The sequence below is a fragment of the Saccostrea cucullata genome, unplaced genomic scaffold (genome assembly GCF_032062105.1).
Source record: "Saccostrea cucullata isolate Sc308-1 unplaced genomic scaffold, CSIRO_AGI_Scuc_v1 ctg876, whole genome shotgun sequence".
Taxonomy (NCBI): domain Eukaryota; kingdom Metazoa; phylum Mollusca; class Bivalvia; order Ostreida; family Ostreidae; genus Saccostrea; species Saccostrea cuccullata.
In genome coordinates this window covers 14398-117736 of record NW_026923352.1, presented here as the reverse complement: position 1 = coordinate 117736, position 103339 = coordinate 14398, and the positions used below count along the sequence as shown (strand labels likewise).

The window sequence follows — 103339 nt, the reverse complement described above, 5'->3', positions numbered from 1 at the left end:
TGATAACTTTTAACTTTTCAATCGTCAGCTTCGCTTACTTATGCAGCAACATACCTTCATCACCTTCATAGTTTATGTAGTTTATATATCTCTGTTGATTCGATACGCTCTATGTATGAACAATTTCCATAACGAGGTACATTGTTGACAAATCAGTTGATGAAATAAGAATATTAGCAGTCTCGTTTAAAATCATCATTTCGTAAGTTCTATGGTCAATGCAATGACCTTGCAAGCAAATACAATTTATCATTGAGTCAAATGCTGATTGACATTTTTCATACTAATTGTTAGTCCATTATTTATACACTGAATTGACGACGGACTTTCCTTTTTCCCGTTTTAGGTAGTAGTCTCCAAAAACAACATAGATATTATTAATTAGAAGCATCTTTTTTATGTTTTCAGAGTATTTGTGTGTACAATCAGAATGTTTTTTACAAAATAATTTTACAAATGACCAATGACAAGGGAAGTAAATTTACTAGTTCCATTTTTATTGAAAAAGCAGCTGTCAATGATATCAAACAGCCTGGATTTTAATTATCGTGGGGAATGGTTGTTTTTAAAGTTGAAAAGTCGTAAGTTTTTAAGCTGCTGATTTTGGTAAAATCTAGTGATTTCAAATTGTCCATAAGTTCCTTGGAATTTTTTATGTATCCACATCTGGTTTACACCATTTCTTAAAATATATTGTTGCACAGTACACTTCACTACTTCTCCTTCACTACTGAAAGAGGCAAAAAGATGACACTATTACAACTTTTATAACAGCCCTCCCCTGCTCCCCCTTCATTACTACTCGCCTGCTATAAACAGCGGATCATGAATACAGGTTGAGCATAAAATTCCCTGATTTCCTGAAAAGGATGTTTTCAAACCTTTGAATCCTTTTGGTTTCTCAACTCCTAAAAATTTTGCTTTAAAAAAAAAAAAAAAAAAAAAAAACAATATTTAGGGATGCTTGTAATATTTGAACGTATCTTAATAATTTTGAATAAGAATCCTTCCATTAGTTTAAGTATAAAATCTAAAATATATAAGTCATTAAAATTTGATTGACATCTAATTGATCCCACTGCGTGGAGCATCTTGACTGGTCTTTTTGATAAAATATATGGAGATAACGAACAGTAACCTGCTCTAAAGACCATTAAACAATACAAAGAGTAAACACGGACCACAAAAGCATCAGAGGTGTGATCAGGTGCCATGTAGGTGTGAGCATCTCCTGCTGACCGGTCACAATCGCCGTGTTTTCCTTGTCATGATCGGGAAAAACCGGAAAAATCTGTCATCAATTTTGTGTGTATATGATATCCTAACAGTTACGATAAATTGTATTTACTGACAAGGTCACTGTATCGACCGCAGAACTTACGAAATGACTCTTTTAAACGAGAGTGTTGACATTCTTGTTTCATCAACTTGCTTGTAAATAATTTACCCCGTTTTAGAATTTGTTCATACATTGAGAATGTTCTTGCGTATCGAATCAAATGAGAGATATAAACCGCATATGCAGGTAATGAAGGTATATTTACTGCATAAGTAAGGGAAGTTGAAGATTGAAATGTTAAAGTTATCACTTTTATCATAAAGCTTGGTTGTTAGATTACCATTAACGTCTTTTTCAAGTAAAATCTCTCAAAGTGAAAAAACGTGTCAGACTCTGTTGTATCTTTTATTTCAAGCTCACGAGGATACTTGTAAATCGTCGACATAATGATGAAAATAACAATTTGTTAATTAACAAAACGACATCGATATACTTAGTAGATTAGACTATTCAACCGAATGCCCTGTCACAGTAGATGCTCACTGCCATGAATGTCAGGTATACCTCCATCGACTATTATGAAAAATTCTTGAAAATGTATTTATTGAAGTTATCATAACACGTGTATCAATCGGACACGTGTTAATCAAGTGTATATGAAGAGTGTCGGTCTGATTGGTTGAAGTATTTATAGAATACCTACAGGTATTCTGTTAAAGCACGCACGCTTTAGCGTGTGTAGATTTAAATGCCATTCGAAGGCTCTTTCTCAGTGCAGTCAGACGTATCTATTCAGTGTCCCCATGGATTATGAGCGGCATATTCCTATGTCTGACGAAACACATGCAGGAATTCCTTTGTTACTAGAGTCAGAGAAGTCACAGTCCACGTCTAATTCATATGCATTTTTGCTGCTTTTTACACCCGAAAACGTAGCGGGTTAACTGAAATACGAGGGAAACAAGTCCAGGGACTTATGCTTCAAGTGCTTGCAGACGGCCAGGGTTGGCACCTCAACAATCAATACATCAGCGGTATAAACTCCAATCCATTTGAAGTGAAATTGATAAGTATATGTTATCAGTAGATATGTTTGATAAGTTAACGATTGAACATTGCAGGTTTTTATCAATAAAATATTCAAATGGGTCTTAAAATAAATTAATAATAGTTTGTGAAATCATTATGATTTCTGGGAAAATATTCTGAGATATGAACGACTTTATATTCATTTAGCAAATAGGCTATTTAGAGTTAGTATACTAAATCTACTCTATAGAACTTTTCGTTTATTTCAGAAATCATTGGAGATGTTATTATTTCAGGTTGTGTTAAAAGATACATTTGAGCGAAAGAAGTGTTTGATTTTAGTTACGATGGCATTGAAATGTTAGAGTCATTTGAAGAGTATATCAGAGAATTTTAAGGTTTAATTATCAAGTTATCCTTAGACGAGATAAGATAAAAAAAAAAAAAAAAAAAAAATCGATTTTCAGTACAGTGCAAGATTTAAAATGGTCGGGTATCAGATGGAATTCATGAGCATTCAAAGCTTCCATCCCAGAAAGAAGAATTCAAAAGACAAATATTGTTCTATTCCTTCAGATTAATCTAGGACTTCTGCTAGTCGTCAGAAAATATTGTCATTATGGGTAACGTTTGTGTAGGTTGTTAGGAAAACGTTTCTATATGCTTTACAAACATTTTGGGACGGTACACTTTATTTTAAGATTGCAATTAAGAAGATATGGTTGAAAATTTGTTCATCATATATCCGAAATTTTTGTGAAAGAGAACTTAAGATTATACATTAGGTGCTGGGGTATAAGGGCCATAATTGTACAAAATGGAAATTGGCCTCTTTTTGGACTTTAGTGTATAAAGACAAAGTTTCAACTCATTAATATTTCACAGATATATTGAAGTACAAGATGTGTCTGAATCTACATGTACATGTATGTACATGCTCAGAAGAGAAAGTTAAAACATTGTTTTTGGTTTGATCTGGTTCTTATTTCCAGTATAAGAAATAAGATTTTATGCAATTATCATATGTGTGATAATTATAAGTACTGGAAGCATGATATTAGGCACTGTGTCATTGGTAGATGTGTGTTGATGTGATATGTGCACTGCAGTTGATGTGGGTCCTGGTGCACATATAGGTAATGATTATAAGTACTGGAAGCATGATATTAGGCACTGTGTCATTGGTAGATGTGCGTTGATGTGATATGTGCAATGTAGTTGATGTGGGTCCTGGTGCACATATAGGTGTTATGGGACCTAGTACCGTGGTAGCGCATATGTATAAAACGGATCCCCCATTCGTTTTTTATGACCCTGGTACACTTACAACACTATTTATTGATGATGTCAAAAATTAAAATTTTAAAAATGAATTCTCAAAAAATATATTTAAATAAAGTCATTGTTTACATTATGGCCCTGGTACACTAGTGTACTGCAGATGTAAAAGATTGAAGTGTTGAAAATGTATTATCCAAAATATATTTCAATAAAGCTCTTGTTTAAGACCCTGGTACATTTTTGTACTACTGATGTTGAAAATTAAAGATTTCAAAATATTTTCAAAATATATTTAAATAGAACCATTGTTTCAGGCCCTGATACATTATTGTTCTGCATATTTCGAAAATTAAAGGTTTTAAAATACAAAATATTATAAAATGAGTCGAGTGTTCAATGCCCTGGTACATGTACATTTTTGTACAGCAGACGTCGAAAATTAAAGTTTTCAAGATGAATGATACTATGATATATAAAAATGAATTCACTTTTAAAAGCCCTGGTACACTTTTGTACCGCAGATGTCGAAAATTTAAATTTCCAAAATGAAATACAATGGTATAAGATGATTTCACTGTTCAAGGCCCTGGTGCACTGTTGTACTGCAGATGTCGAAAATAAAAGTTTTCAAAATGAATAATACAATGGTATAAAATGAATTCACTGTTTAAGGCCCTGGTACACATTTGTACTGCAGACGTCGAAAATTAATATTTTCAAAATAAATAATACAATGGTATAAAATGAATTTACTGTTAAAGGCCCTGGTACATTTTTGTACTGCATACGTCGAAAATTAAAGTTTTCAAAATGAACACTATAATGGTATAAAATGAATCACTGTTTAAGGCCCTGTTACACTTTTGTACTGCAGACGTCGAAAATAAAAGTTTTCAAAGTGAACATTACTATGATACAAAATGAATTGATTGTTATAGGCCCTGGTACACATTTGTACTGCAGATGTCGAAAATTAAAGTTTTCAAAATGAATAATACAATGGTATGAAATGAATTCACTGTTTAAGGCCCTGGTACACATTTGTACTGCAGACGTCGAAAATTAAAGATTTTAGAATGAATAATACAATGGTATAAAACGAATCACAGTTTAAGGCCCTGGTACTCTTTTATACTGCAGATGTCGAAAATTAAAATCAAAATGAATAATACAATGGTATGAAATGAATTCACTGTTTAAGGCCCTGGTACTCATTTGTACTGCAGATGTCGAAAATTAGAAATGAATACTGTAGTGGTATAAAATGAATCACTGTTTAGGGCCCTGGTACACATGTGTACTGCAGATGTCGAAAATTAATGTTTTCAAAATGAATAATTCGAAATATATTGATATAAAGTCACCGTTTAAGGCCCTGGTACACTAATGTACTGCAGATGTCGAAAATTAAAGTTTTCAAAAAATATTCAATAAAGCCATTGTTAATGGCCCTGGAACATTATTGTACTGCAGATGTTTGAATGTTGTTTTCTTAGCTTTGGAAATTCAATTCATGTTTATCAAACAGAGTTCATCAAGTTGTGTATTGCAGTGACAAGGCCCTGATACACGCAGATTGTTGTCTTGAATTAACATTTTTGTTTTGAATGTATTTACTGTGTACGTTTTGCAGAATTGTTTTGGGTTGGTGGGTGAACATCTTTGTTTAACAGCACTTAGGCTCCATCCTTTTGTTGCGGAGCCCTTACCCAACTACTTCCTGAAGTCAAAAGCATAAAATACTAAATGATGTACAGGCAGAGTAGAGGAAGCTACTCATAGGGTATCCTGAGTCCACAATGTATCGGGATTATCCGACTCTGACAAGCTTGTATAAGAAGGTATGTTGTATAAGAGTTCTAGAAGAGAACAATGTCAAAAGAAACGTTTTAATTTTATCAGCTGTAAATGAAAAAGTGTTGTCGAAATAATGAATCATTATATGTAATGAATTGTGTTCTTGTATTTTCTATAAGGATATATAGGGTTTTACGTTTTTCTAAAATTGTTGATATTAGTTCCAAGGTCGCATATTTCTTTTTATGAATTTCATCCTAAGTTATTCATTGCAAAGATAAAAACTGATGTTTATAAGCAAGGCGCTTTTTGTGTATATGATCACGTACGAATTCTGATACTCGTCGGGTTAATATGCTACTTGGATATTTTTTTTATCAGATACATCAGAGACGTCATTAATTTATTTTTAGTTAAAGATAGTTTAGGACTATAGATTTTATAAAATGTTGGGAAAATGGTTTGAGGTCGGGTGGTGATACTGCTGCAGCCCGTGTCAGTGATCGTCTTAATTCGTAGGAAACATGGAACATGGAAGACGTAAAATGCAAAGAGTTATGAACACGAAAATGTACAATCAAAACGTTCTGTATTGATAAAACAGTTGGGTTTATAATCTTTATCTCTTTTCTTTCTTTATTGTCGAAACTGCACTTACGAGAGCGCTTCTGTACCTACCTATATACGTGTTGTTATTTATTTTATAAATTATTTATGTTCGTTTGAGTGGAAACGAATAAGAACATAAATGTATTTATTGAAGTTATCATAACACGTGTATCAATCGGACACGTGTTAATCAAGTGTATATGAAGAGTGTCGGTCTGATTGGTTGAAGTATTTATAGAATACCTACAGGTATTCTGTTAAAGCACGCACGCTTTAGCGTGTGTAAGATTTAAATGCCATTCGAAGGCTCTTTCTCAGTGCAGTCATACATTGCCCCGCCCACCCACCCTCACAAGTATCATGTTTGTTTTATTAATTATATGTTTTGTTTTGTAGATTGGATGAGTTGTCAAGGAGGAAAGTTGGAAATGTATATTTTGTGTATAATATTAAACTGCACTTACGAGAGCGCTTCTGTACCTACCTATATACGTGTTGTTATTTATTATCGGCCGCAGCAGCGGCCGATCTATTTGTGGTTGTGTTAGAAAGTGCACATGGTGAAATGAGATGTTATTATTTTATTAGTTCCTTCAAATAATTTTCAAATGATAACATGTATAAAATCATGAGTAAAATATTTTAAAAACTTGCTTTAAATTAAGTTTTAATTGTTGTTATTTTGTTTCAATTTCATTATCATTTGGCATCAGATAATTGATAATTTATGGTTAAATAAAAAGAGTTTACAATAGGTACTCCCCATCCAGGGAGTGTGTAAGATATGAAAGGAAATCGTTATGATTTTCCGGATAATAATAATGACTTGCACGTGGTAAAAGTGCATGGTGAATAAAAAATTGAAAAGTTGCTCCACTAGTAAAAACTTGTTTGAAAATGTTACAGCTGCAAAGGACACAAAGATTATATTTATACATTTTGCACCGCACCATGCAGCATAGCCTACTCTACAGAAACCATATAGGCATTACGTGACAAATAACCAGGGTATCAGCACGTGGTATATCTTGAAAGGCATACATCTTCATTTTGATGACAATGATTTCTCATATCATAGGCGTCGGAACCGGGGGGCGGGGGGGGGGGGGGGTTAGCTCCCCCCACTTTTTTGCAAATATATACATTAAATAGGCACATAGGCATTGAAAACAGGCTTTACCATTTTTTGTTGGTTAAGCCTCCCACCCCCACTTTCAATTAGCCCACCCCCACCCCCACCCCCCGACCCACTTTCGATTTGCATCCGACGCCCATGCATATTCATCATAGACTTTTTTACATCGATAAATCCATTGGATGAGCAAATGCACTAAAATTTCTTGTTTAAAATATATTTTATTCATTGAATTGGATTGAACAGCAGGCATGCATATGATACTAAAATTTCTATCAAATTTATAAAAACTATTTATCTATTTTGCTTTCAAGATGGCCTGAAATAAAAATGATCACTATTTCAGCTTTGAATATCCTGTTCTTTTCTTGCATGAATGCTTTGAATTGTGAAAGTTCTTTTTTGACAAGTTAAATGTGTTAGCGGCCGATTTGATGCTTTGCATCAATTAACTTGTTTTATAAATTATTTATGTTCGTTTGAGTGGAAACGAATAAGAACATAAGGGTCGATAAACAAAAAAAAAAATAGCTTGAATAAAACTAATCCATCGTCCCTGGGTGGGCTCGAACCACCAACCTTTCGGTTAACAGCCGAACGCGCTAACCGATTGCGCCACAGAGACAGGTGATCAACAATTGGAAACGATAAAATTTGTAGACACTTGCTAACAGGTGTAGTTAGCCACCTGTAATTTCACAGGTTGATTACGTAGGTAATTGCACTCATACAGTCCAACTTGAAATTTTTTTTATTTTTACAATTTATTAAATATTTTGAATAACACTTGTAATTGTGAAATAAGGATACAAATTTAATGTGTTTTTGAGATATTTTTGATTTCAGTAGAATGGAGTTTTTTTTTTAAATTTTGGAAATTAATATTTAGGACTCCAAAGTGCCATGGGACTCCAAAGTCCGATGGTCTGCGCCAAACCCTGATGGTTTGACACGCCAAAATCCGATGGTGCGGAAAACAATTAACGTTTATGACGTCATAGTACTGCTGTGCCAAACTGCAATGCCGCTCCATGCCAAGTACCAATTCTATTTTTAAATAAATACAAATTATCATAAGTATGAAGACTAACCCTCATTTCATTTGAATGCAGGACAGCGTCACGACCTTGGACTATTATGACGTCATAAACGTTATTTGTTCTCCCACACACTCGGACCGTGGCGTATCAGACCATTGCATTTTAGCGCAACGCGTCTCATAGGAAACGAGTCATCGGACTTTGGCGTGACCATCGGATTTTGGCGTCCGTAAAGACAGCGAGACATCGGGGTTTGGCAAGACCATCGCACTTTGGAGTTTATTTCCAACAAGACATCGCTTTTAAAAAGACAGCACACTCATTGGAAATTTTTTTCTATATATGTTATTAATCGCTACCAAATATAAATCTTTTTGCAAGATTATTTTTCAAGAATAAACTGTTTTGTTTATGTTTTTATCAATCTTTTACATTATATTTTATTCTTGATTATATTTCTATTGGAATTATAATACCCGGTAATAACCCTTTCAATGGTGACTAAAGTATTGATAAATGTGATGATTTCAACTTACAACTTTTCAACTTTATACACAATCATTTCCCCGGATAAATTAAAGTCAATGTTTTTTTATATCATTGACGGCTGCTTTTTCAATAAAAATGGAACTTGCAAATTTACATGCCTTGTCATTGGTCATTTGCATTTTGTTAAAACACATTCTGATTGCACACACAAGTACTCTGAAGTTGACATCAAAAAGATGTTTGAGCTTCTGATTGACAATATTTATGTGGTTTTTGGAGACCAAGTCTTCCAACAATCTATTGGAATTCCCGTAGGTACCAATTGCGCTCCGCTATTAGCAGACCTTTTTATGTATTCATATGAAGAGAATTTGTGCAAAATCCTATGGATAATAAAAAAAAAACACTTGCTGTGGCCTTCAACTGGACATTTAAATATATCAACGACATATTGTCAATTAACAATGGGAATGGAACAATAAAAATGGTAATTTCCATTTCTATGTCGGTACGATATAGCCTGGTCAGCTTGAGATAAAAGATACCACAGAGTCTGACACATCTGTCTCATACTTGGATATTTTACTTGAAAAAGACCTTAATGGTAATCTAACAGCCAAGCTCTATGATAAACTTGATGACTTTAACTTTTCTATCGTCAACTTCCGTTACTTATGCAGCAATATACCTACGGTTGTTTATATATATCAGTTGATTTGATACGCAAGAGCATGCTCTACGTATTAACAATTCCTAAAACGAAGTAAATTATTGACAAGCAAGTTGATGAATCAAGAATATCAGGAGTTTCGTTTTAAGTCATCATTTCGTAAGTTCTATGGTCGATGCAATGACCTTGTCAAAAAATACAATTCATCATTGAGTCAAATGCTGACTGACGTTTTTCATACTTATTCTTAGTCCATTATTTATACACTGAATTGACGACGGATTTTCCCGATCATGACAAGAAGCACACAGCGGGTGTGACCGGTCGGCATGTGATGCTCACTTCTCCATGGCACCTGATCCCACCTCTGATATTTTGGAGGTCCGTGTTTGCTCTGCTCCTGTTTTGTATTTTTTATGGACTTTGGTATTGAATACTGTTCGTGATCTCCATATTCTTCATTTTCTAAAGCTCACCGGGTTATATCGTTTCGACATAAGAATGGAAACCCCTTTGTTGTAAAACTTTTTTTTCGTCATTTACTGTATTGAATAAATGACATTTTCATTCCCACAGATAATTGTTCAGTCGTATTTGAAATAGAGTTCGGAGCAAAACAAAGCTGCGGTGAGTTACTTGAATCTAGGAAATAGTAAGAGTCATAAAGAACTATTGTCAGTAAGTCGTCAAATGTTGAGTTGAAGTTGAAGGCCATAGCAAGTATTTTCTTTATTCTTTTCACTGAAAAGATTTTGGAAAAATTCTGCTTCATTTGAATACAAAAATTGGTCTGCTAATAACACAATACTTATTATTTTCATGTTGAAATAGACTACGTTTTTATCATAGGGTCTTCTTTTTTTACTTTTGCACTCATGTAAAAATTTGCATTTATGTGAAGTTGGTTTTGTTTTTCAATATGTATTTTGAATACTCATGAATCTCCAATAGGAGAAAATAAAGAATCTTTTTTAGCTCACCTGAGCCTTCAAGTGACATATAAACAAATTTGTACGTAATGTTTCTAATAAATTTAATCATTGTCCGTCCGTCTGTAAACTTTTAACATTTTCGGAAATCTGCTCAAGAACCACTGGACCAATTTTAGATATACTTGCTACCAAGCATTCTTGGATAAAGGGGAATTTAAATTTTTGAAATGAAGGGCCAAGTCCCCTCACAAGGGGAGATTTTTTATGAAAATAGGATGGGGTCATTAAAAAATCTTCTTCTCAAGAACCACTGGGCCAGAAAAGCTGAAACTTATGTGGAAGCATCCTGGGGTAAAACTAAATTGTTCAAATCATGACCCCCGTAGGGTAGGGCCACAATTTTTTTTACATAGAAATATAGAGGAAAAATCTTTAAAAATCTTCTTCTCAAGAACCACTGGGCCAAAAAATCTGAAACTCATGTGGAAGTATCCTGGGGTAGTGTAGATTCTTAATTGTTCAAATCATGACCCCTGATGGTAGGGCAGGGCCACAATGGGGAATCAAAGTTTTACATAGAAATATAGAGGAAAAATCTTTGAAAATCTTCTTCTCAAGAACCACTGGGCCAGAAAAGCTGAAACTTGTGTGGAAGCATCCTGGTATAGTGTAGATTCTAAATTGTTCAAATCATGACCCCCCGGGGGTAGGGCGGGGCCAAAATAGGGAATTAAAGTTTTACATAGAAATATATAGGAAAACCGTTAATTAAAAGTCTTCTCAGGAACCACTGGGCCAGAAAAGCTGAAACTTATGTGGAAACATCCTGGGGTAGCGTAGATTCTAAATAGTTCAAATCATGACCCCCCCGGGGGTAGGGCGGGGCCACAATAGGAATCAAAGTTTTACATAGAAATATAAAGGAAAATTCTTTAAAAATCTTCTTCTCAAGAACCAGTGGGCCAGAAAAACTGAAACTGAGGTAGTGTAGTGTGGAAGCTGAGGTAGTGTAGATTTCAAATTGTCTAAATTATGATCAGTGGGGTAAGGTGGGATCACAATATGTATTACAAGGAAGAAATCAGGTAAAGAACAGAATGGTCAAAGCTTCTCAGGTGAGTGATGTGGCCCATGGGCCCCTTGTTTTCAATCGTATTTAGACATACATGTATAAGCTAATTTGTACGTAATGTTCTTAATAAATTTAGTCATTGTGAGACAGGAAATGAATTAAAACACCCAATTTAAAGATATATTGTTCGGCAAATTAAAAAAACGGATTAAATTTTTATTTTGAAGATTTTTTTTTAAAACGTGTAAGGATAAATCTCTAAACTTCCATTTTTTGTTGAAGTGAATCTTTCTCTCTCTCTCTCTCTCTCTCTCTCTCTCTCTCTGGCTAATTTGATCCTTTGACAAATAGTTAATTAACCGAACAGGTAAGTTTTAAGTGTGGCCTTTAAGAGACCAACATTTGTTAATCGTACTTGTAAACATGTCTCTGTGACGCAATCGGTTAGCGCGTTCGAGCCCACCCAGGGACGAATGTGTATTTTTTTTTCTTCTGAACAGAAGTATAATTTATTTTTTATAAATTACATCTAAAAGCTTTAGATTGGCCATTTGTGTAATTCTTTTGTTTAAAAAAACACTCTGCTTGTGCCCACAAGCACTTCATTTTAGATATATATTAAAAAGATGCTCAAGTCTTAATTAGGGCCCCGCAAGGATTTGCGGGTGCCCTATAGTAATCACTCTGTCTGTCCGTCTGTCTGTCTGTCTGTCTGTCTGTCTGTCTGTCACTCTTCCTCCACAAATTTTCTGTTTTTTTCTAATAACTTTTTTTTATGGTTGCCCAATCAAGTTCAAATTTGGTATGGTAGTTCAGTAGGCAGAAATACATATTTTGATGCTAAGTTTGGTTCTCTATGTCTTCTGGTTTGGAGCTGGGGTGGTAGGGTAGATTCCTTAACTATGCATAAGAATGAATGGGCAACTTTTTTTTATGGTTGCCCAATCAAGTACAAATTTGGTATGGTAGTTCAGTAGGCAGAAATACATATTTTGATGCTAAGTTTGGTTCTCTATGTCCCATGGTTTGGAGCTGGGGTGGTGGGGTAGATTCCTTAACTTTATATACGAAAGCATTGGCAAAGAGAGATAACTGCTGAAGATGTTCACATTGTAAACTGAATGCTGCTATGAGTCCCTTGAGATTAATTAGCTTTCCTCCTGAAGAAAATCCAGAGCATTATCTTTATCTGTCAAATTGAGATGAATTACCACCTCTGTCTGCAAATGAAGTTTGTTTTGAAGTTAGGTCAATTTGGAATGCTATGAACACTCTGAAATGTGGATTTAAATATAAATTTTTATAAATTTTTTTTTGTTTAATAGTTATGATTTCATTGAATTCTAATAACAAGAGATAGATTAAAGAAGATTTTTTGATTTACTTTTTTCACTTTATGTTAATTCAAGAATATTATTAATTTTTAGGATAGTTGTATAAAAACCCCATTCTATCATTAATACTGAAAAAGTTCTTATTGTAACTTTAGAAGAAAATGATGAGAGAGGTACAATTAATCCCTTGGGATTAATTATCTAGCCTGCTGCAGAAAATTTTGTAGGCTTTTCTTTATCTGTTACTTTAAGATTAATGAAAACCTTTGTCTGCAACTGCTGTTTGAAGTTAACATGGTTAAGGTCAAGCCTTCATGATATTTGCATTCATTGAAAGCTGGCATTTTATATAACACAAGCTTCATAAATGTTTAAATATACATTCAATGTTAAGTTGTTCTTTACTGCCTAATGTAAATACAAGGATATTATTTTCAGGTTTTTGAATATTCAGGAATTATCTTGAAATTTTAAGAATACAGTTGCTGTTGCTTATTCTTCGTACATTTTTTAATCATTCCGTAAGCTGCACCCTATTAATTCTACCCCATGGCGGGGCCCTTGCTGACTGGTCAGTTTTCTAGTTGGCAATGTCTATACATAAGGTTTTGGGTAGCAAGTCTTCCAACAATCTTGATATTGGGATTCTACCAATTGCCCCCCGTTATTTGCAGACTTAATTTTGCATTCATATAAATCAGAATTTATTCAAAATTTTGTAAATGAAGAGAAGTCCATTAATGGCTGAGTATTTCAGTTAAAATATGTTGACGACGTTTTATCAATTAACAATGCTCTTTTACATAGATATACATGTTTCTACGTTAAATCGACATAACCCTTTGAGGTCGCTTGAGGAAGATGCCAAACGGAATTTTCGAGAAATCGGGCAAACTGAAAACAAAACTTTTCTATTGCTAACTTTATTATATGGAAAAATACCATTATCATACACTCTTCTCAGTTGTGAGCGATCGAAATGGGATGCTTATTTCTCCATGGAATCTGATCCTATCTCTGATGTTTTTAGACGTCCATGTTTTCTCTGCTCCCATTTATTTTGTTTCAGTAGACTTTTGATCTTGATTGCTGTTCCTGAAAAAATCCCTGATAAGTTTAATGCGATTTACATATCATCTGACTTTTTATCTCCAACTTTATTATTGAAAAATAGTCATAATGTGTTTTTTATTTCAAAATTCTCTCTCTCTTTCTCACTCTCTAAAATTCCTGTATATTTTGGTACACAATTTCTATATCTCATGAAGACAATTGCACAAACGTGTATGTCGATCTTTACAGGCCTTTGAACCAAGTTTATTCTTATAATTACATTTTAGATCTTTGGTAAGATATGAAATCAATAAGACTTTTATAGGTTAAAATCATATAAGGCAACTCAATTCTGATCGTGATGCTGAGGTCAGATCTTTGAATTCTTCTTAATTATCCAATAATTTCTTTGAAATCAATAAACGGAATCAGTGGCAAAGTTACAATAATGTTGAAATGTGCATCTAGTGTTCAAATAGTTATGTAACCTATAGAAATCGATACTGATACCGATTCTATGAAACGTTTTACTTTGAAAAAAATATGTAAATTGTCTCTATGCTTGTATGCCTTGTGTCAGGGGAACATTAAATAAATACAAAATAAATGTTGTTGATTCATCACCTCTATTATTCATGTCAACTGTAATTTAAAGATGTGGCTTCCAACTCGACATTTTAATCATATCGAAAATAGTACTTACTTCCACTTTACAAAGATTTTCTAATCTTTTTGAACGGAAATCAACAACACAGCTTTGGTTGTCAAACAGCAATAGCTCTTTTTTGGCAAACGAGAACCGTTTCTTGTACTGAACAGAGTTTCAAAACATAATATCTAAATGTTGCTGCAAGTATTTTCTTAATTCTTTTCACGAAAAAGACTTCGGACAAATTCTGCTTCATATGAATACAAAAATAGGTCTGCTAATAACACAATTCTTTTTTATTTTTGTGTGGAAATAGAACATTGAACATTATGTGCCCTTTTATTTTATTTTTTTATATTTTGAAAAATGAAATTCAAAATTTTTTACAAGGATTTTATAACAATACTTATGATTAACAGCTACAAAACCTTGAAAACCCAAAATTGTGTTAGATATTTTATTAAAAATGCAAAATTTGGATTTCTGTTAAGAGGGCTAAAAAAGCAACTTTCGGTAATGGAATGAAAATCATTCAACCGTTAAATAACTGATTTGACAAAGTTAAAGATTTCCTGACTTTTTTAGTACATAGTTATAACCCGTATATACCCCCCCCCCCGCCTAAAATGAGGGTGTTGCGTTTCTTTTGACTGTCAGTATATATCTAAAATGAAGTGCTTGTGGTTTTATAACAAAAAAATTACGCAAATGACCAATCGAAAACTTAAGTTAATTTAAGAAATTTCATTTTTTTCTGAAAATGCAGCTTTCTAACCTTAAATGATATCAAAAAGCCTGGACTTTAAATTTTGTTAAAAGTTTTAGGTATTCAGATTATCTCTATCTATATGTTATTTGGAGTTCTTTGAAATCCTGAAAATCTGCTTTGATTTACACTCCTTATCAAATGTTATTGTTCAGTACTTCAGAAGTTCCTTCATCACTGGTGAGGAGATGAAGGGTTAGAAGATAATTTACCAAAACTCACTATCGCTGAGTATCTTTCTATGTAATTTGGGAATCTAGTATGGTTGGGAACTTGGACTTCTTTTAATTGTCGGGAATATTAAAAAATACGTATTTAAAACATAAACATGATTTTGATGAATTTTCTCTTTAGAAAGGTAACTATAAATATATGGTGGATTGCCACTTTCAGAATTAAATCCATTTTCTCTTAAATTCAGTGAAAACTAGAGGTACTGTGAGCAATGAGCTCACTAAATGATACCCCCGTTTCCCATATGAACATAATGACAGTGTCCATGTTTTGCTATGGGAAACCCAAAATATGTGTCGGATCAAAAGGTAAAATAGGAAGTCACAATGTCAATATGTAATAAAGATTCTGTGATTCTCATCAAATCATTCAGTTGTAGTAATAGGAGTTGCGGATAAGAGATACCCTAGCTGCTACAGATCTGCAGCTATGAGTACCCCAAAGCGTAACAGACGGACGAACATCGCAGTTACTATATAACCCTCCCGCTTTTCAAGCGGGGGAGGGGGTATAATATAATGAGCTTTTACCAGGTATTTCCAACTTGTTTAAACAGGACAATGTTAAGATGTAATTTATAAAAAAAAATATATTATACTTCTGTTAAGAAAAAAACGATACATTTCGTCCCTGGGTGGGCTCGAACCACCAACCTTTCGGTTAACAGCCGAACGCGCTAACCGATTGCGCCACAGAGACAGATATGAAATGGTGGATACGATTAACAACTGTTGGCCACTTTAAGGCAAAACTTACCTGTACGGTTAATTATCAATTTGTCAACGGATCAAATTAAAAGAAGAATGTGCTATAGATGTCAAAAGAAATTATTCACTTCAACAAAAATGGATGTTTAGAGATTTGTTCGTTATCCCTTTTTAAAAAATGTTCTTTAAAATATAAACCGTTTTTTTTTATTTGCCGAACAATACATCTTTAAATTAGATGTTTTAATTCATTTTTTAAAATTAAAAATGTTTGACTGTCTCACAAAGACTAAATTTATTAAATTAAATCATTACGTACAAATTAGTTTATATGTCTAAATACGTTTGAATAAAAATTGATGCTTTCTTTATTTTCTCCTATTGGAGATTCATGAGTATTCAAAATACATATAAAAAGCAAAACTCACTTCACATAATTTTTTTCACATTCAGTGCAAAAGTAAATCCGGAAAAGAAAGAAGGACTTTTTTCCCGGGATTCTAGTACAATACTTATGATTAACAGCTAAAAATCCTTGAAAAACCAAAATATTGTTAAAAATTTTATTAAAAATGCAAAATTTTTATTTCTGTTCAGAGGGCTAAAAAGCAACTTTCGGTAATGGAATGAAAATCATTCAACCGTTAAATAACTGATTTGGCAAAGTTAAAGATTTCCTGACTTTTTTGGTACATAGTTTTAACCCGTATGTAATTTTCCCCTTAAAATGAGGGTGTTACGTTTCTTTTAACTGTCAGTATATATTAAAAAGATGCTCAATATTCTAACTGACAATGTCTACGTAAGGTTTTGGGGATCAAGTCTTCCAACAATCTTGAAATTGGGATTCTACCAATTGTGCCCCGTTATTAGCAGACTTATTTTTGTATTCATATCAAGCAGAATTTATTCAAAATTTTTTTTCCTATAGAAAAGAAGTCTAGCTATTTCTGTGGACTCCAGTTAATATTTAGATATATCGATTACTTTTTATCAACTTTTTATCAATTATAACGATGCATTTTTTTTTATTCCTTATATATTCTATTTGCATATATTTGAATCGACATAACACTTTTAAATCGATGTACGATGGCACAGAGTCTGTCATAGTTGTTTCATGGTCGGAATTTTACAAAAAGACGAAATTAATGGCAAATTAGCAACAAAATTTTACGACAAACATGACAAAACTTTTCTATTGCTAACTTTATTATGTGGAAAAATACCATTATCATATACTCTTTTCAGATGTGACCGATCGACAAGGGATGCTTATTCCTCCATGACATTTGGTCCTTTTTCTGATGTTTCAGACGGCTGTGTTTTCTCTACTCCCATTTATTTTGTTCCAGTGAATAACTGCGTTTTCTTCATATTTCAAGTTATATCCCTGAAATGCTTTAATGCGATTTACATTGTATCTGACTTTTGATCTCAAAATCTATTATTGAAATATGCACAGTGTTTTTTTTTTAATTTTACAATCGACTCTCTCTCTCTCTCTCTCTCTCTCTCTCTCTCTCTCTCTCTCTCTCTCTCTCTCTCTCTCTCTCTCTCTCTCTCTCTCTCTCTCTCTCTGGCTAAAATTACTGTATATTTGGTACACAATGTTGCATTTCATGAAGACAATTGCAAAATCGTATGTCGACCTTTGCAGGCCTTTGAACCAAGTTTATACGATTTCTTCTAATTATATTCTATATCTTTGAAATTTTATGAAAACAAAATAGGCATTTATATGTTTTATAAGGCAACTCAATTCTGACATTGATGCTGGGGTCAAACTTTGGAATTCTTCTTTATTATCCATTAATAATATCCAATAATATCTTTTAAAATCAATAAATTGAAGCAATAGCAAAGTTACAATAATGTTGAAATGTGCATATAGTGTTCAAATAGTTATGTAACCTATAGAAATCAATACTGACGATTCTTCTTTGAAAAAAATATGTAATTTGTCACCATGCTTGTATGCTTTGTGTCAGGGGAACATTAAATAATTGCACAATAAAATTTTAATGTTGTTCATTCATCACCTCTATTATTCATGTTCAACTGTAATTTAAAGGTGTCGCCTCCAACTCGACATTTTTAAAATGTATCCATAACGATACTTCCATTTATAATTTTATATGTCAACTCAATATATCCCACTGAGCTTGAAATAGAAAATGCCACAGGGTCTAGCACTTCTGTTTCATATCAAGACTAAATAACTAAATAACTTTACTAACTTACTAAATAAAGATGTTACTGTTAACCTGTTAACAAATCTAACGTGATGATTTCAATTTCTCAATTGTCAACTTTCCTTATATGTGCAGCAATACACCCTTAGTACCTGCATATGGGGTTTATGTCTCTCGATTCAATCGACACAAGAACATGCTCTACACGTGATCAATTTTTAAAATGAGGTAAGCTATGGACAAAGAAGTAAATGAAACAAGGATATCAGCAGCCTCGTTCAAAGTCATCGTTTCGCAAGTTTAATGGTCGATACAATGACCTTGTCAGCAAATATAATCTATCATTAAGTCAAAAGCTGACTGATGTTTTTCATACTAATTGTTACATGTAGGTGTATTTATACAGTGAATTGACGACGCATTTTTTCGTTATTTCCTGGTCATGACAAGGAGCACACGGCGGGTTTGCTTACTCCTTCATTGCATTTGATCCCACCCCTCTTGTTTTTGTAGGTCCGTACTTGTTCTGCTCTCGATTCGTATAATTTAATGGACTTTGAAGTGGAATACAATTACTGTTCGAAATCTCCATGCTTAATCGATAGTCTTTAAACATTTTCTTTATCAAGTAGATTTTTTCATAGAAAATCGTTACCTACATGAACAGTACACTTAAAATTAAATAAACAAAATATCCTTTCATATGTATTTCATTTCAATGAATTTCATTTTTGTTTTGTCTTGTAAATTATATATACCCATACATCTTTAATTATTTTCAATTTCGATTTTACCAATATATTTTTGTAAACTTTATTTTTTTTTAAATTTACACATATATTTATACAGAGTATAGGCTTACAGGTATTTCATGTGATTGGTCAGCTCTGTTGTTTGTATTCCAACATTATTCTTTTAAAAAGCAATATGAGCTGAAACTTTGATGTCAAATTTTTTTGTTGCAAAATTGTCATTCACTTTTTAAAGGACAGAGAAAAAGAACATTTATAAACTTCAGGTTTTCATATTTATAATAGAACTATTAACAAGCTAAAAATGATGCAAAATTACATTATAGCCATCCTGCACAATATCGTTTTCTTAAATAATATTAAATACTAGTGTTGATTGTACAGAAGTCTTTCTTTTGAAACAATTTAAGGGGGCCGATTATAGTTTCCTTTGCGCAATATTTCGCGCATCATAGTAAAATGAAGCGTATATACTGTTTTAATGCAACTTTTTTCGCTTAATTATTTAAATTAAACAAAATTAAGAAATTATAGGTATAGAAATGTAATTACAATTTGATATAACTGATTTTTTAACCGATTTTGCAATTGATAGGTAGGTTGACGTCGTTGCAGTGTGTTTTTGACGTTATGATAACCTGTAGCTCTTAAAGAAACGGGTAATTAAAATATTGTTAAAGAAAAAGTATTAAACATACGCTCTTGAAATTTAAAACATAGAAATTTGAGAATATCTCCAATATTTTTATTATTTTTTCATGTGACTCCATTGTGTACGTCATATTTAGTAATACTCTATAAAAATAGTAAAATTTGCTAATTTTTTGCATTTTGAGATGCCCCCTCTGGTAACAAGACGGTAGAATTTTGTGTTTCTTACATATATTGTATAATATAGTATTACTCATCAAATATTATAGTTTGAACAAAATGTCTATTGTAGTATTTGTATAATTTGCTTTAAAGTGCTAAAAATTGGGATTTTCCTATATAATCCTATAGTAAATGTACCTGTATTTTGAGACTTTTACCCGAAAAACTTTGCACGTACACTTTAATGTAAGCTATATATGGTATAAAAATAAAGAGTTTCGCTATTGTAGTTTTCACACAATAAAACTATAGTCGGCCCCCTTAATAATTTATTTTTGACTAACTAATCATAAAGGTTTTAATTACTTTTAAAAAAATTATCATAATGGGACATTCTAATTGCAAAAAGCCAGCTCATATTGTTTCTTAAAAGAACATATCTGTTGAATTCGTTTGTATATCCTTAAAAAATTCTCAAAGTCAAACTTGCTTGTCAAAAACTTCATAAACAAGCATTTGCAACCTTTGAATCTTGTCCAAAGTGCTTCACAAAACCAGAAATATCCTCTGCTTTGTCGATGCTCAGACGAAAAGATGAGGAATTTTGATTTATGTTAAATTCATTCAACGTATTCAATGTTTTTACTTCACTAGTGTTTTTTGCAGGCATATTCAGAAAATCCTTGAAAGTTAATGAAAATTTAGGGTTGTCTCGGAATCGGCGCCTCCCAGGAGATTTCGTACCTGTTTTAATATCAGCCGACCATCTTCCATCTTTGTCGCAGAGTTTACAAAGATTTTCCAATCTCTTTGAACGGAAATCTACAACACCGCTTTGGTTGTCAAACAGCAATAACTCTTTTTTGGCGATTGAGAACCGCGTCTTGTGCTGTACAGAGTTTCCAAAGCATAGTTTCTCTTTTCTTAAGCTTTCTAAACTTATTTCCTCTTTTCTTGGACTTTGTGAAATCGAACTAGTCTTGCCCAATTCACTGTTGACATCTTTTTGATATTCACTTGTTTTCAATGCCCATTTTTCACAAGTTTGTAAAAGGGGTTTCTCGACACATGATGTTATTTTATTTCCTTGATAATTTGGAATAGCAGGTAGTTTCCGTATACTAAGACTATTATTATTAAGATTCTCCATCCACGCATCTGTTTTCATCACGATGTTCCCTTTACCACAAGGTATTCTTTTCTCTGGAGCACCTGTGTATTGCTCTTTTTCTATTTCAGAACTCGTCTTCCTGTAAAATTCGTTGGAAGCTTTCTGGACGTCCTTTACTATTTTCCCACAGCTTCTATGAAGCTCTCTTAACACATAACCAGGAATTATCCGGGTTCTTCCTGACCAGGAATCCCACGATATGGGCTTCCCTGACGTCTGTCTGTCATACAGACCGACACTGGAATCTTTTACTTTTTCTTCTTCTTCGGACAAGTCTGGTTTCAAATCCATAGTATTTTCCTTTCGATCTTTCACAGTATTGGTGACGGTAACTGTATTTGCTCGGGTGCTTCCCGGGCTTTGATATACTTGTTCGCTTTTGATACTTCCATTAGATTTAGTTTTTGACTGAGTACCACATTGTTCCAGTGGTATATTTTTCGGCTCTCTTGTATTCGATCGTCTGGTTCGAGCCCACTGGTTGTAATGATTACATTCTACCGTCACTTTGGCATCTAGATCAAGGGATTCTTGAACCATTTTATCGCCAATCATTTCTCTGTCCTCTCTCTTCAATATTTCTCTGATCGTACAATTCGTCGGGACTCCTCTTTTCGATGAAAGAATTGGCGATTTCCGTCTGTTTTTTATGTCGTCTGCTGAACTCCTCATTTTCCCGCCACTGCTGTGCATTCCATAAGATGACATAATTGTTAAATCACATTTAAAACTTTCTGGTAATTTTCTTGTCAAGTATCTCTGATTAAAGCTTACACTGGCAATTTTTTGTGAATGTTTAGCAAAAGAATTTTTAGAGTTGTCCATAATTTGATGCTGTAATTATCATTCTGGAAGACAAAAAGCCGAAAAAATATTGACATTGATCTTCAAACATACATGTTCCTTCTGCTTTAAAAACATTTTACATGCATATCCTCATTAAGGTACGGACAAGATGTATTTGAAAACACGGTAACAAAGCCATCAGTATCTGTTGTCTTTTTTGTCTTTTATGTTGACGCTCCTACAGTTATTATATGTCTATGGTACCGCCTACCAAGTACAAAACTGTGCGTTTATCGAACCTTTTGTTAATAATTCAATTTCTAACGTTCGACCTTCGTTTGTTAACCGTATGACTTCACAGTCAACCAGCGAGGCATCCCGTGTTTGTTGATCTTTCAACCCAAAGATCACACAGAAATTGCAACACAATATATCAATATTAATGTCCCTAAGTTTTAAAGCTTGTTTAATTGTTTACATTTTCACTTTGATATTGAAGTTACTTTGCATTAACTGAAAGAATTATTTATGTTATTTATTAAAAAATAAAGACCAGGTTTCCTGCCTCAAATATTAAAAGCGCTCTAAAAGAGATTTTTACATATAATTGATTAACATGGGACTTCAAATACCTGCAACATAATTTATTTTTAAATATCCACCGTAACCATTTTAGCTTACAAAGATTTGTTCTTTGAGACCAGACTTGGCGATCAATGATTATTTTCTTTAACTGTTGTTTAATATACCATTTAAGAATTGAACAGAAGTAATATTAATTTTCTTTTAATAATATGCTGTCATTTCTTATTTCAAGTTTATCGTAAGCTGGCAACCTGTCATAGAAATAAAGAAGGACATAGTACACATTACTACTTAAATAAAATATTTTATCATTTAATAGGGTTGTTAGGGCGCGGTTGCAGAGGTGTTTTCCCGGAGAAAGAAAATTTGGACATATACCCACATATGTAATGTCTGTCCGATTTCTCGTTCTCAAATAGGAACGGTTCTGCGGCTAAGTCGGGAGTAATACATTATGTATATTTAATTATTTATTATCAGTTTTCAAAGCAACATTCTCTAAGTTTGGTTGCAAGATAAGGAGATATCGGTATCAATTAGTTAATTCGATACACAAGAACAAGTTCTATGAGAGAAAAACATTTAAATCGGGCAGGCAATTGACAAATAAGTTAATGATAGGAAATCCGTGTGCCATTAACTTATTTGTTAATAGGCTGACTCGCTTTTGAAGCTTTGGTACATAAAATATGCTTTTGTGTATTGAATCATCTAGAAGGCATAAACTCCATCAGAAGAAAATTATATATTGGTACCTTAAAAAAATCCCAAAATAATTTTCTCTTAAGAAATATGGTTTTTTCATATCTCTTTTAGGCATTTTAAGGGGGGGGGGAGTTGTTACTTATGACAAATCTGCAAATGGGATACAAAATGATACAAGAAAAAATACTGAGAACATAAATATATCAGTTGTCAAGTAATACAGTCATAAACTTCACCATCTTTACTCAAATACCATGAATGTGTAGAAATGATTTAGAAGTTCTAATCTCTTTTATTGACCATTAACTGTTCAAGGACATGTTCAGTTGTAAGGTATAAAATTAACACTGACCATTCACATAAACGAACAACCTGGGCATTTTCAGTTGACAGATAATTAAAGGACACTGCAGTTTGTGAAAATGTTTATTATGTCACAATTTTTGTAGCATGGCAATAAACAAAATAAATGATGTATTGGGATTATCATGTTGGACCTGATCTACGACTATGTAGCACTATCATGCTTCTTGACAACAAAGGAGAAACGAACACACCATCTGGAATATTAATATATAATGTCACATCTAGAAGTGGTTTAACCAACAAACAACATCGGAATTTAACAAGCCACACTTCATTCACACACAATTGTTGCCACTGTCACATACTTGATACTCAAACTCAGTCTTATAAGAATTTTTCTTCTGTGCCACACCTGAAAAATTTATATACACAATCACAGAACTGAGAAATAAAGGTACATGTACTGTAAATAAATATGTCACCGCCCCATCAATTTTGAAAACTGCTGATATCAGTGTAAAAGTCCAAAAGAATTTACTATTGTAATCCAGTTTTTATTCCTTGTCAGGAAGATCCTAAAGTTTTGTCAACTGACCTTCTTTCCTATCTATTTTTTTTTTATTCATAAAATTTTTTCCAAAGTCTTATAATAATAAAATATAGTTTTGGATGAAATTCAAACAAACAAACTTGTACAAAAATGGTCTGGCTCTAATTGGCACCAAAAAATTTTGATTGGTGCCTAAAATTTCTCCATATGTCACCAACATGGCAACCAGTTACAATTAAGCTGGCAAACATCAAATTCCGAAACTATAAATTTTTCAACTTTTTCTTTCTGAAGTGGAGAAAAGAATCTTTTATATAGCAATAAACCCCCTCCCTTTCCTGGGACTAACCAATGAGTCCATACATTGTATATTTAAATTGGCCCTTAAAAATAAAATTTGCCAGGCAACTAATTGGCGATTATTTTTTTTTATTGGGAGCCAGCTGGCGCCTAAATTTTAGAGGTCACTTAGAGGCCTGAGTAGTCATGAATAACAGCTGGTGAACATTACAGTAAATAATTTGGTAGTTTTTAGCCTTTAATTAGAAAATGAAACTACTTAAAGTAAATCATTCAGAACTACTGACATTTAATTAAAAGCAAAACTAAACTGTTCATCCCATTTGTCAACCACTGAATCCTTCTTTGGAGATAATCTATTGCTTATACCTTATGAACATCAGACCCATTTACTTAACAGGTACCGACCCTCTCATAAGAGAGATAACTTCCAAAGTACAAAATATGAATACTACTCAGTTTTTTTTATCAGAATTTCCTTATTGAGACCTCGGAGTAGTCAATTCATCAAATCTAACAACTGATGGAAACATAACCTTCTATTTCTTCTGCCTATTCTTTTCAAATTGTTTTATTATATTTAACCAAAAAAAACAAACAAACAAACAAACTAACAAACATTTATATCCAGTTTTAAAAGTCTTATAAATCAAATAAGTTCCATCTTTTTCAGGGTGATTTAAAAAAATGGTTTAATGTTTCGAGTACAATGTACCAAATACAGAAGTTTTATTATTATTTCATTTTTTCCTGAAGAAAAAAAATATTTAGAAGAAAGATAACTCCTGCTCTCATATGTATTTTTTTTTCTTACAACCACATACAACATTGGAATATTCTGACTTAGGAAGCAGCAGCACATTTTGTTTTCTAATATGATTTTCATAGGTATGATACTAAATATTATTTTCTCTTTCTATTCTCTGTGTTAAACTTTCTTCATATCACGATTGCTCTGACATAAAAATCATCTCCGAAAAAATAAGCAGCACTTCAAACATGTACCTCATACTATTTTCCATTTGAAGCTGATGCTACAGCTCTTGATAACAAGAGGCCCACGGGCCTTATAGGTCACCTGAGTATCATGTAACAACTTTCCAACAATTGATTTTGGTTCGTGTTTTAAACCAAAGGCCATGAAATTCACAATTTTGAAAGAGACTTCATTGCTTATCATAATTATAAACTTGGCATGCTTACACTATTTACTTAATACCCATTGGTAGATCAGAGTAATAAAGAGAAAATGCACTTCCACTTTATAACCAGTTGTGCACCCCACCCCCAAAAGAACTACTGCCCCTGGAGCCACATATTTCAAAATTTTCGAAATTTTATCATAAATTTTATTTCATCATAAATGGTTGATTAATACCAAATAGCAGATTTCAAAGCATTAATTTATTTTTAGACTATGTAACCCCCCCCCCTTCCGATACCTCTGACCCAGTGGACATGAAATGAACCATTTTGCTAGATGCACCTTTCTTCATCATAAATATATATACTTGGATCATCAGCATAATACCCAGGAGCAAAGAAAAAGATTTTCAAAGAATTAATGTATTTTTACTATATAATCAAAAGTGCCCCCCCCCCCCCTATACCAAATGGCAAAACGTTTGAAATTCACAATTTTGAAAGAGGCACTCTTGCTCATCATAATTATGTACTTAGTTAGTTTGTTTAATACCCAGGAGCAGAAAAGAAGATTTTGAAAGAATTAATGCACTTTCACTATATCATCAATAGAGCCCCGCCCTAACATCTGACCCTGGGGCCATAAAATTCTCTCTTGCTCATCATAACTATGTACTTAGTTAGTTTATTTAATACCCAGGAGCAGAGAAGAAGATTTTTCAAGAATTTATGCATTTTCACTATATAATCTATATAGCCCCGCCCTAGCACTAGAACCCCTGACCCTGGGGCCATGAATTTCACAATTTTGGTGGAGGACTCAATAGACATTACATTCATGCTAACAGTTTGCTTGCTTGATGTCCAGGAGTAAAGAAGAAGATTTTTTAAGATTTCATTAATTTTAGTGGTTTTGGCCCCACCCCTCAGGCCCCAGGGGGGCAGGGACCATGAAATTCATAATTTTTGTTCCCCTTCAGCCATAGATGCTGTATACCAAATTTGGTTGATATTGGTTCAGCGGTTTCAGAGAAGCAGCTCAAAATGTTCAAATGTCAACACACGACACACGAAGGACGACGCACGACGACGGACGAAAACGGATAGCAATAGGTCACCTGAGTGACTCAGGTGACCTAAAAATCAATGTTGGGAAGTTTTTCTTTTAAAAATTGTGAAATTTAGAGTAGATGGTCACAAGTCCTGAAGTTTCAAAAGATCACAGATAAAAGAAGGGACACAAGTGTGACTACCCTCCAAATAGAAACAGATATTATAAATCATACCATGAAAACAAGTGTCCAATCTAATCTATTAATTTCACTCTCATAAACTCAAAAGCTATTTTTTTTTATTTGAAAGCTGCCTCCCTTCTATGGCAAATACTCCAAAGTGAATTTTAATCACGATTTAAAATTCTAATTAAACTTCTCTCATACCGGGTAATTATATCCTTTTCTCAAATACAGATTTTCAGTCTTAAAATAATCATTTTCAAAGAAGGTGAAAATTCTCATTAAAAAAAATCAATGTAAATAATGAATAAGGGGGGCCAGAGTCATATTAAATGTGTAATGTTTTGGGGAAAAAAAACAACAGAAAAATTACCAGAACTATTAATCTACAATCCTAATGAAGAACTAATCATATAAATGAATAATACACTGTAAAACTCATGAGACCATGGTATATCACCAATCGGCAGTGTTCAAATAAATAATACATATTAAACATGCACCATTAACTCCACTGATTACAATTTATACAAGGTAATTTGAACAAATTAAAACTTGTCTAAAATTTACCTCTCTCCATTCAGTTCAGAAAAGTGTAAAGATCAGAATAGCTATTCAAATAAGGTTCAATATACTGATTCTCTATATTGTATATTTTCAGTTTCTTGAATGTGTGACATTTTCAAGTTCATATATATCAGAAATACTGTAGATCACTAAATTTTCGCGACACCTTATTTTCACGAGATAGTCATTGACTCTTGATTACCGAGACAAAATTTTCACCAATTGTGGTTATTGCTCTATATAATCTTAAGGAATGCTATTATATGCGAGAATTAAATTTTCACGAGCACACTGTCTCGTGTAATTACCCGAAAATAAAGTTCTTGCGAATAAAAAGTGATTTACAGTACACAAAAAGTGTGAGTTATTTCTGGCAACCATATTTTCCTAAGTTAATGTATAAAAAACTATTTAAAAAAATTTCAAATAATAAAATAAACTTAAAATATTGTTCAAATCAATCATATATTATGACAGATAATCCTTGTTCAATATTGAGACCCATTTGAAAAAAATATACCAATCACAAAAAGCTGTAAAAAGACAAAAATCAAACGTACTGATTTTTACAACCAAATTCTCCAGAGATTGGCCTTAGTATTTCTCTGGAGGAAAGCTAGCTTTTCTGCTATGATAATCCTATATTGAATTTTTATGAAATGTACAATTATTTGATTTTTAAGACTGATTTTTATATACGACACAACCGTCTTTAAATAAATGTAAAAAATGAATAATAAATCTGAATTTAAAAAAGTTTGTAAAATTATTTTCCGCTTATTCAGAATATAACACCGAACAGATTACAAACCTTTTTTTTTTGAACAGAACAGAATAGAAAACTTCTCTTTATACATATCTTTACACACTTTTCTAAAGTGACCAAATTTAGTTATTATATGAAATTAATAAAATATTCTTTTCTTCTTTATAGTAAAGCATCATTACTACTATTAACTATGAAGACTACGAAAGATTGAGGTATACATGTATCATTTCCTGCCTTTTAATTGATGACATGAAAGGAAAGCATCACAATTAAAAAAAAAATCTAAAATAATAAAGACTTATAGGAAAATCCAAACATCGAGTGCAATATGCACTCCACTCCGATTCTTTGTTCTTGTATAAACTGACAGTCAATAGAAGCACACACTTATGACTCCTTAACCAATAAGACAATCTCTAACAATTCATTCTCTTAGCTTTCAACGAAACGGCTACTGTCTTAACTCTCAACCAATGATCAACACACCATAACGCCTCTTCAAAAACAAATAAAAAAAGAAGCTCAGAGACAATGTTGATAAAAGCTGTGTCCAGTGATGCTGGGAATTCTGGGAAGTGAACACGAGAAGCTTCGGCTGGTTTGATCTTGGCGGGTGGTGGAGGGACATACACTCAGGATAGAACTTCAATCCACCGTGTCACTCCTCTGTTTACCAATTCACGGTTGACAAAGGTAACCTAAGGAAAACAATTCATAATCGTCTTTTGAATTCTACACTTTTTATCCAATGGGTTATGCATACATACAGTATTTCTTGCAAATTTTACAATTTCAAGAATTCAGTCTCTGAAAATGCATTATAATGAGTTAAAAATGAAGCAAGTCATCAGTGCTGCTATGTTAATCCACATGGATTTTGTGTGAAAATAATGAAGTAAACATTATGAATTTATATATACATATAGGACTCCAAAGTGCAATGAGACTCCAAAGTCGGATGGTCACGCCAAAGTCCGATGGTCTGCCCCAAACCCTGATGGTTTGACATGCCAAAGTCCGAGGTGTGGAAAACAATTAACATTTATGACGTCATAGTACACTGCGCCAAACCTCAATGCCGTGTCCTGCCAAGGTCTTAAATAAGTATAAATAAATATAAATAAGCAAGAACTAACCCTAATCTCTCAGATAGGAGGGAGACTAACACTTATCATTCGAAAAGTGTGTATCAACAACTATAACCTAGATATCTTGGGTGGGTGAAAGATGAACCCTAATCACTTGACTAGTGTGCGAGAACTAACCCTTAATCGTTGGGTTGGTGTGAAGCAAGGACTAAACCTAATCAGAAGAGTAGTGTGCGAGAACTAATCCTAATATATCTGGAAGGTGCAAGCAATAAGCAAAATCAATAAAATTTGATTGCAAGGACGAGTTCAGAAATGACTTAAATGTAGGACAACCGTGTCAAGGATTTGACGTCGGATTACTGTGACGTCATCAACATTGATTGTTTCTCTGCACCATCGGACTTTGGCATGTCACACCATAGCACTTTAGCGCATCGCGTCTCATGGGAAACGAACCATGGACTTTGGTGTCCTTACCTACAACAAACCATCGGGGTTGGGCACAGACCATGGGACTTTGGTGAGACCACGGGACTTTGGCATCACCATCAGACTTTGGAGTCTTACATTAATAATCAGTTTAAAGCCTTGAGAGTGAAGTATAAAATGTGATTAAAAGAATCTCTCATGATTTGTAGCTGTATATGATTTTTATAGAACTTGTGTGTTTTTTTTATCCCCTTGCCAAGGCTCTGTGACGAAAAAACACAAATAAAAATCATATATAACTACATATCATAGGAGATCCTATATTTATCTACCATATATGCTACCTTTTCCCCATTAATCTGGTAGATGTGAACATAAGGAATGCCCTCCTCACTTCGCCCAACAACCTGGGCCTGCAACATTTTACCCTGTGTCAGTTCCTCCAAAACCGCAGCAGCCTCAGCACTGAAGAAATCCTCATCTAAAAATCACAATCAATCATAAACTAGCTAATCAAGAAAATATATCTTCACACACGTTTTCACTCTTACTCTTTGCTTAATATTATACTTAGTATACTCTGGATTTTTTAACCAATTTATACACCTACCTTGAAGTGGTGTTATATTGGCCATATAACATTCACAAGCTTGGAAAGGCAGTGTCATAAAATCACTCCTGTTTAAACAAATTATAATCTGGATTACAAATTTGCACCTCTCGTGTGATTTGTTGAAAGAGGATAAATAAAATGATCACTTGTCAAGTTCAAAATTTACTGTAAACCAACTTTTATGCATGTGTGAGAAATATTACTGAGTTTCGCGACTTACTTTAATTCACAAATATTTATCGCCTTGAACCATTTATTTTGCTTAATATTGGTAGAAAATGATCCCCAGTCACAAAAACTAATCTTCACGAATGAATTGTAAACTGATGAGTTGTGAATAAAGCATGTCGCGAATAATAATTGGTTTACAGTATTTTTAGATGGGATTTCCTACTGACCTGATTTGACGGAGTGTACTCCCTTGTACGCGGGAGAATCCCCCATAGTCTACGTATTTGATATCACACTCATCTGAGTCCTCACTCACTGCAGATATCTGAGCTCGGTACCAACCATTCAGCATTGGTGCTGCACATATAACGCCAACTACAATTACAATAAAAACTTAATTTCAGCATGCTGATTTTATGCCTTTATATTATATCTATAGCTATCACCAAAATTCAACAATCATTTTGTTAAAATAATCCTTTTCTACAGAACTAAGATTTACCTTCAAAAGGCATACATTCTTTTCTACAGAACTACTGTTTACCTTCAAGAGGGCGTAAATTCTTTTCTACATAGCTAAGATTTACCTTCGAGTGGGCGGGGCAGCTGTGGCACCAGGCCGTCCTGTATGTAGCAGGCAATCATGAACTGATTGAGGCGTTCTAGGGAGGGGAAGGAGGGGTGGGTGGGCTGCTGAATGAAGATATGTCCTGCGTCCACAATACTGGACACCACCACATCTACCGACACACCCTCAGGGAGGCTCAGCTGAAATTGACCAATCAAATGAGACGTAACATCTTTAAGTTAACCAGTTGGATTTAAAACAACAGACAGATATAGGCAAAAGGCAAATACACATGTACACTGTATACACAAAAGGATTCTTATTAAAACTGATAAATGCATAAAAATTATACAGTGAGCACTAAAACTGTTTTTATTTATAATTTGTCTAGATTTACTAATAGAAAAAATAATAGATAACATTTTTTAAAAATTATTTATCACTAAAGAATATCAAAACACTATTGAATCTTCTATTGAAAACTTTAAAAAGCTGAAAATTGAAAATGAAGAAAGCTAACATGATAATCTAATCACTATGAGAAAATTCCCTAGCACTATCAAGTAATTCAAAAATATTTTATACATATATTCACTGCAATCCTCTTTTAGTTGTAAATGGTTCTACAAATCTATGTTAGACAAAAGGGTTATACAAGTGTTCAGCACACAGAATACAGGTTGGATACCTTTTTATAAAAAGAACTTACCATTCCCAAAATCACAACACTAGGGATCTACAGAACGAGGAGAAAGTCAGCTGATTTATAACATCAATTGTAATCCCTACTACAGTTCAATCATTTTGGTATTGCAGATTAAAACATCTTGATTTTTTTACATCAATATCTTATTTAACTTTTCAAAGAATTCTTATTTAATGCTAAGTTTAAACCTGATACCTGTCAAAATAATTTAAAACTTTCTGCCTATATTCTCTATTTGGACAAAGTTCCCTTCATTAAACTGTGACTTGGACATCCAAACTGTATTCCTGTGTTTAAAACCCTTCAATTTGTGAAATTAGAATTGAAAATTGCTTTTGTGAAAAGTTTCCTCTACATTAAAGATTTAAGAATCTACTATTTGTGAGTTGAGCTTTAGTCAAAGTGAGCTTGCAATTAATTTTCTACGTTTTATCTATTCTGGAAGAGACAACATGTATCCAACATTTGAACAGAGTGAATAACTGAATATGTGATACGTAAAGAGGACTAATAAAATAAAGTCTAGACATGCAGATTTTATATAGCCCCTCCCAAACCATATACCAAGAAGAGAACAAGTAAAGAATAAGGCTTAAAACCATTTTCTCAAAGGAGAAGTTTTTAAAATCTAGATCTTCCAGCTGGAATTATCAATGTTAATTAATGATGAGAAGTACCTCATTCTTACTTGTAAGGACAGGATATACATGCTCCAAGTACCTGGGCAAAGCGGGGGAGGAGACAAATAAAGAATGACAGTTACCTGTGAGATGCCTGGCATTACCTGCATAATATCAGGCATCAGAACAGCTGATTGGGGGGCGTCGCCGGACGGAATGTTGACAGGACTTAAATCCACCTCAGGAAACTTCCGTCCTATCTGTCGCAGTGCTGAATCTATTTCTCTCTGAGTGCCTACAATGTTTGTTACACATGACTTATGTACAGTTGTTGTATGTAAGCATCAGACAGCAAGTAGAATATGACTATTAAGATAAAAATTAATGGCAATTACATTACCTCTTTCAACCTTTGAATCAGAAGAACTATAAATTAAGGGACTGTGTTTGACAAAACTGATAATTAACAAGCACTGGTTATGGAACCTGTTTCTTCCATTATATAAACATGGACTTAAATATGTTCCAGTGAAATAAACATGGTGCTGAGGGTATTGCCTACTGCACTGAAGTAATAAAACATAATTCAAAATGGGAGAATTTGCAAATCCTGTGCTTTCACAAAACATCAAGTAATGCATTTATACAGAAGGAAGTGCAACTAATACATCACATACAAACCAACCTGATGACAAATCTGCCCATTAACCAAAGAAGCTGACACATTTGATTTCAGAGTTAGTAAGGGGTTTTTATTTGGGCTCAAATACTGCTCCCATTACTTATCAGTACCTTCAATACTACAGAGCTGAAACTCTGGCGTGAAAGGGTTTGCACTAAGAGTGATATTAGCGCCTGACTTCTCCTTTATGAAGTTGATATTTTTCCCATGCTTTCCAATCAGTCGTCCACAAATGGCAGTAGGAAAGTTACAGTGGTACATCTGTTGATTGGGGGAGGTGATGGGGGTAGGAAGGTCTGTCATACTGGGTCCCCTGCCACTGTCATTAGAGGCCTAAAATATAGCAAAGTCTTGAAAAACAACCAAACTGTTACATTAAAGTCAGTTAGAAAAATTCCGTCCTTCTTTAACATCCAACAGCTTGTTATACATTCTATTGAATTATAAATATAAACTTATTTATCAATATTTTTTTAATAATCCAACCTACAGGAGGCTAACAGACAGACAGACACTTACTTCACTGGCATTATCACATCCTGATGAATTAGAATCAGATCCATGGACCCCATTATCCAACACATGGTCACTGCCACCTGAGGGGTGTGTCTTTCTATTTATAGACCTGTCCTTCGGTGGCAATGACTTCACTTCCTGTTTGCTCTTCCTCTTGAGCTCATTTTGATGATTCTCCTTCTTGGCAGGTGAGGCAGGCTTCCTATCTGTGTGTTTTGGACTTGAGGTCTTTTTAGAGTCAATGGCAGTTTTGTGATTATCAGTCTCTGTTTTTTCAGCAGTATGAGAATTTTTCTCTTTTTTCTTGTCATTTAGCAAATTCTTCTTCAGTGTTGTTCCATTAACTGTGCTCAGAGTGTCTTTCAACTGTTTTGTCACTTTTTCTGTGGCAGAGGTGGGTGACAATGGAGAATTTTTAGAGGATTCTTTGATGTTGACTAATGGCACTTTTTCTGTGACACTAGACTCTTTCTTGTCTGTAACATCTTCCACTACCTCTGGTTGTGGCTGAGACTGAGTTGTGTCTAACAGTGTGGACTCCAATAGAGGTTCACACAATGAAGTACACAGAGAAATGTCTTCTACCTTACATTGTTTATCTTTGTCACCAAGGATGCTCTGTTCACCAATGCCTGACGTTATGAAAGCATCATTCATCAATGCTGTTTTCTCTCCACACAATAACGACTGAGATGATGAAAGAGACTGGGATGAGCTCTCATTTATCATGCTCTCATTCACAGGGATCAGTTCTGATTCCGATACTTCCCCTGTTCCGTTCTGACTACATCCCACCTCACACTGACAGTTATTCGAGGTGTCCCTCTGACTGGGTACTGGTGTACTATCTGACACTGACAGTGAGGGCAGGATTCTGTTTTCTTTATTCATCTCCTCCTCCACCGAGTCGGCCCCGTCTGACACCTCGGTGTCGTCCGTCCTGGTGATCTGGTGGGCCTTCCTTTTCCTACTCCCCACAGGTGAGGCCATAACACCATTTCTCTGATCTTCTTTCTCCTCAAACTCTCCCCTTTTTTCTCTGCTTTTTTCATCAGGTACACAGCTGTTGATGCTCTCTTTTTCCTTTGATTTTTGTGACAGATCTGTTACATTTGATGAAGGAACAGAACTTTTTCCTGTTGATTCAGACTGGCTGTCCTCTTTAGGTAAGAGTTTCGGTTTAGGAGTCTTTTTCCGACCAAAAAACCAAATGAAGCCAAACACAACTGTTACAGCAGGCAGGGCAAATGTGAGTATTCCTCTGAAGTTAGGCATCCTTAATCCTTAACACTCTGTATCTGCAAAGAAAAACAATACATGTACTGATGTAGCTCCTGTATATCATATGAATACTAGACCATGTACATAAACATTCTGCAAAGAAGCTACATGTACAATGATAATGTACATCTCAAATGTAAATCTCAACATTTTGAAAATTAGAGTTTCAAACCTTTGGACCACATCTTTCTTCCTTTGACAAAGGGAAATAAATGTGATTATCATATGAAAATCAAGATTTCAACAACAGAAGATCTTAATGAAATATCTCAACCTTTTGATCTCTGCCTTTGAGAAGCAGACTCAAAATCTGTAGGTCTCTTACAACTCTGTCATGAGTAAGAAAACTCCTGGACCATGATCTTTTTTGGTACTACATGTTTACATGAAAACAACCAGCTTTGATCTTGGAATAAAATGCACAGTAATACTATCCTCTTCCTACTGTTCAGGCATGTCTTGATATATTCTTTACAGCTAAAACAGGATGAATTTAAGGACATACACTACATAGTTTGAACTAAATTGCCCTTTCCCTGGGGTTTGAGAAATCCAATACTTAAAGGAATCGTGTGCTAAATTTTTAATGTCTATTTATGCTGTTGTACACTTCTTCTAAAACAAGTTTAAGTAAGCAAAGCATCAAGGATACCTGTTTAGTAATTTCAATGAAATACAGAATATCTTAAAAATTATCCGTAGGTAAGGTACATTGCATTAGTCATATGTCCTTAATGAGTTAATGTATAAAATTCAATCGCCTGAGCCTTTCAATTTTGGAAAAAATAGTGAAATTTGGATCATTTGCAAGGTATTATTGATGTAAATGTATTTAACATTCAGTAAATCTGTTAATGCCGTTCCTGATATATACACTACTGAATTTGAACATTTTCATTGTTCTGATCGTGATGAATACAGCCCTCTAAAAAATCCCTGGACTATGGCTTTTTAATAATTTCTAATTGTGAAAAGTTAATGTGAACAGCTATAAAGATTCTGGATTTTTAAACATTCAAACACCATGCTTATTTTGGCTTTTTATCCTCAACAACCTTCCTAGAGAATGCATTTTGATTATTATTAGTTAAAATGTGTATTGTACATACTTCAAGGGGAGATAATTCACACATTCTGTCAGAGGAGAATCATAACTTGAAAGATCTGAGGCAGTTAGGCAGTAAAATGCTGGAAAATAATGTAAACTGAGGTCGAAGCAAGGAGGGGTCCAAAATGGCATCCTCCCTGAAGTTTTTAAAAAGTATTTTGTATACGAATTGTTTAAAGAAAAATATTTTGCAAGCCGGGAGTAAACCCTGTGCGGCTTGCTCCTGTGGTTCTGATGGCACTCAAAAGTCATCATAAATGGAAAGGCAGATTTATATATCTGTTCATTTCTGCTCAACCCATTTAAAACTGATCAGTTGAGTCTACAAGAAACATTGACAAAATGAATCCTAGTTAATGGGCCATAACTCTTGCCTTTGCCATGACTTTCAAAAAATCTTTGAACAGTGGAAATAAACATATGGAAAAGATGGTACAATTCATGTCAATAAATATGATATCAGTAAATTGATACTTTATTTTCAACAATACTCTTTGCAAAACGCTGTCATATGGCGCACCTAATGTTAACTATCTAGGTCGCCATCGACTTTCTTGAGTTTGTTTTGGTTTTCATTGGCCAAGGTCGGTTACAATAGCTCTTTATAAAACAGCACCCACTCTTCCAAAAGAAATATTTACCATTTAATACCTTCAGAAATTGATGATAGTGTCTCTCTGGTAAACTCAATCTTTGCAATTATGTGACACCTTCAAGATGCGCAATAAATTATTTCGAAGTTGCACCACACGTGTTTCCTCCATTACAACATCACTTCTTAGGTTCTCGCGAGACTCGAGAACAAGGGACTACTTTCTAGGGCACTTGTTAAATATCACTTCGCCCAGGACAACAACAAAGATTTCACATCTTTTTTAAATTGCATGTTTACTTTGGAATAGGGATATTATTCTGTCAGAAAATAATTTCATTCTAATATTCAATTCATATTTTAACATGTTTCCGAATCATTGTAGCTAATGAGAAAATCAATATCCCATTATCATACGGGATTATTTATGTTAATTAGTAGGTAGTGCGCCATCTTATCAAGTGAAGAGGTCAAAACCAAAACATAATCAGGTGTTGTTCCAAATGACCTGTCAAGAAACTAGCTTAGAGACGAGTTCTAAATTTAAACGCCAAAGAAAAGAATCAGAATGATGCAAGATCGATGAAAAATGTTGACTGAATAATTATTTTTAATGATCATATGTGAGAAAATCGATGAAGATATGAGTTCAAATTCGAGGAATTAGGACCATCAAAATGGCTCCTGACCAGCTTCCAAAAGGAGCAACTTCATCTTCAGTGAGAAATACAGAATTGATATAACAACAAAATGGAAGTTGTTGGAGAATATGAGTATAGCAAAAAGGATCTGATAGGCCATGGGGCTTTTGCGGTTGTCTTCAAAGGAAGACATAGAAAGGTATTTGTATAAAATCAAGCTCTTGGATGCCATATATTAACTGAAAATGATAGATCTAACTGTATTAACAGTTATTAAAAGACATATGACCCTTTCATTTTTTCTCTGTAGTTTTTACAGTTACTTTTTCATTTTTGTTGGAGATCCTACTTGATTTAGATAACCCATCATGGTGGTATATATAATATCTTCTGGCACCAAGGGTGAAAAAGCCTCTTGGAAATGCAATTTGCTTTTCACATTGATAAAAACAACTTTACAGTGTTATGACTGGTTAAAAGACAAGATGGGCCTACTTTTATTAGGTCAACAAAACAAGCAGAATCAATCCTTTTCAACATATGGTGTAGACATTGTAGTGTTATTCCTTTGTGTTTACAAAGATATTTTTGAACATGTTATCATTTTGAAAATTTATATTTTTATTAATTATTAAAAGTGAATTTTCATGTATATTTTCAGTTTCCTTGGAGAAACCCTTGGCAATTTGGTCCTTTTATTTGAAATATTTCACACTTACTGGTTTTCTTTGTCTAATTTTGTGATCTATAGCTATGCTATTGTGTACATATTTGTACATAATGCTTTTGTCACTGAGCATGTTAATATACATTTTTAGTTATAAATTATTTATAATATGAAATCACTAAAATAAGTAATAATTTCTATGGGATGTTCAATAACAATAAATGTTGAAATGTGATTTGTTTGTAAACACGAAGTAAGGTGTTCCATTCCTCTGCGTCATGAACTAGTGACCTACTTTACTTGTAAACATTGGAAGATATTTATAGAATATATATATCTTTTAACAACCTATGTTGTTTAATCACTGTCTTTGATAGAAAACCAGTGTTTACCCTATTTGCTTCAAGTATTTGAAAAGAAAATTTTCCAAGAATTCCTTCAAGTTTTGATGCTGTTATTCTCTTGCACTTCTTTACAGTATTATACATTATGTATTTATTGAAGTTTACTTATATTTACACTTTACTTAAAAAACTCCATACATGTGGTTTATGTTTAAATGAACTTATTGCATGCAGAAATTTTAAGGTTTGTTATCCTGTTATGTTTAAATCTATGATTTCATTTTCAGTTCTCTGTTTTCATTATATCTTTTAGTAAAACAGCAATTTTGCAAATCATGAAGCTTCAGTTTTTATAAACTTCTGGTACCCCAATTTTTAAAAGTATATTGTAAATTTTGCAAGGAAGAATTACCATCTGACATGGCTATTTTGTACAATTATTTACATCAAAATTATGCCATGATACTTGTATTAAAATATTCTATTAAAGTTCACAAATTACTATGAATTCTAGCTGTGATTCATGACAATTTCAAGTAACTTTCTATCTAAAATTATTTCAGAGACCAAATCATGTAGTGGCCATTAAAAGTATCACCAAGAAGAACTTGGCCAAGTCTCAAAATTTGTTGAGCAAGGAAATCAAGATTTTAAAGGTATTAAAAGTGTAATCATGTTTACTCTCTTTGATTGTGTATGTCATAACAGCACCACTGCTAAACAGTGTATACATTTAATTTAAAATGAAAGTAATGATCTTTACAGCTGTTATACATGTTCTTGTTTCCTGGGGTTCCACTTGAGATTTATAGATAACTGATTTTTTTTCCATCAGTAAATAATATCTGTAACAGTTTCATAAGCAAGCGAACTTAATTAAAGATAAAACACACAGTCTGATACTCTGATATTCATATTTTGATATTGGTTGGATATAAAATCAATATCATTGACATCAAAAATATATATATTCCAAATTAATATGTCATGAGATGAAGTTTTCTTTTATAATTATGAAAAGAATCTGATTATGTAGTCTGTTATGTGTGTGTTGTAGGAGCTATCAGATCTTCACCATGAGAATGTGGTTGCTCTTCTGGACTGTAAGGTAAGGGTGAAATACATCATCACTGCTCTAATGCAGGAAGATCCCCCCTCCCCCCCTTCCTCAAGCAGAAAGCCCTGAGATTTTGAGAAGTGTTTTTTAAACATTACTCACAATGTAAACATTTTTCACAGGAAGAAACAAACAGGTTCCTTTGCTAATAAATTGAAGTCACTGACATGTAATTAAGTCTTGGTAGAAGTTATGAAACAGTAAATTGAGGAAGTTTGATTCTTGTCCTCAGTAATAAGAAAATGAAAATCTATAAAGGGAACCCCCGCCTGCATTTATTGTTAAATTTTATGCTTGAGCAACAATGTAGATACAAATTGATTAGAAATAAAATCTTAAGATCATTGCATCACTTTAAGCTTGTATATGACTTTAGGGTATGATATTTCCTGTGACGTCCAATGCCCAGTTAGAGGACGTAAGAAATCAATATACTCAACAATCATTTGTCTGAAATAACATCTTTCTCAGCAAATAAAGGAGTCGTTGATCAATTTATTGGGCATGTAAAAATACAGTTATAGTTCGTAGTAATTAAAAAGGAAAAAATTTAACCTCTATGATATGAATTAAGGGGCAGGATTTATACTGACCATTATTTTAAATTTTAAAATATTCTCACTGCCTGACTATGTCAGTTGAGTGCATGATTCATTATTGCATCATTTGATTGGATTTTAACTTAATCATCATTAGTTGAAGTTTGTCATATTTAATAATGAAACATTTACATCAAGATTTCATACAGGAATTTGTGACCTAGTGAAAGATATGATATTGTAAAAATGGATTATATAAGCATGTCACACTCTAAGTTCATGTAACAACAGTGATGTAAGATTATGTTAGTAAGCTACCAGAGTTCATACAGAACACATTTTCCCTCGCACAGGCATGTTTTTCTCTGATTATATTATTAATCAGGCATTTTAGTCCATAAAGGACAAAGCTAATGGGCCCTCATTGTTGGGTTTTAAATCCTCTGTCGTCTGGGTCACTGTGTTGGGGTGACTCTAAGGTTGTGAAGTCCTCCTCAGTCCCTTATTGTCACACAGATATCGTAATCTTTATCTCTTCTTAAATAATACGCTGATTATCAGATAACGTGGGATAAGGTATTATTTGTTTGGCACATTATGTGTTAATAATACAAACTAAAATATAAATTGATGAATGAGCAAAAATGAAAAAAAAAATCTTAAGGAACAATCTCATTAAAACTAGATGTTCTGAAACCTCAAGCAGAACCAGAACATCCAATTTTAATTAGATTGTCTGAAGGAAATGTGCTAAATTTAGTCATAATGGCTAGCCATTACTGTGCAAAATTCTGTACATGTCAGATATTTTTGTAGGCAATAATAGTAGTGGCTTTTCTATTTAATATACACCTTCCATTAATTAGGGCCCCGCAAGAATTTGCGGGTGCCCTATAGTAATCACTCTGTCTGTCCGTCCGTCCGTCCGTCTGTCTGTCCGTCTGTCAACAAATTTTCTGTTTTTTACCAATAACTTTTTTTATGGTTGCCCAATCATCTTCAAATTTGGTATGGTAGTTCAGTAGGCAGAAATACATATTTTGATGCTAAGTTTGGTTCTCTATGTCTTCTGGTTTGGAGCTGGGGTGGTGGGGTATATATGAATGAATGGACAACTTTTTTTATGGTTGCCCAATCATGTTCAAATTTGGTATGGTAGTTCAGTAGGCAGAAATACATATTTTGATGCTAAGTTTTGTTCTCTATGTCCCCTGGTTTGGAGCTTGGGTGGTGGGGTAGATTCTTTAACTCTTTATACCAAAGCATTGGCAAAGAGAGATAACTGCTGAAGATGTTCCCATTGTAAATTGAATGTTTCTATGAGTCCCTTGGGATTAATTAGCTTTCCTCCTGAAGAAAATGCAGAGCATTATCTTTATCTGTCAAATTGAGATGAATTACCACCTCTGTCTACAAATAAGTTTGTTTTGAAGTTAAGTCAATTTGGAATGCTATGAACACTCTGAAATGTGGATTCAAATTTTTATAATTTATTTTTGTTTAATAGTTATGATTTCATTGAATTCTAATAACAAAAAATAGATTAAAGAAGATTTTTTTAATTTGCTTTTTTCACTTTATGTTAATTTAAGAATATTATTAATTTTTAGGATAATTGTATGAAAAACCCATTCTATCATTAACACTGAAAAAGTTCTTATTTTAACTTTAGAAGAAAATGATGAGAGAGGTAGTCAATTACTCCCTTGGGATTAATTATCTAGCCTGCTGCAGGAAAGTAGTAGGCTTTTCTTTATCTGTCTTAGATTAATGAAAACCTTTGTCTGCAACTGTTGTTTGTTTGAAGTTAAGGTCAAGCCTTCATGATATCTGCATTCATTGAAGGCTGGCATTTTATATAACACAAGCCTCATAATTGTTTAAATATACATTCAATGTTAAATTGTTCTTTACTGTCTAATGTAAATACAAGGATATTATTTTCAGGTTTTTGAATATTCAAGAATTATCTTGAAATTTTAAGAATACAGTTGCTTCGTACATTTTTTAATCATTCCGTAAGCTGCGACCTATTAATTCTACCCCATTGCGGGGCCCTTGCTGACTGGTCAGTTTTCTAGTTAACATTAAATTTATAACATCATATTATCACCTGAATGATGCTATATATGTAAAATTCATTTGATTTTTTCTATCAACTTTATAATAATAAGCATTTTTCTGATGGATGTACAGAATACATTTAGGTTATAGCAGATGTTTATTAAGAGATTGACAGTGGTGTCTGTGTGATAAATCAATTCTAACTGTTTGACATAATGATGTTGGTCATGTGATCAACAGCTGATCTCTCAGTGGGCCTTTAATGATTTCCTTTGTTAAGAAGCATTCATGCCTGAAAAAAGAATGCATTCATGGTTACAATACATATAAAAACATTTAATTTGTTTTATACCGTATAAACAGTACAACTGAAAAGCATAATGTACGTGAATGCATAACAATAAGTTAATTAAAAGTTTTCAGTATATATAAAAAGACATAGTATTTTTATTTGTTTAATTGTAATCGATAGTTATGTACCTATGTATCTTTAGTGGGTTGCACCACCCTTATGCAACTCCTAGATAACATTTACTCAGCGACGCCTTATAACCAGGCTGAACAATGTCAATATTTATGTTTTAGTCTTCAAAACATGCAACAATTACTCAGCCCCATATATAGCCTGCATGCTAAAGGCATGACAAAATGTCTAAATATGTAATCAGGTCACATAAAAAGGCTCTGGGTCAGTGGAGGTTTATATATAACACCTGAGTAATGACAGGCAGTGGGGCTGAATGGTCACTGGCAGGCCGTGGTGCAATAATAAATAAATATGTGTGGGTTCTAGACAGTTCAGATAACCAGTAATACTGCAAGTAAGCAGTGACAATCAAATGCAGAGGGTTTACTGGTTTCCTTGTAATAATAGTCTAAGATGTGTTTGTGATCATTAACACCTTTATACTTTATTTTCAAACCTATTTAATTCCAACCGAATGCTTGCGGTGTACGGTGTGATTTATGGTACATGATACGTTTCTAACTTAACTTGTCTAAACAAATTGCATAAGGTGAAAGCCAGGTGCATGTTAGTTCAGTCAATACCCTACCTTTCCTGACCTTGAAGGTCAAATAACTCAAACAGAACCCCACATGCACAAGGGCTACGTTCGCTGGATTCCTACAGTAAAACTTCTGTTTAGGCACTGTGCAAATATTACATATAGTTAATAGGTATTTTAAAGATAAAATCCACGCAAAAACAAATGCTTAGGAAAATATCTTAATCACACAGTCATGTAATTATTAGGAATTTAAAGCATTTAATCTATATATGTATTTTGAATTTTTTTCAGATAGAATCAACTTGTATTTTGTAGGAAAAAGTTAACATTTCAACCTTTAGTTTAGAAATCCTCTTGCCACAAAATATATTTTTGTATTTATGAGTTTCAAAAAATATGAATTTTAATCATACAAATAACATACGTATACACATTTGGCACAGTGTGTGCAATTGCCCCACAAAATGGATTTTGTGCACACATTTGTGTAAAGAAAAAAATAGGCTGTTTTCTTTTCTTCCAATTGTTTCTGCCAACTTTTTTTGTTTTGTGGATATAGAGTGTTGGTTTACTGCACACTTGTTCATACATACAACAGTTTATGTCAGAAAGGAAACTTTAGACAGTTACAGAGTACATATTGGTGTTTATAAACAACAGGATCAGTACAAGGTATTATTCAGAATCTTGTTTATAATATATTTGGCATGTCCAGATAAAGCCCTACTTAAATATGAAGAGTGCATGCACCTAAATATCCATATACTTTTTTTGGGGGGTGGGGGGGGGGGGGGCTATTGTAGTTTAAGTTATATATCTTAACATTATAGTAAGTTGTTTATTTATTCCAATATCAGGCTTTTTGCCACTCGATCTGTAATATGTTGTCCAAAAATGCATATACGTGCAATTGAGAAACTGTTAAAAAAAACTTCATAGATGATAAAGGCTGGGTTAATTTCCTTGAAATTTTCCATTAAAGACTGTTTAAGGTTAAACATCTGTTTTTAGCCACAAGGCAAAGTTAACATGGCACTGGATCAAACTTCTAAGTTGTATTTTATGAGGTTATTTACTTTGAATTCACCTGTTGTTTACAGTCCAGGGAGTCTTTGTGTTTGTTGTTAAGTAAACTGTTGGTCAGGTAGATCTTATCTGCAGGCTGTCAGCTGATTGTGTTCCTATCAGCTGATTGTCCTGACACTTTTAGTTCTGATCACAGTCTGTAATGTTAAGGATGTAATGTTACACAACATCCTTTGTTTCTGTTTTTCCTTTTTCTCTAAACAAGGTTGAAGGACACAATGTTCATACAATTAATCAATTATTTGCTGATTTAACAGCTTGTATATGTGGAAAATGGTGGAGTAGTGTTTATTCATTGAAATGTTAAATGCACAGACATACATCATAACCTAACAATATTACAGTTATTATACAATATAATAATACAGATGTTCTATATTCAGTCAAAATAATACTTTAATCTCAAGAGTTGTTTCCTCGCAGAAAACAAATTATGTGAGGAGCAAATAAAATATTTCATAATTATACTGAAGTAATTTGTTATTAAATACTAGTGAAGTACAATATCAAGATTTATTTCTTTTCAAGTTTTGTCTGTCAACAACTTAAACCTTTCATAGTCATATTTTGATAAATCATGTAGGATATTTATAGGCGATATATTTTGACAAAGTGATGGACAAGTTAGGGGGGCTTTATGATAGGTCAAGGTGATAGGTGAAGGTCAAACTCAAGAGTCATTTCCCTTAGGAAATTGAAACACAGGTTTTTAGCTCTACTGGTCAGAGACCTTAATTTTTCTATTGATGTTGTCCGTCCGTATAAAGTAATTCTGTCCGTTTTACTGTCTGTAAACAATTTTTCAAAAATGCTACTCCTCCTACAGTTTTGATCCGATTTCAATATAACTTGGCACACAAGTAGACTACACTAAGATGCATAATTTTATGCATCGGTTTTTGATTTCGATGAACGGTGTTGCTGTGGTTACTAAAAATAGAAATTTCTGTGAAATTCTTTCAAAATGCTACTCCTCCTCCAGTTTTGGTCTGATTTCAATATAACTTGGCACGAAAGTAGACTACACTAAGATACATAATTCTGTGCATCGGTTTTTGATTTCGATGAACGGTGTTGCCGTGGTTACTAAAAATAGAAATTTCTTTGAAATTCTTTCAAAATGCTACTCCTCCTACAATTTTGGTCCAATTTCAATATTACTTGGCACACAAGTAGACTACACTAAAATACATAATTCTGTGCATCGGTTTTTGATTTCAATGAACGGTGTTGCCGTGGTTACTAAAAATAGAAATTTCTTTGAAATTCTTTCAAAATGCTACTCCTCCTAGTTTATTCAATAACTTAGCACACAAGTAGACTACACTAAGATACATAATTCTGTGCATCGGTTTTTGATTTCGATAAACGGTGTTGCCGTGGTTACTAAAAATAGAAATTTCTGTGAAATTCTTTCAAAATGCTACTCCTCCTACAGTTTTGGTCCAATTTCATTTTAACTTGGCACACAAGTAGACTACACTAAGATACATAATTCTATGCACATTTTTGATTTTCCCGGTGTTGCCTTGGTTACTAAAAATAGAAATTTCTTTGAAATTCTTTCAAAATGCTACTCCTCCTACAGTTTTGGTCCAATTTCATTATAACTTGGCACACAAGTAGACTACACTAAGATACATAATTCTATGCATCGGTTTTTGATTTCGATGAACGGTGTTGCCTTGGTTACTAAAAATAGAAATTTCTTTGAAATTTTTTCAAAATGCTACTCCTCCTACAGATTTGGTCCATTTCAGTATAACTTGGCACACAAGTAAAACTACACTAAGATACATAATTCTGTGCATCGGTTTTTGATTTCGATTTAACATTGTTGCCGTGGTTACTAAAAATAGAAATTTCTGTGAAATTCTTTCAAAATGCTACTCCTCCTACAGTTTTGGTCTGATTTTGATATAACTTGGCATACAAGTAGACTACACTAAGATACATAATTCTGTGCATCAGTTTTTGATTTCAATGAACAATGTTGCCATGGTTACTAAAAATAGAAATTTCTGTGAAATTCTTTCAAAATGCTACTCCTCCTGCAGTTTTGGTCTAATTTAAGTATAACTTGACACACAAGTAGACTATACTAAGATACATAATTCTGTGCATTGGTTTTTAGCTCTACTGGTCAGAGACAAACAGCTTATGCGATAGAATTTTTCGTAATAACTGATTTATTGTTGTCTGTTAAACAATTTTTCAAAATGCTAATTTTGGTTTCAATATAACCTGGCACACAAGTAGACTACACCAAGATACATAATTTTGTGCATCGGTTTATGATTTCGAAGAATGGTGTTGCCGTGGTTACTAAAAATAGAAATTTCTGTGAAATTCTTTCAAATGCTACTCCTCCTACAGTTTTGTTTCAGTATAACTTGGCACACAAGTAGACTACACTAAGATACATAATTCTGTGCATCAGTTTTTGATTTCGGTAAACAGTGTTGCCGTGGTTACTAAAAATAGAAATTTCTGTGAAATTCTTTCGACTGTTATATCCCACAGTTTTGGTCCAATTTCAATATTACTTGGCACACAAGTAGACTACACTAAGATACATAATTCTGTGCATGAGTTTTTGATTTCGATTAACGGTGTTGCCGTTGTTATAAAAATAGAAATTTCTGTTTTCTTTTAAATGCTACTCCTCCTACAGTTTTGGTCTAATTTCAATATGACTTGGCACACAAGTAGACTACACTAAGAACGTAATTCTGTGCATTGGTTTTCGCTTTCGATGAACGGTGTTGCCATGGTTACTAAAAATAAAATTTCTGTTCTTTTAAAATGCTACTCCTCAGCTACAGTTTTGGTCCGATTACAATATAATTTGGCACACAAGTAGACTATACTAAGATACATAATTCTGTGCATCGGTTTTTAGTGATGGCTGCCAGAAGAGCTTATGCAATAGTATGGTGTCTGTCCCGTGTACATGGTGTGTAAACAATTTTTCAAAATGCTACTCTTATTTTGGTAGATTTCAATGTAACTTGGCACACAAGTAGAACACTAAGACACATAATTCTGTGCATCAGTTTTTGATTTCGATGAATGGTGTTGCCGTGGTTACTAAAAATAGAATTTTCTGTGAAATTCCTTTAAAACACTACTCCTTCTACAGTTTTGGTCTGATTTCAATTTAACTTGGCACACAAGTAGACTACACTAAGATACATTAAATAGTGCATCGGTTTTTGATTTTGATGAATGATGTCGCCATTAGTACTAAAAATAGAAATGTCCTTGAAATTCCTTTAAAACATCACTCCTTCTACAGTTTTGGTCTGATTGCAATGGCTTCTTTTCTTATCCTTTGTTATAAGTACAAACCAGTAGAGCTACAGTCTCGACAGAGACTTCTGGTTGTTTTTATGATCTCTTAATTTTTCTCATTGATGTTGGTAAATATAAAGTAATTCTGTTGATTTTACTGGTGTATTTATTAAATTTTTTTTCATTACTTGCAGGAAACAACCAACCATGTTTACTTAGTGATGGAGGTAAATATTTGTTATTATTACAGTATAATAAGGGCACTGACATTTACTTTACAACACATGAACATCTAAACAACCTCCCTATTTGAAGTAACATAATTCTTTGTTTGAATAAGTGATCAATCGTGTGTCATATTTATTATTTAATATTTGCATGACTGATTTTGCCCAAGTGTTTTAAAATCATTAGTGCAAGTCCTAGTTTATTTAATACATGAAAATGGCACTACAATAGAACAATCAATATCTCTGTGCCTATGAGAGAAAATTGGTTAATTTTACACATGAATGTCTACCAAGTAAGTAGTCACTGTATGATAACTTTCTCCTCATAACACATTGATTTTCCCTTTCAGTACTGTAATGGAGGAGATTTGGCTGACTACTTACAGGGTAGGTCAAAAGAGCAAGAGCCATGTTGGGCCTTTTTTGGCCCTAAAAGTATTAACAGAATTTTTTTGCAAGTGTAGTATTTATTACTTGGAGTGTTGGTGACCATGTGTCTATTAATTGTGACGTAATTTTTCATTTCAATTGATTATGACGTCATCAAATGCGTCATTTTCCTCATATGTGTAAATTCCTTTGAAAATGGCCTAAAATTGAGGCATTTTTTCAATTTTCATATAGAGCAATCTGATCCAAAATATGCAAATACTTATGAAAGCTTTTTTAAGATCAAAAAACATGTGTTATTTTTTGGATCATCAAAGTATATTTAAATTCTATGCTGAAGGTAGTCAAATACGCATATTTTCTGCAAATTTCAAGAACATTGCAATTTCTTAAAGCCTGTTTTCAAATATTTGGATTCTAAAGAGCATTTCATTATACAATGATAACACTTAAGTTTTACATAATTTTGACATATAAAATTTGTGATAGTCTAATTATTTGATATAAGTACAAGGCCATTTAGTATAAGATTTTAGGTAAAATTACATTTAACAAGTGTTTAATTGTATATATGTGTCGTATAACACATGCTCACACATGTTAAAGGTGCATAAACCCACCCCCAATTTTTAACAAAGAAAATGATCAAGAGCAATTAACAGGAATTTAATTTAACATTTTTCTAACTGTAAAGAACATTGCTTTCCTCAGAGTCGGTAAGATACCATTAATTGCCATACAGAATGGGTTTGATAGGTAATTATCATTTGAACAGCGCAATTTTAACAACATTGGCTTAGAATAATTTTTAATACATGGTTGTATTACAGCTGCTGCGATGAAGGTGTGTTTATGTTGCAGCAGATTTTCATTGAGTTATTTAAGACACACCCTAAAATAAATTTTTGTTTTATTGTATTTCATTAAAAATGACTTATTACTATTTTATGACAAAACATGCACAAACTAGAAAAACAACTAAGGTGCAAATGTGCACTATATCATTATTTTGATAAATTTTTTACGTGACATAGGCATGGTTTAACATCTAAAAAGCTAACATCGGTAATGGCGGCCTTATTCTCTGCCTAATATTGGTATGATTTTTTTTCATCGTCAGCTGACTTTGGGTTTGCACGTTTCTCAAATTACTTTTAACTTGCTTTGTTCAATTTTAGTTATTTTAGTATTATTTTACAAAAGATTATGAAAGTTACATTTTTAACAAGCATACCTTCCAACAATAACTTTCCGAAGTTTAAAATATGGCGATAAACAAAAGAAATTGCATATGTCTTTAGGTAATACTACGGTATGTACATATGTAATACTACGGTATGTACATATGATAGCCGTGTTTTACCTGAAAGAAAAACTTATCAAAATCCCATTGTGATGTACAATACGCATCCCTTTCTCACAGAAATTTATTTTAGGAAAAAAGTACTTAAATTGAACTTCAATATTCGTCACTTTAAAAAAATTAATAATCATATTAGACAAACAAAATTTTAATACCTAATGATACAGAGAAGCTAACATTCCAATCAATCATTTTACAACTCTTCAGCCAAGATTTACTTTATAATGTTACCTGTCTGTTTTCAGTATTCCCAAAGACACTTCATCAGAACTCAGAGATTTGTTGATGAAAATGTTAAAAAGAAATGCAAAGGATAGGATAGAGTTTGGTAAGATAAAATATTCTTTATAGTAGCTTTCTTCACTTAAATTCTTCACAAATTTAATGCTCCACTGTTTCATAAATTCTTCATAAATTTAATGCTCCACTGTTTCATAAATTCTTCATAAATTTAATGCTCCACTGTTTCATCTTAATCAGTTGTTGAACATATATATCTTCCATTTCCAGAGGAGTTCTTCAGCCACCCTTTCCTTAAGCCCCCGGGACAGTCAGCGGCCGCCTCTTGTAAGTATCTGAACCCTGTCCTAGTGATTGTAATAAGTGTATAATTCACATCTGTGAGATCAGGTAGTGGGTGTGGGGTATTGACTGATACCTTGTATTCTAGCCTCACCTGTACCGGTCCCCGGTAGAGCCTCCCAGGGATGCTCATCAGAGAGCCCCACCCCTCCCAGATGTGTGTCTGCGTCCCCCTTATCAGGGAAAGCCGACTACTCCACCCCTCCTTCCAAGGTAAACTTCCTGTTTTGTGCCGTTTGTGATTTGTTTGTATCCTACAGGTGCTTGCTTTTCAGATGAGGATGTGTTTGTCAGGATTTATGTGTTAACCTGTACAGAAACTGTGTAGCCATCTTACTAAAAATGAATAAAAAGAACTATTGAAGTTGCATTTGCCCACCTAACAAAAATGTTAAAGATATATGAGTACTTATGTAATTACTCTTCATATTTTCAAATAAATTATGTGTATGTTTTCCTCATTTTTTAGGTTGTACAAATGATTAAACAGCAGGAGGTAGCAGAAGCCATGTCATCAAATGAAGGAGAATTCCTCAAAGTTGACAAGGGACCAACACCACGCAGTAACAGTCCCACAGAGGTTAGTGGCTCTTTGGTCTTTGATGAGTTTGTGATCTCTTATTTTGTTACTTTTGTAATAATCATTAATTAAGCAAGCAAAGCATTATTAGCTCATGTTAGTTTCAATTTTTTAAAATTTTATTTAGCATGACTTTGTGCTTGTGCCCGATGGAATGAGTGATCACTCAGATGGCAGTGATAAAGGGGGAATTCCCTCTACAGGGGATTTACAGAGACCTTGGTAATTGTTCAAATAAGCTGCATTAGTCCTATCATACAGCAAAAATGAATTTAAACCTTTAGACTCTGTCCCAAGTTAACTCTCTAAGTTTATGAACTTCAGAGTAGTTTTTGTTTTTTCTAGTGAGCGCGCTCAGCCTCAGGTTGTGAAGGTCGAGCCCCAGACAGGGTCTGTAGGGTTCCGGAAGGACTCATCTGGTATGTCTAGTCCCAGTCGACCGTCAACACTGCCCATGCAGGCCCAGAACCAGTCAGAGCCCATCCCAGTACCCACACAGGTCAAAGCCTTCGAGAGAATCAGATCTAGTAACTCTCCACTCTCCAGTCCTCGCAAGTCTGGAATGGAAATCTCCCCCATAGACTCAGCAAGAGTAAGTTTGATATATTAGAGATCCACTTTTATGTTTGACATACCGTAAATCTGGAAATTTTTACATCGATTTTATTTTGCGAATCTGGGTCAGAATGATGTTGATAAATTTTTACTTTTCAAAATTTTGCAAAAGACCACTACTTTGTTTACATTTTCTTATTGTTGAATTATTTTTAAGAAAAATATTTTTGCGAATGCGATGAACTCGAAAATTTGCTAAAAAATTATCTACAGCAAAAATTTCCAGATTTACGGTACATTGATGACTTTTTTTTTGTAAATTTTCATAAATCACATTAAACTGTGCACTGATATCTGTACGTTTTTCTCATTCTTTGTTTAATTTTGTAGTTGTCTAGTCAGAACATCAAGATGTCACCACAGTCAGAAAGAAAACCATTTACTGCCCCTGACATTGGTTCTTTTTCACCTCCAACAGGTAATTGAAAAAAAAAAATTGAAAAAAGAAATTCAACATTGTGAAGAAAAAAGCTAAGGAAGAGATAAATGTTGTTAATTGAATTCATTTCCTTGTATTATGATAGTTATAAAAAATGTAAAACTTGTGTTTGTTGTAGTGAAATTCTGTGTTGGCACACCCCCAAGCATCTCCCAGCCCTGGAGGAGGGGCAGTGTAGGCAGCTCTCAGGGATTGGCCCAGTACCACCCCAGCAATGTCTCAAACTCCCCCAATCGTAGAGCAAGTAAGACCCGCATTGTAATGCATATCATGCTAGTCTGCTTTTAACAAATTGTGTGGTTTCCCTGTTGTTTCAAGTTAATGTGTGCACAACATTCATCAGTCATGAGCACGTAACAATCTCATTCACCTAGGTATGGGTAGTTCTCCCAAGGGTTTGACACAGAACTTTTCAAGCCCTGGGTCCTTGCCCACCATCTTGGATTCCCCTCATTTTGAGTTTCACCATGAGCCTCAGGTCATTGACAACATGCCCTCTGACCCCGTCAGGGCACCGTTTGGACAGAGTCGACCCAAGGCCATTCCTGAGAGTAAGGGTACGAAGAGGTACAACCCTGGGGAGGGTAAGTCTTCACTCGCTCATCTGTCATCTTCTTCTATTCTGCTAGTAGATTTAGTGTTTGGTGTTTTCCAATGTTACTTCATACAAAGCTGTATAATGGATGTTTGAAAGATTGCATTTATTTTGTTTGCACTAAAACATGCAAGAGTGATTTACACATTTACTTAATGATTAATTCATTGTATTCTTCTATTTATGAGAGGTTGAATGAATTGGTTACAAATTCAATAGAATGAATATAGCACATTTGACATATAGTGAGTGATAACTGTCCATTATTTATTGCAGTGGATAGAGTAAAGAGAAACTTAATGGAACGATGCAATACTGACCCAGGGGCCTCAGGGGGCAGCAGTATGTTATCACAGCAAATGAAAGTCAATTATTTAAACCAGCAAGGTAACTCTCACTGTAATAAACTTATAGACATAGAAAGATCACCACCACTTTGTCAGAATGCAGTAGATGTACTTTATACCAGTTTCAACCTAAGACAATCGTCATAATCTATTTCTGTAGTATTGAATGTAAACTTTGTAGATGGATTAAAGGAGCACAAAAACTTCATTTTGGGTCTTCTTATTTTTCAAAAAGTAAAATATGATGGGGTGTAATTTCAGGACTGAATCAGTTGGAAGGACAAGTGATGAGGTACACAAGCAATGAGCAACTGGTGTCTCCCAATGATAACACCATCCAGATGGAGACCCAGAGGTCAGGGTCGTATCTAAGGAGAACAGTGAGTGCCACATCACCCAGCAACATGGTGTTTGCCAAGTCACCCCCCAACATGGAGGGACCTGTAGCCTTTGTGGCCCCAGGACTGGCAGAGGAAACTCTAATGGGAGTAAGTCATGATTTATTGTCTCAAAAGTCTGCATTATACTGAAATACTTGTAGTTAAATAAAAATAGTGGGAATTTGACACAACAGCAAATATAGTGCTATATTCAGTGTTAAATATAATAATGTGATAGGACCACATGAACTAATGTCTAATGATTGTTTTTGCAGGATAACCACAATGAAATAATGGCCAAACTGAGTTTTGTGAATGATCTGGCCGACTGTGTGATGGAGCTAGCCATGGCAAAAGGAGCTCCACTCAACACTCTGTCAGAGTCTGTCAACTGGAAACAGGTAAGACCTCTCATATTTAATCAATTCCTTTATTGATATATAATGTAAAATAGGAATGCTCAGTTGTACGCACATTTGTTTCCTATTTCAGGGTGAGGGGCCATTACAGGGAGAACAAATGCCAAAGTTTATTGAAGCTCAAAGGTACTGACTGAATATAATGACAGTATTGTATACATGCAGAAATGTAGTTATACAACATGTGTATTTAAGTTTGCATGTTGAGGAAGAATGATGTATACAACTCATCATTTTTGATTTCATGGAAGAGTAAAGTATTTCAGTACATATTCCTCACGATAGTCGCACTTAAAATTTGTTCTATATAGTGAACACATTCTGAGTTTAATTTCAGTGTAAGTGAAGTGTTTTTTGATTGTTGATTGTTTTTTGTTTGACAGGTTGTTAGAACAGCTGGTTCTGTATGTCAGATCTCTACAGCTGTTATCCTCATCATTACAACTAGCCAGGAGGGAAATCAAGGATGAGAGACTGCAGATCTCTAATGCCCTTAAAACTTGTAAGTCACTTGGCAGGATTTAGAAGGATAACATTACGAGAACATTTTATTTATAAAAAAAAAATCAGACTGAAATTTTGAATTATATCTAATGATTTAACATGCATCCAGGTTAGACTCGTAGTTACTATTTCTGTAATATGTGGACTATGGGGAGATAAATCTTTTTTTTTTGTAGTGTTGAAGCAGATGAATGAGCGTTACCATCGCTGTGTGTCTGTCTGTAAGCACATTCAACAGAGGCTGGGCATCACAATGCAGAATGCCCTCACCCCACAAGTTGTCATAGCAACTGCTGACAAGCTCATCTATAACTACGCCATTGAAATGGTAAGATTAGATCCATGGAAACATCAATAAAAAGATTTTAAAGGTTACTTGATGAAGCAAATGATAGTAAATTAAAAAGAAACGTGTCTTGTTTTATTTAAAAATAAAGACGAATGATTTCTATTTTTAGTGTCAAACTGCTGCTTTGGATGAATTGTTTGGAAATCCACAGGAGGTAGGTTGTTTATGAAGGTTTATGGGTTATTTAAACTGAGATTGATGATAAAACTATTAAGTACTGTATGAATTCCTACCATTTAGAGGGTAAAATGATGAATTAAAAAGTTTTGTGTAATTTCTTGCAGTGTTTTAAGCGATACAACACAGCCCACATCCTCCTTCACAGTTTGTCTCAGCAAGCAAGGAACACCAATGATAAACAGCTTCTCAATAAATGTAAGGATCTTGTGTTAAACAATTTTCAAAGAATTGGATTGAAAAATTTTGAATTATGGCTTTGATTCTCATAAAAAATTCCTTTCATAGTTTATGTCAGCATTTTGAAATACATGTACATTAAAAATTGTTTATACTAAGGCAGTTTAAGGTTTCTAGTTTTTATACATTTTCGACTTCTAAATTTCCATTTCTGTGTTTTAAGACAAAGAAGCAGTGGAGAGGAGGCTTTCACATATACACTCGCAAGACTTCTACCCAAAGTACGAAGTCAGCTGATAGCAGGTGCTCCTAATATCACAAAATACACAGAAAAAAGGAGTGTAATCGAAGAGAGAAGACATCATAAAAAAAAATAACAAGCAGAATCGTTTTCATGCTTATGTATAAAGTTTTGAACAGACAAAAATGGGACAAAAAATTATAAACAATAAAAAAATGAAAAATAAATGCCACAACTGCCTATCAACATAAAAGTGAAATATATGACAGAATAGAAAGAGAGATACTCAGGGACGACAGCTTGACTCCAAGACTCATCAGAGTAAGGAAACACGTGGCTGTTGGAATGCATCGTATCAAAAGGAAAACGGAATGATATTATCAATTATTGACAATATTGCAGAGGAAAGGGACTGTGTAATATATACCGCCTAGAATGGCATCCTGTGTAAACTGATAATTTATGTCAGGATACCCTCTGCATTCTGAAGTGTATTAATATTGACTCTAATGGTGTGATAACCCATTGTGGAGATTTATACAAGCATGTTTTGTATGGTACTTGGAATTGTGACTTGTATTTGGAGATGGACATATTATACTTAAATAGCAAATAAGTGCATGGTATTAATTTTCAAGGTCCACCAAGTTATAGCATATAAAACATTTTACATTTGTTTTTGCTGTAAAACTTTTTCGAAACTTGTTGACAATGTACATGGAGTAAGCATATCTAAATGATGCATCATTTTGCTATTATTTGCCAAACCTTTTCCCTCCACATTTTATTTATTGAATTGTCTCCCTTGTGTTCAGTGTCTTGCCAGCCTATTATTTTGTTTGTAGCTTTGTCGTCATGTTATACATCTTCCTCTCCTTCTCTCCCTTCCTGTATTATGCCTCAAACATGAAGTAATCTGTAGTTTATTTATCCATAGAATCATCAATAATGTGCTAAATTTAAAGCTTTGCTAACTTTAAGTGCTACAAATGTTAAAATCTTACTGCCTTATTTACTCAGCATTTAGCAATAATTTCATCGAACACCAGCATGTGTCAGTGAAATATTTTAGCTTTGTTGGAGCCCATGTACTTACTGCAATATCTAACCTGCTGTCTGAAGCATTGTATATAATTCATTGTCAACACCTGTAAAAGTTGTGATAACCCTGGTACAACTGTTTTGTTATGTAGATGATATGCCTGGATATACCTACTGGTATTTATTCTGTAGGTTACAGCAGGTATATATGTTTCTTGTGTATATTACAGCATATTCGCTTTCACATTTTGTACATATTTGTGGCTTGTACATTTTCTCCCAGTGTTGTCTTTAAGCAGGAATACAGCATGCTTTTTAAAGATTCTTTGTTCAATTGTAGATATATAATAATTATCATTGCTAGTCATACAATGACATATGTTAAAAAGTTGTATGATTAATTGAAAGCATGAAACAGAACAATCATTATGAGTAATAAGAACAGAGAATTTTTAAGATGCTTTGTTTGCCATGATGAATTAGTTTATGGATGATTTTGTTGAAGTAACTTGATTATAGTTTATGTATTGGTCTTTCAGTATTTTGTTATTTGTGATTTTATTGTTTTGCTGTATGAATGCTTATTTATACAAAAAAAGATTTTTGATATATGGGTATTGTATACAACTTGTCACAGTTTGACCAGTTGGTAATAACACAAGCTATAGGGGATGAAATGAGGGACATTGCAGAAATTTTATGTTGTTTTATAGTTTTAGATTGTCTTTCATGTTTTAGTAGTGGCTTTGTCCATTTGAATTGTTTTATTCTTTTTGCCCATGCAAAAATTCCATTGTTTTAATATTTCATTGTATGCAATGAAATATTTAAATTAGAACTCTTAGAAAAAGTTCACCAAATCCAACATAATTGTGATAAACAGATCACAGTGCGTGGCTGACTGTGATGGAAGACCATGGATTGTGATATATACAGATTATACAGATGTAAGACACTGTTATATAACGACCGGCCCTAGAGTAATAATCAGGAGGGAGGTGCCAAGCTCCGGACGAGTAGATTCTATTTCTCTAGTCTTTCACTGACTCGAGAACCACCTGTGTTCCATTGTAGTACATGTACCTTTGTATTACCTCATTCTTAGGGACTGAGATTTGTACATTGTATGAATGAAATAAATGATGAAAAGTCCATTGTTTTGTTGTCATTGTTTAGTGATAATCCCGTAGGTGGATACTGCTCGGATTTGAAGGAAATGGGCCTTAAAAATGTTTTATTTAAAAATTGTTACAGTAAAAATTTTCTGAAATTTATATCTCCTGGGTATCATTCCATTCACAAATTAATCAAAAAGAGGAATAAAACTATCGGGACTTATGTTTCCTATTGTGTTGTTTTCTACATAAGCATGTACCTATGAAAAAAAAAACTATTAACAGTGAACAAGGCAAGAAATGCAATGTTTCTTGTATTGTTTTTATTCTTCTTACATACAAAATATTAACAGTAAATTGTGTCCTGGCAAATTTTCTGGTAAGGAGAGACAAGTCCCATGATGTTACTCCACAAAGTTGGAGAAGTTTAACCTTTGCTTTTAAACAGCTGTTAAATCAACTAAAAAGGTAAAAACTTTTGAGATAATCAATCTCTTTGACGGAAATAGGAGAGAGTAAAGTCTCCAAAAGAGGCAGCAGCACAATTAATACAAAGTATAATACTGTAAACCAGCTTTTATTTGCCTCATAGAAATAGAAATGATATTTGCAACCTTGATTTACTTGGTAATATTTCTCTCTATGAACTACATGTTTCACTGTTTATCTGTGAAGAATATTTTCTGGTCCCAAAAAATAGTCCCTGTGAGTAATTCAATAATTGAAATTCATAGTTACTTGCAAACATTATGGGACAAACACAATTGTTTTCTTTTAATTCCGTTTGCAAAGATATTACAAATTGCAATTTTTTACATGGAATTTTACATACTGATAACACTACATGTCATGTACACTGTAAATATCTTGTGTGAATTTTTTAAATATTTACAATATAATACATTAAAGTTTATCTCATTTCATGTAAAGAAATTGAACACAATTTATTAAATACAAAACTCTGAAAAACAATAACATCAGTAACAGATCCTAAGTGCAAAACACGTAAATAAATGTAAAACAAATTTTGGGGGAAACTTGTATCTCACAGTTTCATAAAGCTATGGTAAAATCAAGTAAGTGGTTTACATGTATGTATTTTCTCTGCAATGGTTGCAATTGTTAATAATTACATATAAAAAAAACTATCAATTAACAATAAAGAAAACAAATTTACTTTTGAAGCACATACGTGGCAAGTGCATGGTAAATTGTGTTCTTCTGATTTATCATGCAGTAGAATGTATATAATAAACCTTATTAAACTGTTATAAGCATTATATACTTTTTTTAATATCTCATGCTAATTATAACCCTAATCCAGTAAAAACAAGAAAATTATACACACTTTGAGACTTTATAGTCCATCATTGTCTTGGCATTGGTGAATATACATGAAAACTAGAAAACTGACCAGTCAGCAAGGGCCCCGCCATGGGATAGAATTATATGGGTGCAGCTTGCGGAATGATTCAAAACAATTCAGAACAACTCTATATGTTCCTTCAATGAATGCAAATATCATGAAGGCTTGACCTTAACTTCAAAACAAACAGCAATTGCAGAAAAAGGTTTTCATTAATCTTAAAGTGACAGCTAAAGATAAGCCTTCCAAATTTTCTACAGCAGGCTAGTCTGGCTAGATAATTAATCCCAAGGGATTAATTGTACTTCTCTCTCATCATTTTCATTTAAATTTACAAGAAGAACTTTTTCATTAATGATAGAATGAGGTTTTTATCAAGGTACCTTAAAAATTGATAATAATATTCTTGAATTTACATAAAGCAAATATTTTTAGAATTCAATGAAATCAGAACTCATTGTGTAGGATATTTTAACAAAAATAAAGTATAAACATTTATACTTAACTCCACGTTTCAGAGTTTTCATAGCATTCCAAATTGACTACAAATTTCATTTGCAGACAGAGGTGGTAATTCATCTCAATGTGACAGATAAAGATAATGCTCTGGATTTTCTTCAGGAGGAAAGCTAATTAATCTCAAGGGACTCATTGCAGTATTCCGTTTACAATGGGAACATATTCAGCAGTTATCTCTCTTTGCCAATTCATTCTTATATAAAGTTAAGGAATCTACCCCACCACCCCAGCTCCAAACCAGAGGACATAGAGAAACAAACTTAGCATCAAAATATGTCTTTCTGCCTACTGAACTACCATACCAAATTTGAACTTATTTGGTCAACCATAAAAAAAATTATTAGGAAAAAACAGAAAATTTGTGGACGGAAGAATGACAGACGGACACACGGACAGACAGAGTGATTACTATAGGGCACCCGCAAATCCTTGCGGGGCCCTAATAACTTACAAAACAATTGCAACATGAATACAAAAAACCTCAGTTACATATCTTCATTGCTCACACACTAAACACATCAGACAGAAAACATCTCTCTATAAGAATGTCCAGATTTATAACATTACATCTCAAAATTAGCAGTTGATAAACAATGCACTGATACATACCGGGGTACTGTTTTCCATTGCATTCACAACTAAGAAAGTCTAATTGCATTTTCAATTCACATCAATATGAATAATGACTTAAAAGAGATTTCACAATTTCTGTTTTAAAGACAGTTTTTATTTTTTCAAATTGAACGACATTAATCAACTAAAACTGTCCAAACAGGACAAAATACACCCCGCTGGGTTTTTCAAAAGTGCTAAATCATGAATATTTTATGGATCTAAGAGAAGAGAGAAATGCTAAAACATTTTAAGTGCAAATGTAATTGCTCATTATATTTTTTATAAATGAAACGAAGGTGCAGCCTAATAAAAAAAAATAGACTAAATATACAGACCAGACACGAATTATGAACTTTTTCTGTCAGTAACCTTGAATTGCATAAATGACCTTGGTTCAAAGTCATGACACAACCTCAGGTCATAAGCAATGTTTGTGTGAAGTAGTAGATAAAATAAATATAAAAGATATGGAACAGACACGAATTATGTAATTTTTCTTTCAGTGACCTTGAACTTGCATAGATGATCTTGGGTCAAGACCATGACACACCCTTAGGTCATGAGCAATCTTTGTGTGAAATTAGAACCTACCAAGTTTATCCATAAGAAAGATATGGACCAAACACGAATAATGATTTTTTTCTTTCAGTGACCTTGAACTTCCCCAAATTACCTTGGTCAAGGTCATGACACCCCCTTAGGTCATGAGCAATCTTTGTGTGAAATGGGAACCTACCAAGTTTATCCATAAGAAAGATATGGACCGGACACATTTGCACAGACAGATCGATAGATGGACAGCTAGACAGATGGATGGATGGACAGACGGACAAGCTGATTCCTATATACCCCCCCCCAAACTTCGGGATATAATAAAAAAGGATATATCTATAAATGTATTTACCCTGTACTTGATGAATTGCATAGTGATGTTAACTTATTTTACAAATATCTGTAATTTGATAATCAGACAGTAAACATATACAAGTACACCAAAGATAAAAAAAGTGTCTGCCATGGAAGAGTTAAAATTTATCTAAAGTAAATTTAAAGTTTTCCATGCATGGTCACCATCATTATTAATCATGGATTCCATATATGATATGAAATACAAAAAACTAAAAACATTTCATTGTTTGGCAGTATTTTTGGCAGCTTAAATTTCATTACTCTTTAAAAGATCTAGGTTTCTTAAAACAGAAACAACAACTTTAGCATTTAAATATATATTTTAAGATTTTTTTTAAATATATGGGCCTTTTGTAGATTCTATCCTCCACTAAAATTACAATGGATATGAGTGGAATTAATTAATGACCTCCTGATCAAGCTGAATTTGTTAATCCCACAGAATTATAAACCCACAGAATAAAGCATGTGTATATTAAATGAAATCAAGAACATTTTTTCCCTCTGTATTTGATTGATTGCAGTAATAACTATAACACTATAACTCTTCATGCTCTCCTTCAGATTTCTCTGTTGTAGTGGACACCTTGTCTGTCTGACTATCTGTGTTTTCCTTCATTAAGTCAGCATACACAGCCCTGGGGTCTGACATCCAGTGTTTGTGGAATGATAGAGGAGTTCTGGCGGCCAGGAAGTCTACACTGTAGTCCACTGGTCGAGCCTGGGCAAAAATTTTTTTATGTGTTATGAAATGAAAACAGTGCATCAAATAGACTCAGATTTTCTCTATCAACTTTAGAGAAAATTCATAATGAATAACCTATTTCAAATGTGTCACCTGCAGGAATTATGTCTCAAGAACATTTTCCTTATACAGAAAGTTAACCAGATTTAGAATTGTTACATACCTGATGGAAATATGGGCTGTGAACCAAACTGATGTCTAGCCGTTTGTATCGCATTCCAAGTGTCATATCATCAGGAGAATCATCGGCATGACAATCAGCCTCACCATTTATCACCAACTGATTAATGGCCTCTCTGCTGAAAATCATCCTGAAAATGACAGATAAATCTCTACAACTCAATGACAGAGCAGAAAGTTCAGTAAAAATTCATCCCAATACTCCAGTACTGGGGCGCCCACTCGATTGGGACCTTCTTATTCCAGAATAACCATTCTGTCTGCTTGATTGGTTTGGGGGGTAGACTTAAAAAGCCTTCTCAGCCTTCTGTACTTGCTAGGTTCACAAGATGGTCATTCCCTCTTACTTACCCTCCCCCTCCTGTGATGTAGGTATAGCCCCAATTTTTCTTGGCTATAGCATAACCATAAACTTCCCCCAGGTGAACAGGTTCCTTAGGATCATAGCAAGCCAGTAACTTCCTCAGTCTCTTTAAACTGGAAAATCAACAGGACAAAAATGTGAAATGCAATCAAATTAAATAATTTTTGTATCTCCGGTACATAATTTTTACTGACTAACAAAACACCACTCACTTGATAATTGTGTCATCATCTGCAATTAAAAACCAGGAGGCCTTGGCATATTTCTTGTCTTTGTGCCATCTCCTCAACATAGCCATAGTCTTCCCACAATGCCCTAGGAGAGTTAACAAACACCTATGACTCAAATTATGTACAAGAAATTAACATTTACTGTTATACGCTGTAAATGCTTTGAACATGCTGACTTTAAATGAACCATACCCCTCTCTGTATTGGGGACCCCTAGGCTGATGGTGGGAATGTCAGGGTCTTCCTTCTCACTAAAATACTCAATGTTTTTTGTGTCTTTTCCCCAAGTTTCTTTCACAATGGGCACTACATGATGTATTATATTATAAATTAGCAATAAACAAAGATTCACACTGCAATGTCATGTAAAATGACTTAGAACAATCTAACAATTACCGCAAACAATTTTTTTTTTGGAATAAGAAAGTAATAGCTACCTCTGTCTGTGTGGAACTTCTCACAAGTCTTCACTCCAACAAACAATTTGTCTTCAGGAATTTCTGGTCCCTATAATGTTATAAAACAATGTCCATCAGATTGTGCATTCTTAAAATTTGTACCCTTTGAATGACTCATGCTTTCTATTTATTCTGAGCTGAAAATAACATCAAGTTTAAAACAGTATCATCTCAAAAGCGATGGGACAAGAGAAGACTCTTTGAGATATCTGAATGAAGATTTGAGATATTAAGGTAAAAATACAGAAAGAAAGAGAGATTGGACCTCCAACTCAGTCACTTCAGCATACCCTTTGTAACTGAGACATAATGTTTAAGATATCAAATGTAAAAGTAAACAAGTCTGTGTAGCTTTTCCTAATCACAAGAAGTTAGCCCATTTAACTCTGTACCATTTGTACCTACACAATCTGGAAACTTTACAGGATACCAAGATGCACACTTTTCATTGTAGTCAAAGGTACATAACTCTGGTACTTCTGTTAGATTCACTCCTTTATCACCATTCTGTAGCACCACAGCTAGCTGTCAAATAGAAATAATATTTTCACATAACATCATAGGTTGTCATAATCAATTATGGGTATACTGAATGATGAACATTCTTTTTCTCAATACTTCATTTTATCATTAACTTACTTCATGCTTGGGATCTATGGTAAAATCTGACCTAACAGAGTCATCTGGCCATCTTTGTCCTACACTTTAAAAAATGAGACTAATTAATGCTAGTTCTGGAACTTGTATTTAATGCTAACAGAAACATTAATAATTCTTAATCTATACCTCATAAACAATCCTTTGCTTAGAGCAATCCCAGCACCAAAGTCAGGGAAGGCAAAGGCTGATGGATTATTAGCATTGGCAAAATGGTGTATAATGGTGGCTTCTCTGTCTCTAAGAGCTTTACCCAGGAAGTACTCCTGTATATAAAAAGGAAACTCAAATTAAAAGATCAATTGATATTTCCATTTTATAAAACCTACCTGCAAATCTGTAGCTGGTTGGTCTGAAAAATTGGGATGAACAACCAAAGAGATACAGTACATGTCACCCATTGAAAAAAAAAAGTGTATATTTATTGCACAAAAAAGAGTGCCACTTCTACATTTATTTCTCTGCATATTTCAAGATATTTATAACCATGTTTTGTATTAATATATACTTTTTAACCACTTCCACTACAAAGAAGCATGTACAAGTCATGCATTAAGCATGTTGGACCAAACTGTCTTGTCACTCAAAATGCCAGTATAATTACATGTAGGTGAAATTTTGATGGTCCCAATTTCCTTCCCAGGATGGCTATTAGAACATTTTGGGGGATTATTTTGTCACAGAATTCATAAAAGAATATTCTAGGAACACACAGCTAATAATATTTTGTGATGACAGCATAAATATATGCAGAAGTTAACAGAGCAAACAGCTCTCTTTTTTGTACAATAAATAAACCATACACTTTTTCAGTGGATAGTATTGTAGCTCTCTGGTCGGTCATTCATCCCAACTTTTTTTCCAGACCATTGAGTTACAGATCTGCAACTAATTAAACCAGGCATATATAAAACTATGTACATGTACATTATATGATGAATGTAAGTCCAAACCTTCTTTGGGTTATATTTTCGCAGAACATCCAAGAGTTTGAAAACATCCAATCTTGTTTCTTCTTCACATATGAAAATCCAAGAGAATTCTTGAAAGTCTTTGGCAAACCTAATCAAATAAAGAACAGTTGCATGTATTTTCTGAAAAATATGTCTACCAGTGTTTTTAGTATTTTAACATGGTATTTTTTTCCCAGTACTAATTTGTTATACCCAGATATGAGTCACAACCCTTGATCTACCATGTAATGTGTCTGTCTTTTGAAATCTTTATAATCTTTGTTTGAAATGTAATCACCTATTTAGTACTCACACTGGCATCAGGGGCAGAACTGTGAAGGCTCCTATCAAATCCCAGTTTTCATGAGTAAAGTATAGTCTAGGTCTTTCATCCTTTATGTAATAGAAGAGCAATGTTTTAATTAAAATGATATTCTATTTAGATATAAATTTTGCAAGCACATAAATCAAAATCATTTTAAAAAAAAACTATTTTCCATAAAACATGGCAAATAATGTTCTTACAAATTGTTATTGGTTTAAAATATATTTTATTCAATCACTGAAATGGATTGAACAGCCGGCATAAATGTCTTATGGTTGTTCTTTCAATTTCTTCATAAATGAAAAATCTAAGAGAAATCTTTAAAATTGAACACACCTTTTTTAAATCTTTAACTTGTTCTTGAAAATGTTTCTTGAACTCTGAGGACCTTTGTAGATTATAAGAGTTCGGCTGACTGATAACAACAAAGGCAATGTCCTTCAAACTCAAGTCTACAAACATAATTCATGATCATTACGCACTTAGTACATCAACTTTATAATATGATAAACATACCTCAAACATAAAAAAAATAAATTTCATTGTCAACTTTATAATTGATTTGCAAATTTGAACCTGAAAGAAGAAAGATTTCTTACCTTTTGGCTTGGCCTTTGCAACTTTTTCTTTCTCTGCAGCTTTTACTACTAGTAATACTAAAATGAATCAATGAAAAAGTAAATGAACATCCTTTTATTTTATTTTAAGTAACCGTCAGAAAAGGGTCAAACTGGGTGCAAAGTGTGTGGGATTTCAAAATGTATGTCTTTATTTAAACAGTTAATGTAGATATTAACTTAAAGCTTTACACTTCTTCTAAGAATAATGCATTCAAAGTATATGACAAGAATATGAGACTAGCTTAATTAATGCTAACCAAAATAAGCTGATCAATGATGTACATTTATATGAGCTGCATGCTGTTAATCTTTCATTTCATCTCTAAATCCATGTTCATGACCTGGTCGGTTGACAAAGTAAAATTATAAATGGACTATAGCGATTGCTTTAAAAAGTGAGAACCTTTTCGGTTAAATTCATACATTACCAATTAACAAAGGAAGTAAAACCCAAGGCATAACTTTGACAGAGAACATGATGCCTGTCTAGTGCTGTCGTGGCCTTCCTTCTGCTCTGTTTACCGATGTTGTCGAACGTCTCAAGTAAGCGAGCTGCCGATTGATCAGTCGGCAGTAATTAGCCAATCGAACCGCGTGTTGCACAAAAGCACCTTCACATCGAAATTGTTTACAAATGGCTACTGGGCCGCAAGGATATCCAAAATGGTTATTAAATTGCAAACAGAACATCGGCGATTCGAAGGTGAAAGGCTTGATTTCAAGAAAAATTATTACTTTAAGTATTTTCTCAAGTATTTTGATAACAATAGATAACTTATCGTTCGTATGGGGAGGGAAACTGACCAGAAAGATGGTGAGGGTATAGTGTTTGTATACAATAACATAAAGCTGAAGAGCCAATATTGTTCATAAACGTGTACATCGTCTAATGATTTATCACTTGATATATAAAAGAATCCAATATGACACTATATTTTGAGATAAGTCATGAGTTAGCTGCAATAATATAGCCATCCCCCTTTTGTGTGTGTGTTTGGGGGGGGGGGGGTATCAGATCAAAAAAAAAAAGTAGGAGAGGGCTACATAAATACAACTAGTAATGAGTTAGAAAAGAATGTAGAAAATTGAAAAATGATTGTCAATTTTGATATCCCCTTTACAGAAGCAAGATGGGCTCATTTCTAAGAAGATTAAAAAAAAATATTTAACTCGTTATGTAGAGTTACTTATCTCATTATAATGAATAAGTATTTTCTCAAAAAAGTTAGTCATTTTGTTATAACTAGTTAATTATTTTTAATTTAATGTGTTCCTATCTTATTTTGACGAGTTCATAATCGTGTTATAGGGAATTAGTTATCTCATTATATGAGATAACAAATTCATTATTATGAGATAATTATTTCATTAATTATATGAGAAAACTATAACCATAATAATGAGATACTAACTCGTACTTAAATGCTAATTATCTTGTTATAACGAGTTAGTTTTTGTTTTATTGATTATTCTGTCAAAAATGAACCTATCTGGTTTTGGTAGTTCTTCATTAAGGCATAACAAATTTTGTGATATAAGAAAAGTTAATAAAACAAACTTATTATCAATGGTACACCAAGACTCAAGCTTATGAATCATTCTTTAATAAATGAAGTTTTATATGAATTATCTGAATTCTTAGGATTGGAATGTTTTTCTGCGGGAGTTACATGATGCGATTCAGCAGCAGCTGACAGAAAGTCATGTCCAGTATTTCAGTGACTTGTCAGAACCAGAGAAAGAACTCTTCATGGAAAGAGCAACAAAAGCTTTGGAAGGAGGTTTGACCTTTTTACTAATAACAAATGTTTTCCTTGGCCCCAGTAAAAATGTTCTAAACTCTCATGAGGATTTGTTATACAAACATTCAGATTTTGTTAAGATGTTGGGGAAACATGTACCACATTTATGTGTAACTTTAAGCATGATTCAATATTTTTAGGGACCTCATACAACAACTTAATGAAGAAGGTGTCCCTGTTGATGGACCAAAGTCTAAATGAAGAGGTATCCAGACAGCTCCTAGAAGATTCACCGATCGACACAAAGTCTGATCTTATTATTGAGAATGCTGAAGAAGGAGCACTTAGCCTGCTGAAGAAATGGCCAGAGATGAAGGAGAAACTTCATGTTTGTTTAAATCAGCCCCTCCCCCCTCCACTTCGTCAGCTGGCCTGGCGACTTTATCTCAGTAACACCAAAGGTATATAGTCAGTGATGAACTTTGTCAATGCCATCATTAATTTTGTATTCATTTGCTGCATGTTTTGAAAATACATATGTACATATTTAAATGATTAATTTTTATTTATTCAATTGCATATAATGACAAATTACAGAATATCTATGGTCTTGTAAGTCAGAACAATATTAGAAAGGGACCAATATGGTATTCAAAAAGAAACAAAAAAAATTGGTTTAAGGTTTTGCACAGGGAGGAGAGAATGAGATTGGTTGATTTGACAATATATATCTTCATATATTTTATCACACACATATAAACCTATAATATATTGTCACATGTGCTGATACATGAAATCAATAAGTGTGCTTTGCTTTCTGTGTTAATGCTAACCTGTACAGTGTAACCACCACCTGGCATGTTATCACTGTGAGTATATCTAGTATTGTGTTTGGCTGTATGTTCTGTACTTATATTGTAGCAGTGTTCATTGTAGGATGTTAACAGTGTCCTTATATTCTTGATATGAAACACTTACGGTAAATGACCACACCATTGTAACTGTTGCTTTATGAAAAGGAATCAAGTGGTTTTTTTTTTTTAATTCAGGCTCATTGGAGAATTTTTATTACTGTATACAGGGTTATTATCGCCACACTTTATTTTCGCCCTTTCAATCATGCAAACAATTTTGCCCCGTCTTAAATTCAGCCAGTCACACCTTTGTTTAAGAAATTATGTTGTATTCTTTGAATTTGTCCCGTTTTAAATTCACCCACTCGAGGTAAGGGCGAAAGGGGCGCAAATAAAATGGGGGCGAAAATTTCCCTGTATACAGTATCAGTATCTTTGAGAATTGTCAGGTTATGTAGATTCTATAGCTTTAAGTTATACCACACTATTATAATAAGTTTATACATTAAAAAACTAAATTAATTTTTATCTTTGTCAGTGAGAAAGCAGTATGTAGACTTGTTGAACACAAATCCGAGAGCTGCAATATCTCAGTATGATTATGAGATATCTCAGAAGTGTGAACAACTCATCAACTCTGAGCCAACCTTTAGTGATCTCAGGGGATCTGTGGGTAAGAATTTTGGTCATAAAACAAAGCAAAGGCAATTGCATTACAACAGGTTATTACATTTCTAAATTTGAACAAATGTGATTTCTCATTCTTTGGATCCAATAAACCAATACAACTATTATTAATTGATAGTGGTCTTTTTATCGATAAATACCAGAAGCCTTTTTTTAAAAAAAAAATTAGATAATGTAATTCTGATTAAATAATACAGTTTGACATTATTATTTAGTTTGATCCTTTGTGTAATGATTTTGATCAGGTAATTTCTATGGAATGAAGGCTGTTTTGTCATATCACCATTCTGCTCAGAAAACAAAGAACAGATTGAGAGATGTTGATCACCTGCTGGTCGTCCCATTCCTGGAGGTGGCAAGCTCAAGTATACCTAGGTAAGTAAACCTCAAGTATACCTAAGTAGGTAAAGTCCAAGAATGCCTAGATAAGTAAAATGTCTTAACAGGTCATTTCTCTTTAAAACTCTTAATAATTAAAAAAAAATATATATACTGGTATATATTGCAATTGAATATGGGTTCATGAGCAATTGATCTAACAGACCTATAGGATAGTTGCATAACATGATATGTCTTTCTGTTGTAGAAAAGAACCACCGGCGGGGAGAGTTGTGGCCCTTTTGGTGGAGGAGTTTGAGACATTGATGGGCGGACGTCCAGGATTTGTAGAGGACTCTGGATCTGATGTAAGCAAACTCATTCAATGATAACTATCTCAGCATAATGATCTCAAAGCGTTTTTTCATAGAACTATCAATATAGATAAAGCTTTATTTCAGTTGCACAATGAGGAAGTAAGAGCATTCATTGACAAAGTGGCTACAATGCTCTCAGCTAAATACCCAGAATCAGTCAAAAACATTGTGGACAAATTCAGCCCATCAAAAGGTCAGCTCTGAGAACTTACACTTATCTGATTATGAAACCCACATTTCACAGATTACTTATTTGTAGTTGGCTTTGTTTTACAGAGAAGATTGTTGCCACAGAGACGGGTAATCAAGCCTTACTGAGAGAAGGCCTGATGGAGATTTGTCGCCCTATGTTAAGAAGTCTCTTTGTCAGTAAGTGTCAGCATTTCTCTGAGGGATTAATTCATTTTCAAGTGCTACAATACATATTGGAAAACATGAACAATCTTATTTAATTAACTACAAGTATCCTACTAGTATACCCGAATACAATTTCTCTAGTTTTCGCTCAACTGGAGAGACCTTTTAAATGGAACTTGTGGGTTCCTACAGAATAATGATATTTCCTCACAGAATACATATACATGTACATAACATGTCTTTAAACATTTCAGCCTACTTGAACCGAGATACACTGCTGTATGTGTGGGATAACTACATCATTGGGCTGGACACCCCTGGCTTCTCCACAGAGTGGCTGGCCATAGTCCTAGTGACTATACTGGGTCTCACTAAAGATAAAATCAAAGAGGCAACATCTGTGAGTAAAGTCAGGCACCGTAATATTTGCAGGAACTACATTTATATGTACTTATGTTAGGTTTTCTAGTTTTCATTCATGATAGAGGGAAAGAACTCTAGATATTCAGTTTTTGAATCATATGTGAAAATTACATGAATGTTTTACCAGTCAGTAAAATTAAACTATTAATGATCACAGTGGTCATGTGGAATATAAGTAATATTATACAGAAGAAAAGAAATAATATCACAAGATGCAAATAATCAGATGAAATGCATGTTTTATATCCATTATAATCTTTTTTCGCAGCCTGCTATGTTAGAAAAAATCCTAAAAACAGAGAGTTGTAAACTGACAGTGCCACAGATACAGTACGAGGTAAAAAATCTGATTCAGAAAGAATCTGCAGAAGTTAAGAGTACTACTATAAGTTGTTGTATGATCATGTCGTTCTTGTATTATCAGGTTAAGCAGTACTACAATTAGTAGTGTAGTATAATCATGTGTTGGATCTTGTTTTACCAGGTTAAGCAGTACTACTATAAGGACCTGTTTTCCATGCTCACTAGAGATTCTAAGGCTGCCATTCCTGTCTTAGATCCAACACAAGGTATGCTATATACCGGTACAAACAGCAGTTCAGACTGTAGCAACTTTTATCTGATATCTTTCTGATAAGGTATCTTATGAGACAGTTCATAGGTGGAGACAGAAATTTCTGACTGGCAAAAGATGCAGCAAAATCGGGTCGAGTGATCCCAGATGGATACCCCATATATTGACAGATGACCAAAAAAAGGTACAAATACAAACCGCTCAGCTACGAATTTTTTTTAGAAAATATATAATGGACTAGATATTGCTTTGAAAGTACAGATAAGTGTAGAGCAAACTTTTGCAGCTCTGCACCCTCCATGGAGGCACTGGTACAATGATGTCATCCCTCCCTTTACTAAACCCCAGGACCGACGGAAGGCTAATGTCACTATTTGAATCGAATGCTTTTGAGATATCGTACAATACACAATACATATCGAACAACCCTTGTACAAACAGCAGTTCAGACTGTAGCAACTTTTATCTGATATCTTTTTCTACAAAGTGATCCAGGTATTCAGGAATTTTTTTTAGAAAATATATAATAGATTAGATATTGCTTTGAAAGTACAGATAAGTGTATAGCAAACTTTTGCAATATTATGTGACAAATTGAGAGAGAAAGGTGTGAACATTTTTATGTGAAAAATTATGTGAACATTTTTTCTAAGGAAAAATACAATCTCTTACATTGTATTTCTCTTCTCAACATGTAGCATACGTATTCAAAATTTTATTTAAAAAAGTACCTAAGCAATTTGAACTGGGCATTTGATTTGATTTTCTATGTAATTAGGTTGGCACAACAACAGAAGGATGCAGAGACAGCAAGGAGAGAACAGGAAGCTAGAGACAGAAGGTAAGAGAGAGAACCCATCTGTAGGACATTAAAATCGTACAACATGAGGGGGTTAGGAGATTAGTAAAATTTTTAGAAATTTTGGATTTCTTATTAAGTGACCAAAAATGTTCTATTTTTGACAAAGCATATGCTCTTAATTGTACTTTTAGGCATAGACTGAGACTTTATGGTTTTATAAATATTCCCAAATCTAAGTAAGTGAAGTTCCTAAGAATTTTAAGATGTTATGTTCCATGTTACTTATGCAGTAAACTTCATTATTTTGAATATATGGGAACTCCTATTGTAAAGTTTATTTACTTTAATGTATTTAAATTCATTACTTGTTTGATCAATTCTTATTTTATTAAAATTAACATGGATAGTGGGAAGTGAGTATTTATAATTGCTGTAGTATAATACAAAAATAATTCATTTGCCTGGTATCTCATAGAAATCTAAATAATTACATATGTATGTATGGATTTAGTTATTCACAGATGTTAGATAATGGCATGAGATATCAGCTTGATTTAATTTTTCTGTTTCTTTGAATTGTTGTTTTTGTTGCTGTTGATGATGTGTTTTTTTTCTTTAATTTGGACTTTTTGACATTTTGTCATTATGTATGTATTCAGAAAATGTAGAGCAGTGTCAGTGGTTTTGTTATACTACAGTGCATTTCACCATTTGATGAACATAATTCTGATGATATAGACAAGTTTCCAGGTCTGATGTTTCTCAAGTATTTACAAGTCAGCTTGATGTTGTTCATAACTCCATACAAACTTGTCATGATATTTCATTGTCAGAGAGGAAGAGGAGGAGTACCTGAAGTTGTCTGCCCTTGACAGACAACGAGTGGAACAGGAGCGGATCAAACTAGAGGAGCAGATACAGGAGGTCAGTAGGTCACAGGGTCAACCTGACTGATGAATTCTAGACAAAATATCTACATCACTTCTCCTAAAGCAGTTACATTTCCTGGCTTAAGGTTACATGAAATTTAAAAATATGTTTTGATGCAAAAATTAAAAAAAATGTTGTAGATACCTGCATTGAGTATTCATGTCAAAGAAAATTATATTTAATCAGTTCAGATTTGAATCATTTAACCCAAATGATTTTCCAAATAAAGCAAATTAGATAACATACTACACATAGATATATGAACTTATTCTATACTGACTCCAACAGGAGAGAAGACGGAGAGTGGAGGCCGAGAGACGAGCAGCACAGGAAATAGAAAATTTACGGCTCGAGATTGCCGCCTTAAAGAACCAAAAACCTGTAAGCTTTAATGAGCATCCAAATATTTACTTATTAATTCACAGTTACTGAAAATATTTCATAGAATCTGATGAATCTCTTTGACCAATCACATTAAGGATACATTTTAATTTCTTTTATCAGCCTACTCCTGCATACAGTCCTACCCCAAGTGTGTCTTCATATGTCAGGTATAGTGTGTTGAAGAATGTCAGTTCAATTTTGTTTAAGTTTTCTTTTTTTTAGATTAATTTTTAAATACAATTTTCAAAAAAAAAATTCTGTCATTTTTGTGTTATTCATATGGTGGTTTTAGAAAATGAACTATTTTCAGTCGTCAACTTCTTGCTCCACCCCCTTCTCGGGTCTCCACTCACGCGCCGCCCCCGGTGATGGTGGTTAAGGAGGTTAGGACCCCGACCCCTGTACAAACACCAGTGGAACAGAAAAACAAAATCGTGGCAGACTTCCTTAATCGGGTTTTATTAGGCCTGAATAAAGGTATGCTTTAGAATTAGATATTTTAAAACCACATAAAATTTATCTTGAGCTGCAAGTTTTTGAAAATATTTGATGAAAATGAAAGTCTAGTAATTAACTTATGTGAAACCCAGGCTTTTTTGTACAACATATGACATAGATGTAAAATTTAAGAGGTTTCCTTCTATAGTTGCTCATGCAGAGGATCAATATGTGGAGAAAGAAGAACTAGACAGGGCCACACAGGGTTACCTCATACAAAATGTCAAAGACATCAAACGAGCTCAGGTAAGGCAAAATGCCAAGGACATCAAACAAGCTCAGGTAAGGCAAAATATCAAGGAATTCAAAAGAGCTCAGGTAAGGCAAAATGTCAAGGACATCAAACGAGCTCAGGTAGGACAAAATTTCAAGGTCATCAAATAAGCTCAGGTAAGACAGGGCCACACAGGGTTACCTCATACAAAATGTCAAGGACATCAAACAAGATCAGGTAAGACTCAGTGTTATGAGTGAGATCACACAGGAAATCTTTCTGGACAAATATGCCACAAGAAGGAAGAGGAATGACACATTAAGAGTAATTCAGGCTTATATTTGTTTATGTGGAAATCTGTTATGAATGTTTCTGAAAACATGGTGGATTAGGAAATGATTTTCTTCCATTAAATTCTGCATCAGTTTTGAATTAACAGGTAGATAGACGCATAATATTTTCTGCATGTTTGGAAGATCATGATTTCGCTCTAGATTTGTTTGTTTGTTTTTCCCATGTTTTTTGAGAAATTTAAATTTTGCTTTATAGAAACAGTTGTTCGGTCAGCACCTTAAGCCGGGAGAGTTTGAGAAGTTATCTCCCAAAGAACAACAGGAAAAGAGTGAAGCCATGATAAAACTGATGCAAACCTGGCGAGAGGAAAGGAGGGAGAAGGAACTAGCCCAGGATAAAGATGCGTTCTAAATCTGGTCCAGTGTGAGGAGGATTTAGAAACGTGCTAGGGAATTAGCCCAGGATAAAGATGCTTTCTAAATCTGGTCCAGAGTTACGATGCTTTATAAACACTTGCTATTTAAGGACAAAAAGACACTTTTAGTGAATAATTTATTTATAGATGTAATATCCTTTTAGTGTTTGCTATTTCTCTGCTGGTCAGAGAATTTGAAGTCACTCAATTAAAAAAAAAAAGAAGAAGAAAAAATTCTTCAAGACTCAATGAATTGATTTTTTAATTTAACTTAGTCTAAGAATTACATTATAAAAATAATTCAAGAAAACATTCTTTAAATTTGCCATAATGGTTTTAGGGATTAAAGATAAAACTATAATCTATTATCAAATTTAGAACTGCTATACACACGGTAGTTTGAATTTAGAATTTTTCTATAAAAACGTTTCAGAAAATAGCATCTCTTCCGCTTATTTTTGGAGAAATCTTTTAATTTTTGGTGTGTTTAATTTTAAGAAGATGTATGGAATGTCAAAAATAAAACGAAAAGGATGAAAACTAAGGATGCTAAAATTTACAATTGCTCTCAAGTTAATTCCCTATTTGATTTCACAGTTTTCCTTTTACATTGCCAAACTCTTTCATTTATGTAGGAACTGGTGCCATTTTAATTTTTTGTAATTGACAAAAGTTTGTACATCTATGTGTCTTACTTTCATACACTCTATCCTAAAAATAACATTTGTTGTCTAGAAATACACAAATTTGTTTAAAATGTGTTCAGTTCAGTATTTTCTCTCTTTAACAAGGATCTGTTAAATTTGACCTGGAACTTCAGTATTTGGTACACAAGTAGAGTAGTAGACTATGCAAAAAGATATCTTTTTGTAACACTGGCCATTATCTTCATGAGTACTCACATTGTTGTACACAGCATTGTTGTAATTGTACACAGTAAGAGAAGCAAATTTCTATATAGATTTCTGTGGTCAGTGACTACTGAATTTATAGAATGATTTATTAATTGGAATCCACCTTTGACAACAGATTATATGACAATGATAGATTACTTAACAATTTCAGAATGAACTATTGTGTTATCCTAGAAACTAGTCATGAATAATAAATACTAGCTTACTGGTGTCAGTGTTTGCAATTATTAACAGTGAAATAATTTTAAGTAATAGCTACATTGACAATCAATACAGTAGGAAAAATTGCTAATATGGTACTGCTATACATTTAATGCATACGGTTTTTTCCTTATTAAAACAGAATCTTACGGATGAGTTTTACAAATTAGGAAATATTTATTTTATCAATTAATGTAATTTTAAAAGTTTACATCATATCATTTTATAAGTTAATCTTAAGGTATATTTATTTAACATACAACACACCTTGAATACTTTAAAGTAAGCATGATTTTTTTTATATACTTTATACGTGTGTTCTTTTAATCAGCGGTGGCAGCTTTACAATTTTACTGATTTATGATATCATTAAAAAAAAGTGACATTAAATGATTTAAATTCAAAATGAATTTGACTAAACAAAGTTAAAAACAGAGTTGTAAAAAGATGTAATGGTAACACGGCATTTTAAATAAACTTCATAGAAGCAAAATTCAGCCTAATGAAGACAAAGCCATATTATCTGGATTCTTTACACATTTTTTTTCTTTCTATAGTAAAAAAAAATTAGAAAGTTCTTCAAATTATAAGAAGTATGAACAATGACAGATAACAAATTGGCAGCATTTTGTAAAACTTTATATCAGACACACTGAAATTGCACTGCTGTCCACTGGCCATTTCCTCGACAGATGATCGTCATGGCTACCTCTGAAACATTGGGACTTTTTCCTTGGACACATTTATACGCAATTCTTGAACCAACATGCACCAAAGAGTCTGATGTGTAAGCATCTGTGACTGTTGGAGGCTTTGTGCAGTCTGTAGATAAGACGGGAAACATGGAGGGAAAATACTCATTACTTTTTAAGCATTGATTTTTAAATATTAATATTTTTTAAATTGATATATTTAAATTACTCTAAAATAAGATTAGACTATTTTTTACAAAATAATTTATACTTATGCCATTAATACTGTATACAGGGCAATGTTTGGTCCGTGTTATTTTTGCCCTTTCACACTACGAACGATTTGCCCCTTTTCAAATTCGCAGTCACAGTACTGTTTAAGAAATTACATTGTTTCTTTCCATAAGGCCCGTTTTAAAATTGCCCACCTATGCTTGTGGCGAAAATAAGACGAGGGCGAAATTTACCCTGTATACAGTACCACAAAATCATCGATGATGAAGCGAATACTTACTAACAATGATACATACTGCTCTACTGCGCAGCTCTATACACCTCTCCTGCGGACCACATGTTTTGTTCTGACAATATCCTAGTAATGTCTGATTAATCAAATAAAAAGTAACTTATAGCAATATACTTGCTAGTATTGTTAATAATACTACCGACTATTTAGTCATACCGATATTTAAATCGCAGACCTATCGATGTTTATTTCATGTTTACTTCTATCTTACCGGAATTTTATTCAAGATGGATGAAAGGAAATTCTTTCAGATTTTTAGATAGTTTGTGACATATACACTTTGACATCATCAATCAATAAAGAAATTATACGTAACATAGAAAAGATGGGTACATACCTTTGGCCACTGATCTTTACGTGTAAACAGATTGCCCTTCATGGCATGTAAACTCATCGAATCAGTTGATGATGCTGAATTCAACTGACATACTCTTTTTTCTTTTATAAAATTTATAGAATGACAATCCACTGTTTTTAAACATTCCATAGCACATAATTGGAGACCCGACACGTACTGTTCCACTATAACGTGTCCTGATAAAACAACTCCATCATATATATCCACCATCCTGTTTTTTACTGATATTGGGACGGGTTCTAGTTTGATAAAAGTTCCATTTGATGTTAGTGTTGATGCGTGCAATGTCGTTGTTGTTGATTCTGCCACTTTTGTAGCATTAGTCGTTATTCCTTCTGTTAGTACAAATGACGATCCTTGCTCTGTTGTTAGGATTCCATTAGAAGTTGTCTCCATTGTTTTAGGAGAAGTTGTATCTCCTGAAGAAGGTGTTGAAATTGATTTCATAGATTCAGTTGATAAACTTACATATGTTACCGAGTCTGTTGATAATGATGACAATGTCGGCGATAAAGATGGTAAAGTTTCTGATTCTTTAGTTGAAAATGAGGTTGATAAAGATAATCCATGTTCTGTTGATAGCCCAAATGATGATGTCTCTGTTGTCATCCCTGTTGACGACATATCTGACGACAGCCCAATAGATGCTGTATCTGTCAACAGTCCTATTGATGATGTTTCTGAAGACAGTCCTATTGAAGATGTTTCTTCTGACAGCCCTGTTGATGATGTCTCTGATGATATCCCTGTTGATGATGTCTCTGATGATATCCCAAAAGATAGTGTCTCTGAAGACAGCCCTATTGTTGACGTCTCTGAAGACAGCCCTATTGTTGACGTCTCTGAAGACAGCCCTATTGTTGACGTCTCTGAAGACAGCCCTATTGATGACGTCTCTGATGACAGCCCTATTGATGATGTCTCTGAAGACAGCCCTATTGATGATGTCTCTGATGACAGCCCTATTGATGACGTCTCTGATGACAGCCCTATTGATGACGTCTCTGATGACAGCCCTTTTGTTGACGTCTCTGAAGACAGCCCTATTGTTGACGTCTCTGAAGACAGCCCTATTGTTGACGTCTCTGATGACAGCCCTATTGATGACGTCTCTGATGACAACCCTATTGATGACGTCTCTGAAGACAGCCCTATTGTTGACATCTCTGAAGACAGCCCTATTGATGACGTCTCTAAGGACAGCCATATTGATGATGTCTCTGATGACAGCCCTATTGATGATGTCTCTGAGAACAACCTTGTTGATGATGTCTCTGATGATAGCCCTGTTGATGATGTCTCTGATGACAACCCTATTGATGAGGTCTCTGATGACAGCCCTATTGATGATGTCTCTGAGAACAAACCTTTTGAAGACAGCCCTATTGATGACGTCTCTGAAGACAGCTCTATTGTTGAGGTCTCTGAAGACAGCCCTATTGTTGAGGTCTCTGAAGACAGTCCTATTGATGACGTCTCTGATGACAGCCCTATTGATGACGTCTCTGATGACAGCCCTATTGATGATGTCTCTGAGAACAAACCTTTTGATGATGTCACTGAAGATAGACCTATTGATGATGTTTCTGGTAATAAACCTTTTGATGTATCTGCTGACAACCCTTTTGATGAAGTCTCTTCTGAATTCCCTATTGATGATGTCTCTTCTGAAATCCCTATTGACAATTTAACTGAAAACAGCCCCATTGATGACGTCTCTGATGTCAGCCCTATTGATGATGTTTCTGGTAATAAACCTATTGATGTCTCTGCTGACAACCCTTTTGATGAGGTCTTTTCTGATAGCCCTATTGATGATGTTTCATCTGATAGCACTTTTGATGATGTCTCTGATGACAAACCAATTGACGATGTCTCTGAAAACAACCCTATTGAGGATGTCTCTGATGACAGCCCAAATGATGACATGGCAGATGACACCCAAATTGATGAAGTCTCTGATGAGACCCCTTTTGATGATGTCTTTGATGTCAGTACTATTGATGATGTCTCTTCTGAAAGCCCTATTGATGATGTCTCTGAAGACTGCCCTATTGATGATGTCTCTGATGATAACCCTATTGGTGATATCTCTTCTGAAAGCCCGATTGATAATATTTCCGCCAACAGACCTATTGATGATGTCTCTCCTGACAGCCCTATTGATGATGTCTCTGAAAACAGCCCTTTTGATGATGTCTCTTTTGATAACTCTGTTGATGATGTCGCTGAAGACAACCCTAGTGAAGATGTTTCTACTGACAACCCTATTGTTGATGTCTCTAAATACAGCCCTATAGATGATGTATCTGGTAACAGACCTATTGATGTTGTCTCTGAAGATAACCCTTTTGATGATGTGTCTGATGACAGTCCTATTGATGATGTATCTGTTGATAGCCCTATTGATGAACTTTCACTTGACAACGCTTTTGACGGCGTCTCTTTTGACAGCCACATCCCGTCTGAAGTCTCAGTTGACAGTTTTACTGACAAATTGTCTAATTGGAAGCTTGCTGTTGATGTTTCTTTTGATAGTCCTTTTGTCGATGTTTCTGATAACAACCCTATTGGTGGTTTCTCTGAAGACAGTCCTATTGATGTTGTCTCCTCTGATAGCCTTATTGAAGTGTCTGATGACAGACCCATTGGTGATGTTTCTACGGACAACCTTATCGATGATGACTCTGATGATATACCTAATGATGAATCTGCTGACAGACCTTTTGATGATGTTTCTGAAGACAGTTTTTTTGATGCTGAGTCTGTTGACAGCCCAAATGATGGTGTGTCTGATGACAGTCTATTGGATGATGTTGATATTCCTTTTAATGATGACTTTGTCGACACCCCTGTTGATGAAGTCTCTGTTGAATCGTCTTTAAAAGATATCTCTGTTGATAGCCCTGATGATGTCTTTGTCGGCACTCCTACTGTTGATATCTTTATCGACAGTCCTATTGATTGTGTGTCTGTCAACACTCCTAATGATGGTGCGTCTGTCGATATTCCCTTAGTGGACGACTCTCCCACCACTCCTGTGGATGATGCCTCAGAAGAAACTTCAATTGATAATGCCTTTGTCGATACTCCAAATGACGGCTTCTCCGTCCACACATCAGTTGATGATGTTTCTGTCGTCACTTCTATTGATGATACCTCTGGCAACACCCCTATAGATGATATCCCTGTTGACGTTCCTCTCGATGATGTTTCTGTCGACAATTCTTTTAATGATGCCTCTGTCGACACTACTATCGATGATGCCTCTGTCGACAATCCTATTGATGTTTCCTCTGTCGACACTCCTAATGATGATGCCTCTGACGACACTCGGTCTGACGATGCCTCTATTAATTCTTCTCTTGATGGGGTCATTGTCAATATCTCTACTGATGATGTCTCTGTTGACAAGTGTATTGATGATGCCTCTGTCGGCTCTCCTATCGAAGATGCCTCTGTGGACGCTCCTATTGATGACATCTCTGTCAACACTTGATGAGATGATGTATCTGCTGACACTTCTTTCCATGATGTGTCTGCCGATGCTGTTCTTGATGATGCCTCTGTCGACGATTCTATTGATGATGCCTCTGTCGAAGTATTTATTAAAGATGCCTCTGTCGTCACTTCTTTTGATGATGTCCTTGGTGACAACCTTACCGATGAAGTCTCGTTCGACACTGCTATTGATGATGAAACTGTTGTCACTCCTATTGATGAGGCCTCTGGTGACACTCCAAAATATGTATCTGTGGACACTTCTATTGGCGATTCCTCTGTCGACACTCCTATTGATGATGTCCCTGGTGACACCCCTCTCGATGATGCCTCTGTCGAGATTCCTATTGATGAAGCCCATGTTAAAACTCCTAAATAAGGCTTCTCCTTCGACATTCCTACTGATGATGTCTCTGTCGAGACTACTTTTGATGGCGTCTCTGTTACCATTCCTATCGATGATGCCTCTAGTATCACTCCTGTCGATTTACCTATTGATGATGCATCTGTCTCCACTCCTAATGATGACGTTTCTGTCACCATTTCTATCGATGATGCCTCTAGTAACACACCTCTTGATGATGTCTCTGTCAACTTTCCTATTGATGATCCATCTGTCTGCACTCCTAATGATGAAGTTTCTGTCGACATTTCTTTTGATGGTGTTTCTGTTGACACTCCTATTGATGATGACCCTGGAAACTCTCCTTTTGATGAAGTCTCTATCGACTTTCCTCTTGATGATGTCTCTGTTGAAACTTCTATTGTTGATGCTTCTGTTGGCATTCCTATTGATGACACCTCTGTCGCAACTCCAATTGATGATGTTTCTTTTAAAAGTTCTTTTGATAATGCTTGTGTTGAGTACCTTATTGATGATATCTCTTTTGATGGCCAGATTGATGTTACAGTTGACGGTCCTGTTGATATGATCTCTTTTGATATCCCAACTGATGATGTGTCTGTCAACATCCCTATTTGTGTTGAAACTCCCTTTGCTGAAGTCACTGCTGACACTTCCTTTAATAGTTTTTCTGATGACGCGTCTTTTGACAATCTCTCTGTCAACACACTTATTGTCGATGTCTGTGGTGACACTTCTATTGATAATGCCTCTGATGATATTTGTTTTGATGATGTTTGTGTTGAAACCCCTTTTGATGATGTCTCTGTTCCTTTTCCTATTGATGATGTCTCCACAAACACTCCTTCTGATGATATCCCTATCGATAAACCTAATGATGATGGCTCTGTTGACATCCCTGTTGGTGTTGTCTCTTTAGACACATTGCTTGTGGGTGTCTCTGTAATTTCTTTTATTGGTGATATATCTGTTGGATTTTCAGTTGTTGAGGTCTCTGTTGACTGCACTATTATTGAATGGTCTATTGGATTCCTAGTTGATGAAGCTGTCTGTGTTGATAACTCTGTTTTTGATGTTTCTGCCGAATGTTCTATTGATGATATCTCTGATAACACACCATTTGTTGAAGCCTCTGTTGACATTCCTTCGGATGATGTCTCCATTGACACGTCTTTTGTAAATTTCTCTGTTGACAGCCCTATAGATGAAGTCTCTTGTGACAATACTAAAAATGTCTCTGATAATACTTCTTTTGATGATGTTTGTGATGATGTCTCCATTAGCACCGCCTCTGATGGTGTTCCTATTGCTAAACCTATTAATGATGGTTCCGTTGATTCTCCTTTTGAATATGTCTCTAATGACGCTCCATTTAATGACGTTCCTGTGGACTCATCTGCTGTTAATGTATTTATTGTTGGCCCTATTAATGATGGCTTTGTCGAGATTTCTTCTGATGATTTCTCTAACGAAACTCCTCTTGATAGCCTTACGGTTGACATCTCTGTTGACAACCCTATTGACGATGTTCCCTGGGACATTTTTGTTGATGTTTCTGTCCAAATTCCATTTAATGATGTGTCTGTTGACATTCCTTTAGATGATGTGTCTGATGACTTTTCTATCGACAATGTATCAAATGATATCCCTTTTGATGATGTCTCTGTAAACTGTTCTTTAAATAATGTTTGTGTTGAAACCCCTGTTAATGTTTGAGCTGAAATACCCATCAATGATGTGTCTGTTACATTTCTTATTGATGGTGTAAATGTCAGCAATTCTTCTGATTTTGTCCCTATTGAAATTCCTGTTGATGATGGATCTGGTAAAACTTCTTTTGATGATGGGTTTGTTGATACTTTCGTTGATGATGTTTCTGTAGCCAGCTCTTTCGGTGATGTTTCTTTTGACAGCCATATTGATGTTGTCTCCATCAGTTCACTTATTAATGTCTTTGTTGATACTGTTGTTGATGCTATCTCGGTTGGTAAATCATATGATGATGTGTCTTTAGGTGCTCTGACTGATGTTTCTGTTGACTCCTCTATTGACAATGTTTCTTGTGAAAACCCTACTGAGGTAGTTTCTTTTGACATTCCTACTGTTGATTTCTCTTTTGACAATTCTACAGAATATCCTACTGAAGATGTCTCCGTTGACAATCTTACTGAAGATGTGTCTGTTGACAATCCTATTGAATTCTCTGTTGACAGCCCTATTGATGATGCTTCTGTGGTGACTCTCTGAGATGAAGTTTTTGTTCCCTGCCCTATTGATGATGTCTCTGTAACTTCTCTTGACGATGGTTCGTTTGTCGCCCCTTTTGATGAAGTCTCTGTTGACAACCCTTTAGAGGACATTTCTGTTAATGTCTCTGTTGATGGAATCTCCTTTGGTATCCCTGTGGAAAATGTCCCTTTTGTTATTGTGTCTTTTGTTGATTTTTCTTTCAACACTTCTATTAAGATTTTTTCTGTTGATGTTACTTTTGAAGACATGTCTTTTGATGAGCTTTTTGCTGGCTCTTCTTTTATTGAGGTTTCTGTTGCATCAGTTGAAAGCAAAGAGGAGAAGGAATCATCTTCTAAATCTGTGGTAGTTACTCTCATTGTTTTTGTTATTTCTGCTTCAGATCTTGCTGATATCGTGGCATCTTTTTTCAATAACGTTGTTGCTCCTGATGTTGACGTATGTATCGTTGGTTTGTCCTTTGATGTCGCCGTTGTTGAGGCTGTTTCACTGCCTGTTGTATATGTTTCTCTTGAAAGTAATGGTGACTTTGATGATGCAGTGTTTTCTTCTGTAAATAATAAAGTTGACTCTGATATTGATGATATTGTCTCAGATTTTGTTTCTCTCATTGGTGATGATACTCTTTTTGTAGTTGGATCTTCTATTAATGAAGATACTATCCTAATTGTTGATTCTTTAATTGGTAGCGACACTTCCTCGATTCTTGATTCTGTATTTTGGAAATATACTGTATCTGTTGTGGATTCTTTCAATTGTGTTGATCCACTTTTTGTAGCTGACAATGATTTTGATACGATTGTTGATTCTGTCATTGATGACAATTCTGCACCTTGTGTTGATCCTGTCATTGAAGGTGCTGCTGTTGCTGTTGATAATGCCAATGGTGTTGATCTTGTTTTTGTAGCTGATGAACCTAAAATTGTTGTTACTCTCATTGATAACAATTCTGTTCCCTTTGTTGAATGTGTTATTAAATGTGCTGTTGACTCCTTTATTTTTTCTGACACTGATGAGGACAATTTCTCAACTGTCGATTCCGTTTTTATTGCTAATGCTTGATTTGTTGTTAATTTTGTCAATGATGTTTCTCCTTTTTCTGTCACTGGTAAGCTTTCTGTCTGTGTCTGTGTTAGGTTTTCTGATATTGATGATGAACCTGTTACATTTGATAAATTTTTTATTGATGATGATGATGCTGTCTCTGTTGTTGATTTTGACATTACTGACGAGATTCCTACAGATTCTTCTGTAAACAGTGATGATATAGTTTCTTCTGTTGATTCTGTCTTTAGCGATGATGGTGTTGTTTCATGTTCTGATATTGTTGGTGTTCCTTTTGTTGAATCAGGCATGGATGGATTTTGTATCGTCGTTATTGTATCTTTTATGGATTCTTTCATTGCTGGTGATATTGTGTTTGTTAAGGGTTCTGTCATTGTTAATGATGCTGTCTCTTTGAAAGATTCTGTATTTGGTTCTATACCTGTATTGGTTGTTGATTCTTTTAGTAGGGTAGTTGTATCTTGTGTTGTTGTTTTTATTGAAGTTTTTGTATCTGGTGTGGATTGTTCCATTGTTGATGATGCTGTCTCTGGGATTCTGGATATATTTGACATGGATTTTAATCCTGATGAGGTAATTGTATCTTGTGTTGATTCTTTAATTGATGAAGTTTTTGTGTCTGATGTGGATTCTGTCATTGTTGATGATACTGTTTCTTTTGCAGATTCTGTCATTGGTAATGATACTGTATTTAGTATGGCTTCTGTTACTCGTTTGCTTATTGTATCCTGTGTTGATTCTTTCATTGATGAAGTTTTTGTGTCTGGTGTAGATTCTGTAATTATTGGTGATACTGTTTCTTTTGCTGATTCTGTCATTGGAAATGATACTGTTTTTGTTGTTGATTTACTCATTGTATTAATTGTAGATTCTTTTATTGAGGATGATACAATACCTGTTGTGGATTGTGTCATTGCCAATGACACTGTATCAGTTGTAGATACTATAACATGTGAACTTATTGGTTCTGTTGTGGAATCATTCATTGATAATGCCTTCGGTGTATTTGTTGAGTCTGTCTTTGTTGGTTTTGACATTAATGATGTTTCTGTCTTCGTTAATGATGTTCCTGTAGTTGATTCTGTCGTTAACGATGACGCTGTCTCTGTTGCTGACTCTATCATTGATGATGTTGATGTCTCTTTTAGCATTGGAGTGGTTTCTTTTCCTGATATCAATGTTGGCTCAGCTGTTGATTCAGTCATAGGAGATGATGTTGTCACTTTTGTTGATTCTGTCATTAATGATGAGACTGACTCTATTGATTTTTCGGTTGTTGGTGAGGATATGATCTCCTGTGTTGTCTCTTTCTTTGATGATAGTGATGTCTCTGTTAGCACTGATGTTGTTTCTTTTTCTGATATTATTGCAGATTGCGTTATTGGTGAAGATGCAATTTTTCTTGTTGTGTCTGAGTCTGTTGGCATTTGTGTTGTTTCATTTTCAATCCTCAATGTTGATTCTGACAATGTTGAAGATTCTGTAATTGATTTTGATGTTGATTCTATTTTGATCGATTTTATTGAATTCTGTGTTAATAATAATGTGTTTGATGTTGTTTCCTCCGATGCTAGTGTTGTCTTTTGTTCTAGATCAGTTGATCCTGATATCATCTGCCCCTTTGTTGTAAATTCAAACCCTGTCTCAGTACTTGTGTTTGATTCTTCTTCTTCACATATTACTGGTTGCGTTATTGTTGTGTTTATTTGTGAACCAGTCATTTTTGACAATTGCTCTGTTGTTGTTTCTAATGCTAGTTTTGTTTTGTCGATCATTGTGGTTAAATCTGTCTCTGATTCTATTTTAAGCAAATAGTTTGATGTCATTTCTTTTGAATGTTGATTTATATTTGAGTCTGTTGTCAGTTTTGTTGTTTCTGACTTTTGTTCTATTGTCAATCGTTTCATGTCTGATTCTGTTGTACTTAATTTATTTTCTGTCTGTGTTTCTTTTGTAGTTTGTATTGTTTCAAATTCTGTTGTCTGTAAAATTGTTTCTGTTCTGGTTTCCTTAATTGGTAGATTTGTATTTGATCCTGTCGTAAGTGTTGTTGTTTCTGTTGTTGATTCTTTCATTTGTTGTTTTGATACCGAGTCTGTTGTAAGTAATATTGTTTCTGTCTGCGTTTCTGTCAATATCAGTTTTGTATCTGATTCTGTCGTCAGTAATGTTGTTGCCGACTCTACTAGTATTTCGTTTGAAGGTTGTTTTGTTGTCCACTTTGTTGTAAGTAATGTTGTTTCTGTTTCTTTTATCGGTTGCTTTGCTACCGATTCTGTCGTAAGTAATGTTGTATCTGCATGTATTTCTTTTGAAGGTTGTTTTGTTGGTGATTCTGTGGTAATAAATATTGTTTCTGTCTGTTTTTCCTTTATTAGTTGTTTAGTAGCTGATTCAGTTGTCAATAACGGTGTTCCCGCTTCTATTTCATTTGAAGGTTGTTTTGCTGTAGATTCTATTGCAATTAACGTATCTTTTGTAGGCTGATTTGTAACCGATTCTGATGTAAGCAATGTCGTTTCTGTTCCTGTCATCTTTGACGATTGAGTGGTTGTATCTATTGTTGAAGTAGATTTTTGTGATTTAAAAAATCATACATTTCTATTTCTTTAAGACTGAAGGGGTTGGGTGTGGTTGCTGGGGACGTGATTTAATCATGACTCAATAATAGAGACAGCACTTTGAAAGGATATGAAGTTATGAAAATATTGCAAATATTGAGACAGAGTGGTGCATTTCAATGGCAATTCAAGCATAAGAGGTTGGTAAAAGTATCTAATCTCATTTCAAACAAACTCTGTCCCATATTATTGTATTTCGCAAAATATAATTCCACAATACTGGTATTAAACTTTTAGGTCTTATGAAAATATGTTTTATCTGTAGTCATCAAATAGAGAAAGGATTTCACCTTTGGCAAAACTTCTGTACAATAATATTGAATAAAATTAGGAGAGTTTACATAAATATACTCTATTAGATATAATTTGACTGACAAATTCTCCTTCAACAAAACTTTGGAGAAAAGGAATAACCCTTGGGATTATTTTATTTAATACTAGTTTATCATTTATTTAGATATGTTTTGGCACCAATACATGCAGAGGGGACAAGTAGAACTACTAAAAGTTTATATTTAAGCTATCAGAGTGTGTATTGGTTTTCTTTTAGTTTTCTTAGTTATCTTATCAATTTGATAAGATTTAAAAGAAAGATACTTACTATTTAGTGCATTTTCAAGCTCGGTTGTTTCAATAACAGTATCATTGAATCCTGCGGTGTGGTGGACAATAACAAACATCCAAAGAAACAAAAGATATATATTCCATAGAAAAAAATATAAATCCATGCAAACTTTCATTTTTGAAACTTTTCACTGTTTAGAAAAAATAATGAATAATATAATTTTAGGTTCCGTATGATATAAAGTCAAAACAAAATTAAATTGTAGAATCTCAGATGAAAGTTTTACCCTCCAAATCATGATTTATCAGGGGACATGGATATAACAATTAGATCGTCAATGTAAATGATTATTTGATATACACAATAGTTACTGATACAGTTATTGTCCCGTGACATCCCTATTATTATAATTAACGGAATTAAAATCAATATTAACCATTAACATTAAAATACGATACCATCGTCAGTTTACTATGAGTACCAGCAGTCTATTACAAAGGTAGAATGGCTGGGTAGATCTATTTTCACGAATAAGGATAATTGTATGGATCTAATTATGGAGTTTCTGAATATCTCATAAAATCCATTGGAATTTAGAAGATACTGCACAAATGTGCCATTTTTTCATAAATTTTCCACTGACAGAATGTTTTTGTATATTTTGCAATTAAATTAAACTGAATTCCTGTTACAGCTTATTCATCACAGAGCCCCAAAGATGTCATAATTTTTAAAAGCATTCGGTGTAAAATATATTTGACCACTATCAGAACGATTGATTCATTGATTGTATGTTGTTTAACGTCCCTCTCGAGAATTTTTCACTCAATTTTTCACGCCACCACTTGCCGGTGGAGAGCTGCAAATTTTGTCCTATACTCGGCACTTAGGGCCATTGAGTAGGAAGGGATCTTTTTCATGCCATCACCTACTGCGACACGGGACCTCGGTTTATACGGTCTCATCCGAAGGACCAGTCTCCACATCTCTCAGTGGGATTTGAGCTCGCGACGTAAGGATCAACTCCTTATTTCGCGGCTCTATATAGAGCAGACGCTCTAACCACTGCGCCACGCGGGCGACCTAGCAAGACGAGGACCTTAATCTTGGAATTTTGACTACCTCCTCTGGAATATGAGCCGGAACCTGAAATAATGAACTAGAAAATGGACAATCTTTCATTGAGACATATAAACGACAAAAAAATTGTTTATTTAAATTTCTATAACACCTAGGATCACGCCAATGATAAACATTTTAAAGATTTAAAAGTAACGAAAGAAATCTATTGCAGCGTAGGGAATATTTTAAGGTTTGCTAAAAGTGGTTTGAAGGTTGTCTGTTTGACAAAACATGTTCTCGAAGACTTGATATCGATCCAGAGGGTTTTAAAACTTAAGTCTGTTGTTGCTTACGACTTAAGTGTTGTTTGTTTGTTGTTTAACAACACTCTCGAGAATTTAGACCTATAATCGGCACTTATAAACATTTATTGAGCTGGAAGGGATCTTTTTTATGTCCCAGCACCTACTGCGAAATCAGACCTCGTTTAATGTTTTTACGTCCCTCTTTTAACTTTTAACTCATATGCAGACACCATCACTTTCCAGTTAAGAGCTGCAAATTTTTATCTATGTTTGGCTCTCGGGGCTGTACATGTTTAGTAGTGAGGAATCTTTTTCGTGCCAGCATCTACTGCGACACAGACCTCGGTTTATACGAGTCTCAATTTAACGTACCAACAGCGGGAGTCGTACTGCGACGTAAGGATCAAATCCTTAATATGTGTGTGTAGTGTCGTTTGAAGTACCGGTCTCTAGGTCCCAAAGTGGGAGTCGAACCCGCCGCGCGACCAAAGGATCAACTCCTTACTCTGCAACACTAGAGCACAAACTCCAAAGAACCCCCACGTTGGCGACAGAATGCATATTTAAATCTTGGGTATGATTTTGCTAATGATGTTTACAAATCATCATTCTGTCTTGACGTCATTTTGAAGGGAGGGGTAATGATTTGTTCAAAGGTTTATAGTGAAGACCTAATAGATGTTAAAGTTAGTTAACTATCCAATTATGAAACAGATGTTACATACTCTTTAATATCTTTTATTTCAAGTTCACTGGAATATATCAAGTCAACGTATGAATGCAAGTAACTATCGGTATTGTTAATCAATAAAACATTTTCGATATATCTTAATGTCAATAATTCCAACAATTTGTTGGAAGACCAGTTCTCCGAAGTTTCATAATGTTATCAAAAAGAACCCAAGCATCCTTTGGTATCATCTTCAGAGATCTAGTACGTTTGTGTAGAATCAGAGTGAATTTTAACAAATATAATGATAAGAAATTTTCAGGGCTGTACTTTTATTGACGAAGCAGTTGTTTGCGAAATTTAAAGGTCTAGTTTTCTATTTATCTCGAGGGAAGTTGTAGACAAAGAGCGAGGAAAAGTTGTACGTTCTGGTGTTTTTGACTGCATGACAAACAGGACAACGCTGGCCTTTCCATCTTTATGTTGTAATATTCCACTATCACCTGCGTATGCTGTTTATGTCTCCAATTCTCGGGAAAAGAGCGGATGACATTACATGTGCGATTGTTGATATGGTTGTGTTTGATTACATGCCAATACAACTGGTTGAAGGCAAAGGATTTAAGAAAACTGATGTCCATCGTTGCACCAAACTACAAAATACCGTCCCGTAATATTATAAAATCTAGGATTGAAAAAGTGTACGAAATTCGTAAATCCGCTCTGTTAGGAGAACTTGATCAAGTTCAAGTTGATACTGTACGTAGCTCTGACGACAAACGCAACAAAGAGTAACATTACAATTACAGAGCAGATTTTTTTTAAAAACAAAAACACTGTGAACTAGGGGTGGGACGATACACACATCTTGCGATACGATACATATCTCGATATATTGGCACGATACGATACGTATCTCGATATATTATGTCAAATTAAAAAACTATTCAAAAAAATTAGTAATTTATTTGTCTTGAAATTAAATCAGCAAATTATTCTATATCAAATCATGTTTTCTTTGAAATTAATACTTTAAGTTTATCAATTTCATTGACTAAAACTTTTACAAAAACAACAGTATATGTACATACTATTATTACCAAATTACTATTCAGAAGTTGTTTACAAATAGTTTACAAAAAGTTGTATAGTTCATCAGAGAACACTGACTAAAATTTCATTTAAAAACATCGAGCACGTTTACATTATTATTAATTCATTGCTGAAAGTCTGTAGCCAAGTTGAGATTACAACAAAAAAGTACGAGATGGACTAACAATTAATAATATCATATGTTCTGGAAACGACACTTTCTGTGTATAGCACGCATTTCATACTGAACTTTTCTTGTCTAATCGTCCGAGTCTGCTTAAAAGTGAAAACGTTATACCCCTAACCAACGACTTCTTAGTTCTAAAGTGTGTTTTCAATATCAACATCATCTCTTCGCTTCGTACAAGCCGCCATTTTCCAAGGACAGGTACTTTCATTTTCATTTTTTGGATGGGTCGTTCGTGTATCGTTTCGTACCGATATTTGAATGCTTGTATCGTAAACCGTATCTTGGAGGAAAATATCGGTATGTATCGGTGTATCGGTATATCGTCCCACCCCTACTGTGAACTATTTATGATTTTATTTCTTATATTTATCTGATAAATAAATTGAACTTTAAAAAATGTTATATAAAAATTCGTCGGGCACGAAGTGCTCATCATTATTACAACAGAAATACACTTACGGGTAAGCCTCCTATCAGTGCATCTGGTTTTATTTCTACAAGAGTTTACAATGACACTCTTTAATTTACTTGTTCGTATTTATTTACACTTCAACTCGATCGGAAAAACGTCCGAGTAACCGAGTATTAAAAATTGACCGATTTGACATCCTTACTCCAAACCTATTCAACACTCGAAAGAATACCCTGTGTTTCGTCATTTTTCAAGACGAAACAGGCCATTGACAAATGACTTGAAGTTACTGGGTTTTCAACTGTATAGAATTAGCGTTTTGCAAATATTATGGTCGTTATAATGACCTTGTTTACAGTGCAGCTTATTGGAGTCCACGGTGAAATTGACCGCGTTCGACAATGAATGCTTACTTATTTTAGGTACCTGATCACGCTTCTTTTTAATGTCCCATGTTCATGTTCATGAATTTTATTTTTTGATGGATTCATAAGACAAATCACTGTTTGTACATTAAGCTCAAGGAACTATTGACCACTCTTTTTCACGTTGCTAATGGTTGCAATCAATCGATGAAAATGTCATGTATTCACAACGAACAAGAATTTAGGTTTTATGGTTTATGAAAAGAAAAAAATATTGTCAAAAGTGGGATTCGAACCCACGCCGGGAGAACCCGACTGCGACCTGAACGCAGCGCCTTAGACCGCTCGGCCATCCTGACATGTTGAACTTCCCGGTTTTAAACGGGTGTAGTTTCAAAAGCGCACGAGATTTCACTTCTTACACGTGTTTCTTTTAAAATATATCTGCGGAACCATGCATGGACATGCTGGTATCCAGATAACATCATAAAAATATTGTTCAACAATGTTGTTTCTGAAGAGAAATGTAGTTTGAATCTCGTGATACTATTGATACTTTTTTTATTTGTTCTAACAACTTGATAAGCAGATTTGTTATTTTTAGGGTATTCCAACTGTATAAGAATAAATCTTTTATACTGGATTTAATTTATTTTTGAAATAATCCGCTCTGTAGAACGTACATGATGACAACAACGATGTTTTGGCCACGCAGAGTAACATGTACACGCGTAAACAGCAATAAATGAAAAAGTAAACAATTGTTTTGACTACAATCTGTATTTTTGAACAACACTCCTTTAGTAATCAATACAAGTGAACAATAATAACATACACCGCCAGCCAATCACAACTCGCATAAACATGGATCACGAAATCAAAACATGTGCTTGTTATTTACGCTCAGTCGAAAACATAGGATTTTCCCAAAATAAACAACGACATAAACAACAGATTATATTCAGTTTCATCACCTGATAACATTTGTGATCACTTGGACTTTATTGTAAGAAAATATTTGTTCCTATAAACTGGAACTATTTTTCTACGCGATAGTATAAAGAGGTAAATAGTCGAATTTATCAACAAAGAATTTGCCATTCACACTACCGGCAAACCTTGCGTACTCCATACCGGTACTAGCCGGCGTGTTTACACAAAAAGAAGCGTTAAACGCTGGATAAAACATTTTTTAAAATGAAAATTTCGGTGCAAGGATTTGAACATTCTATAAACAAAGAAAATCTTTCAAAAGAAATGGACTATTTAATAGGAAAATTACAAAACAACTGCATCGGACGATGTCGACATCGGGTGAGATCGTCCCCATACTGTGTTGTTAAACAACTGAAGACCCACGCAATGAACAACACCTCGCCCTTCATTTCATCACCTCAACATATCCTACCCAAGTGTTCAAAATGTCTCACAAGGAACTGTTGTTGTTCATTGGAAACTTCTCCTAAGAGTGCAATAAATGACTCAGTGACTCTACTCAAACAACTTCTCAGGGAACAAACTCTCATACAGGAAGCCGTCCATCGCCTGCAGTCTCGGACCTCGCCGAGGGAAGAATTTCATTTTGACCACGAGTCTCCATCCCGACCCTGCGCAGCTTACAATAGTGATGAAAGTGAAAGTGAATCTGACGTTGAAATATAGTGAAATTAAAAATTTTGTTTTTCCGTGCTTTTTATATATAATACAGATTTAACAATTTTCTGAACTTAAAATACTGATATGCTTATAAAGCATGGAGCAGAAAGAGTTACATGTTGTGTCCTAGACAGTTATCTTGTTGGGCATTTGGAAAAAATGTATGCATCTGATTTGGACGTACAGCAATGATTTTGACTGTGAATGATTTGACATATATGAATCTTTTGGGTTTTTTGTGTATTTTTATTTTTTTTATGTGTGTAAGAAGTGATGATTTGCATAATCTGATAATAGGGTTTATACATGTATTTATTTGCAAATGACTTTTCAATTCATTTCCCTTGAAAAAGATAAACTTAAATTATAAATTATTTTAAAGTTGAATTTTGATGTTTGTTTGCTGAAAAGAATTGGTTTTATGTGCCATATACATCATGTCTATAATTAAAATTCATAAAGAGTGTCTGGTCATAGCGGCGTAGGAATACTGTCTGGCTCGTTACTATGAAAAAATAGGTCGACCCAGGTCAGGTCGCATAAACAAAAATATTCCGATGTCAATGATCTCTCAAAACATGTTCTCGTTTACCTCATAGCTATGAATATTTATGAATGGTAGTAATAAAGGAATGCTCTGTGCTTTTTTAAAAACTGGGCGTAAGCATTGTTTACAACTATAGGCATATTGAAATAAGTGCTTTATGTTAATATTATTTTGTACATTTTGTGAAATATTTACATGATCTTTGTTTATTATTATTTACACGTACATCTGAAAACAAATGATCGAAGTAAAGTTGACAAAGAAGTTCGTTGTAGTTATCATTACTTCTGGTTGACCTTTGCGGTGTTACAGTCCATTTGCGTCATTGAAAACAGTGTACAGTTGTTGGCCCCGGGGCATTGTAATCTTCATCATAAAGGTGCACAAGGTGTCATCTTAGTACTAGTAAATAAGGAAACTTACATAGCTGACAACAGATGAAGCACCAAACAATGGACAATTCAAACTGAAAAATATATTATTGTGATATGTAAGAATTTATTATGTGGAGAGTAATGTTGCCATTTATGGTTACATCAGAACAGATAAAGTGTGGGTGGTAAAGACTCATGGTGGTATGAACATAAAAGCCCCCTTTCCATCACAAATTAATTTTCCAAAAACGCAAACAGGATATATTTTTAAACGTTGTTTTCTTTTTCTAAATGAAAGCACATAAATTCTGGTAATTCCGGTGGAGATTCGCCCAAAAAATTTCCTTGAAACGAAATTGAAACAACAGAAAGTAAATAATGAAATGAAGAAATGAAGAGTGATAGGTCTGAAAAAATCTATAAATAATACAAGTCTGTGACGAAGTATAAAACACGAACCCATGGAAGATCAGATGCGAAGGAGGAGTAAACATATACCCTTTTTTTCCTGTCACACCCAGCGTGAGCCCTATATGCTTTGATGAAGGATACATTCACTCGTTAAATCTAGTATAAAGACAAAGGACTATTATTTCCCGAAAACGACCCACTGATAGCGTTGTATTTGCTAAGAAAGTAGTTATAACGAACATACAATTTACGAAATGTTGACTGTAAACGAGGTTATTGAAAACCCTGTAACATCAACTTATCTCCCAGTAGCGTTTATCGGTTTAAAAGTTTCAAGTATTGTCAAATTTTTAAGCAGCGACTAAGTTGTGTTGAGATGATAGTGGAATATTGCAACATAAATAAGGAATGTTGACAATTGAAAAGCTGATATTCTCTCGTGTGTCATACAATTTAGTTGTAAGATAGCCCTTATTGTCATAGTCAGTAAAACGTCTGAATGAGAAACATAATTGTGCAAATTCTGTGGTATCTTTTATTTCAGGTTCACCGGGACATATCGAATCGACATATAGGAATAAAAATAACTTGTAAATTGGTAAAACGTCGTTGATATATCTAAATAAAATGTTAATTTGAAGGCAAATGAAGGATACATCTTCTTTTCAGGTAGAATTTATTAGGAATTAAAATTCTGCGTCAAAGTAATATAAAAATAGGCCAGCTAATAAAGGAGCGCAGTTAGTGCCTATGGGAATTCCAACGGTTTGTTGGAAAACTTGGTCTGCGAAAACTGCATAAATCCTTGTCAATGAGGAATTCCGGCACCCTTTAAACTGCAACTTCAGAGTACTTGTGTGTATAATCTTGGTGATATAATCTACGCTTGATTTTTAAATACCTAAGAAAACCACAAGCTTCACTCCCTTTCAAAACGTCGATTCGTTCCAGGTCCGCCCCCCCCCCCCCCCGCACACACACACCCTCCTCCAAGAGAAAACGAAGAAATTCCAGAGGTCGGTTTGCTTGATAAAAAATAAAGAACGAGAAAAAGAAATGACGACTGTAAAATTATTAAACTCAAACTGAATTTATCATAATTAATGTCGGTTTTGTCTATCGTCGTGTTTCTTTATGTACACCCAAGTTCTCCGTCTTATATAAAAATAGCAGTATTCTGCAATCGGCAATCCTCGGCTGACTCCGCTATGCTCCATTCAAACCTCGGATGTGATTAGTGGAGGAATACGCAACAGATCCTTACATTTCTTCGCCGGAAACTGCCTTTTCACTCATTTCATATTTCGCTCTGCATAACGTTCTTCGAAAATGTTTCTTAATTTGTGCAGTTCTTTATCGTAAACAGATTTTGATTACATCCCCATGTTAATAGGCTTTGAAAGCAAGAAAAAACTGTTGAGTGTACCACAAAATAACTCCGATTTCAAATGTATGACATTTGAAAGAAATTCAAATAAGATCACATGACTGAATCAGCAAGATGGTAGATCACCGTTGACGTCCGAGGTTATGTGCGAGGTACGAGTCATCCGAGGAAATCCGAGTGAGTATTCTGCGTACAAAATGCCAGTACAAAAACCAGCGACCAAATTCAGTCAAAAGGCACCTCTGGAAGAAAGTTGTTTAACCTTTAAGGTTCATCGATACGAAACGAGAGATTTCCTAATGGGATAAACAGATGTTATTCCCTGTAAATTACTGAAATTGAAATGTTCCCTTATTTTTGGTCAAATTTCCCTCGACAAACTTTGAAACTCTTCTAGAACCGATAGCATTTTACCCATAAAATACAAAATTTTTGGAAAACCATAAGTATTGAACAAAGTGGTTGTGAACCTTATGAGGAAAATGGTAGCCGCTTGTAAATATATTGTGGATTTACTGAGATTTTCTTTATTTTCTCATGAATTTACATTCAAAGTGCATTTTTTGCAGTTTTTTTACACTAAAAGTTTTAGTTTCAGACTTCAAGTTTAGCATACTGGTATTCTATTAATTATAATTTCACCAAGTATATACACGCCTTGTAAAGGGAGAGAACAAAGAAGCGCTTTCCTACTCTGAACACGTGTTTGACAGTTTTGTTTATTGTAAATAGTATCTCGAGTCAATGTCCTCATTCAAGGACATATAGTACCACAAAATAATAACAACCAAAGAGACAACACAGTCATCATTTTAATCGCCACGTGGTAATATGCGTTACTTTCCGAAGAACTTGTGGAGTAAAAGAGAAGACAAACCCAGTACAAAAGCATTTCTGACAAACTATAATTCAGATTACGTACGTAGATCTATACTTTTGGTCGTAAGCAAACGGACTGGGAGCTATCGGCTATCATCTGGGACAAGGAATTAAGAAAAAAGACTGTTTTCTAAACTTTTGTCCGATTTCATGACAAATTTGTCAGACAGACAGCTAGACGGACCGACTCAAATTACATATATTGCAAAAATGGTTTTTAGATCATCTCTCCCAGCTCTTCAAAAAAGTAATAATTACATCTTAACTCTTACTTAAATGAAAACCCCTATTGATTTGTTTTTATCAAAAGGAGAATGTCAAGGTAAAACAAATACGAAGAAAAATGCGTTTCAGATGATAAACTAGCAACTGATTTTTCTCGAATTTTGCGCATTAAATTTTGTGTTATAGCTCGCAAATGGCCATGGCTTACAGAGGAATTAATTTGTTTTAATAGTCACCTTTTATATAAGCAAGAGGCTCATGGGCCTTGTGGGTCATCTGAGCATCATGTAACAACCTTCGACCGGTCTATCAATATATATTTTTTCGGAGAGCTACAGTTCTGCAGCTATAAAACAGGTAGCAAATGGTCACGCTAGTGACTCAGGTGACTTAAAAATAGTGCACTCTTACGCTATGAGAAATTAAGTTGTCATCCATTTTTTCTCTATACCTAAAATTCATTTCAAAAAAGTTACTGCATGGGACTTCAATTTACTTTCTAATACGAAGTCGACATTTTACTTTACTCATGTAATTAAGGTAGGCTACATAGTGAGAAGTTGGTCCCACAGGTACTTGTGGATAGGAACCCCCCCCCCCCCCCCCCCCGTTATTCAACCGCGGGGATTATTTGACATTTTTTTCACAATTTATATTTAGTACACTTATTCAACATGTTTGCAATAGGAATAAAGTTGGTCTCATACCTCACTATACATTATAAGAGAGAAAGGTCTCTCTTATAATGTATAGTGGGGTACTTTTTTGTGGAGCGATTATTTTGGGGTTTTGACGATTTATTCCTATTGTAAACATGTTGAATAAATGTAGTAAATATAAATTGTGAAAAAATGTGAAATAAGCCCCGGGGTTGAATATTGGGGGGGGGGGGGGGTTCCTGTCCACAAGTACCTGTGGTTGGTCCCAAAAAATCTTTTCACTATAATCGCTGGTTTGCTTTATTCTTTTTAATTTTGAACCACAATAACATTTTCATATACATGTAAATGTATTTGTTAAAATCATTAAAGAGACACCAAGATACTTTACTAGATTTTTTTCACAAAAAATGAATATACTCCAGTATCGCAGTAAAGTTTTAGTATTGATTGATATAAGTAGATAAGAAATAAATATTTCAACAATTATTTTAGTTAACATTACTTCTTTCCAATCATACGAAAAATTACTTGACTTACTTTGACTTATCCCGGCTATCATTTGGAAGCATTTGGGCTGCCACCACATCGCGCCAGTGGACACTGTTTTTAGCTACTTAGTATGTTTTTATCAATTAGCTCTAGGTATAACCTGCTTCTTTTGCCTCCGTTTCCAGGTGCCTTCTTCAGAATTGTCTGGGTCTCCCAACCCCCATCTTTCCTTGTGGATTCCAATCCAAAGCCTGTTTTTTGATGTTGTTTGGAGATTTACCTAAAGTGTGGTCTTTCCATCCAAATTTTCTCTTTTTATGTCTATAAAGATGGGATTTTGGTTGGTTTTATCCCATAGGCTGTTTTTTTTAATACGATGTCTGACCAGCTGATATGGCAGAGACATTTATTGATGAAAACTAGTTTGTAGTTTATTCTATTATAATTAGTTACCGTCAAGGTCTCAGAATCACATTCGGCAATGTGACCGATGCATGATCTGTGTGGAAGAACTCTGTTTGCCCTGATCTGGGTTTCTTATCCAATGCTCCATTCATTCTTTTTAAGTTACTCTTGTTAGGATCTTGCTGGCAATGGATTAAAGCATGATGCCTCGTTAAGGACAGATGATACAAACAAACTTTTTTTCAAAATAATGAAAACTAGTGCTAATTGTAACGGGAACCGTTACAGATGTTCCCCAAACGCTCCCCAACTCCCTTCTCGTGCCATATTCCCTGTAAGTTTCATTAAAGAAGGCAAAATCTATGCATTTAAGACGTAAACGTTTTCCCAAAGGTATACCATGTATTTCAAATCTAAGCAATGCAGGAGTGCGCATGTGATTGCATGAGCGTAATGACGATATCATCTTGTCAACACTATTTTACTCATTTGCACGTGCACGCACGTGCATGATGACCATACCTTCTTTTAAATGTCCATAATGTCTGTCTATGCTCTTAATCCCATCCTGTTTGGTTGAAAAACAAGGGAGTTATAGCCATTTAAATTTAAGCCAATCAGATTGCAGCGCACGTGCATGCGCGTATTTTCATGACAATTATTATATATCATATTGTAGGACATCTTAAAGTATGCCTATGTTTTAAATTTCAAAGCATTTTGTAAAAAAAACAGAAAAGATATTGAGATTTTTGTTTCAACCAATCAGAGCAAAGCGCACGTGCACGCACGTGCATGCATGTGAATGGTGACCATACCGTCTTGTAGGAGACCTTTATGTCTATCTATGTTTTAAATCCCATGCTGTTTGGTGGAAAACCAAGGGAGTTATACTCATTTAAAGTTTCAGCCAATCAGATTGCAGCACACGTGCATGCGCGTGATTTCATGAAAAATTTTATATATCATGTTGTAGAACATCCTAATGCATGTCTATGTTATAAATTTCAAAGCATTTCATCATAAAACAAAAAAGATATTGAGATTTCTGTTTCAGCCAATCAGAGCAAAGCGCACGTGCATGCGCGTGAGTTCATGCAAATTTGACCATGTCATCTTATCTACACAACTTATATATCTTTATATAATGAGTTTCAAAACATTTTATCAAAAAATATAAAAGTTACAACCATATTAAATATATCAGTCATTTTACTCATTGCACGCGCCCGCACGTGCATGCGAGTGCGCGCAAAATGACCTTCGTTCGGCACATCTACACAACATGCCTACTAACCCTAAAAAGGTTTTAACTTAGTTTGGTGAACAGTTTCTGAGAACACTTCCGGACAAAAAAGTACCGGAGAAGAAATAAGAAGAAAAAAGAATAATAATAATAATAACTAGAAAGTCTGCTATTGCAAGCAATAGCATATGTCGCCCCGTACTGGACAAGACTTTCATTTTTATCATCACTAAAACAATGGTCCATTAGCTAAGCTTGGACAACCATCGAGTCGTATTAGTACTTTCCGTTGGAAACGGAAGACCTTAATTGGGTACATCCCATTTTATTTTTAGATTCGGTAGGAGAAGAAAGTAGTGCAGGAAAATTACAAGTTCCTATATTTGCAGAATTGCATAAAAGAAATTGGGCAGATGTACTGAACTGAGCCTCATACTTGTTAATTGGCAGTATCTTTCCTATCATAAAAGGTTCGATGTAATCTATGAAGAAGATCAGCCGAATTATTTTGTGTATAGTAACGCCAGTGAGAACTCTGAAATTTCCCTCTTTCACTTTCATTTTAGAGGTTCTACCGAAAAACGAATCTGACATGCCACCATCAATTCGAGTATTTGTGCATTGCAGAGAGCTGATGTATGTTATGAGATGATAAATCATGTGTAAACTTTCTCAGTTTAGCGGAATCATGAACATTTTCGGCGAGATGAATGTTTTGTATACAGTGGTGATCAAGGCTTCGCGAACCTTCAGGAGCGGATCAAAAGATTTTTGAATGAATAAAAACTATGAAAATGACGTACCAATTTTTTAATTTATACTTGCACTATCTAATGAAATGAATAATATACAAGTGATAGATATACCAGAAAACGCAAAATGATAATAAATGCAGCTGACAATCGTTATTTTTTTTTATATAGATAAAATAAAATATTTATAAATTCAAGAGACAAAACAGAAGGAGAATGAATGATGGCAAAATATCACATGACGGGAACTGAATTTTATGAATGAAGATTTTAAAAAGTTACTTGTAAGTTGTATATGTTATATCTGTGTATTCTACATGGCTGTGTGCTTCAAAAGGGGGGGGGGTCGTCTTGAACATAGTAAATAGCCATAACGTTTGAACGGTAAGTACTAGGGCTTTCGTATTTGAAATATGTAATCCTTGTGAAAAGAACTTTTATTGGATACGACGAACTTTGACCCTTTGACCTAGACCTTGGAGAACACATGTGTACATCTGAATCTTTTTTTCTGTTTCGTTTCTATGGCAACTGTGAGCGACTCATTACAATTATTTTGAAAGTAGAAATCACTTTGACACATTGCAAGGAATAAACATTGAAAGTTTCAAAACGATTGCCTGAGTAGTTATTGAGAAAATCGAAATTAAAGAATTTTAACTCTCACCTGGTTTCCATGGCAATAATCGATTATTTGAAATTTTTAAATGCGAGGCGCACAACTACAGATACTAATCATTAAAATAAGAAAAGTTTCATGACGAACGTTTAAGGGACCAGAGAGAACACTCACGGACAAAATTTGTCGCTTTTTACAGGTTTCCATGGCAACGGTAGACATATTGGAACTGAACGACCTCACTGCACAACTACAACCAGTGATCGTCCTTTGAGGAAAGTTTCAGGAAGATTGTCCCAGCCATCTCCGAGAAACAGCCTGGATAAAAAAAACATGCGTACAATATCAATATGTCGTCCCCGACTTCGTTCGGGGCGACATAATAACTCCTGAATTTTACTCATCAATAACTCCTGAATTTTCCCCTTCAATTCGAGTATTTGTGCATTGCAGAGAGCTGATGTATGTTATGAGATGATAAATCATGTGTAAACTTTCTCAGTTTAGCGGAATCATGAACATTTTCGGCGAGATGAATGTTTTGTATACAGTGGTGATCAAGGCTTCGCGAACCTTCAGGAGCGGATCAAAAGATTTTTGAATGAATAAAAACTATGAAAATGACGTACCAATTTTTAAATTTATACTTGCACTATCTAATGAAATGAATAATATACAAGTGATAGATATACCAGAAAACGCAAAATGATAATAAATGCAGCTGACAATCGTTATTTTTTTTTATATAGATAAAATAAAATATTTATAAATTCAAGAGACAAAACAGAAGGAGAATGAATGATGGCAAAATATCACATGACGGGAACTGAATTTTATGAATGAAGATTTTAAAAAGTTACTTGTAAGTTGTATATGTTATATCTGTGTATTCTACATGGCTGTGTGCTTCAAAAGGGGGGGGGGGGGGTCGTCTTGAACATAGTAAATAGCCATAACGTTTGAACGGTAAGTACTAGGGCTTTCGTATTTGAAATATGTAATCCTTGTGAAAAGAACTTTTATTGGATACGACGAACTTTGACCCTTTGACCTAGACCTTGGAGAACACATGTGTACATCTGAATTTTTTTTTCTGTTTCGTTTCTATGGCAACTGTGAGCGACTCATTACAATTATTTTGAAAGTAGAAATCACTTTGACACATTGCAAGAAATAAACATTGAAAGTTTCAAAACGATTGCCTGAGTAGTTATTGAGAAAATCGAAATTAAAGAATTTTAACTCTCACCTGGTTTCCATGGCAATAATCGATTATTTGAAATTTTTAAATGCGAGGCGCACAACTACAGATACTAATCATTAAAATAAGAAAAGTTTCATGACGAACGTTTAAGGGACCAGAGAGAACACTCACGGACAAAATTTGTCGCTTTTTACAGGTTTCCATGGCAACGGTAGACATATTGGAACTGAACGACCTCACTGCACAACTACAACCAGTGATCGTCCTTTGAGGAAAGTTTCAGGAAGATTGTCCCAGCCATCTCCGAGAAACAGCCTGGATAAAAAAAACATGCGTACAATATCAATATGTCGTCCCCGACTTCGTTCGGGGCGACATAATAACTCCTGAATTTTACTCATCAATAACTCCTGAATTTTCCCCTTCAATTCGAGTATTTGTGCATTGCAGAGAGCTGATGTATGTTATGAGATGATAAATCATGTGTAAACTTTCTCAGTTTAGCGGAATCATGAACATTTTCGGCGAGATGAATGTTTTGTATACAGTGGTGATCAAGGCTTCGCGAACCTTCAGGAGCGGATCAAAAGATTTTTGAATGAATAAAAACTATGAAAATGACGTACCAATTTTTTAATTTATACTTGCACTATCTAATGAAATGAATAATATACAAGTGATAGATATACCAGAAAACGCAAAATGATAATAAATGCAGCTGACAATCGTTATTTTTTTTTATATAGATAAAATAAAATATTTATAAATTCAAGAGACAAAACAGAAGGAGAATGAATGATGGCAAAATATCACATGACGGGAACTGAATTTTATGAATGAAGATTTTAAAAAGTTACTTGTAAGTTGTATATGTTATATCTGTGTATTCTACATGGCTGTGTGCTTCAAAAGGGGGGGGGGGTCGTCTTGAACATAGTAAATAGCCATAACGTTTGAACGGTAAGTACTAGGGCTTTCGTATTTCAAATATGTAATCCTTGTGAAAAGAACTTTTATTGGATACGACGAACTTTGACCCTTTGACCTAGACCTTGGAGAACACATGTGTACATCTGAATCTTTTTTTCTGTTTCGTTTCTATGGCAACTGTGAGCGACTCATTACAATTATTTTGAAAGTAGAAATCACTTTGACACATTGCAAGGAATAAACATTGAAAGTTTCAAAACGATTGCCTGAGTAGTTATTGAGAAAATCGAAATTAAAGAATTTTAACTCTCACCTGGTTTCCATGGCAATAATCGATTATTTGAAATTTTTAAATGCGAGGCGCACAACTACAGATACTAATCATTAAAATAAGAAAAGTTTCATGACGAACGTTTAAGGGACCAGAGAGAACACTCACGGACAAAATTTGTCGCTTTTTACAGGTTTCCATGGCAACGGTAGACATATTGGAACTGAACGACCTCACTGCACAACTACAACCAGTGATCGTCCTTTGAGGAAAGTTTCAGGAAGATTGTCCCAGCCATCTCCGAGAAACAGCCTGGATAAAAAAAACATGCGTACAATATCAATATGTCGTCCCCGACTTCGTTCGGGGCGACATAATAACTCCTGAATTTTACTCATCAATAACTCCTGAATTTTCCCCTTCAATTCGAGTATTTGTGCATTGCAGAGAGCTGATGTATGTTATGAGATGATAAATCATGTGTAAACTTTCTCAGTTTAGCGGAATCATGAACATTTTCGGCGAGATGAATGTTTTGTATACAGTGGTGATCAAGGCTTCGCGAACCTTCAGGAGCGGATCAAAAGATTTTTGAATGAATAAAAACTATGAAAATGACGTACCAATTTTTTAATTTATACTTGCACTATCTAATGAAATGAATAATATACAAGTGATAG

At 34.2% G+C, this 103339-nt stretch overlaps 7 protein-coding genes, 1 long non-coding RNA gene and 3 other non-coding genes across 13 annotated transcripts; 3 read left to right on the top strand and 8 right to left on the bottom strand.

Annotated features, from left to right (window-relative positions):
• Positions 1-7681: 7681 nt before the first annotated feature.
• Positions 7682-7755, bottom strand: Trnan-guu (transfer RNA asparagine (anticodon GUU)). The gene has a single exon. It is a non-coding gene; the product is annotated as a tRNA-Asn (tRNA).
• Positions 7756-15994: 8239 nt separating this feature from the next.
• On the bottom strand, positions 15995-16068 carry Trnan-guu (transfer RNA asparagine (anticodon GUU)). The gene has a single exon. It is a non-coding gene; the product is annotated as a tRNA-Asn (tRNA).
• Positions 16069-27960: 11892 nt separating this feature from the next.
• Positions 27961-36542, bottom strand: LOC134263820 (A-kinase anchor protein 1, mitochondrial-like). Of its 3 annotated transcripts, none has more exons than XM_062746199.1 (9): positions 36390-36542; positions 33353-34647; positions 32944-33166; positions 32316-32446; positions 30845-31025; positions 30485-30632; positions 30084-30151; positions 29818-29954; positions 27961-28651 (listed from the first exon to the last, which is right to left on the bottom strand). In XM_062746199.1, exons 2-9 carry the CDS (start codon positions 34622-34624, stop codon positions 28586-28588), a joined length of 2226 nt encoding a protein of 741 aa, XP_062602183.1. In that variant the 5' UTR covers positions 34625-34647; positions 36390-36542; the 3' UTR covers positions 27961-28585. The 3 variants fall into 3 exon arrangements, with proteins under 3 accessions (XP_062602183.1, XP_062602182.1, XP_062602181.1); XM_062746198.1 differs by having other exon boundaries at positions 27962-28651; positions 32295-32446; positions 36380-36542; XM_062746197.1 differs by having other exon boundaries at positions 27962-28651; positions 32295-32446.
• Positions 36543-36783: 241 nt separating this feature from the next.
• Positions 36784-56676, top strand: LOC134263817 (serine/threonine-protein kinase unc-51-like). Its single transcript, XM_062746195.1, has 23 exons — positions 36784-37170; positions 38546-38638; positions 39040-39090; positions 47287-47319; positions 47673-47722; positions 49321-49403; positions 49586-49642; positions 49746-49870; positions 50127-50237; positions 50365-50459; positions 50583-50829; positions 51183-51270; positions 51410-51535; positions 51666-51875; positions 52163-52273; positions 52495-52721; positions 52889-53014; positions 53106-53158; positions 53416-53534; positions 53713-53864; positions 53995-54039; positions 54170-54260; positions 54466-56676. Exons 1-23 carry the CDS (start codon positions 37081-37083, stop codon positions 54537-54539), a joined length of 2457 nt encoding a protein of 818 aa, XP_062602179.1. The 5' UTR covers positions 36784-37080; the 3' UTR covers positions 54540-56676.
• Positions 56677-56945: 269 nt separating this feature from the next.
• Positions 56946-60140, bottom strand: LOC134263819 (uncharacterized). Its single transcript, XR_009991360.1, has 2 exons — positions 58976-60140; positions 56946-58048 (listed from the first exon to the last, which is right to left on the bottom strand). It is a non-coding gene; the product is annotated as an uncharacterized LOC134263819 (long non-coding RNA).
• A 32-nt stretch (positions 60141-60172) lies between these two features.
• LOC134263816 (beta-1,3-glucosyltransferase-like) lies at positions 60173-65057 on the bottom strand. The gene is made up of 14 exons (XM_062746194.1): positions 65009-65057; positions 64560-64616; positions 64297-64412; positions 63949-64028; positions 63636-63744; positions 62812-62948; positions 62665-62728; positions 62431-62550; positions 62005-62074; positions 61760-61873; positions 61550-61652; positions 61325-61450; positions 60957-61104; positions 60173-60769 (listed from the first exon to the last, which is right to left on the bottom strand). The coding sequence occupies exons 1-14, from the start codon at positions 65055-65057 to the stop codon at positions 60587-60589; spliced, it is 1476 nt and encodes a 491-aa protein (XP_062602178.1). The 3' UTR covers positions 60173-60586.
• LOC134263807 (uncharacterized) lies at positions 65015-73796 on the top strand. The gene is made up of 21 exons (XM_062746185.1): positions 65015-65283; positions 66223-66361; positions 66523-66783; positions 67715-67849; positions 68109-68238; positions 68450-68549; positions 68643-68751; positions 68835-68927; positions 69170-69315; positions 69607-69675; positions 69823-69907; positions 70199-70285; positions 70501-70519; positions 70691-70753; positions 70906-70950; positions 71548-71638; positions 71933-72025; positions 72149-72195; positions 72339-72505; positions 72675-72772; positions 73290-73796. Exons 1-21 carry the CDS (start codon positions 65215-65217, stop codon positions 73443-73445), a joined length of 2202 nt encoding a protein of 733 aa, XP_062602169.1. The 5' UTR covers positions 65015-65214; the 3' UTR covers positions 73446-73796.
• A 1393-nt stretch (positions 73797-75189) lies between these two features.
• LOC134263814 (uncharacterized) lies at positions 75190-76536 on the bottom strand. The gene is made up of 3 exons (XM_062746193.1): positions 76120-76536; positions 75771-75858; positions 75190-75386 (listed from the first exon to the last, which is right to left on the bottom strand). The coding sequence occupies exons 1-3, from the start codon at positions 76534-76536 to the stop codon at positions 75208-75210; spliced, it is 684 nt and encodes a 227-aa protein (XP_062602177.1). The 3' UTR covers positions 75190-75207.
• Positions 76537-76634: 98 nt separating this feature from the next.
• LOC134263813 (coiled-coil domain-containing protein 1-like) lies at positions 76635-78252 on the top strand. Its single transcript, XM_062746192.1, has 3 exons — positions 76635-76642; positions 76723-78130; positions 78244-78252. The coding sequence occupies exons 1-3, from the start codon at positions 76635-76637 to the stop codon at positions 78250-78252; spliced, it is 1425 nt and encodes a 474-aa protein (XP_062602176.1).
• A 47-nt stretch (positions 78253-78299) lies between these two features.
• On the bottom strand, positions 78300-85854 carry LOC134263812 (mucin-2-like). The gene is made up of 2 exons (XM_062746191.1): positions 78400-85854; positions 78300-78314 (listed from the first exon to the last, which is right to left on the bottom strand). Exons 1-2 carry the CDS (start codon positions 85852-85854, stop codon positions 78300-78302), a joined length of 7470 nt encoding a protein of 2489 aa, XP_062602175.1.
• A 5023-nt stretch (positions 85855-90877) lies between these two features.
• Positions 90878-90961, bottom strand: Trnal-cag (transfer RNA leucine (anticodon CAG)). The gene has a single exon. It is a non-coding gene; the product is annotated as a tRNA-Leu (tRNA).
• Between the last annotated feature and the right edge of the window lie 12378 nt (positions 90962-103339).

Excerpts from the sequence above, each read along its gene's own strand:
- LOC134263816 (XM_062746194.1), bottom strand. The coding sequence starts at position 65,057 with ATGTTCTCTGTCAAAGTTATGCCTTGGGTTTTACTTCCTTTGTTAATT. Across the intron at positions 62,551-62,664 it reads CCATAGATCCCAAGCATGAA|CTAGCTGTGGTGCTACAGAA; the intron begins GTAAGTTAATGA and ends TCTATTTGACAG. Across the intron at positions 61,105-61,324 it reads TACATCACAGGAGGGGGAGG|GATGATTTTCAGCAGAGAGG; the intron begins GTAAGTAAGAGG and ends TGTCATTTTCAG.
- LOC134263814 (XM_062746193.1), bottom strand. The coding sequence starts at position 76,536 with ATGGAGACAACTTCTAATGGAATCCTAACAACAGAGCAAGGATCGTCA. Across the intron at positions 75,859-76,119 it reads GTAAAGATCAGTGGCCAAAG|ACATTACTAGGATATTGTCA; the intron begins GTATGTACCCAT and ends TTGATTAATCAG. Across the intron at positions 75,387-75,770 it reads AGCAGTATGTATCATTGTTA|ACTGCACAAAGCCTCCAACA; the intron begins GTAAGTATTCGC and ends TCTTATCTACAG.
- LOC134263807 (XM_062746185.1), top strand. The coding sequence starts at position 65,215 with ATGGCTACTGGGCCGCAAGGATATCCAAAATGGTTATTAAATTGCAAA. Across the intron at positions 66,362-66,522 it reads AACAAAAGCTTTGGAAGGAG|GGACCTCATACAACAACTTA; the intron begins GTTTGACCTTTT and ends CAATATTTTTAG. Across the intron at positions 68,928-69,169 it reads GTTAAGAAGTCTCTTTGTCA|CCTACTTGAACCGAGATACA; the intron begins GTAAGTGTCAGC and ends TAAACATTTCAG.
- LOC134263817 (XM_062746195.1), top strand. The coding sequence starts at position 37,081 with ATGGAAGTTGTTGGAGAATATGAGTATAGCAAAAAGGATCTGATAGGC. Across the intron at positions 39,091-47,286 it reads TTGCTCTTCTGGACTGTAAG|GAAACAACCAACCATGTTTA; the intron begins GTAAGGGTGAAA and ends CATTACTTGCAG. Across the intron at positions 49,871-50,126 it reads ACTCCACCCCTCCTTCCAAG|GTTGTACAAATGATTAAACA; the intron begins GTAAACTTCCTG and ends CTCATTTTTTAG.
- LOC134263820 (XM_062746198.1), bottom strand. The coding sequence starts at position 34,624 with ATGCCTAACTTCAGAGGAATACTCACATTTGCCCTGCCTGCTGTAACA. Across the intron at positions 30,633-30,844 it reads GCTGCCCCGCCCACTCGAAG|TTGGCGTTATATGTGCAGCA; the intron begins GTAAATCTTAGC and ends TTGTAATTGTAG. Across the intron at positions 29,955-30,083 it reads CAATATAACACCACTTCAAG|ATGAGGATTTCTTCAGTGCT; the intron begins GTAGGTGTATAA and ends TGTGATTTTTAG.
- LOC134263812 (XM_062746191.1), bottom strand. The coding sequence starts at position 85,854 with ATGACAGGAACAGAAACGACATTGCTTACATCAGAATCGGTTACAAAT.